At 41.8% G+C, this 144,179-nt stretch overlaps 1 protein-coding gene, 1 long non-coding RNA gene and 1 other non-coding gene across 4 annotated transcripts; 1 reads left to right on the forward strand and 2 right to left on the reverse strand.

Annotated features, from left to right (window-relative positions):
* Positions 1 to 24,609: 24,609 nt before the first annotated feature.
* On the reverse strand, positions 24,610 to 87,456 carry LOC118557017 (NACHT, LRR and PYD domains-containing protein 3-like). The gene is made up of 12 exons (XM_036125882.1): positions 87,440 to 87,456; positions 84,043 to 84,134; positions 83,256 to 83,301; positions 80,343 to 80,404; positions 71,354 to 71,432; positions 70,967 to 71,195; positions 69,047 to 70,823; positions 68,750 to 68,923; positions 68,470 to 68,643; positions 51,852 to 52,022; positions 25,974 to 26,020; positions 24,610 to 25,825 (listed from the first exon to the last, which is right to left on the reverse strand). Exons 3-12 carry the CDS (start codon positions 83,295 to 83,297, stop codon positions 25,305 to 25,307), a joined length of 3,276 nt encoding a protein of 1,091 aa, XP_035981775.1. The 5' UTR covers positions 83,298 to 83,301; positions 84,043 to 84,134; positions 87,440 to 87,456; the 3' UTR covers positions 24,610 to 25,304.
* Positions 87,457 to 114,727: 27,271 nt separating this feature from the next.
* Positions 114,728 to 117,457, forward strand: LOC118557118. 2 transcript variants are annotated; one of them, XR_004927610.1, is made up of 5 exons: positions 114,728 to 114,917; positions 116,126 to 116,253; positions 116,370 to 116,790; positions 117,213 to 117,305; positions 117,399 to 117,457. It is a non-coding gene; the product is annotated as an uncharacterized LOC118557118 (long non-coding RNA). The 2 variants fall into 2 exon arrangements; XR_004927609.1 differs by lacking the exons at positions 114,728 to 114,917; positions 116,126 to 116,253 and having other exon boundaries at positions 116,261 to 116,790.
* A 4,470-nt stretch (positions 117,458 to 121,927) lies between these two features.
* On the reverse strand, positions 121,928 to 132,851 carry LOC105923596. Its single transcript, XR_004927616.1, has 3 exons — positions 132,808 to 132,851; positions 132,118 to 132,291; positions 121,928 to 121,967 (listed from the first exon to the last, which is right to left on the reverse strand). It is a non-coding gene; the product is annotated as an uncharacterized LOC105923596 (transcript).
* Positions 132,852 to 144,179: the final 11,328 nt, after the last annotated feature.

Genomic DNA, 144,179 nt, shown 5'->3' on the forward strand with positions numbered 1-144,179 from the left:
TATATGTTTACTCCCCGAATTCTTCCTCAAAATATCTATCAAATTAATCTTTTCCTTAATACATTCAAACTCTCTTTTCATACACCTTCTTTCTCTTTCATACTTATGGCATTCTAACATAACATGTTCTATCGTTTCATATCTGTCACAATACTCACATTTTCCATTATTATGCTTTTGTATTTTAAAAAGTGTATAATTAAGACCTGTATGCCCTAATCTTAATCTTGTTATCACCCTTCCTTCCTTTCTATTTCTTCTTTCATTTCTTTTCTCTCCTACTATCTTCTGTATTTTATAAAACCATCTTCCTGTTTTTTCTTCATCCCACCTTTTTTGCCATTTTTCCATCAGTTTTTCTTTAACCATACTCTTTCCCTCATATTTACTTGTTTTAACTTTAAAACTAATATTATTATGAATTGCCCTTTTTGCCATATTATCTGCCCTCTCATTTCCTTCTACCCCTATATGAGCTGGAATCCATACAAATACAACTACCAGCCCCATATTCTGTATTCTATACAATGTATAAAATATTTCTAATAATATATCCATCCTACTATCTGATTGAACATTTTTAATACTTAATAATGCTGAACTTGAATCTGAACATATCACTGTTTTTAATGGTTTTATTTCTTCCACCCATTGCAAGGCTAACAATATTGCCAACATTTCTCCTGTGTATACTGATAACCCATCTGTGCTCCGTTTTCCTATTTTTACTTCGAATTCTGGCACCACAACAGCTACTCCTATCTTTCCATTTATCTTTGACGCATCTGTATAAATTTGAATATATTTGTAATATTTGTTTATATGTATCTGTACTGAATATTTATCTACCGTGTATGATTTATCTTGTTTCTTTTCTATTATTGACATGTCTACATTTGCTTCTGGTAAAATCCATGGCGGTATTATTGACATTGGTGTTTGACTTATTTCTAAAATATCAATCTTGAATTCTTTTATTTTATTTCCAATATTCCATCCAAAACTCCTCATTTCTTTCTTTTCTTTTTCCCAACATGGACCTAAAATTTCCCGAGTTGGATGATCAATTTTATTGCTTTGTAAATTTAACCAGTAATTTATTTCTAGTTTTGTTCTTCTTAAATCTAATGGCATTTCTCCCATTTCTACTTCTATTGCAGCTGTTGGTGTGGTTTTAAATGCTCCAGTACATATTCTTATTGCCTGATGTTGAATTATGTCTAATTTATTCAGATGTGTTTTAGCTGCTGAACCGTAAACTATGCACCCAAAGTCTATGTTAGATCTTATCATTCCATTATAAATCTGCTTCATTGATTTTCTATCTGCTCCCCAGTCACTGCCAGCCAAGCATCTTAAAATATTTAAGATTTTCTTACACTTATCAACCACTTTTTGAATATGTATATTCCAGTTTAGTTTTTCATCAAACCATATTCCTAAAAATTTTATACACTTTACTTGTTCTAATTCTTGATTATATAATTTTAATTTTATTTCCTTGTTTATTTTTTTTGTGAATATCATTACTTTTGTCTTTTCAACTGAAAACTTGAATCCCCATTGCAACGCCCATTTTTCTATTTCAATGATAACCTTTTGTACTTTCTTTACCATATGATCTACATTTTTCCCTCTTTTCCAGACCGCTCCATCATCTGCAAATAATGAACATCCTATTTCTTTTCCAATACCATTAAACACATCATTTATCATAATTAAGAACAGTAAAGGACTTATAATGCTTCCTTGCGGAGTTCCATTTTCTACCTTATATTTTTCTGAATACTCTTCCCCTATTCTCACTTGTATTTTTCTATTTGTTAAAAAGTCTTTAATCCATTTAAATAATTTTCCTTTAATATCCAACATATATAATTTAATCAATAATCCCTCCACCCACATCATATCGTATGCTTTTTCTATATCAAAAAATACTGCCACCACACTTTCTTTATTTACTTGTGCTCTTCTAATTTCATGTTCTAAACATAACGTTGGATCATTAGTGCTCCTCCCTTTTCTAAACCCACTTTGATACTTTGATATATATCCTTTACTATTTAAATAATAAACCATCCTATTGTTAATCATTCTTTCCATTATTTTACATAAATTGGATGTTAAAGCTATTGGTCTGTAGTTTCCTGGGTTTGAATTATCTTTTCCTGGTTTTGCTATTGGTATTATAACTGATTCCTTCCAATTCATTGGTAATTTTCCTTCCTCCCAAATTTTATTATATACTTGCAATATTACATCTTTTGATTTCTCACTAAGTTGTCTTATCATTCTATAACAAATCTTATCTTTACCTGGTGCTGTATTTTTTGTCTTCCTGAGTGCAGAATTCAATTCAGCTTTTGTGAACTCAACATTTAACAAATTATTTGTTTCTTCAATATTCTCTAATAGCTCTTTATATTTAAGTTTTGTATTTTCTCTCCCTCTCCTTCCCTCTTCACTTATATTATTTGAACTATGAACTTTACTAAATGTTCTTGCCAATGTTTCAGCTTTATCTTCATCTCTTACTATATTTATATTATCCATTTTTAATATAGGATATTCAAACTCTTTCTTTTTGCCATTCATTCTTTTAATTATTTTCCATATTTTTTCCATTTTGGTTTCTCTCCCTATTGTACTACAGAAATTCCTCCAATAATCTCTTTTTGCGTTCTTAATAGTTCTTCTTACCATTGCTTGCTTTCTTTTATAATCAATTAAATTTATATAAATCGGATTCCCTTTTAATACCTTAAATGCTTTATTTCTTATCTTTATTGCTTTTTTACATTCATCTGTCCACCATGGCACCATTTTCTTATCACTTCTACATCCTGTTTTCTTTATTGAATTATCTGCTGCTTCCATAATTATTTTGCAAATTTCTAGATTAACTTCATCTATATCCCTTGTCATATCTACTTTCTCTAAATTTATTTGACTCAAATACCTAAATTTAATCCAATCTGCTTTATTAAAATTCAGTTTTTTATTTACCTTTATATTCTTATTTAGATTTAATCCTACCTTAACTACGATTGGATAATGATCACTACCTATTGTTGTATTTTTATCAATGAACCACTCGCATATACCAGCTAAAACATTTGAAACAATTGTTAAATCTAAAACTGATTCCATCCCTGTTCTTACATTGATTCTTGTTCCCCTACCATCATTAATACATACAAGATTTTTCACCTCCATTAATTCCTCTATAACTTTTCCATTTTTATCATTACTTTTACCCCATAATGTACTATTTGCATTAAAATCCCCACACCAAATTACTTTCTCTTCCAAATATACCATTAACTCCTCCATTATTTCAATTGATAATGTTTTGCATGGATTGTAAAAATTTATTATTTTGAATTTACTTTCTTGTTCCCATATATCAACTATTATAAATTCAAGTTCTTTCCCCTTCCCTAATACCTGATATTGTATCCCTTGTTTTATAAATATTGCACATCCTCCTCCCCCTCCCTCCTGTCGATCTCTTCTTACACTATTATATCCCTTAATCACAAAATCTAATGTTGTTTTTAACCATGTTTCCTGAACACAAATAATTTCTGGTTTTTCCTCAAGACTATCAACATAACCCTTAAATTCCTGTCCGTTAGCAATTAAACTTCTTGCATTCCATTGTAATATTAACATTAATTATTTTCAGCTGGTGGTCCTGATCTCCCATCCCCCTCCAGCTTTTTGTTTATGTTCTCCCATGATCCCTCTTTAAACCCCAAATATTTTTCTGCTCCTCTCACTATTATTTTGATTTTCTCAGTTTTATGCTTGACTTGGTCGGTGCAGTTGATAACATATGCTATAAATAATATTAATTTTTCTACTGACACTGTGATATTTTCTTCTAACTGCACTTTGCTTTGCTGTGGGATTTGATTCACTGTTTGTTCACTCTTTCTTGTTGTCTGCTCCTTCACATTTTTAACAGCCTCTGCATAACTAATGTTTTTAATTGTTTTAATCTGAATGATTTCTTTTGCCTTCTTCCTCACCTCACATCCTCCATACGTAACTCTATGTTGCCCTCCACAATTACAACATTTTTCTTGTGCTTCTTCTTTACATTCCTCCATTTTATGATCTTCACCACATTTTGGGCATCTCTGCTGCCCTTTACATACTGCTGCTATGTGTCCATACCTTTGACATTTAAAACAACGAAGTGGTGGAGGGATATAAGGCCTGACCTGAAAACTGAGATATCCTATTTTGATGTTTTGTGGCAAATCCTTCTCTTCAAATTCAATGAGAATTGACAAACTACCTACTCTTTCTCCATTTATTGTTCTTGACAACCTCTTCAAGTTATTCACTTTTCCTCCTGTAATATTCTTCTTAATTTTCTCAAGATCTTCCTCTAGAGGGATCCCATAAATCACTCCTCTAGTTTTTTTATTTTCGCCTACTATTTTTTTCTCCATCACAGTTTTTTTACATATATTATCCACATTTAAAGCCTTATTTTTTTGTTCTTCATTTTTACAAACTACCAATAAATTTCCATCTCTCAATATCTTCACCATTTCAACATCTCCGATTTTCTTTTTTACTTCTCTTGACACCACAATGGGGCTGATGTTATTCTGTTCTTCTTCATTTTTTAGTTTTAATATTATTTTAACTTCCTCCCTCACAACTTTCCTTCTCACTATCCTTTCTTCTTCAGAGCTACTTCCTTCCAGTTCTCTTTTATTTCCTTGAATATCACTAATACTCTTTCCTTCGTTTATTTTTTGTCTTTCCCGTCCTCTCCCTCTTCCTCTCCCCACTGGCGTCCACCCTTCATATTCCATATCTTCCTCAATTCCTGTCTCCATTTCCATCCGAACCATTCACATACCAGCTTATGCCAACTCCACCTTTTCCAACTCCAATATACGTTTTCGTTTTGCCGCGCTCACAACCGTCCAACCACCTCCCTCCAACTTTTTCAGACTGGCGGAGAGCTAAAGACTGAGGCAGAACTATATAGTGAAGTGCACAGGTGAAATGGAGTGAAAACTAATTACAGGGAAACAGCTGGAACTAATCAGAGGCAGGGAAGTGAATGACAGAGAACTGAACTGATAGGTTGGTGACTGCTGACAGGGGAGTGACACACTACTAGGGTGAAAACAGGGAGGTGAGCTGGCCGGTGAACAGAACTGAACTAAAAGCTTGCAGAACCCTAACAGATAGTATAAAACAAAGAACAAAATCAAACCACAACAAAACTCAAACTATTCCACAATCCAAAACTAAGACAGAACCTAAAATCATGACATCCTCCACCCATTCTCAAGCTAATAATATAGCACATAATTCTACTGTATATATACTGAGATAATTAGATGTCCTTTTTGAAATAATCTTTGTCAGGAATCACCACTGCAATACTAGTTGCTTCACTGTTTGTCTTTTTATTTTCATGTATCTATGTCTACATGTGTTGTCTTTTACTTTTCTGTATCTGTTTATTCACTTGTGTGTAAATCACCCCAGCAATCAAAAAAAATTGTTATGAGAAATTTTACCCACTGCTGCTTTTTTTTAGATGCTGCTAGCAGAGCTGGAGAAAATAAAAACTAAGCAGGTTGATGCAGCATCAGAGCCCCCATCACTGACAAGTTCATTTGTGAAACCAACAAAAGATGATGCTGTTAGGATATCAACAAGGTCAAGTGGAACGAACTGTTTATCCCAGAACTGCATGGCACACTTAGATGGCACTGACCCAAAAGATTGGCACATGTCTATCAGATACCACCCCGGAGGTGACACAGCTTCCCTGCTGATGTTACAGTTTGTATGGGTGTGTCCCGAGATCCCTTTATAATGTTTGTGTGATGAGCACTCGAGGCCGCCTGCCGATCAGGGGCCCATCAGCGCTGGTGTGACTGTAACTATTTCTCTGTCTTTACGTAGATAAAATATAACTAAAAGCATACTTGTCTGTTTTATGCGTCCTACATTCAAGGTAATAAGTAAGTGGGGGTCGCCTGACTGGGTAAAACGAGCTGGGTCCACCGAGGGTGCTTCACCGTAGACACGGCACGGTGAAACAGTAACAAATTGGTGTTTCCGCCCGGACCCAAAAGGCGGCGTACCACCTTCCGTTTTCCGGCCAGGACGTCATTCCGGAAGAAAAACACACAGCCTGCGGCCGCACAAAAGGTAAGGAGATTTCATTCATCTCCTAGTGTCTTTTTCTTCCTGGAAGGGCCGACTTTTTGTATTCCTAAAGGCAGAGAAAGGTTTGAGGATAATTGTTTGCAAACGTGTAGATAAGAACTTGGGATTTGCGTGCGGTCACAGAGGTGAAAGTCCGGGAAGCCTTGGCCAGGCTTCTGAAAATACTGTGTACCTTGAGAATTTAGGGTTTAAAAGGTCCCCTTGTTAGGCACAGAGGAAAATACGTGTTCCTCTGTGTGTAGCATAAAAGCGGCCATTCTGACAGGCACGCAGTTACGCGTGGCTTCTTAAACATTGTGTAGCCTAGAAAATGTGGGTTTAGAGCTCCCTTATTTTCCGCGAGGACGAACATAAAAATCTTTGTTTTTGCGGTAATATAAAAGCTGCCTTTTTCGAAAAACGAGCGCGTATGAGATTGAGACTGGAGGTACCTACTGAGTTAACTAAAGATTGGCCAGAGAGTGTGAGTGTGTGTGTGTGTGTGTGTGTGTGGGTGTGTGAGACACGCTACTACACTGAGCCTTTGGAAGTGAAGGGTAAGGGTGCACCTGTTCAGGTGACATATAACCTGCTCATCCTGGCTCATTGAAATTGCCGTGTAAAAACACTATAATAAGGCACATAGGAACATAATAAGTTTTGGTGTCTGAGAGATAAAAAATAAGCTCTCATTGGACCGGGGTCAGGACGCTGTCCCAGCAGGTTGGCCAAAACGTGTGAGTGCTGGAATGGCTGAGAATCAGGTAGAAAATGAGCTCCAGGGGGGTTCTTTAGGAACACTGCTGGAGACAGGAAAAGGGAGCATAATGGCAAGCTTTCCACACAAAAATGCTGAAAACCATTTAAAACAATTTGAGGAGTGGTGTGAAAAAATGAGGGGAGACGGGGTTTTTGGTGATACAAAAGGACCTCCACCCGATGCCCAAATGTGCACTTACTATTTGCAAATGTTAAAAAATAGACTAGCCCAAGCACAAGTAGAAACGGCTGATGCAGGTGAGTTTGCTAGAGAAAAATGCCAAAAAGAGGAAATCAAAATAGCAGGCTTGATAAAACTAACTGGACATTATTTCAGCATTTGCTTCTCAGGCCTCGACAAACAACAAGAGAGTGAAAATCTGCAGGGGGTAAGGGAATCATCTTCTTTCAAACAAGAAGATAAGTACACAGCTCCTGTTATCCCAGAGATGTTTGCTTCTGGTGCAGCCGCTGTTATGCAAAACAATCTGTGTGGTGATAGTGCAGAACTGTTATCCAAGGCCAGGAGTGTGGTGACTTCATCAGACCCTTCGGTGCAGGTGCCTGGTATGGAATTATGTGGGGGACAGGTAAGCTGTGACGCAAGACCGATACATGGAAAAAGTAGGTTAGAGGGACACAAACGAGACCAGCTAAGGGTTGCGATAGAACAAGTGGTAAGACACGCTCTTAAAACTGCAGAATCAGATGACACAGATGTTATGAAAATCGATGACACACGCGAATACAGGGAGGAAAAGGGCCCCAGATATAAACTGCATTCTAACAAAACTGATCTTTCTTTACCTGCAAAGAAACAAAGTGTGCAACTGCCATTGTTTCAGACTCACAGTGCTACAGGACAGGAGAATGCAGCTGTTTACAGCCCTCTTTTATGTGCTGACAACGTTCATCTGAGGCACATGTTCCCTGATCCCAGAAAAGGGGCGCACCTTTGGATCAAAGCATTCGTGGAGACTTTAAGCGGGTATGTATTGGCTATTGGTGATGTGAGGACTAGCTTATCAGCATACCTGGAACCACATGAGGTACATGCGGTTGAAGTTTCTGCTGGAACTGACGAACTAGGAGCAGCTGCCCCTCTGGACCCAGTAGCACGGCAACTTTGGAGCACACTGAGGGCGTTTTATCCGGTAAGTACGGATTCTGGCCTTTTAAATGACACTACACGTTGTGCAGGGGAGTCGGCTTTAGCATATGTGAACAGAATGTTGAAAGTATGGGAAGACCAGACGGGCTCTTGCCCGTTATCAATCACGCTGCAGCAACGCTTTAAACAAGCAATGTTAAAGGGCCAAACAGAGGATGTTAAGGAGAACATGGACAGAATGGTTGCGAGTTATGATATGCCTTTAGATCAATGGATGGCAGCTTTGGTTCATCAGCTGGATATAGATGAAAAAAACATGAAGCAACTTAGCAGTGATATACAGAACTTAAAACAACAACTCGTAGCTGAACAGCTAAAACAGCTGAGAGACAATCAAAGTAAAAGGAGGAGGAAGAAGAAGAATGTTGCAAAAGCTCAGATGGTTATGGCCCCGACACCTGTGTTTGGTTCAGACCAGTTTGTGGGATCCCTCCCTCCAGATGTCCCATTTCAGATGTATCAGAGTCCTCCATGGGGACAAATTCCCAGCAGAGATACACAGCAGTACAGAAATCATAGAAAGGGACCAATCAAAGGTTATGATGTGCCCTTGTGCTGGACGTGTGGTTACCCAGGGCATTTTGAAAGAAGCTGCCCTAACCGTCGTTAGGATCTGACCAGCCCTTCCTCCCTGTCAGAAGTAAAGGCCTGCGTGTGTTTGTTTGTCTGAATGTCGTCAGTTTCTATGTATCTGTATGTATGTAACTGTATGTAACTGTACGTATGTATGTATCGTTTGTAACTAAACGTCCTTCTGTGTGAATTAATTAATTCGGTTAAAATTATTGTTCATGATTTCAAAATGATCATTTGTTTTGGGAGAACTGCAGCTCCGTAATTCAAATGACATTTTAAGCATGGACTAGGTTAACAAAAAGGTAAAAGTAAAAGAGAGATTTAAATAACAAAGTTTTTTTTTTTTACATTAAATATCTGGCCAAATTAAATTGTTACACTGAGATATGCTAACGTGTCTTAAACAGAAAATATCCCAGGGCTGTAGGAAATACTTGGGACTGGGGATAAAGTTTTTTAGTTTGGAGCTTAATTATGCATTACAGCAAACAGAGGCGTTGGGGTGTATTCAGTTATGCTATTAGATTGTGTTTGGCTTGTGTTTGTCAATGAATTCATGACAGCTGAAATAATAACAGAGTAAAAGCTTTTATATTGTAATTTTAGAACATTAATAAAATGGCAAACAGCATATGGGGAGCATATGGGAGAATGTTTGGGAGAAATGGAACCGGATGGGATATGTTTAATGGGAGATTTTTAACTAAGGATTTTACAGCTGCCTAAAAAGAAGAATTTAAGAGCACTAAGATATACATGATTTTTGATTTAAATAGATGAGGGAAAACTGTGCTTTGAACAAACCTGTATGGTACTAAATATGAATTGCTTTTCTAAGGGTTTTCGATTCATTTATTTTATTTCTTTTTACTTGGGATTTGAATGCAGCTAATGAGAAATTTAGACAAGTGTCAAGATATCACAAGGCCACATTAAGCATGTCATCAGTTACAAAAGCATCTGATGTTATTGGTTATGCTGAGCTGAGGCAAGCCTCAGAGGGTCAGTTTAACCTGAAACAGGACAAAAGATATGATAAACAAATCTGACCATGATGTAAACATCTGAATGTTTATGGCAAGGCTGGGTCTGTGTGTTCTGGCCTGGGGGCACGAAAACTATGTCAGAGGGGGAAAATAAAATAAAGCCAGCTTGTGAAGGGATTCTACTTCTAATCTCTTTGTTTTTGGGTAGCCTTCTCAATGTGCTGAATTACGGGGAAAACTCTTATCATGTATAGAAAAACACCAGAAGCTCAAAACACTGAAAGAGAAAATGGTTGCTTTAAAGTTTCACCCTTGACAAATTAAGATTGAAAAGCATTAATAATTAAGTTTGCATGATCAAAAGAGCTAGAAAGAAATCAAAAGAATGCTGTAAGATATTGGAACACACATAATGCACTCCTTGGGAGACTTTTTACTTTCGGGTTTTTATTGTTTTGTGCATTTTTGATTATTTCTTTGTTAAATGATTCCTTTGCTTTAATTTTTGCATCACCAGTGGCAAAAAAGTGACAACATTCAAGGTTGTTCGGCAGATAATTTAAGAAGATGAGAAGTTTTAATACAAAATGATGAAAGTAAAGGAACGAGAGATTCCTACCTCCCCTGGACCAACCAAGAACTTAGACACATCACGTTAAGAACCAAGACACTAGAAAGACCAGGTTTTCTTTTGTCACCTAATACACTAACAGAAGTGTTTTTCTCTGAGTTACTTCTTTCAGATGATGTGAGATGAAACTGTAAAGCCACCTTTGTTCCGACAGAAGACTCTGGAAAGTGAGCTCTTTCAGGTCGTATGGTAAGAAGTCATGATCTAAAATGGACGTGCAGGGATTGACAAAAGTGACTAAATTATGCTAAGTTTAACAAACTTATGACAGGTAATATTGAGACCTTCTAGGCAAGGCAAGGCAAATTTAGTTATAAAGTACAATTCAGTATTCAGTATCCTTCTAGCGGTAAGAAGGTGGCTTTGGAAATTGTTCATGTACCCCTGCTGCCCTCTCTACTGACTCACATTAACATTTCTATCCTGTTTTCTGCCTTTTTCTTGCAAGGAAACCTGGTCATATATATTTGGAATGTGCTAACGTAGAGATTTTAGTCTCTTTTTAGGCATTCTCAGAGACAAGTGAGTACCAAGTGGTGCCACAGTGGTCCAGGGGACGGAGAAAAAGGTGATGTACTTGACTCCTGCCTAATCCAGTTTTTAATCAAATTTTGGACAAAAAAAAAATCAGTAATTTTTGCAGAAGCTGCATAGAGGTTTAATGGGGAATGTGATGCTACAAGGTTAAGGGAAATGTTTTTATTATTGAACTTATACAAAGAGGTTGAACTGTCTGTAAAATATTTTGCTTGGATACATTTTTAAGGGATCAAGATCTGGGGTAAAGGTGAAGAACTTCAAGAATAATTTTGTTTTAGAGGGAACGATGTGGTTGATTTTGTTTTGAGACAGTTTTCTTGTAATTTCTGTTTTGATTTTTTTCTTTTCAACTTATTTACACTACACTACGGATGAAGATGGACAATTCTTGTATTAGACAATTTGATTTTGGACAAAATCCATATTGGCAAAATGCTGGCAGAATTCCTTGTGGTTTCAGACACAACGATTGGAGAAAGAAGATTTATGGACAATGATCGTCCTGGAACGATGTTGTGGTGCTGAACTGAGACATGAGGACTGAAAATGGACAACTAATTGTGGGGGCAAAGACAGAGGCATCGGATAACCTTCAATGGACCGCAACACGAAACAAAGATGAGTTGGCAGACACCCCTTCTGCATTTCACATCAGATTTTCCTGCACATAATTAAAACACACATTAGAAACATACACATTGGCGGATGCGCTTAGAAGAAAACTTTCAGATTAAATGCAATCAAGATTATTATTAAACCCCTAGGATGTTAATTGTTTTAAGTCAGAGCTGTTATTAGCGAGCGATAAGAGGGTCAAACGCATTCGGACAAGTGGTACTGGTCTGGAAAAAAAGCTGGTAGAGATTTTGGACCGCTGATAAGAAGGATTTTCTTTTACTTTTCTAACAAAGTTTTTATTTAAATCATTTAAAATACATATAGATATGTTTTGGAATTTATTAACGCCACAGGGGGTTTTGAATAAGATTCAAAGAGGCACATTTAAGATACAATAAGCTTCATAAAATACATCATGCATGAGAGGAAATAGGGGGGAACCGCTAAAAGACATCCATTTTGCACCAAAATATTAAGTTACGGGATGAGAGCATAGAGCAGCTTAAGTAATTATGCTAAACCTAAAAGGTTTGACAACTTATATTGGGGATTACAGTAAGGGGATTACATAGAGGGGCCGTTTAAACGTAAAAGGAAAGTGGATAAGAACAATGTATGCTATTACATCAATGGGCGATAATTATGATCATGAAAAAACTAGTGGGCGAAAAAGTTAAAGTAGGCATTACAGCAACAGTTAATAGCATAAACGAATGAACGAACGAGTGAGCAAGCTAATTTTTCAATATAAGCAGAATAAACTCTAAACCTTTTAACCTTGTTCAAGTGAAGGAGAATTTGTGAGCACAGCATTTACTGGGTATCTTAAAGTAAGCAGAGGCGCAACTAAGAAATTAATTATTAGGATGTAAAGCAACACAAAGGTTAAGGACTTGAATGGATAAAACTGCAAGATTAGAATAATGCCTTATTCTAATAAATAACTTGGGTAAATTAGGGATTAAAGCACCAGTGTAAATAGTTTGGAATTGTACGCAGTTACCTGAAAGGTTTCAGGAGACTTAACATCTCTCTGTTTGAACACAAAATAGCACAATAGTTGTTCTTTAACTAAATGTTAAAACATCCAGAATGAAAAAAAACATAAGCAGAGTTTAGCCAACTATTTTCGTTTAGACCAGGATAATCTAACGATTATCTTCTTGCGTACATGCAGAAAAGTAATGAGGTCAATTAGATTAGTTGGACATTTGGTATCTGGTCAGGACAGCAGAAGTGACTCCTGGACACAAGATGATGATAGGAGGATAACGGCTTCAACATGATTTCGATGCATGAAGGTTGGCTCTGAGGAACATCAGAGCTGCAATGGCACCGGACAGTGAAACTCCTGCTGTGCTAACAAGACTATGCACAGTAACAATGCCATCAATTTCATTCAGTCGATTTTCAAAAAGACCATGAAATAATTTTATTAGTAATTGCTCATATTACATACCCACAACAATTTTGTTTACACACATGTTTTAGATTTTATTCTTTCAGCTCGGGTATTTTTTTTAACTGCCAACAGGTGACCTCTAAAGGTAAAGTCATCTTCATGTCCTGGGGGTGGGAAGTGGGCCCTTACACAGCTGACTGCACACGAGGGTATCACAGCCCTGGTATCTTTGCCTAAATAGTCCCAACACCATCTCACAAATTGTCTATAGACTATATGCCTATGCTGTTGCTTGTATTAGGACCGAGGAACCTGCAATGTCCAAGGATTTAGACACACCGCTTCCATGCCAGGATGGTCTGTGTCAGGGATTTCTCCATCCATATCCTCTCTGGCTTCTTCCATCTTAGCAACAACCAAGCTGATTTCCTGGCAACAGACGCACTCTCTCGCAGAATCCATTATTGGCAGTGAGAACAGGAACACCTAAAAAATAAGATTGATTAATTGTATATTTGTATATGAATTACACACCATAACTGATTTGCTAAATTCACTATTAATGCATTTATAGTAAGTTGGAAATTGATTTACATTAAGGAAATCTTGAGGCCTCAATATTACTCAGTGTATATTTTTGATATATTATTTTTGACTTTTGTTATGCTAGTATGTAGGTAGGCTAAATATTAATGTACAGATACTGTTTTTAAAATGTTGTCAAGTCATTCTTTATGATAGGTAGCACCTCATCATTGGGCCTAACTAGGCCATGGCATAAATTCATTTTTAGTTGTGAATAAATGCTCATTCATTTTAGTGATACATTTTGTCCTCATCTCTTTATTTAAGATAAGATAAGATAGACTTTATTGATCTCACAGTGGAGAAATTCACGTGTTACTTCGGCTAAATAAAAGTGACAAAAGAACGATTATCTTGGCGTTTAAAATAACACAAAACAGCGCAAGAAGAGCTTGTTTATTTATTTTTATTTTATAATTTTGTAGACAGCTGCCGATTAAACTAATGTTACAACCTTAATATGATTATATGCGTTGTTTTACCGAAAAATCAACCACCGGCATTTTAGTCATTAAATATCTATGGTGCCTAAAAGAAAATGATGTCAACATACGAAAAAATATTTAAACTGAGTAGTTAAAAGAAAAAACGTGTCCTACCATTCATCCAATCTCCCTACGTCCAATCTCCACTCATTGTCCGACTCTCTGTTGTTCGTCTGCTGCCTTCTCTTCATCTGAAACGTCTGGGTCGAACATGTGAGGCTCCAGACACAAATATTCTTCCTCCGATACATCAGAATGGTCTCCTGGTAGGAATCGCTCGGTTGAAGTCGAAATTTCGCTTTCAGATTTCTCGTTTTGGCTATTGCATGTAGTGCTGTAATCCGTCATGTTGAGATGAACGCTCACGTTCTGACGTCACGACTTCCCGGTTGGAGGGCGCTTGAAAAGTGATCAGAATCTTTTCCGATTTTCTCTTAAATGTGAAAAAGAAAAGAAAAAAATTTGGTGGCATATTTATTTGTTCATATTTTGCTATATAGGAGGAGGAGGAGGAGGGCTGGCGATATTTGTTAATGAACGCTGGTGCAATCCAACGCACGCACATAAGAAGCAACAGATATGCTGCCCGGATGTGGAGATATTAGTGACGAGCCTAAGACCCTTTAATTTGCCGCATGAGTTCAGCCACGTTATCGCGCTCGCCGTCTACATCCCCCCCCTGCTGTCACCATCACCAACATCAGAGCCATCCACACCTTCGGCCCTGCCTCCCTCCCCCCTCACAGTCTCACCAATGCAGGTGAGAGGTCAGCTGATGAGGCTGAAACAAAGGAAAGCCCCTGGTACGGACGGCATCCCCCCCAGGCTGCTGAGGACCTGTGCAGATGAGCTCTGTGAGGTCCTCAGCTACATCTACAACCTGAGCCTCAGCCTGGGGGTGGTGCCCACCCTGTGGAAGACCTCCTGTGTGGTTCCGGTTCCCAAAACACCGCACGCCAGGGAACCGGCCCACTTCAGACCAGTCACCCTGACCTCCCACCTGATGAAGACCATGGAGCGCCTCATCCTTGCTCACCTGCGCACCATGGTGAGCCCCACCCTGGACCCGCTGCAGTTTGCCTACCAGCCCAACATCAGAGTAGAGGATGCCATCATCTACCTGCTGCAGCGGGCGCTCACCCACCTGGAGACCACCGGGAGCGCTGTGAGAGTCATGTTCTTTGACTTCTCCAGCGCTTTCAACACCATCAGACCGGTGCTACTGAGGGGGAAGCTGGAGGACGCTGGGGTGGACAAACATCTAGCTGACTGGACCATGGACTACCTCACTGACCATGGACTACCTCACTGACCGCCCTCAGTACGTGCGGCTGCACGGCTGTCAGTCAGAGGTGGCACTCTGCAGCACCGGGGCCCCCCAGGGCACCGTTCTGTCTCCGTTTCTCTTCACCCTTTACACCTCGGACTTCACCTACAACACGGAAAGCTGCCACCTTCAGAAGTTCTCTGATGACTCGGCCATTGTGGGCTGTGTGTCTGAGGGGAATGAGCTGGAGTACCGGTCGGTCATCAGGGACTTTGTGGACTGGTGTGAGAAGAACCATCTGTGCTTAAACACCAGTAAGACCAAGGAGATGGTGATCGACTTCAGGAGAAGACCCCCACCTCACTCACCCGTGAACATCCAGGGGCAGGACATAGAAACTGTGGAGAGTTTCAAATACCTGGGTGTTCACGTCAACAATAAACTGGACTGGACTCATAACACACAGACGCTCTGTATAAGAAGGGCCAGAGCCGCCTCCACCTCCTGAGGAGGCTGAGGTCCTTTGGAGTGAGCAGGCCTCTGCTTAAGACTTTTTATGACTCTGTGGTGGCCTCAGCCCTCCTCTACGCTGTCGTCTACTGGGCTCCTGGCAGCACAGAGAGGGACAGAAAGAGGCTGAATAAGCTGGTGAGGAAGGCCACTTCTGTCCTGGGCTGCTCTCTGGACTCTGTGGAGGAAGTAGCTGAGAGGAGGGTGTTGTCCAAGTTCACATCCATCTTGGACAACACCTTCCACCCCCTGCACCAGACTGTAGAGGAGCTGAGCAGCTCCTTCAGTGCCAGACTAAAACATCCTGTCTGTAAAAAGGAGCGCTACCGCAGGTCATTCATTCCTGCTGCTACCAGATTATACAATGCTGCACTGTAACTGTAACCATAACCGTTATAAGTAACATGCAATAACTAACGTACAATAATATGCAACTCCGTCCGTCCGTCCGTCTTCTTCCGCTTATCCGGGGTCGGGTCGCGGGGGTAGCAGCTTCAGTAGGGAGGCCCAGACGTCCCTCTCCCCGGCCACTTGGGCCAGCTCCTCAGGAGGAATCCCAAGGCGTTCCCAGGCCAGCCGGGAGACATAGTCCCTCCAGCGTGTCCTGGGTCTTCCCCTGGGCCTCCTCCCGGTGGACGTGCCCGGAACACCTCACCAGGGAGGCGTCCAGGAGGCATCCTGACCAGATGCTAATATGCAACTCATGTGAATTTAATCTCTGGACTATACATATAACTGTATAACTGTTACAATTAGTGTAACAAGTGTTTTGCAGTAACTACGTGCAATAATGTGCTGTGTTTATTATTATTATTATTATTATTATTATTATTATTAGTGTGTTATACTATTATGTTATAAAGGTCAGTCATTCCTGCTGCTACCTGATCATACTCGCTGCTTTATAAGTGTAACTATTAGAGTAACGACTGCAACCATGCACCATAGCTGCAACAATAACTCTAATAACTTATGTACAATAAGCTATTTAAACAAGGTGCTATAATCCGTGCAATAAGCCTGTGCAATAATCCTGTATAAACTGTATAATAGCATATGTGCAATAACCTATTTATACATAGGAGTGTACAGAATTGTATATTGTATATAGCTGTATAACTGCATCTAACTGATTCTTCTTACCTACTTTGACACCTTCTTCTGACTTTTGACTATTGTGAATATTGTGAAGTGAATTTCTCCACTGTGAGATCAATAAAGCTTATCTTATCTTATATATATGTAAGGTTAAGTCAAACTGACGTACGCTTCATAACTGGTTTAATTCGCTTTTTTTTCTAATTCTATGATTAATGGGAAGTAAGCCTAAGGGTGACGCTAGAGGGCGCCCCCAACACATTTGTCGCCCTAGGCAATTGCCTAGCTTGCCTATAGCAATCGCCGGCCCTGTCTGGTGTACAGTCTGCCGGATGAAGACCATGTGGTTGCTCTGGTCCAAAGTCTCTCTGTTAGTGCCGACAGTCTGCCAGTCAGTTTTGTAGATGATTTGCAATTTGCATCTCCTGTCATCCATTCCTTCTCTGAAGCAGAGATTGCAGCCAAACAGAGGACAGATCCAGTAATCCAACATATTATTGCCCAACTAGAACAAGGACAGACTCCAACGACTTCTCTGAGAGAAGAGCTTCCTGACCTACCTTTACTTTTGCGAGAACTGACACGCTTGGAGCTACACAACAATGTTCTTATGAGAAAGAGGAATGTCGGAGGTGAACCATCCTATCAGCTTGTTTTGCCAGAAGAGTGTCGATCCGGAGTTCTTTTCCAACTCCATGATCAAATGGGCCACTTAGGCATTGAGAGAACGCTTGATCTTGTCAGATCTAGGTTTTTCTGGCCTCGGATGTCAGCAGATGTTTGCAATAAAATTAAGACCTGCGAGAGATGTGTGAGAAGAAAATCACAACCAGAAAAAGCTGCTCCATTAGTAAACATGACAACCTCAAGACCACTCCAACTAGTGTGTATGGATTTCCTTTCTCTGGAACCGGAACGTAGCAATACCAAACATGTGCTGGTGATGACTGACCACTTCACAAAGTATGCCGTTGCTGTTCCAATGCCCAACCAGAAAGCCAAGACAGTTGCCAAAGCTTTGTGGGACAATTTCTTGGTTCATTACGGGATTCCTGAAAGACTACATAGTGACCAAGGGCCTGATTTTGAATCACACACTATTAAAGAGCTCTGTCAAATGGCTGGGATCAGCAAAAGCAGAACTACTCCATACCATCCTCGTGGAAATCCTGTTGAATGATTTAATCGTACACTGTTGAACATGCTAGGAACGTTGAAAGAACAGGACAAGATGCATTGGAGAGACTTCATCAAGCCATTATTACGTGCATATAACTGTACCAGAAATGATGTCACTGGGTACACCCCCTATGAACTGATGTTCGGTCGTCAGCCACGACTCCCCGTTGATTTAGCTTTTGGTCTGCCTGTCTGTGGGAAAGAGTCCACATCCCACTCACAGTATGTCGAAAAGTTAAAGTTCCACCTTGAAGAAAGCTACCGTATTGCTACGGAGAATTCTGGAAAAGTCATGGACAGAAATAAACAAAGGGGACGTCACTTCCTGTTTGCGGTAAGGCGTATTGTGTCACTTCCTGTTTTCACTGCGTGAGCAACGGTTTTTTGCTCCAGATTCTCTCGCTTTTATCTTTAATCTCTTTGCTGTAACATCTGTTTCTAACACATAAGCACTTTTAAAACATTTTCTGTTACTGCACATCACGCTTGGGAACTCCTCGTGTTTCACGGTTTGCTCTCTTAGCGTGGTAGAAGGGCTCTAGCCTAGCTTTAGCCTAGCCTAGCTTTAGCTCCACAATGGCTTCCTCTCCTACTATTACTTCAGCTTCTCCGTCTCTGACTAAGTCTCCCCTTATCTCCTGCTCTCTGTGTCAGATGTTTAGCTATTCCTCTGCCTCCTTTAGTGATAATGGTACTTGTAATAAATGTAGTGTTTTTGTAGCTTTGGAGGCGAGGGTGTCAGAATTAGAGACCCGGCTCCGTGCTATGGAAAAACCAGCTGATAGCCGCCCCTCTGCTAGCGCGGAGCCACATAGACCTAGCGTTACTTCACTTAGTGGTCTACCAGAAGCACCCGAGCAGCCGGGTAAGCAGGCCGGCTGGGTGACAGTTCGTAGGAAGCATAGCTCTAGATTTCAGCCCCCAGTTCACCACCAACCCGTCTGCGTTTCTAACAAATTTTCCCCACTCAGCGACACACCCGCTGAGAAGCCGACCCTGATTATTGGGAGCTCAATAGTCAGAAACGTGGCACTAGAGACACCAGGGACCATAGTTAAATGCTGCCAGGGGCTAGAACGGGCGACATAGAATCTTACCTAAAACTGCTGGCTAAGGATAAGCGTAAATACAGTAAGATTGTTATTCACGCTGGCGGTAATGACACCCGGTCACGCCGATCGGAGGTCACTAAAGTTGGTGTTGCTTCGGTGTGTGAGTTTGCTAAAACAATGACGGACTCCATAATTTTCTCTGGTCCCCTGCCTGATTTGACCAGTGATGACATGTTTAGCCGCATGTCATCATTCAACCGCTGGTTGTCTAGGTGGTGTCCTGAAAACGACGTGGGCTACATTGATAACTGGAGAACTTTCTGGGGAAAACCTGGTCTGATCCGGAGAGACGGCATCCATCCAACTTTGGATGGTGCTGCTCTTCTTTCTAGAAATCTGGACGGATTTATTAGTTCTCCTAGATGCTGACAACCCAGGGTCCAGACCAGGAAGCAGAGCCGTAGTTTAACACACCTCTCTGCAGCTTCTGTACTGTTACCCACCCATTATCCTATTGAGACGGTGTCTTTCCCACGGCCAAAACTTAACAGATCAAAAACTGATCTAAAAGGAACAAATCATAAAAACCTAATAAAAATCAATATGGTTCACCTTGAACCTAAAAATAAAAGAATTAAATGTGGTCTATTAAATATAAGGTCTCTCCCTCCAATTCAATTCAATTCAATTCAATTTTATTTATATAGCGCCAAATCATGAAACATGTCATCTCAAGGCACTTTACAAAGTCAAGTTCAATCATATTATACAGATTGGGTCAGATTATACAGATTGGTCAAAAATGTCCTATATAAGGAAACCAGTTGATTGCATCAAAGTCCCGACAAGCAGCATTCACTCCTGGGGAAGCGTAGAGCCACAGGAAGAGTCATCTGCATTCTACATGGCTTTGCTGCAATCCCTCATACTGAGCAAGCATGAAGCGACAGTGGGAAGAAAAACCACCCATTAGCGGGAAGGAAAAACCTCCGGCAGAACCGGGCTCAGTATGAACGGTCATCTGCCTCGACCGACTGGGGTTACAGAAGACAGAACAGAGACACAACAAGAGAAACAAAAAAGCACAGAAGCACACATTGATCTAGTAATCTGTTCTACATTAGATGGTAGTAGCGGGTGAGCCGTCTTCTCTGGATGATGTCACAGTTAACAGAACGCCAGACCAGGTGTACCTACTATGAAGAGAAAAGAGAGAGAACAGAAAGTTAAAGCAGAAATGACAACACATAATGCATAATTGAAGAACAGTAGAACTCAATAGAGTGAGAAAATTAGATCCTGATATACTCCAGTAGCCTAAGCCTATAGCAGTAAAACTATAAAGGTAGCTGAGAGTAACATGAGCCACTAGTTATAATTTTTGTCAAAAAGAAAAGTTTTAAGCCTAGTCTTAAAAGTAGACAGGGTGTCTGCCACACGGACCAAAACTGGGAGTTGGTTCCACAGGAGAGGAGCCTGATAGCTAAAGGATCTGCCTCCCATTCTACTTTTAGAGACTCTAGGAACCACCAGCAGACCTGCAGTCTGAGAGCGAAGTGCTCTGTTAGGAACATACGGGGTAATCAGAGCTCTGATATATGATGGAGTTTGATTATTAAGGGCTTTATACGTTAGAAGAAGAATTTTAAATTCTATTCTTGATTTAACAGGAAGCCAATGAAGGGAAGCTAAAATTGGAGAAATATGATCCCTCTTGTTGATTTTCATCAGAACTCTTGCTGCAGCATTTTGGATCAGCTGAAGGCTTTGAACTGCATTTTGTGGACTTCCTGATAGTAAAGAATTACAATAGTCCAGCCTTGAAGTAACAAATGCATGGACTAGTTTTTCAGCATCACTCCTGGACAGAATGTTTCTAATTTTGGCGATATTCCTGAGGTGAAAAAAGGAAACTCTGGAAACCTGTTTAATATGGGATTTAAATGACATGTCTTGGTCAAAAATAACACCAAGATTTTTTACTTTATTACCAGAGGCCAAGTTAATGCCACCCAGATTAAGTGATTGGTTAAGAAGTTTATTTTTTGAGGACTCTGGCCCAAAGATTAAAACTTCGGTCTTGTCAGAATTTAGATGCAGGAAATTTGAAGTCATCCAGCTTTTGATGTCATCAAGACATGACTGCAGTCGAAGTAATTGATTGGATTCATCAGGATTTATGGATAAATATAGCTGAGTGTCATCAGCATAACAGTGGAAATTAATCCCATGCTGTCTGATAATTTTGCCTATCGGAAGCATATATATAGTAAAGAGAATTGGTCCAAGGACTGAACCCTGTGGTACTCCACAGGTGACCCTAGAGTTTGAGGAAGATTTATTATTAACATGAACAAATTGGAATCTGTCTGACAGATAAGATTTAAACCAGCCTAATGCTTTCCCCTTAATCCCTACAGTATGTTCAAGTCTTTGTAGGAGAATATTGTGATCAACTGTATCAAACGCAGCACTGAGATCTAACAGGACAAGTATAGACACAAGTCCATTATCTGTGCCAGTTCATACGTGACAAAAACTGCATCAATTCGGGACGTAACGGACTGCGTTACCCATGATGCAATGTGGTCAAAATGGCCACCAACTCATGTGGTCAAAATGGCCACCAACTCCCATCACGCAACATGGCAAAATGGCCGCCGATCAAGATAAGGTTGCTATGGTGATGGCTATAAAAGCCGATCACACACGACAATCTTCCTTCTTCCCTGGCTTTTAGCCAACCCGAGAAGACACACACAGCTGTCTCCGTTGGGGTAATCCCACGCCACGTGTTCGAGTTCCTCGCTGGACCGAGAGTTTTCGACGCAGCGGTTATTCCCTGTTTTACATAACAGGAGGTCGACTAAAATAAGTACTTTTAAATTCCCTCTGATCAAAAGACTGAGAGACGCCGTATCTCCCAGTGATCGAAGAGGACCCCGCTTTGTCTGGCCAACAAAGCGACTGTGAACCCGGAGGAAGAAACGAAGGAGCTTCTTCCCCGTCCCGCTGCAGCCTGCGGACAACTGAGCTCGTCAAGACGCGTCCAGAAAGCCGCTACTCGGAGCGCTCCGGACCAGCCCCGAGGCATCTCAAAGTAACGGGGTCTCCCCTTTTATTTCTGTCTCACCAACAGGGTGTTTAGAAGTGCCTGGGCAGGCGTTAGAACTTTGTAGGTGTTGGTTAATGCCTTTATTCCACGACGAAGTTGGAATTATTTTGCTGAACATTTTCTTTGTATGTGCATGCATTTTACAATTGATTTTGCTGTGTTGATTTGTGATCCATCAAGAACCCCGCCGTGGGTTACTGCTTCATTTCTTTCATCTTCTTCCCTGTTTCCCCCCTCTCTCTTTTCGCTTCTTCTTATCAGTTTAATCTCTTTGTCCGAGCTCAAGTCGCGGGCTTTGCTTTAAACTCCCAGTTAGCTGCGCCCCTCGAAGCGAGGCATTATCCCATCAGCGTAAGCGTGGTTACGTCATTAGGACCTCCCCTCATACGTCATCGTAGCAGCCATCTTGGGAGGGTGACGTGTATCTTAACTGTAGGGAGCTTAGCTGAACTAGCTTTTGTGTAAGACATCAAAGCGTCCAGTGAGATTGCCGAAGCTGTTCTGTCTATCAATGCTGATACGTCAAATGCCGATGTTTCGAGGGCGGTGTTAAACAACTTTGAGTTAAGTTAAGATCTGCTAACCGCTCATTTTAATCCATTGTTTATTTTTGTTTTGTTCTTTTATTTCCACATATATATTTTGCATGTTTTAGTTTTAGTAGTGAGTAAGAATTCCAAAGTTGTTGAATCAGAGAATTACTGTAACAGGAAATTGCTTTTGGTTCAATAAAACCAACGACTGCGGAATAGACATTGTTTTGTGTTCAATCCAATTTACAGTTGCCTGGGTATTCAGAATTCCGAGCTAACCTCCTTTGGAGTTAACATTTGATATTAATACAGAGACAATATCATTGGATGGTGATAAGGAATAAGGATTTAAACTCTAACTGCAGTTACATTGGGGTTCTCACAGCCTGCTGGATAAACCTCGTCGGTTAACAGTCCGACCTGATCATTTATTCCAGCATAAATGAGTTCATAACAGCAAGTTAACTAATGCATTAGTGGTATAAATACTTATAAGCTTATAGCTAACATCACCACCATTTGAACTATATTTGTTATAGCGGAATTTTGAGTTGAATGATTTATTATTTAAATTATAATACCAAATTATAATTAATAATAATAATAAGCATATTCAACCAGCTTATGGCATAACAACCTGGTCTGGCGTTCTGTTAACTGTGATATCATCCAGAGAAGACGGCTCACCCGCTACTACCATCTAATGTAGAACAGATTACTGGATCAATGTGTGCTTCTGTGCTTTTTTTGTCTCTTGTTGTGTCTCTGCTCTGTCTTCTGTAACCCCAGTCGGTCGAGGCAGATGACCGTTCATACTGAGCCCGGTTCTGCAGGAGGTTTTCCTTCCCGTTAATGGGGAGTTTTTCTTCCCACTGTCGCTTCATGCTTGCTCAGTATGAGGGATTGCAGCAAAGCCATGTACAATGCAGACGACTCTCCCTGTGGCTCTACGCTTCCCCAGGAGTGAATGCTGCTTGTCGGGACTTTGATGCAATCAACTGGTTTCCTTATATAGGACATTTTTGACCAATCTGTATAATCTGACCCAATCTGTATAATATGATTGAACTTGACTTTGTAAAGTGCCTTGAGATGACATGTTTCATGAATTGGCGCTATATAAATAAAATTGAATTGAGGCTCAGACAAATAGACACAAGTTTATTAGACTAAAGCAATGTTTCAGTGGAGACCAAAGGAGAATTAACTGGTTTTGGAGCAGAAATTTAATTTCATCATTGCTTTGTGTTTCTGTTGCTAATTTATTCTACTAAAGAAATAAAATATTGAAAAGATATCAGAAGATGGAAATTATTTACTGTAAATTATGACATTTTGAAAGTCAGGGTTGAGATATAAAAAATCAGTTTTATTGAAACAAGCATCAGAGTTTTATTGATAATTAAAAAGAGAAACAGCAAAATAAATCTGTTTATTTTTCATTAAAACACATGAAGTAGAGCTGCAGCAAATATACAAAATAAAATAACATTTGAATCTAAGAAAAATAGGAGCTGACAGAAACATAAATGTTCAGAGAAAAACTGCCAAACATTTCATTGAAATCTGAGTTATGAATGAAAGTAACAACCAAGAGAGAAAGTCAACATGCTGATATTCAGAGTGAAGCTTTGACTGGAAACAGGCAGAAAAACAACATGTGGATCCTGGAATAATCCCAGCTTCCATCTTTAAAGGACTGGAATAGGAAGAAGTTTCCAAGGAATCATTTAGAAGTGTTACGGCCAGTGGCCTTTTTGTCTGTTTTGTTTTTCCTTCTAATGTTTGCAGGTGTAGTTGCATCTTCCTGCCAGCTGGTGCCACTGTGGAAACTTGCAGCCCTCCTGAAGTTCTCTCCTCCTAGTTCACCTTCAGCCACTTCCTTCTGTCATCATCCTCATTCTGGATTGGACATTCGCCTGATTGCCTCACCAATCCGTGTGGAGCACTCCTTATTTAAACTCAGTTCTCCCATGCAATCAGGGCAGCTGTGTTTTAGAGCAGCTTGCCACACTGTCGGTTGTGTTGTGTTGTGTTGTGTTGTGTTGTGTTGTGTTGTGTTGTGTTGTGTTTTGTTTGTTGTGATGTGTTTTTGTTTTACTGTAGCACTCGTTTAACCTGACTATTGAAGGCTGTGTCACTCGTCTGGCAATTTGCCGTGGCACTCGGTTTTACCCTCTCAATTCCTGGTTGTGTTACTAGTTTGATGTTTTGGTTTTGTCTTGTGGTTTGTTTAGTGTTGATGCTGTTTCCAGCATCAACACCTTAGTTCTTGTGGCCTTAAGTCATCATTGTGGGTTTTTTTTTTGTCATTTGTGTTATGTCCCTTGGGGGTGTATTTATTGTTTCAACCTCTTTTGTTCACACCCCAAACTGGACAATAAATTACCTTTTTATAAAAAACCTTCCTGGTTGTGATATCTAAATGCTACTTCCCCTCCCCTAGACAAGTTGGGGCGTAACAAGAAGAATTTCACAAAGAAACAGATTGAATCCATGAATGTGAAAACGTGTTTCTGAGTGAAAGAGACAGACATGAACAGACTGAACTATCTGTTCAACAGGGAGAGGCTTTCTCTGCCAGGAGAAGACTCTTTAGACTCAATCAGCACAGAAACACTGAGGAACCAGAACTGGACCAAAAGCCAGGATGCAGAGGTTCAGTGAATGTGGTGTTGAAGGTGTGGAGGTGGATCAGTGAGTCAGAGGAGACTCTGTAGAAGGACAGAATACCAGCAGGACAGTCCACATAGACTGCTACTCTGTTGGAGACGGAGGAGGTGGAGATAGATGTTTGTCTGTTATTGTGCCAGACAGAGTAACCATCAACATCAGAGCAGCTCAGACTCCAGGAATGATCATTTCCTCCAAACATACAGTCTCTACCATCTCCTTTCCTCCTGATTCTTCTGTAACTCACTGATATATTAACTCTTCCTTTCCACTCGACCTCCCAGTAACAGCGACCAGTCAGACCATCTCTACACAGCAGCTGGCGAAGATCAAATCTGTCTGGATGATCAGGATATGACTGAAGCTCCTTCACACGTGTCACCTTCCTGTTGTCTTCAGACAGTTTGAGGAATCTGTTCACTGTGTTTGTGTCGATTGTGAGTTGACAGGAATCTGATGGAGAGAACAAAGACAATCCAGCTGCAGTTATTGATCATTTATTGACACTTTGATGATGACTCCTGAATGAGTAATGGACAGTCTGAAGATGGTTGAATGTGAGCTGCTTTGTTGTCATGAATCAAATGAAAAACACACTTACACTTCCTCAGACCTGGTGTCAACCATCGGACTCCAGCAGGCTCCACCCTGAAAGGAGGAGGGGGGTCAGACCATCAGTCTCTTTCAGCAGCAGACACACATTGTCCTACACTGAGAAAGGACCAGCCTAACATTTGGACATTTATTAGACGTTTTGGGACTGAGCCCCCAGCTTCATCCATAGAAGAACCTTCTCTAAAGGGGGCGGAGCCTGGATTGGAGGTCCAAGTAAGAGCTTCCAGGACCAAACCTTGGGAACCTTAGACTTAGACAACTTTATTTGTCATTTTGTATGTACAGAGTGCATACAGAACAAAATTTCGTTGCATACAGCTTGTGAATTACAGTATAATGTGCAGCAGTGATTAAAAAGTAAACAATTGAAATATAAACAGTGCAGAAGAAAGAAACAATGTGCGTTCACAGTGTACAGGAGAATATTTAAACCATTTGTATGTGCAAAAATGATGATGCAAAAGGCATTTGTGCAAAAATGCGAACAAATGTGGAAATGTGGTGCAGAGTCCAGTTTATAGTTCAGCAGTTCAACAGTCTGATGGCAGCAGGGAAAAAGCTTTTGCATACCCTGGTGGACCTGCAGCGGAAGCTGTGGAACCTCTTCCCAGAGGGCAGCAGGGAGAACAGTCCATGGTGGGGGTGTGAGGGGTCCCTTATGATGTTACGGGCTCGGGACACGCAGCGCAGAGATGAAATGTCCTTAATGCAGAGAAGAGGAGCCCCGATGATCCCTTTTGCTGTCCTCTCCACTCTCCTCACATTCTTCCAGTCGGAGGCACTGCAGCCTCCACAGCACACAGAGAGCCCGCCTGCGGGGGCAGGCGGGCTCTCCTCATCTTCCGCAGGAAGTACAGTCATTTCTGTGCCCTCTTCACCAGTGACGTGGTGTTCACAGACCAGATGAGGTTGTCCGTGATGTGCACCCCCAGGAACTTGGTGCTGCTGCCCACCTCCACAGCTGAGCTGTTGATGAGCAGTGGAGCGTGGTGAGGCTGGTTCTTCCTGAAATCAACAATTATCTCCTTCGTCTTCTCCACGTTCAGGATCAGGCTGTTGTCTCTGCATCAGCCCACCAGCTGCTCCACCTCCTCTCTGTAGTCCCGGTCGTTGTCGTCTCTGATGAGGCCCACCACCGTTGTGTCGTCAGCAAACTTCATGATGTGATTGGTGGTGAACCTGGGGACGCAGTCATGAGTCATCATGACTGCGTCATGATGACTGAACTGAAGTCCAGGAACAGCATCCGCACGTGTGTGTTCTTCTCCTCCAGGTGTGCCAGTCTCAGGTGAAGAGCAGAGGAGATGGCGTCCTCAGTGGAGCGGTTCCGTCGGTAGGCAAACTGGAACGGGTCGAGTGTTGGGGGGAGACTGGAGACGATGTGTTCCTTTACCAGCCTTTCAAAGCACTTCATAACGATGGGAGTCAGTGCAACAGGCCGGTAGTCGTTGAAGCAGGTGACTTGAGGTTTCTTTGGCACCGGAATGATGGAGGCAGACTTGAAGCATGCTGGCACTGTGGCTTGGTCCAGCGAGGTGTTAAAAATGTCTGTGAGGACACCAGCCAGCTGACCTGCACACTCCTTGAGCACCTGCCCAGGTATGTTGTCGGGGCCTGGGGCCTTCTGCAGGTTGACTCTCCTCAGAGTCTTCCACACGTCGGCAGTGTCAAGGCAGAGGACCTCCTCTTCCTGATGGGGAACAGCTTTCACTGCTGGCGTGTTGTTTAATGCCTCAAACCTCCCAAAGAAGTTATTTAGTCCATTGAGGAAGTCAGCATCAACTTCACCCACCGGGGGGGAGGGCGTGTTGTATTCAGTGATCACCCGTATGCCTTTCCACATGCTCCTGGTGTTGCTGGTGTCATGGAAAAGCTCCTGGATTTTCTGACTGTGGTTCCGCTTTGCTAACCTGATATCACGGTTCAGGTTGACTCTCGCTGTCCTCAGTGCCTCCCTGTCACCAGACTTGAAGGCTGAGTTCTGCTTTTAGCGCTCGACGAACCTCCTCAGTGATCCAGAGTCGTTGGTTGGCTCGGGTGATAATGGTCTTTGTGGTGCTGACATCCTCAATGTATTTGTTGATGCAGGCTGACACAGTCATGGCGTACTCATCAATGTCGATCTTGTCCTCATAAGTTCCCAGTCAGAGCACTTTAAACAGTCCTGGAGCGCCTCCATGGCTCCCTCCGTCCAAGCTCTCACCTGCCTCACTGTAGGTTTAGCTCTGATCAGCAGGGGCCTGTATGCAGGAATTAGCATTACAGAAAGGTGGTCTGAAGAGCCCAGGTGGGGGCGGGGGGCTGCCTTGAATGCTCCTTTAATATTTGTATAAACTATGTCTAGAGTGTTCTCCCCCCGAGTTGCAAAATCGACGTGTTGGTAGAAATGAGGGAGAATAGTTTTCATATTTGCCTTGTTAAAATCTCCAGCAATGATGAAAACCGCCTCTGTGGAAACTGGACTGGACTCATAACACAGACGCTCTGTACAAGAAGGGCCAGAGCCGCCTCCACCTCCTGAGGAGGCTGAGGTCCTTTGGTGTGAGCAGGCCCCTGCTTAAGACTTTTTATGACTCTGTGGTGGCCTCAGGCTGAATAAGCTGGTGAGGAAGGCCACTTCTGTCCTTGGCTGCTCTCTGGACTCTGTGGAGGAAGTGGCTGAGAGGAGGGTGTTGTCCAAGCTCACATCCATCAAGGACAACACCTTCCACCCCCTGCACCAGACTGTAGAGGAGCTGAGCAGCTCCTTTAGTGCCAGACTTGTCTGTAAAAAGGAGCGCTACCGCAGGTCATTCAATCCTGCTGCTACCAGATTATACAATGCTGCATTATAACTATAACTGTAATTATAACTTCATTATTACTGTAACCATAACTGTAACTATAACTGTAATAACCAACGTGCAATAACTAATGTGCAATTCTATTTATTACACTGTGCAATAATCCTGAAACAAGTGACTTCTGCTGCTATTACAGCTTGAATATATGTCAATACACATGTATATAAGTCACCGCGAACTTACATAACACATCCTCTGCCTTATTTCTACTTTGTATTTTTATTCTTATTCTTCTTATCTGCTTCTTTTTTTTGATCCACTGTATAAACGAGGACACACTGTATATACCCGATGCACCTTGTCCTACTTTGGCACCTTCTTCTGATTATTGATTACTGAGCCGATGTGACATGTGAATTTCTCCAATGTGAGATCAATAAAGCCTATATTATCTTAAATGCACAGAGATAAACCCCACTCTTATTTTTTTATCTAAGATACTCTGTCTGAATTATAAAACAGCAAAATTATACATTCAATTATACATTTGACAGATAAATGTATTGTATTTACTCTGCACTGGAAGTAGAAGTGTAACTGATACTAACAGCATTTCAAATATTAAATTCAAATTTCAACAAATGTACAACTGGGTTGTAGTTGCTCTGTGTAGCCCATTTCATGTAATTTATCTTAACATTCCAAACACATTTCTTAAATCATATATCTGAAGTGTAGTTAACAGCTTCTCCTTACCTACATCCTCTCATACAACTAATTATTTCCCTAACAATAGTGAGATTTCAATGTTTAAATGTACAGTAAACCTTTATACATAAGGAGCATGGAGAACCCAATACTGTACTTTGAGTAAAATGGGTGACACCAAGGCTGAATTGTTACATGAGTGGTTGTCCTTTTATCATTGAAATGAGAACATATTTATATACTATTGGCATATACTAGTAAGACTATTAAAGAACAGCAGATTAAACTTTAAGATATGTAAAGGCCTATATTAAATTAATTTTGCGACCAGATCAACAGATTAAATAATTGCTTATTTTTTTCGTGTACCAAATTACTATTGTAATGATGTAATATTTTATGGGCTAAGCCCCTGATGATGATAATGTCTAGCTCCGCCCCTGGTTTGTACTAATTTACTAATGGACAGTGTGGAAAACTATGTACAATAAAATCAATGTAAATAGTATTCCTCTGTTTTATTTGTCTTTATCCTAATTCTAGAAGTAGAAATAATCAAATAAATAGCACTATTATCATGTGGAACCCTAATCATAATATTATAACTACGCAAAGGTCTAAACAAGAATAGCAGTTTAGGTGGCTTTCCTTTACTGTATATTATGCAAAATAAATTACACCTGCTATTTATACCTGAAATGCCTCGAAGGGTCGACAAGAAATGAAAGCAACAATAACAATGAAATATTGGTAAAAGTGAAACCCTCACCTTTTCTTTTTCAGATGGCTGTGGCTAAGAATCTGAATTTTTAATAGTCTACAGTCTTTGCTTTTCCATCTTTCCAGCAGTCTTCAGAACTCCTGCCTGGCACAGAATATTTAGTTTTATAATAGAGATTAGGTTTTTGTTGATAAAATGTATTATACTCCAGAACTAAATGCTATTTTGAGATATTAACGTTGGTTACTTACATTTCTCAAGTTCAATAAATCAAAACTCTCTCCTGCTTCTGTTCAGAACTGCACTCAGCAGCCTTGCAGATAATATTTAGTTTCTTAACTGGGACTAGTTTCGTAGTCTAGTTTTAATTGTGGTAACGGCAGTGTCCCAGTATGAATCAAAACTGAAATCTCTCGCGCTCCAAGCACGCACGCACATGCACGCGCACACACAATAGAAAACAGCCAATCAGGAAGAGGGAAGGCGGGAATTAAGGCAGCACAACCAATGAGAGTGGAGTAAAAGGGGGGTCTACCTTGTCAATCAAAGCCCAGGCACGTTAGTGATTGGCTGCGTGGAGCACCAGGCCCCGCCCCCGCTGGCACACAACAGCCATTCGGGCGAACCTGTGCATGTACGCACGTCTGGCACGTCTCTCTCCCTCTTTTTTTGTAATGAGTAACTAAACCAAACATTGAAAATGTATCGGAGTAAAATATGCAATTAAGTTCGGAAATATAGTAAAGTAAAAGTAAAAGTTATCAAAAAATGTAATACTCGATAAAAGTATAAAGTACTCCAAAATATACTTAAGTACAGTAGTGAATTATTTTTACCTCATTACTATACAACACTGGCCACGAGTTTAGTAAAAACTCACTGTGCGGCGCCTGGGGAGCAATTGGGGGTTAAGGATCTTGCTCAGGGACCCACAATGGCAGCTTGCGGGAGTTGAACTCAGAAACTCTGGGACCGAAGCTCTGTGCTAACCTATTCAAATATGACGACACCCAGTGCTTAAGAGTTGTTTTTTATATTTACAGTTTCTATGTCTGGTTCTCTTGTGATTGTTACCTGGGATGTACAGGGACTGGGTCATGTGATCAAGAGGAAGAAGGTTTTGACTTACCTGGAAAAAAAACTTGATATAGCACTATTACAGGAAACTAGGTTCTGTTTCAGAACATTTGAAACTTAAAAGGGACTGGGTAGGTAATGTATATTTTTCCTCCCATTCACAAAATAAGAAGGGTACAGACATTCTTTTACACAAGAATTTACCTTTTATTCTGGAGCACAAGGAGAAGGATTCAGAGGGAAGATTTATTTTTTTAAGGGCCGGATTCATGGACAACTCATAACTATTCTCAATATATATGCTCCTAATGACGACTCGCCTCAGTTTATGTCGCAAATGATTTTATTATTTAATCATCATTGTAAAGAATTCGTTTTTTGGCTGGTGACTTTAATTGTGCAATGAATGCATCTCTGGACAGGTCCTCCTCCGCAAAACTCCCAAACCCAAAAGCTTCAGCTGTCCTAAAAAAACTTATGCACAGATACTGTTTTTTTTAGACATCTGGCCATATTTAAATCATACATTTTATTCACACCCCCATAACACTTACCCTAGATTGGACTACTTTTTATCCCCAAGTCGCTTTTACATTTGGTTCGAAGCTGTAACATAGACCCCATACTTTTGTCAGACCATGCACCAGTATTTTTAAGTGTTGATCCATTATTTCGTATCCCTAGAACTTTTACTTGGAAATTCAATACATCCTTTTTAGATAATGAATCCTTTTGCAACTTTGTCCGGAGTGACCTATTGCAGTTCTGGCTCGACAACAAAAATTCTCCTGTATCTTCGGCTATATTCTGGGATGCAGCAAAAGCTACTTTGCGCGGCCATCTTATATCTTATTATTCTCACCAAAAAGCGACTTTAGTGGAGAGGAGAAACAACCTCGAAAAAGAGTTTATCCGACTGGAGAAAATACACAAACAATCACCAACATTGTCAAATTTAAAGGCACTAATGGCTGTTAAGTCTGAGCTTAATATAGACTACACTTCTCAAGTTCAGAAAATGCTACTTTACACTAAACAGAAACAATATGAATTTGGTAATAAGCCCAGTGCATGCTTTCCCATTTATTGAAAAATCAACATAATAGTCGCTTAATTAACATGGTAAGAATGCAGAACAAGGGCGTCACATATGACCCAATAATCATAAATAGTACTTTCTGGGATTTTTATATATCTCTATACAATACGGACGTGGCTGACCCGGAAGATATCTCTGCCTATTTGAGCAGTATTTCTCTACCTTCTGTCACGGGAGAGGATTGTGCCTTCTTAGATGCTGCTATCACTCCGGAGGAAGTTTTGGCTGCAATTAAATCTATTCTAAACAGAAAATGTCCTTGACCTGATGGGTTTCCATTGGATTTCTTTAAGTTATTTTAGCCAGAGATTCAACCAATTTTTATGTCCGCTGTTAATAACATTTTAAGTAATGGCATCCCCCTCTCGTGGAGACATGCTTCCATCAGTCTTTTTTTAAAAGAGGGTAAAAGTCCCCGGGATTGTTCCTCCTTTAGACATATTAGTTTGCTTAATGTTGTCTATATGATTGTGGCAAAAGTATTGGCCCAGAGATTGGAAAACATCGTCCCTAGAATAATAAATCCAGATCAGGCAGGGTTTATAAAAATTAGATATGGCACAGACAATATACGACGCGTTCTTAATGTTGTTCAGTACCTTAATACTCACAAAGAGCCAGCAGTAATTGTTTCCCTCGATGTCGAGAAGGCTTTTGACCGAGTTGGGTGGCAGTTTCTTTTTCAGGTGTTACATAAATTCGGACTTGGCCCAAATTTCATCAATCTGGTTAAAAGCTTTTATACTAGGGTGACCAAACGTCCGTATTTCCCGGGACATGTCCGTATTTCACGTCCTGTCCCGGGCGTCCCGGGTTTTTTTTTAGAAAGTGAGGAAATGTCCTGCTTTTTAAATTACCTTCATTGGACCATTGAATTGACAGGCACTAGGGCACTGCGCACAGCGCTGCGTGTGACGTAATCCCTGAGCTGCGTCAGTGCAGGCAGCCCTGTTCTTAATCAGAAGATAGATAGCGTGGATAACAATATCTATCGATCGATAGACGTGGGGCGTGATAGGAAAAAATAGGGTCGATAAAAAGTTCGATAGACAGTTTTACTTCCTTGCTACAGTCGGCACGCCGTCACTAAGCGCCGCCCTCTCAAACCACAACACAGAGCACGTGAATATGTAGCAGCAAGTAGCGGTGGAGGAAACGGTCCCAAAACGAGGTTTTACTAGTTCGCCAGCCTGATAGAAATAAACAACAGTGATTTGTAAAACTTGCAAGGAACCGGTAAAAGCAGAGTCTGGTAACGCAACCCACCCAGTATTCATCACGTAAGCCGCTCAGCCGCTCACACCCGCGGCAGCGCGAGCTGCGCGGCCCCGCGAGCTGCGCCTCGTCGTCGCGTTCTGTAACTTCTTCCAAAACAAAGCAGATACAGCAGCTAAACTGGGCTCCCTTCTTTGTGATAAAATGACAAAGCATCCAAGCGGCATAAGGACATAACGCATGCAGTAACGTGCTTCATAGTGATGGATATGTCTGCTGTTCTCTGCAGCTGGAAAACCTGGCTTCAAACAATAACCTGCCACTCTTGATCCGCGATATAAAGTTAAGTTATTTTTCTTAAAAAAAAATCTGTTATGGTTAAAAAAGGTGGTTGAATAAAGATTTAATGGGAATTCTGTGTTTGTGTTCTTTAAATCAAATCATTTAGCAATATCATAAAATGTCCAGGCAGAGCTGCACATAAAATATGGTTTTAAATATTTTCAATAATTATGGATATCGATCAATATGCCTTTTCTTTTTTGATCGATAAGCTTTTTTTCTATATCGCCCAGCCCTATGCCACATACATCTCTATGCATGGGAACAGAGATTCCCAACCCAACCCCCCCAACCCCCCCCCCCCACCCCGCTCAAAGGTGTCCTGCTTTTCCCAAATGAAATTATGGTCACCCTATTTTATACAGACCCAACAGCCTCAGTTAACACAAATGGCTTGATATCTGAGCCTTTCAAGATTCATAGGGGTTGTAGGCAAGGGTGCCACCTTTCACCCTTATTGTTTACATTGTTTATTGAACCTCTGGCCGAGATTATCGGGACCAATTCGGATGTATCTGGAATCAATATAGGTGGTAGAAATCATGTAATTTCATTATTCACAGATGATGTACTTCTTTATATGTGCAATCCGGAAAAATCAATTCCAGCTATTCTGAAATCCATGGCTACGTTCAGTGCTTTGTCAGGATATAAAATCAACTTAGGAAAATCTGTCGCCACCCCTTTCAGCATCCCCCCAGAAAGGTTCATGCAATCTCCTTTTCAAATGTCTATGAGAGGCTTTAAGTATCTGGGTATTTTTATTACACCTGATCTGAATAATCTTTTTAAAACTAATTACTCACCTTTAATTCAGAAGATAATTTGTTTTAATAAAATGGGCTCCCCTGCCAACCTCTTTATTAGAAAGAGTCAATACTATAAAAATGAACATTCTTCCATGACTGAACTATTTATATCAGAATCTTCCCTGCTATTTATCCCCTGCACACTTCAAATCACTAAATTCTCATCTCACTTTATCTGGAACAACAAACACCCAAGAGTCAGGTTTTCAATATTAACTAAGCCAAAACCTCTCTGAGGTTTGTCGTTACCATCCCTGCAGCTTTACTATTGGTCAGCACAACTTAAGATCATATCAAATTGGTTTTTGAATAGAAATAACTCTTTATGGTTAGATCTGGATCCTGCTCTTGTCTCCCCAGCAAACGTAATTCTCTCTTCTTTATAAGTGATATAGACCAAATAGTCCATCTCAGAAGTAACTTCCTTGCTTCGCAGAGTTAGAGCAGCATATTTTTCATCATTAATTGAAGAGAATAAAAATAATCCTAGATTTCTCTTTAGTACAGTTGCCAAACTTACCCAGAGCCACAGCTCTGTTGATCCATCCATTCCCTTAGCTCTTAGTAGTAATGATTTTATTGGATTCTTCATAAATAAAATTGATGCCATTAAAAATAAAATAATTGGCAACTTTTCTTTTTGACAAAAATTATAACTAGAGTGGCTCATGTTACTCTCAGCTACCTTTATAGTTTTACTGCTATAGGCTTAGGCTACTGGAGCATATCAGGATCTAATTTTCTCACTCTATTGAGTTCTACTGTTCTTCAATTATGCATTATGTGTTGTCATTTCTGCTTTAACTTTCTGTTCTCTCTCTTTTCTCTTCATAGTAGGTACACCTGGTCTGGCGTTCTGTTAGCTGTGACATCATCCAGAGAAGACGGCTCACCCGCTATTACCATCTAATGTAGAACAGATTACTGGATCAATGTGTGCTTCTGTGCTTTTTGTCTGTCTTGTTGTGTCTCTGCTCTGTCTTCTGTAACCCCCAGTCGGTCGAGGCAGATGACCGTTCATACTGAGCCTGGTTCTACTGGAGGTTTTTCCTTCCCGCTAATGGGTGGTTTTTCTTCCCACTGTCGCTTCATGCTTGCTCAGTATGAGGGATTGCAGCAAAGCCATGTACAATGCAGACGACTCTCCCTGTGGCTCTACGCTTCTCCAGGAGTGAATGCTGCTTGTCGGGACTTTGATGCAATCAACTGGTTTCCTTATATAGGACATTTTTGACCAATCTGTATAATCTGACCCAATCTGTATAATATGATTGAACTTGACTTTGTAAAGTGCCTTGAGATGACATGTTTCATGATTTGGCGCTATGTATATAAAATTGAATTTAATTTAATTGAATATATCAGAGCTCTGATTACCCCGTATATTCCTAACAGAGCACTTCGCTCTCAGACTGCAGGTCTGCTGGTGGTTCCTAGAGTCTCTAAAAGTAGAATGGGAGGCAGATCCTTTAGCTATCAGGCTCCTCTCCTGTGGAACCAACTCCCAGTTTTGGTCCGTGAGGCAGACACCCTATCTATTTTTAAGACTAATGTTAAAACTTTCCTTTTTGACAAAGCTTATAGTTAGAGTGGCTCATACCCTGAGCTATCTCTATAGTTGTGCTGTGATAGGCCTAGGCTGCTGGAGGACATCAGGGTCTAATTTTCTCACTCTACTGATTTCTACTGTTCTCCAGTTTTGCATTGTATTACATTGAAATGACTGTCGTCATTTCAGCTTTTAACTTTTTGCTCTCTCTCTTTTTCTTCATAGTATGTACACCTGGTCTGGCGTTCTGTTAGCTGTGACATCATCCAGGGAAGACAGATCACCTGCTATTACCATCAAATGTAGAACAGATTACTAGATCAATGTGTGCTTCTGTGCTTTTTTGTCTCTCTTGTTGTGTCTCTGCTCTGTCTTCTGTAACCCCAGTCGGTCGAGGCAGATGACCGTTCATACTGAGCCAGGTTCTGCCAGAGGTTTTCCTTCCCGTTAATGGGGAGTTTTTCTTCCCACTGTCGCTTCATGCTTGCTCAGTATGAGGGATTGCAGCAAAGCCATGTACAATGCAGACGACTCTCCCTATGGCTCTACAGTTCCCCAGGAGTGAATGCTGCTTGTCGGGACTTTGATGCAATCAACTGGTTTCCTTATATAGGACATTTTTGACCAATCTGTATAATCTGACCCAATCTGTATAATATGATTGAACTTGATTTTGTAAAGTGCCTTGAGATGATATGTTTCATGATTTGGCGCTATATAAATAAAATTGAATTGAATTGATCAGTGGCCCTATTTTGGACATGACTAATCTATCCTTAGTAAATGGATATGTACCACAGGTTTTTAAAGGAGCTCTTATTAAACCTTTACTTAAGAAACCTTCTCTTGATCAAGATAAGTTAGTAAACTACAGACCTATATCTAATCTTCTTTTCTTATCTGAAATTCTTAAGAAAGTAGTTGCTAATCAACTATGTGAACATTTACAAAGTAATGACCTACTTAAGGAGTTTCAGTCGGGCTTCAGAGCTCATCATAGCACTGAAACAGCTCTGGTGAAGGTCACTAATGATATTCTCATGGCCTCAGATAATGGACTTGTGTCTATACTTGTCCTGTTAGATGTCAGTGCTGCATTTGATACAGTTGATCACAATATTCTCCTACAAAGACTTGAGCATACTGTAGGGATTAAGGGGAAAGCATTAGGCTGGTTTAAATCTTATCTGTCAGACAGATTCCAGTTTGTTCATGTTAATAATAAATATTCCTCAAACTCTAGGGTCACCTGTGGAGTACCACAGGGTTCAGTCCTTGGACCAATTCTCTTTACTATATATATGCTTCCGATCGGCAAAATTATCAAACAGCATGGGATTAATTTCCACTGTTATGCTGATGATACTCAGCTATATTTATCCATAAATCCTGATGAATCCAATCAATTACTTTGACTGCAGTCATGTCTTGATGACATCAAAAGCTGGATGACTTTAAATTTCCTGCATCTAAATTCTGACAAGACAGAAGTTGTAATCTTGGACCAGAGTCCTCAAAAAATAAATTTCTTAATCAATCACTTAATCTGGGTGGCGTTAACTTGGCCTCTGGTAATAAAGTAAAAAATCTTGGTATTATTTTTGACCAAGACATGTCATTTAAATCCCATATTAAACAGGTTTCCAGAGTTTCCTTTTTTCACCTCCGGAATATCGCCAAAATTAGAAACATTCTGACCAGGAGTGATGCTGAAAAACTAGTCCATGCATTTGTTACTTCAAGGCTGGACTATTGTAATTCTTTCCTAACAGAGCACTTTGCTCTCAGACTGCAGGTCTGCTGGTGGTTCCTAGAGTCTCTAAAAGTAGAATGGGAGGCAGATCCTTTAGCTATCAGGCTCCTCTCCTGTGGAACCAACTCCCAGTTTTGGTCCGTGAGGCAGACACCCCGTCTACTTTTAAGACTAATCTTAAAACTTTCCTTTTTGACAAAGCTTATAACTAGAGTGGCTCATGTTACCCTGAGCTACCTTTATAGTTATGCTGCTATAGGCTTAGGCTACTGGAGGATATCAGGATCTAATTTTCTCACTCTATAGAGTTCTACTGTTCTTCAATTATGCATTACGTGTTGTCCTTTCTGATTTAACTTTCTGTTCTCTCTCTATTATCTTCATAGTAGGTACACCTGGTATGGCGTTCTGTTAACTGTGACATCATCCAGAGAAGACGGCTCACCCGCTACTACCATCTAATGTAGAACAGATTACTGGATCAATGTGTGTTCTGTGCTATTTTGTCTCTCTTGTTGTGTCTCTACTCTGTCTTCTGTAACCCCAGTCGGTCGAGGCAAATGACCGTTCATACTGAGCCTGGTTCTGCCGGAGGTTTTCCTTCCCGTTAATGGGGAGTTTTTCTTTCCACTGTCGCTTCATGCTTGCTCAGTATGAGGGATTGCTGCAAAGCCATGTACAATGCAGACGACTCTCCCTGTGGCTCTACACTTCTCCAGGAGTGAATGCTGCTTGTTGGGACTTTGAAGCAATCAACTGGTTCCCGTATATAGGAAATTTTTGACCAATCTGTATAATCTGACACAATCTGTATAATATGATTGAACTTAACTTTGTAAAGTTCCTTGAGATGACATGTTTCATGAATTGGTGCTATATAAATAAAATTGAATTGAATTGTTTATAATACTTTGCTGGCCTGGCGAGATGTGAAGAAATATCTAAATATCTCCCCCACCCTCTCTTCTTGGTCTCTGTTAACTTTGAACTCAGATTTACCGGCAGAGATTAGGAGCATTGGTTTGTCTGACTGGTCATCTAAGGGACTGTCAAATATTATGGACATACTGGACTCTGACACTGTTAGTTAAATCCTTTGAACAAATTAAACCCAATTTCAGTATTTCTAATAGAGATTTCTATAAATATCATACGGATCCGTCATTTTGTGACCTCTCTTCTGAGGACACGAAAAATGATGCACAAAATTATCAAAGTTAGAGAATATTGTTGTCATGACCAAATCTCCTAAAGGATTTATCTCAAAGATATATAGTTTATTGTCTGGCTCTGACTTTTCAGGTTATGATGCTATGAAGCTGGTGTGGGAACATGACCTAGGGTTGACATTTGACCTAACAGATTGAGAAGAAATCTATAATGGGGTCTTCCCCAACTGTACCTCAATCTCTATACATGAGCAGAACTTCAAATTCTTCTACCAAACTTAGTATACACCTGTTCGCCTTCGGAGGATGTTTCCTGATGCTTCAGATCTTTGTCATAAATGCAAAATACATAGGGGGACATTTATCCATTTATTCTGGTCTTGCAATTGAAATTGAAATTTTCTGGAAAGTGATTAATGTGTTGATACAAGAGATCATTGGTAAACAGCTCTCACTAACTCCTTCCTGTATCCAAATTCTTAATGTTGAACGCACTACCGGACATGAGGAAAACCGTGATGGGTAGAGAGGGAGTTTTGTTGTTAACAGTGCAGGAAATGTTGACAGATTACAGAGCTTTGCCTCTTCACTGCTAGCCTCGTGAGACCATCCTGATCTCGCAAGCTTTCAAGGTTTCACTCGCAGATCAGTCTGGCTACTCTCCGTTAAAGAAAATTTGGAGCCGTTCACCAAACGAACGTCCAATCAGCGTTGGCTTTGAGGCGGGTTGAGGTGTGACGCAACCCGACAGTTCAGTCTAAAGAACATGGCGGCTTCAGCCGATGAAACTACCGTTAGCGTGGCTATCGAGCAAGTTTTATCGGAATTACAGAGTAATTTATTTGCTGAGCTAACGAGCCTTTACCTGCAGCAGCAAGAGTAGCTTGGCTTGTGGTTGTGTTTTCATCGTCGCTCTGTTACGAGCGACGAGGAATCTGATTGGTTCATTTGCCCCGTCTATCACCAACATAGGCCAATCAGCTAACCAGTATTTTCGCCCCTTCCCAAAGTTACTTCAACGGAAGGTTTCCAGATGGATATGCGGAGCAAATCTATCTGGCGGAGTCAGGTAACTCCACTGCACCAACCCGTGTCTGGAGCCTGAAACCAGTAAATTATTTTTTGAGGATTCGCTGCCCAATAATAAAACCTGAAATTTGGGAGAGCAAGCCCACCCCCCTTTCTTGGCCTTTTCAAGCAATGCTTTACGAAGTCTTGAGAGTAAAGCATCACTTGAACGGAAGAAGGATTTTGGTAGAAAAACTGGGATACTTTGAAACAAATCTAAAAATCTAGGCAGCACATTCATTTTGATGCAGTTGATTTTTCCAGCTAGAGAAAGTTAGATAGCACTCCATATCTGGAGTTCAGATTTTAATTTTTCCATAATGGGAACGTAGTTGGCTTTAAATAGTTCAGAAAAGGATGGGGTGATATTTATTCCCAAGTACGTAAAACCGGAATGTGATATACAGAATGGCAAGTCTGTGTCTGGAATCTGCTTCGCCGAATCGTTGATGGGAAAACACACACTTTTTGAATAGTTGATTTTATAACCTGACAAACCACCAAAATCTGCCAGAATCTTCAAAAGTTTAGATTTGCAGGATAGCGGGTCTGATAAGAAAATTAAAAGATCATCAGCGTACAAGGAGGCTTTATATTCCATCCCCATTCTTGTAATCCCATGTATGGATGGTGTTGTTCTAAGTTTAATTGACAGGGGCTCGATCGCTTATATGAACAGTAGTGGGCTAAGTGAATGCCTTCTCCGCATCCAGGGAAACCACCACCTCTGGTCTCACCCCGATGCTGGAGAGTGCACCACATTCAAAAGTCTACGTATGTTAATGAATGAATGATGTCCTCTCACAAAACCGGTTTGATCATTTGAAATGATATCTGATACTATGGTGTTTACTCGAGAGGCTAGAACTTTCGACAGTATCTTAATGTCCGCATTTAGTAAGGAAATAGGCCTATAAGAGCTGCAATCCGTTGGGTCTTTACCGGGTTTCAGTAAAACTCAGACCTCTCAACTTTTATCAAAAGAGTGAAATTATGCTAATTTGGGGGCGGGGCTTGTTTGGGGGGCGGGGCTAACTGGACCCTGGAAGAGCCGGTGGAGTCTCCTCCATCTCATTTTTATCCCACCAGACAATGAAGTAGACATGTATTATTTTTGTTAAAAAGAGAAAGAGACGTATTAATACTTTATTGTTCAGTTAATGGATTAAAAGATAAAAAAATACACAATTGTTCAAATAATACTGAATAAAATTAAGTAGTTTTAAGTTATTGACCGAATTATTACACTGTTACACATTCATCTATGGGTTTGTTTATCATTGTAAATCTATAACCTGATTGGTGAATCAGGCTGAGTTTCATCAAGCCTTTATGGTCAACATTTTCCCCTCAGCAGCAACACTGAAGCACACAGAGGTTCCCGCTGCGTCTTTACGCACGATCCAGCTGCTGATGTCTCCCTTTTTTCAGCTCAATGCACTTCTGGACTGTTACAGTTTATAACCATTATCATCACCTTTCACAGCGACAGGTTTCTCAGTCAGTCGCCGCGCTGACCAGACGAATCTCTATTGCTCTCGTCAGTGCGGCGGTGCGGTGGGCAGATTTTACCCCCGTTGGTGCGCTGCGTGCAACGGATAAACAGTGGGGAAAATGCATAACTAAATAATGTAAAGGGCTCCTATAAATGGAACAGGGGTACTGACAGGTCTGAGATGAAGCCCCTGATGTTACAAGTTCTTTAAAATGACCCTTAAAAGTGCGCACCTGAATTAAAGCGCGAGGCAGCACGCCCACCGAAGATCCACTGATTCTATCTTGTTAAAAACAAAAGAGCATGAAACACTGCTAGTAACTCTCCTATTGACTTTAACTGGCACACGTTGCTACCGATATGAGGACATTAAACGTAGTGATTAATGTTTTGAATGGGGATAAAAGCACCTGCTCCGAGGGAAAGGAGGGGGGAAGAGGAGCAAGCGCGGAGGCACAGAAATACAGTGCATGTAGTTAAAAAATGCAGAATTAATAAAAACGAAACTTATAAACAGACCAAGTGGCATTTTAAACTGCATCTGGTTAGCAGAAGTGTTTTATGATCCAGCGTGCAGCCATGACTGGTTCTGAATGAACCGGTCATCTGGCAGCAGCTCCCCCCGCCCCCTCCCCTCCTGTGTACGCGGTACAGGACCTTAACGGCTTACTTTCACCACTGTTAAGACTAAAATTATTCATAACTCTGATCACTCTTCCTGCTGCTCTGTTAACACGAACTGCAGCAGGAATTACTGATGGCCACAAGCTGCGAAAAAAGCCGAAACAGCTCAGCAGAAGGCGGAGTTTTGTCGTCCGCACCCCAGATGGGCTTTGTGATTTCTTTGCGTGAGAAATTCCATGTATGCGTGTGAAATGTCATGTGTTGCGTGCGAGCGTGTGAAGTCAGTGAAATGCGTGTGTCACACGGTCAATGCGTGAGAGTTGAGAGCCCTGGTAAAACTGTAATGAGGGCTTTTGTGAGACTCTGAGGGAGAGCTTTCTGTTCAAATAAGTACTTAAACATAGTAAGAATCAAGGGGATCAGTTTTGAGGAATTTTTTTTTATAATATTCGACTGGAAAGCCATCCGGTCCAGGGGCCTTCCCATTCTGCATGTCTTTGATTGAGTTCTCCACTTCCTGTCTGCTTTGTGGCCTATCCAAGTTGTCCCTTTGTTCCGGCGTAATTGTTGGAGTATTTAGGGTTCCTAATAAATTAACCATACAGGAAGTGTCCTGAGGAAATTCTGAGATGTATAACGCAAAATAAAATGTTTTAAAAGTATCCTTTTGTCCTTGGGATCTATTGTCAGCTGTTGAGGTGTTTTTCTATTTGATGATATGAGTTGGGCAGAAGATTTAGCCTTTATCTGATGAGCAAGTAGGTGTCCTGCCTTCTCCCCATGTTCATAAAAGAGTGTACGTGATCTTAACAGGTTCTGTTCTGTCTTTTCAATAGATTATAAATCTTACTTTGTTTTTGATTTAATTTTTCTTTATATAATTCAGGTGTTGGAGATGTTGAATATTGATCATCAATTTTAAGAACAGAATCAATGAGCTCTTCTTGTTTCTGTTTTCTTTTTTTATTACGTGAAGCTAAAAATGATATTATCTGTCCCCTCAGTACAACTTTGAGTGTTTCTCATAATATGGAAGGTGATACAGAGTCATTATGATTGGTTAATATGAAATCATCTATTGCTTTAGATATGAAGTGACAAAAATCTTCATCTGAGAGCAATGCTGTGTTATGTCTCCAAGAGGGTCTTGTTGGAAAGTTGAGTGAAAAGCCAATGTCAAGAATAACAGGTGCATGATCAGATTCCACAATAGCAGAGTAATCTACAGATTTCACTGAGGGGAGAAGACGCTTATCTATAAGGAAATAATTCTGGAATAAGACTGATGAACATGTGAGAAATACGAGAATTATTTTTTGTCCGGATGTAAAAACCTCCATGGGTCTACACAACCAAGGTGCATCATAAGACTCAAAAGAGCTCCGGACATTTTTGATTGAGGTGTAGATTTGGGACTTGACCGGTCCATGGCTGTGTCCATCACACAGTTCATATCTCCGCCAAAAATTAGATGATGGGTATTTAAATCTGGTAATAAGGTGATTATCTTCCTGAAAAAATCTGCATCATCCCATTTGGGGGCATAAATGCTAACTAAAACCACCGGGGTTTGATAGAGATGACCTGATACTATGACATAACGTTCCTGGGAATTTTTGAGGCGGTGAAGAGTACTTTTTTATGGATTATAATTGCAGCCCCACGAGCCCTGCTATCAAATGTTGAATGGTACACCTGATCTATCCAGGCCTTTCTAAGCAAAACTTGATCTTGTGATCTAAGGTGCGTTTCGTGCAGAAATGCAATTTCAGTGTGCAGCCGTTTTAAATGTGAAAAAATTCATGCCCTTTTCACAGGGCCATTAATGCCCCTGATGTTCCAGCTAACAATGTGTACTGCAGACCCTCCAGCCAAATTTGTGCCCAATCTATTCATTACTCAATAAACAAGAATATTGAGCAATGGTAAGGCTTGTATGTATGGTGAATATCCAGACTGGGATAGAAGAAAAAAGAAAAAAAGATTAAAAAAACGGCATCAAATCAACCCCTAAACATGTATAAACTCTAGGTTTGTTCTCTGAACAATAACGAACCGCAGCTACCTCACTGTAGGTAAACTTCCAATAGCCCATACTTGTTTCCCCATACACCCTGCTCCCCACTATAACTTGAACAAGCATACACACTCAGCGCATTTATTCTGAACAGAGATGGATAACATTGTTGTTCCCAGTCAACATAAACAACGGGCATTACAATATCAAGTAAGCAGGTTAACTTTAATTCACCGCACCGAAACATGCATCTTTTGGATCACCACATAAACAGAATAACTGGCTAGCCGAAAAATAAATACATCCGAACCATGGGATCTGAACAAATAGGCGAACCATTTTACTGGGGCTGTAACCCCCTTATGTTGTAGCGTAACATTAAGCCGTTGTCAACAAGCTTCATGCCATCATGTATGAAAGCCATACAGATTGACTTTTGCTTAATTAAAATGCAACAACTCAAATAAACTGACCTTCGAACATTTTGACCGTCCCAGCTCGGTGAAACAAGTCTACCCAAAGCTCTGTTGTTCCCAGACCCGTCCGTTTGAGTCTGAATCAGGCAATTGGAACGAAAACCCGGCGATCATAGAACTCCTTTGCAGCTTCTGGTGAATGGAAGATGTGCGTCTCATCCTCAAACTGAACTCGAATACGTGCTGGATATAGCAAACTGAATTTTATCTTCTTCTCATAAAGGAGCTGCTTGATGTTTTTAAATGCTGCATGCTTCTTCGCCAGGTCCGCAGACCAATCCGGATAGATCCTCAGCTTGGAGCCGTTAAACTCCACATCGTGTGACCGGGCCCACCGCAATGCCTTTTCTTTCTCCTGTAGGCGAAGGAAGCACACCACAAAAGGACGGGGACGCTGCCCCTCTCTAGGTCTTTGGCCAGGAGAACGATGAGCCCGTTCCAACTCCGGAGGATTCTCAAAGACCTCTCGGCCCATTACTTGCATTAGCAGGTCAGATACAAACTTCATGGTTTGCTGGCCCTTCTCACTGTCCTCTTGGACGTTCAGGATCCTCAGGTTTGCTCTACAGGAGCGGTTTTCCAGGTCGTCCACGCTTTCGAGCAGCGTCGCGTTTTGCTCCTCCAGATGTTTAATCTTCCGGTCCGCTGTGGATATCGCACTGAAGTTATCCCCAGCCAGAACTTCGGTTGCTCTCAGCCGTTCTTGAAAGCTATTAACAGTCTGTGTCAATGCAGTCACGGACGACTGGAGTGGGGCAATTGACTCATGGATCAAAGCAGAGATGTCCTCCCTTAGCGAAGCCCTTTGTTTCGACAACTCGGCTACAAGTTGACTCACGGAAACCCACTCGGCGCCTGCAGTCTTTGCATCGCTGTGTAGGCTAGCGCTAGCTAAGGCAGCTACCTTGCTAGCTGCGCTAGCTCGGGTTGTTTGCGGCCCGCTGGGTGGCTTGTTGTTGCTCATGGCGCCGGAGTTGTCGGCTTCTTATCCTCTTTTCTCTTTTATCTGGTATAGATAAAGTGAAGTGCCCTGAGCAGCACTTTTAAAAGTTCGTTTTTAAAAGTTGAGTGGGGAGCTCTGCCTCCTCACGTCGTACCCCTGCATGGCCAAACCGGAAGTCCCACTATTCAACCTTTTCAATAAAGACTCTTAAACGTAGCTCTGTGTGTGGCTGAATTTGGGTTCAAATTCCACAAATCCTGACAATGGTATGTTTCAGCTTTTTCATATCTTTCACCATTTTCATACAGTACCTCCTTAAAATAATTTAGCATTTTCATAAAATTCTGAAAAATGAATGCTATGGTTGCTAGGGAGTTCAGTTTCAGTGGCCACTGTAGGTTTTCCGATACATTTTTCTTCTCTGAACAACTTCTTCTCACTCACTCAATTTTCACTCTATGCACATAAATTATATATCAAAACGTTGGTATTTTTGTCTGGGTTCTGGAAATGTAACCCTCATTGATGTAGCATTTTAAGATTTTTCGCAAATCACCCCAGAACAGCAAAAAGTCCAAACACTCTCTATTGATTTTCTATGGAGGTGTGTTGAAAAATCACACCTGACATTCCCAGGCAACACATGTTTTTGTATCGTCGCTACTCCTAAACTGTTTGATGTACTGGCATGAGACTTTCACACTTTCATGTTCAGACCCTTCTGGCACTCACAAAAAAGGAATTTTGTCGATAAATGTTACTGTTTTGCCGCAGGAACAATTTGTTCGGTAGTAGTGAATGTGCAAAATCCTGAAGACCCTTTTAAATCAAGATTAAAAACACAATTGTTTAGGATTGCCTTTGACTGTTCTAGTTAAACTGTTTTACTGTTTTTAATGTTCTTTTTTATTTCTACATTTATTCCTACTTGCTTTTATTCTGTTTTGTTTTCCTATATTTTAATCATGTAAAGCACTTTGCATTGTGTCTGTACTGAATTGTGCTATATAAATAAATTTGCCTTACCTTGCTTTGGACCTGTATCCTTCTACATGATCCACTTTTTTACACCGTCGCCATACCTTCACTGATTTTTGTACAAACATAAAAATAAGAGCAGTTGTCCTCCCAAGCCTGCTGATATTCACGGTGAAAGAAAGATTTTGATATCTCATATACTTTCTCATCTATACCGATTTGTTCGGGACAATGTTTCGGGCATTTTTGCATTTTCCTCAAAAATCCCCTTTATTTCATGATTTTTTGTGCCTACATTAAAATATTTCTTACAAAAACAGATAGTTTGTCTTGTTCCCCTATCCGTTCCGAAATAAACGCAGAAAAAATTATGTCTCTAGCCCTTACGGTTGACGAAATATCCAGAGTTGTTCGAGGCAAAGTGATGCAATTTTATTCCAATTAGATGTACTCTGACCCAAAGTCTCTGCCTGCAGTAGACTGGCAGGGCACCTGTGAGTGAGTTTCCATGACAACAGAACTCTGCTGGCCAGAGGTTAATACAGGTCAGGGAGAGGCTCCCTTTGCTTAGAATGGCACCTTTTGACGCCGACTGCAGGGGCTGTGATGAATGTAGGAATCTGAAATTCGCAGTCACTTTCTCTAAATATTTTAAAATTTTCCAGTGATTGTCAGGCATGTGTCATTTTTCTGTCACTTTTTGGATTGGATTTCACATAGTTTTCCTATCGGGCCTTGGACTTGGACCTGGTTTAAACTTTTTTAAATATTTGTACTTTTTGTGTGTTTTTTGCTCCCGAATGCAAATTAATGCAAATTCCTTCAAATTCTTCTAATTTTTTCCTATTCCTTCAAATTCTTCAAATTCCTTCAAATTCTTCTGATACAACTGATATTAGTACTACTACAACAGATTCTACTCCTACTACTACTACTACTGACACTACTACAAATGATACTACTACTACTACTACTATTACTACTGATACTCCTACTGATACTTCTAATACTACTACTACTTCTTCTGATACTACTACTACTACTACTACTACTACTACAAATTCCTTCAAATTCTTCAAATTATTTAAAACCTGATACTACTGATACTACTACTACTACTGATACTACTGCTATTACTGATACCACTACTTCTACTACTAGGACTACTACTGATACTATTACTACTACTGATGCTACTTATACAACTACTACTTTTTCTGCTGCTACTATGTCTTCTGCTGCTGCTAAAACTACTGCTACTACTACTTTTTACCTGGTTTAGCTCTTTCAAGACATTCTTCTAATCCTCAGCTTTTGTCCTTCATGTTCAAATTGTTTTTTCTTGGATTTCAATGTTTTTCAGCTAGTTTTTGACTTCTGCAGGGATCTTCTGCATCTTCTGCTCAAATCATTCTGCAGATTAGCATTCTCACTGCTGTTTCGCAGGACCAGCTTTTTCTAGTTTTCATTTATTTTTCTTTTGCATGTTTATTTTAGTAGTGAGTAGAGTTTCTTAGGTTATTGAATTAGAATAATTACTGTAACAGGGAGTTGTTTTTGGTTCAATAAATAAAAACCTGTGCAATAGTTATTCTTTGTGTTCATTTTAATCTAGAGTTTGCATGGTCTTTCAGAATACAGAATTACCTCTTTTGAGTTAACAACTGAGATTAATACCGAGACAATTTCATTGGTTGGTGATAAAGGAGTAGGGATTATACTCTAATTGCAGTTATAATTTGAGTTATCAACGCTTGCTGGATAAATCTGATCGGTCAACGAACTGATCAGATCACCCTGTTCCAGCACAAATGAGTTCATAACAGCTAATTAATAAATGCATTATTGGTATTAATCATTACAAGCTTATAGCCCTGGGATCACAACCATTTGAACCATATTTTTTATAGCTACCATTTGAGTTTGAATGACATATTAATAAAAATATAATAGCAAATTATAATCAATAATTATCATAATCAATTTATGGCATGACAATGATTAGCGACTTTTGTTTTGTCTTTTGTTCTTTTGTTCTTTTGTTCTTTTATTTTTATCTTAATTTTGTCATGTTAAGTTTCGCTAACCTAATAGAGAGGATTTATTGATTGAAATATGGTGTTAATTCAGATAAAATTCTGTTAATTCAAATATTAAAGTCTTATACTTGAAGAGAAGTTGTCACTCCTTTATTCTACGTGTGCAGAGCTTGCTGTTAAAAGATCGCTAGTGCTCGTATCATCCCTTTCAACTATTGTCCTGATATCAGCTTTAGAGCTGATATCCTCCAGACAATACTTAACAGGCAGAGAGTTATTTATTAAACATTAAATAATATTAAACAGTGTATAATTGCACAACAGGACCCAGTGGTCACCATTCAAAATGTGAATCACTACGTTTAATGTCCTCACACCTGTAGCAAAACGTGCCAGTTGAAGTCAATAGGAGAGTTAGTAGCTGTGTTTCATGCTCTTTTGTTTTTAACGACACAGAAACAGCTGTGCTTCTGCGGACATGGTGCCTTGCGCTTTAATTCAGGTGCCCATAATTACGTTTAATGTAATTTCAGTGTGCACTTTTAAGGGTCATTATAAGGAACTTGTAACATCAGCGGTTTAGCTCAGACCCATTACTCCTCCTGTTCCCTCTAAATCATCCCTTTACACTTTATTTATGCATTTTCCCACTGTTTAATCCCACGCGTGCAGCGCACCAATGGAGGTAAAATCCGCCTACCTCACCGCCTCAAACCGGTATCATTACTTCTAAATTATGCTGACGTTCCCAAAAAAGTGTTTTTATCTACCGTCAATAAGGAACCAGTGAGACGCAGAGCTTGAAAAGCTTCCCATCTCCACCAGGATTGAGTACAAGGTTTCCCTCGTCACACATCAATGCATCCATGGACATGCCCCCGCCTACCTCAAAGAACTTCTCAACCCACAGAAGACAACCCGCTCCCTTCGCTCCACTCACTCAAACCTCCTCAACATTCCCAGAACCAGACTCAGGACAATGGGAGATAAGGCATTTTGTACTGCTGCCCCACATCTGTGGAATGCCCTCCCTGACACCTTGAGGGCACCTCAGTCCACTGAGTGCTTTAAAAAGGCCTTAAAACATTTTTTTAGCAAAGCTTTTGGTCTCCTTTAGATGTCTTTTTTCTCTCTTCTAAAAATAGCTTTTTTAATTTTTTATGCTTTTTTTTTCTTTTTCACCTGTAACACTTTGAGATCTTTTGATGGAACGGGCAGTATAAATTAAATGTATTATTATTATTATTATTATTATTATTATTATTATTATTATTATTATTATTATTACATCTGCTCCAAACCACAAACAAAACGTACTCAGAGAACAACTTTAAAGTCGACCTTCAGCCTGGTAATTACGCACCAAAGCGCTCTGAGGAGAGCAATAGAGGAGATTTGTCTGGTCAGCGCGGAGACTGAGATGAAAAACCTGTCACCATGAAAGGTGATGATGGTTATAAACTGTAACAGGCTAGAAGTGCATGGAGCTGAAAAGAGGGAAACATCAGCAGCTGGATCCTGCGTAAAGACGCAGCGTGAACCCCTGTGTACTTTAAGTATTCCTGCTGAGGGGAAAATGTTGGACCATATGGCTTGATGAAACTCTTACTGATTCACCAATGAGGTTATAGATCTACACTGATAAACAAACCCATAGATTAATGTGTAACAGTATAATAATATGGTCAATAACTTAAAACTACTTTATTTTATTCAGTATTATTTGTACAATTGTGTGTGTTTTGTTTAGTTTAACCCAATAATTGAACTATAACTTGTTAATACTTCTCTTTCACCTTTTTTAAAAAAAGTAGTACATATCGATTTCCATGTCTGGTCAGATAAAAATGAGACTGGGTTGACCGGACTGTTGTTCTAGGGTCCGGTCAACTCCGCCCCCAGCCAGTACCCCAGCTCCGCTCCGCCCCCCAAAAATTAGCATCATCTCCCTCTTGACTTTTGATGCAAGTTGAGAGGTCTGCTACTCAGTTATCGGAGCATTACGGTACACTGTTTCACTACCTGATTGAACCCCTGAGTTGTCCACAAGACAGCCTGACTGTAATGTCTAAGTTAGTGTATTTATTGTAAGGCAGCCCTTGCCAAGAGTACACACTAGCAACAATAAACCAAGTAAGTAAATTGAATATAAAAGTTAAATTTATTTTTGGGTTTATGTTAGAAACAGGGCAGTCCAACTACTTTTTCCTCCCAACAGGGACGGAGAGAGCTGTGTACGCAGAGGGGCGGAGTGATATTACAAACTTGGGAAGAATATTTAATGCGACTAATATTTCTGTGCGCTTTATTGTCCGAAAAATACGGTATCATATAACATAGAAAGTACTCCTGGGTCAATGTGAGCTTCTGTGCTTTCTGTGTCTCTGCTATGTCTTCTCTAACATAGAAAGTACTCCTGGGTCAGTGTGAGTATCTGTCCTTTCTGTGTCTCTGCTCTGTCTTTTCTAAGCGCCAGTGGGTCGAGGCAGATGAGGGTTCACACTGAGCCTGGTTCTGGTTCTGCTGGAGGTTCTCCTCCCTGTTAAAGGGGAGTTTTCCTCTCCACTGTCGCTTCATGCATGCTCAGTATGAGGGATTGCTGCAAAGCCATCAACAATGCAGACGACTGTCCACTGTGGCTCTACGCTCTTTCAGGAGGAGTGAATGCTGCTTGGAGAGACTTGATGCAACCTGCTGGGTTTCCTTAGAGAGGAAACTTTCCTGAACATGGAGGACTTGATTGAATTTGACTTTGTATATAGTATTGAGATGACATGTTTGTGAATTGGCGCAATGTAAATAAAATTGAAATTAAATCACATGTTCTAAGATTGACTCAACAGATAAAATTGAATTCTTCATTCTTTTGTCAACATCATCATAATGTTATACTAGCCAGAGGCAATTCTTTTTTTTGGGGGGGGGGGGTACTAACAGAGAGAGTAGATGCTTCTCCCTCCATCAGACCTTCTCTCCACCTGCAGCAGGTTCCTCCATACCTGAGAGCCTCTAGTTTCCAGTGATCCTTCTTTCCAGCCGACAGTAGCTTCACTCCTGAGTCTCCTGGATGATTGTAGCTCAGGTCCAACATTATCAGATGGGAGGGGTTGGAGCTCAAACCCAAGGCCAGAAAAGCACAGCCTTGCTTGGAGACCAGACAGCCTGACAAGCTGCAGACACACAATTCAACACATAATGAGAATCCAAGTTCTGTACTGGTCATTTTCAGTGGGGATAAACCTAAGAAAGTGGTACCCAGCTGACTAATGAAATTTTAATGAAACAGTATTTTGTTCTGTAGGTAACAAAAAGTATCTGATAAATTTAAACATTTGAATCCTGACTGGAGTTCCACTGGGAGGGAAACTCTGCAATGTATCAAACTCTGGAGAAGGAGTTGGCTTTAAAAGGTAACTCACTCCCCGATAAATGTTTTGCTAATAAACTGTATACATTTGTGTCTTTTGGAGCTATCTACATGTCCTGTGGCCTCAAATACAAAGTGTGCTAATGCACAATAAGCCACTGAGCTATATAATACACTGAAGTGCTGATTTTGCCGAAAAACTGAATCTTGCTACTCCCTTCACTCACAGAATCCTGTAGGATTTGTTTGCAACAACAAGCAGTTTTCTGGCTGTGTGAAAACGTTTCACTATCAACTACTAGGAAATTAGGTGCTGAAATATTTTACATGTTAATCATATTAAATATATATATATATATGTATATATAAGTATGTGTATATGTATATCTGTATACATATATGTAAATATATGTTTTTGTATATTATTTATATATTTATAAATGTTATATATGTATATTTAAATGAATAAAAAGCAAAATATTTCAGCACATGACTTTCTCAGTACTTGATAGTTTTAGAACATAACATAAAAGCATATGGCATTTGACATTTTAAAAGTCTTAAGCCCCCCCTGAACATGAGAAAATCCTCGTTATTCGATGCTGTAGCGCACATATTCCCTAGTTACTGGGGGGAAATAGGGAGTACCAATATGGCGGCTGGTGGCTTCACAGAGACCCGTTCTAACAGCGGGCGATTAGCACTCCAGTGTATTATATAGCTCAGTGCAATATACTCACAACAATGTTTAACACCCAACTAGGCATGTTCATAAAACAACATTTCATGAAAGTGTGCTGTAATCCATGCACATTTTGACCTTCCCAGTATATGTATGGCTGTTGTGACCCTGGCCCAAATAGGGGAAGAGGTGTTTGTGTGCGTGTGTGTGTGTGGGGGCGGGGACATGTTAAAGGACTAGGACAACTTTTGAGCCAGAGATGCAGTGAGAGAGTTCTTGAGATGCAGGACTTTTGTTGAACCAGAGGTGCAGGAGAACCAGCAGCAAAGTGGAGAGTTTACTTGGAGCACAGGGGTAGCAGGTAGTGATGGGTTGGGCAACACCGATTCGTCAGCGCATGCTTCTAGCTCACAGAGCAAAACCTGTGTCGATACGCGTTTCGCTATGGCAAAGTCACGTGACCGATACAGGAACTGTTTCAAACTGACTCTGATGCGTCAAACTGTGTTTATAAGCAGTGTTCCCTCAAAGCTGCGCATTTGCGCACAGCATCTGGATTCAACGCGCACAGCAAAGCTATGCTGCACAGTAAATTAAATCCAAGCTGAACTGTAAACAAAATAAAAATAAACCGATTATTTTTTACCATTTTGCAACTCTGGTGAGATGGAGTACCACGGTCCCGCTCAGTGAGTGCCAGGTGCTGATCGGAGCGCACCACTGATGGATGGGTTGGGCAGACACCTTTATGACTGGGCAGGTTGCGCTGTGCGTCTTTGTTCTGAACGTCGTTTCAGAAAAAACGGCTGATTTACACTGAGTAGAAAGTTGCTACTCTGAGTAGTTCTACATCACTTTGTCATACTCAGCATGTCCGGTTTCAGAACAGATGATATCAGTCAGGTAACTAAACACAGCGTCCGATCAACCATGAGTTTAACGTAAGCATGAGCATGAAAAAAAGCCCAATTAACGTGATTCACCATGGCAACGACAGGAAATAAGCTTTGAAGTGCGCATGTCCTTCGAGTCGAATTAGAAGTCTATAAAGAAGGCATATGGACAATATTAAACCACCAGAAACAATGCCGTACCTGCTGAAAAAGCGAGTCGGCGGCAGAGAATTCCTTTTAGATAATATTTGGCAACATCTTGACATTGAAGTGGGCAGGCAGATCCAAAGTGCCTCACTTGATGCCATCCAGGAGCATAGCATCCGAGGTGCATAGATACTTAGCAGAGGCTCCCAGTATACTATGATATACTGGAAAAACCAAAAGACAGTCTGTCCAATCCTCTTCCGTCTTTACAATTTCTCTGCACTCCAGCATCATCTGTGCCGTGTGAGCAGCTGTTTTCTACAGCTGGAGAAGTGATATCAAAAAGCGTAACAGACTCAATATCAAAACGTTGAAAAAACTTATTTTATGAATAAAAATTTGTAAAAAAAAAAAAAAAAAAGAGCTTGAAGACGAGCCGGTGACGAAGCACAAACTGAAGTGAGTTTATATAGAGCGGCTGGCAGGTGGAGTGAGTACTGACTAATTGGTGCCTAACAGGTGTCACTGATTGCTGAGGGAGTGGAGGCTGAGCAGTGTGAGAGGAGGATGTGCTAGAAAATAACAGGGAGATAGCCAGGCCAAAACTGAACCATGACAAACATAACCTGTCAATTCAAAGCTTAGTTACTTAAACTTGTATCACCTTCAAAGTTCAAAAGTTACAGAGTGCTGCAACAAGACCAGTTTTCAACAATAAAAAACACCATGGAAAGAGGTTAGTTGCTCAAAAAAACACCACTGCACCTGTAAAGAAGTCCCAGTTTTAAAAATGAGGGCTCTTTCAGGATTAGTGGAGCAATCAAAGAAAGTATCCAATCTAGAGAAGAGGAGAACATAAACAGGAAGTAATGCAGGAGAAAATTCAGGAAATGCCCCAGGAGAAGGTCAGCATAAAGATCCCAGACTGGACCCAGCTGGGAGGAAGCAGCTACTGCATGTGAATTTAAATAACATGAGAAAAGAGAAAACAGTGAGGAAGGCCATTGGTCATAACAGCAGTAGTAACGCAAACTTGTTTAACTGATAATAAATACACTACTAAAAGTACTAAAAATCACCCAAATCCACTGAAATATAACTCCATTTAGTTCTCTTTAACCCAAGTTGCATTTAACCTGAAGTCATAGAATCACATTTAACCACATGCAGATGGAAATGTGCATCAGTCTGTGTTCAGAGGCATATGAAATGCAAATAAATCATCAAACAAAATTTTTCTTTTCCATTGAAAAATAAAACAGGGTTGGATCAGCAAATTAATTCCTAACAAAACAGATGTGTCGATTTCTGAGGTGGAGACAATCACACATGTCAATAAACAGCAGCATGAAGTTCTGTGTAACAGTGGAATGATGGTAGCTGATGGAAGAATGTGGAGAGAGCTGATTTTTCAAAGATCCTGTTGACCTGCTGGCATATGAAGATGATTACCCACGTCAGATAGTCCAGTTGAACTAACATCAGCATTACTGGGAAAAGGAGACCAGGAAAGTAGGAAGTTCTTTTTCTGTGACCTGTCTGGCAGTGTAAGATTAGGAATTATTGTCTTAGTGCCAAAAACGGCCCAACAGATTTTACTTTCACAAGTGGAGTCTTACTGCTTTTGCCACAGTGCTCCGCTTGATTTATATAGGTCAGAAGCTTTATTAGATTTTAAGCTGGGACTATTTCATGCCCCTCCCTGGGCTGCCACCGTACCGGGGTGGAGGAGTTTGAGTGTCCCAATGAACCTAGGAGCTATAATGTGAAAGGCTTTAAGCACCTAATAGGGTCACCCAAGGCAGACAGGTCCTAGGTGAGGGACCAGACAAAGAGCAGCCCGAAAAGCCCCTTATGATGAATAGCATAAATGGATATTGTGTTCCCTCACCCGTACGCGGGTCACCGGGGCCCCACTCTGGAACCAGGCCTGCAGGTGGGGCATGTTGGCGAGTGCCTGGTGGCCGGGCCTTTACACATGGAGCCCGGCCGGGCTCACCCGAAGAGGTGACATGGGTCCCCCTTCCGATGGGCTCCCTTCCTGTTGGAGGGGCCAAAGGGGTCGGGTGCATTGTGCAATGGGTGGCAGTAGAGGTCAGGGACCTTGGCATTCTGATCCTCGGCTGCAAAAGCTGGCTCTTGGGATGTGGAACATCACCTCTCTAGTTGGGAAGGAACCTGAGCTAGTGCTCGAGGTTGAGAGGTTCTGACTAGTTGGACTCACCTCGACGCATGGTTCTGGCTGTGGAACCACTCTCCTTGAGAGGGGTTGGACATTCTTCCACTCTGGAGTTGCCTCTGGTGAGAGGTGCTGAGCTGGAGTGGGCATACTTGTTGCACCTCATCTTGTTGGGGTTCACCCCAGTGAATGAGAGGGTGGCCTCTCTCTGCATTCATCTGAGGGGACGGGTTCTGACTGTTGTTTGCCCTAATGCACCAAACAGCAGTTTGGAATACCCACCCTTTTTGGAGTCCTTGGAGGGGGTACTGGAAAGTACCCCTTCTGGGGACTCCCTCATTTTGCTGAGGGACGTCAATGCTCACGTGGGCAATGACAGTGAGACCTGGAGGGGCGTGGTTGTTAGGAATGGCCCACCTGATCTGAACGAGTGATGTTCTGTTGTTGGACTTCTGTGCTCGTCATGGATCGTCCATCACAAACACCATGTTCAAGCATAAGGGTGTCCACATGTGCTCTTGGCACCAGGACCCCCTGACGTAGTTCAATGATCGACTTTGTTGTCGTTTCATCTGACCTGCGGCCGCATGTCTTGGACACTTGAGTAAAGAGAGGGGTGGAGCTCTCCACTGACCACTACCTGGTGGTGAGCTGGCTCCGATGGCGGGGGAGGAAGCCGGTCAGACCTGGCAGGCCCAAACGTATCGTGAGGGTCTGTTGGACACATCTGGCAGAGTCCCCCGTGAGACCGAGCTTTAACTCCCACCTATGGGAGACCTTTGACCACGTCCCGAGGAAGGCAGGGGAGATTGAGTCTGAATGGACCATGTTCCGCGCCTCTATTGTTGAGGCGGCTAGTCAGAGCTGTGGCTGCAAGGTTGTTGGTGCATCTCGCGGTGGCAACCCTCGAACACACTGTTGGACACCAGCGGTGAGGGAAGCCTTCAGGCTGAAGAAGGAGTCCTATTGGGCTTAATTGGCCTTTGGGACTCAGGAAGCAGCTGATGTGTACCGGCTGTCAAAGTGGCAAGTGGCTCGGCTGGTCGCTGAGGCAAAAACTCGGGCATGAGAAGAGTTCGGAGAAAGACTTCCATATTCAATTAAATATAATTCAATTTTATTTATATAGCGCCAATTCATGAAAGATGTCATCTCAAGGCACTTTAAAAAGTCAAAATCAATCATACTATACAGATTGGGTCAGATTATACAGATTGGTCAAAAAAAATTCCTATATAAGGTAACCCGTTGATTGCATCAAAGTCCCGACAAGCAGCATTCACTCCTGGAGAAGCGTAGAGCTACAGGGACAGTCGTCTACATTGTCCATGGCTTTGCAGAAATCCCTCATACTGAGCAAGCATGAAGCGACAGTGGAAAGAAAAACCACCCATTAACGGGAAGGAAAACCTCCAGCAGAACCGGGCTCAATATGAACGGTCATCTGCCTCGACCGACTGGGGGTTACAGAAGACAGAGCAGAGACACAACAAGAGAGACAAAAAGCACAGAAGCACACATTGATCCAGTAATCTGTTCTACATTAGATGGTAGTAGCAGGTGAGCCGTCTTCTCTGGATGATGTCACAGTTAACAGAACGCCAGACCAGGTGTACCTACTATGAAGAAGAAAGAGAGAACAAAAAGTTAAAACCTGAAATGGAGTTTAAGCAAAAGTTCAGACTGAAGAAACTCTATTGCCTACCTCCATCAATCAGAGACTCATCCGCCTCCGCTGCAAGCCAATCAGTTTTGAACTGCTCCTCCTCGAAGCCAATCAGCATCCTGGGTTCATCTCAAAAGAACTCCACATCCTCGTCTCGGCCTTCTGCTCAGCGAGCAAGCGGTAGCTGCACAGTGTCTGGTTTGGACTCTGATGACTGGATTCAAGAGATATTAACCTATCCTCAAATCTTCCTGCCATAGGAATATCGTCTAGCCGCACATCTTCCTCTTCGACCTGTTTTCGTCAGCTCCGATTCCTGGCGCAATGAAACCCTACGCTTCCTCGTAGACGCAGACGCCGTCCCAACTCTGCCTCAGTTCCGGTCAGCTTCGCTTCATACCGCGCCAGGGTCTTTCTCAAGCTGATCCCGTGGTGCTGGCTCTTGGTTCGCGGATCCGCCGTCTCACTGGGACCTTCTCTGGTTTTGTTCGGCTTTGCGACGCCACCTTGCCGCTCGTCCCGGCCGCAATTTTTCAGCCGGATCTACTCTCTCATTCACTCGCTAATGCGTTCGGAGCCAGCTCAGGTAATATGTATTCACCCATGTTCGTCCTCTATTCAGGCGAACGTATTTAATTTTACTGTTTTGTTTTCGCTTTCTTCTTCTTCTGGTGTTGCCGGTAGTCAGCAGGCTTGTGGTGGCATTGCTGCCACCTCCTGGTTGGAGTATGAAGTGCATTTTTAAATTCAGTAATTGATACCAATTGTTATTAAAACTGCTGCAACTCTGGTGCAATTTGGCATCCACTTGGACTGGTCTGTATTGAATTCAGACTTCTCATTCATGCTGACTAGGCCACTTCTGTCACTCTTGTCATTTCAATGTTTTGCCAATCAATTACTTCAGGTGTTGTGAAATTATACATGTTAAAGTTATTTAAGGTTTCTGTTTGTATTGTTTGTCAGCTGGGACCCAACGTCGGGATGGGTGTGGGGAATGGTTCAAGTATTGGGCGATCTTTAACAGCAACTTTGTTAATGTATTTAGGGATTGTCTATTTCTTCTTTTAGGTTCAAGAATTCATTCAAGATGAACATCCCAAGAGCATCATTGCGGGTGCTGTTATCTGCTCGATACTATATTTTTAATTACGGATCCTCTCTGCAGGCGTGAGGCTAACTAAAGCTACTAAGCAATGAGATCATCAGTTAGCAGGATGCAGTGCAGAATCTGAATTTAATTATTAAATTCATCCAACAACATGGAATGAGCTAAATAAGCTAATCGAGTCATAACAGCATTTGGTATGCGTTTGGCATTCTACGCATTTATGAGCTAAGCAAACATTATCGATAATGTCTTAAGAAGTGTTACCCGTATTTAATCGTCCTTCATTTTATGGTTGTTTTTTCTATAGATATTGTTTTCATTATTCCCAGTTGTTTTTCTCAAACAAAACCTGTCAGCCTGCAAATTGAGTTCTACGTTTTGATCTCAAACTAGTTCCATGATGGCTTTTTGCCTACAGTCAAGCTCTTGAATTCTCGAGATATCAGTTTCATTCTCATATCAGTTATTTCTGACCGTCAGCTGCTCTCCTCGCTCGGTCACCTCAATCTCGCAGGTGCATCATTGCAAGAGTCACGCTTTTATTTCAAGGCAGCTTGAGCACACTAATTCCCTTCCCTTCCCTCCTTGAACAGGATACTCTGGTTAAGAGTTGCCGTTCTGAACTTTCCTTCTGGTCTGGCTAGCTTCTCGTCCGGATTTCAAATATACTTTCTATAATGATGTCTTTTGTCTCTAGATATGTTTAATTTTACGGATATGCATCCGTAAGTTTTGGGGGATTCTAAAAACAGTTGGTTCGCAGATTCGTGAAATTGTTTTAAACGTACATGTCTTCGCTTTTCAAAGCACTTTTCTTACATCGGAGGGTCCCCATGCCAACACACTGTTTTCAAATCATCCAAGAAACCGTTAATCTTGTGGCCTAACATCTAGAGTTATTTCAGCATTCATTCAGGATGTAAGCTGCGCAACAGCAGATGCTCGTGGAGCCTCACATATCTGCTCTGACTTTTCATTCATCTTAGCCGCCTAATGCTCATCTTCAAGGTAATCTAACTGCGAATACTGGTGGTGGATTCAAATTTCATTCAAGTCTCATTAGACCCGCGTCCTGTCCTGTTCATTCCTTGATGGTCACTCATTTATTCATGTGCATCATCCCTAAGCATCCCCTGTCATTTATCCTGTCATCTAGACGTCCCGCCATGCAGTCGTCCTATCATCCTGTTCATTACTTCATGGTCATTCATTCATTCATTCATGCATCTCCTGTCATTCATCCTGTCATTTATGCATCTCCTGTCATTTATTCTCTCATCCAGGCATCCCGCCATGCAGGCGTCCTGTCATTCTGTTCATTCCTTCATGGTCATTCATTTATTCATTCATTCATGTGCATCATTCCTAAGCATCTTCTGTCATTTATCCTGTCAATCGTCTTGTCATTGGTTCTGTCGATCAGGCATTCTGTCATTCAGGCATCCTGTCCGTTGTCCTGTCCTTTGTCCTGTCATTTGTTATGTCATATGCCATGTTCCCTGCCGTGCTTCCCTCATGCTCCTTGCCATGTTCCTTTCTATGTTCCCTGCATACTCCCTACCATGCTTCCTGCAATGTTCCCTTCTATGCTCCCTGCCATGCTCCCTGTGTGTTCCCTGCCATGCTCCCTGTGTGTTCCCTGCCATGCTCCCTGCATGTTCCCTGCCATGTACCCAGCTATGCTCCCTGCTATGCTCCCTGTGTGTTCCCTGCCATATTTCCTGCCATATTCCCTGCCATGCTCCCCGTGTGTTCCCTGCCATGTTCCCTGCCATATTTCCTGCCATGCTCCCTGGGTGTTCCCTGCCATGTTCCCTGCCTTATTTCCTGCCATGCTCCCTGCCATGCTCCCTGAGTGTTCCCTGAGTGTTCCCTGCCATGTTCCCTGCCTTATTTCCTGCCATGCCCCCTGCCATGCTCCCTGTGTGTTCCCTGCCATGCCCCCTGCCATGCCCCCTGTGTGTTCCGTGTGCATTCCCTGCCACGTTCCCTACCATGTTCCCAGCTATGTTCCCTGCATGTTCCCTGTGTGTTCCCTCCCATGTCCCCTGCATGCTTCCCGCCATGCTCCCTGCCATGACTATTCATTCATCACGGGCATCAGCCCCGAAACTGACCATTCACCTCACCCTTCACCTCTCCATCCACCTCAACTAATCTTTCCATTCATCTTGTTTACATTTTGGTAAGCCTTTGCGGCAATGGCCCTCTTTGCTAAGCTTTCACATCTTTTCTCCTTCATTACTCATCCTTCTCCTTCTCTCTGCCTTCTGAACTTGCTGACGCTCTGGCCTGGACCTCAGCATTTTTGGGGGGAATATCCCTATTCTCATACATCTGCTTATCTACGTTAAAGTATAAATTAGCGTTTATGTTTCCTGTTGAGGTCCGATCGCCAAAGTTTAAACTATTGTATCAATAAATTCTTCTAATCGCCTTTTCTCTCTTTGTGAGTCTTTAGTTTGAAATGAAGCTAAAGGCGGAAATATAACTGAAGAACTCTTGCTTACTTCCATCCAATCAGAGGCTGGTCCGCCTCCGATGCAGCAATCTGCTTCGAGCCATACCTCCTCGAAGCCCAATCATCATCCAGTGTTCACCTTAAACAGCAACTCAAAATCATGTCTTGGCCTGCTTTTCAGCAAGCGCAAGAACCATTGCACCAATGTCGTATTTCGATTCAGACGTTCCCCTTTGCAAGCCTTTCAGTCCCAAGTATCATCCTGAGACCTACCATCTCTATTCATGCACCTTACCATACACCTCACCCCATCTCCCCATTCATCTCACTCTAGTAGGCCTTCGCGGCAACCGGCCCTGTTTTGGTAGGCCTTCGCGGCTGTTTGCCTTCGCAGCACTTTCCTTGCCTGTGCGGCACTTTTCCTCTATAACTCATCCTACTTGTCTCTGTTCTTAGTTTTAATCCAAGTCTCTTTGTCTTTCGACCAGGCAGACACACTGGCCTCGACCTCGGCAATTTTTTGGGGGAAACATCCCTATTCTCATACACCTGCTTATGCATATTGAAGTATAATTCAGCGTGAATTTTTCCTGCCGAGGTCTGAGGGCCAAACTCTTAAGATATTGTATCAATAAAATTCTTCTAATTGCCTTTTCTTTCTGTGTGTGTTTTTTTAAATTGAAATGACAGCAGTCATGCAAAACTGGTGAACAGTAGAACCTAGTAGAGTGAGAAATATAGGCCCTGATGTCCTCCAGTAGCCTAAGCCTATAGCAGCATAACTATAAAGGTAGCTCAGGGTAACATGAGCCACTCTAACTATAAGCTTTGTCAAAAAGGAAAGTTTTAAGATTAGTCTTAAAAGTAGACAGGGTGTCTGCCTCACGGACCAAAACTGGGAGTTGGTTCCACAGGAGAGGAGCCTGATAGCTAAAGGATCTGCCTCCCATTCTACTTTTAGAGACTCTAGGAACCACCAGCAGACCTGCAGTCTGAGAGTGAAGTGCTCTGTTAGGAACATACGGGGTAATCAGAGCTCTGATATATGATGGAGTTTGATTATTAAGGGCTTTATACGTTAGAAGAAGAATTTTAAATTCTATTCTTGATTTAACAGGAAGCCAATGAAGGGAAGCTTTTCATCAGAACTCTTGCTGCAGCATTTTGGATCAGCTGAAGACTTTGAACTACATTTTGTGGACATCCTGATAGTAAAGAATTACAATAGTCCAGCCTTGAAGTAACAAATGCATGGACTAGTTTTTCAGCATCACCCCGGGACATAATGTTTCTAATTTTGGCGATATTCCTGAGGTGAAAAAAGGAAACTCTGGAAACCTGTTTAATATGGGATTTAAATTACATGTCTTGGTCAAAAATAATGCCAAGATTTTTTACTTTATTACCAGACGCCAAGTTAATGCCATCCAGATTAAGTGATTGATTAAGAACTTTATTTTTTGAGGACTCTGGTCCAAAGATTACAACTTCTGTCTTGTCAGAATTTAAATGCAGAAAATTTTAAGTCATCCAGCTTTTGATGTCATCAAGACATGACTGCAGTCGAAGTAACTGATTGGATTCATCAGGATTTGTGGATAAATATAGCTGAGTGTCATCAGCATAACAGTGGAAATTAATCCCATGTTGCCTGATAATTTTGCCAATCGGAAGCATATATATAGTAAATAGAATTGTATCAAATGCAGCACTGAGATCTAACAGGACAAGTACAGACACAAGTCCATTATCTGAGACCATGAGAATATCATTAGTGACCTTCACCAGAGCTGTTTCAGTGCTATGATGAGCTCTGAAGCCTGACTTAAAACCTCAAGTAGGTCATTACTTTGTAAATGTTCACAAAGTTGATTAGCAACTACTTTCTCATGAATTTTAGATAAGAAAAGAAGATTAGATATAGGTCTGTAGTTTACTAACTCATCTTGATCAAGAGAAGGTTTCTTAAGTAAAGGTTTAATAACAGCTACTTTAAAAACCTGTGGTACATATCCATTTAATAAGGATAGATTAATCATGTCTAAAATAGGACCACTGATCAGAGGTAATACCTCCTTAAACAACTTGGTTGGGATTGGGTCTAACATACAGGTAGAAGGTTTAGATGAAGCTAAAATTCTAGATAGCTCAGAAAGCTCTACTGCTTCTAAACAGTTCAGACACTGCACAGGTTCTAAAGATTCCTCCAGCACTGCTTCACTTACTGAGGACGAGGTAGCCATGTTTGGGAGGATGCCAATTATTTTATTTTTAATGGAATCAATTTTATTTATGAAGAATCACATAAAATCATTAGTGCGAAGAGCTAAGGGAATGGATGGATCAATGGAGCTATGACTCTGTGTAAATTTGGCAACTGTACTGAAATCTAGGATTATTTTTATTCTCCTCAATTAATTATGAAAAATATGCTGCTCTAACTCTGCGAAGGGTCTTGTTATACAACAATAGACTGTCCTTCCAGATTAGGTAGGAATCCTCTTTGTGTGTAGAGCTCCATTTTCTCTCCAATCTCCTAACATTGTGCTTCAAGGAACGCAGCTCTGAATTAAACCAGGGAGCCAGGTTCCTGTGAATAATCACCTTCTTTTTCAAGGGAGCTACATTGTCTAATGCAGAACACAATGAGGAAATCACACTGTTAGCAAAGGTATCGATTTGTGAATGGGAAGAAAATAACATTGCTGCTATCTGCAGGGCATTCCTGCAATTTTGAAGATATTAAAAGGGGGACAGACTCTTTAAAGTTTGATACAGCATTTTCCGATAAAGATCTACTATATATGGCTTCGAAGCGATTCTGGTCCACTATCCGGCATCTCAAGAGGGGGAAGCAGTGCAGAACCAATACTGTTTATAGTGGGGGTGGTGTGCTTCTGACCTCAACTCAGGACGTTGTGCGTCGGTGGGCGGAATACTTCCAAGACCTCCTTAATCCCACCAACACGTCTTCCATTGAGGGAGCAGAGCCTGAGGACTCTGGGTCGGGTTCTCCCATCTCTGGTGCTGAGGTCGCCGAGGTTGTTAAAAAGCTCCTTGGTGGCAAGGCCCCGGGAGTGGATGAGATTTGTGTTGAGTACCTTAAGGCTTTGGATATTTTGGGGCTGTGTTGGTTAACGCAGCTCTGCAGAATTGTGTGGACACCGGGGGCAGACTGGATTGACAGACTGGGGTGGTGGTCCCCCTATTTAAAAAGGGGGACCGGAGGGTGTGTTCCAACTACAGAGGAATCACACTCTAGTCGAATCTCGGATTCAGGAAGAGCAGTGTGGTTTTCGTCCTGGCCGTGGAACACTGGACCAGCTCTATACCCTCAGCAGGATCCTGGAGGGGGCATGGGAGTTTGCCCAACCAGTCTACATGTGCTTTGTGGATCTGGAGAAGGCATTCGACCGTGTCCCCCGAGGGATCCTGTGGGGGGTACTCCAGGAGTATGGAGTACCGGACCCTTTAATAAGGGCTGTCAGGTCTCTGTACGACCGGTGTCAGAGTCTGGTCCGCATTGCCGGCAGTAAGTCGGACTCGTTTCCGGTGAGAGTCGGACTCCGCCAAGGTTGCACTTTGTTACCGATTCTGTTTATGACTTTTATGGATATAATTTCGAGGCGCAGCCAAGGTGATGAGGGGATCCGTATTGGTGGCCTTAGGATTGCGTCTCTGCTATTCGCGGATGACGTGGTCCTACTCGCTTCATCAGGGCGTGATCTACAGCTCTCACTAGAGCGGTTCACAGCCGAGTGCGAAGCGGCCGGGATGAAAATCAGTGCCTCCAAATCCGAGACCATGGTCTTGAACCGGAAAAGGCTAGGCAAGGCAAGGCAAGGCAAATTTATTTATATAGCACAATTCAGTACAGGACAATACAAAGTGCTTTACATGATTAGGATATAGCAAAATAATAAAATGTAGATAGAAAATATAATAAAAGCAAGTAGGGATAGAATGTAGTAACAAAAAAGAACATTAAAAACAGTAAAACTGTTTAACTAGAACAGTCAAAGGCAATTTTAAACAGATGTGTTTTTAATCTTGATTTAAAAGAACTCAGGCTTTCAGCACTTTTACAGTTTTCTGGAAGTTTGTTCAAGATAAGCGGAGCATAGGAACTAAATGCTGCTTCTCCATGTTTGGTTCTGGTTCTAGGTATGCAGAGTAGGCTGGAGCCAGAAGACCTTAATCGTCTGGAGGGTTGATACACTGATAACAAGTCTGTGATGTATTTAGGTGCTAAGCCATTCAGGGATTTATAGACTAACAGAAGTATTTTAAAGTCTATTCTCTGAGATACAGGGAGCCAGTGTAAGGACTTTAGAACTGGGGTTATGTGCTCTACTTTCTTAGTCTTAGTGAGGACGCGGGCAGCAGCGTTCTGGATCAGCTGCAGCTGTCTAATCCACTTTTTAGGCAGACCTGTGAAAACACCGTTGCAGTAATCAATTCGACTAAATATAAACGCATGGATTAGTTTTTCCAGATCCTGCTGAGACATCAGTCCTTTAATCCTGGAAATGTTCTTCAGGTGATAGAAAGCCAACCTTGTAACTGTCTTTAGATGCTTTTGGAGGTTCAGGTCTGAGTCCATCACTACTCCCAGATTTCGGGCCTGATTAGTGGTTTTTAGCTGAAGCGACTGAAGCTGTGTGCTAACTTTTGATCTTTCCTCTATTGGTCCAAATATTATTACTTCAGTTTTGTTTTTATTCAGTTGAAGAAAATGTTGGTACATACACGTAATGATTTCTTCTAGGCATTTACTCAGAGCTTGAATGGGTTCATAGTCACCTGGTGACATGATGATGTAGAGCTGTGTGTCATCTGCATAGTTATGGTAGCTGATGTTGTTGTTTTTATGATCTGGGCTAAGGGGAGCATGTAGATATTGAATAGGAGGGGACCCAGGATGGACCCTTGGGGAACCCCACATGTGATTTTTGTCATCATTGATGTAAAGTTACCTACTGATACAAAAAGTCCCTGTCCTTTAAGTAGGATTTAAACCAGTGGAGAGCTGTACCACAGAGGCCGACCCAGTTCTCCAGGCGTTCTAACAGGATGGAGTGATCAACAGTATCAAATGCTGCACTGAGGTCCAATAGAACCAGCACGGTGGTTCTTCCACAGTATGTATTTATATGGATGTCATTAAACACCTTGATCAGGGCGGTCTCTGTACTGTGGTGAGCACGGAAACCTGACTGGAAAACGTCAAATCGGCTGGTCGTTGTTAAGAAGGTGTTTAATTGTTGAAATACAACTTTTTCAATGATCTTACTGATAAAGGGGAGGTTTGAGATGGGCCTGTAGTTCTGGAGTAGTAGTTTGTCTAAATTGTTCTTTTTCAGCAGTGGTTTGATAATTGCTGTTTTTAGGGACTGGGGGAAAACACTTGACAGAAGGGACGTGTTTATTATCTGGGTCAAATCAGACGCTATGCCAGGTAAAACTTTTTTAAAGAAAGCTGTGGGTAGAACATCAAGGCAGCTGGAGGAGGAACTTAGGTGCTGAATTATCTGCTCTAAGCTTTTGTGGTTTATTTGGCTGAAATGGGACATTTTGTCAGAAATAGTCCCTGCTGAATAAAGCATTGGTTCTGGTGTTGATATGGTAGTACAAAGTGATCCTCTAATTTTTAGGATTTTTTCAGTAAAGAAGTTAGCAAATTCATTGCAGGCCCTGGTGGAGTGGAGTTCTGAAGCCACGGACACAGGAGGATTTGTTAACCTGTCGACTGTGGAAAATAAGACACAAGCATTATTAATGTTTTTCTTGATGATCTCTGAGAAGAAAGATTCTCTTGCATTTTTCAGTTGTAAGTTATATCTGTAAAGTCTCTCTTTATAGATGTCATAGTGAACCAGGAGTCTATTCTTTCTCCACCTGCGTTCAGCTTTTCGACACTCCCTTTTTTCACTTCTAACTGCTGGAGCATTTCTCCAAGGAGATTTTTTCTTCCCGGAAAAAACCTTCACTTTAACTGGAGCAATGCAGTAAATGATGTCTGAGACTTTAGAATGAAAGTTATCTACTATTTTATCTACTGAGTTGCAGCACAAGGTTGAAATAGCAGAGTAAGCTTGAATAAAAGTTTTTGTGGCATTGTCCTTAAAGGTGCGTTTTCTTATGATGTCCCTTTGGCTAAATGAGTCACTGGAAATGATACATTCAAAGGTAACGGAGAAGTGATCGGATAAGGCAACATCAGTTACATTGACCTGTGAAATCTTTAGACCTTTAGTGATGATCAAGTCTAAAATGTGTGCCTGTTTGTGTGTTGGCTGTTTAACATGTTGAGTTAAACCAAAGTTTCTAAGTGTGTCACACAGTTCTTTTGCACTTCTGTCTTCAGGGTTGTCAACGTGAAAGTTGAAGTCTCCCACAATAATTAAACAGTCATAATCAACACATATCACAGACAAGAGGTCACTAAAATCCTTAAAAAAATTTATGTGGACTTAGGAGGCCTGTAAACATTTAGAAACATAGTTCGTACCGGGCTCATTACCTTGAGAGCCAAATGTTCAAAAGAGTGCTAGAGTGCCTCCTCCGGGTTGGGGAGGATGTGCTGTCCCTAGTGGAGGAGTTTAAGTATCTTGGGGTCTTGTTTACGAATGAGGGGAAGATGGAGCAGGAGATCGACAGGCGGATTGCTGCAGCGTCTGCAGTGAAGCGGGAGCTGTATCGATCCGTTGTGGTGAAGAGAGAGCTGAGCCAAAAGGCGAAGCTCTCGATTGCTGCAAAGCCATGGACAATGCAGACGACTCTCCCTGTGCCTCAACGCTTCTCCAGGAGTGAATGCTGCTTGTCAAGACTTTGATGCAATCAACTGGTTCCCTTATATAGGAAATTTATTTTCAACAACCTGTAAAATCCGACCTAAGATGTGTAATCTGATTGAATTTGACTTTGGAAAGTGCCTTGAGATGACATGTTTCATGAATTGGCGCTATATAGATAAAATTTAATTGAATTGTATAAAGGCCAGACAAGAAAAGTTAACATACTTTATCTACTATTGACATAACATTCATATCAGCTTTGATTACAGGTAATGGACAGAAATCTGATCTAAACAGGTTTGAGAACATTGTACCTGAGAGTTTCCAGTCTGCAGTTCGGACTCTCTAGTTTATCAGAGAGAAGCTTCACTCCTGAATCATGCAGATTGTTGTTACTCAGGTCCAGTTCTCGGAGACTGGAGGACTGGGAGCTGAGAACTGAGGACAGAGCTTCACAGCTTCTCTCTGAGAGGTTACAGCCACTCAGTCTGAGGAGACAGGGAGAAAAATCTGGTGTTGAAATCACATTTAGATCATCTATGATAGTAGGTAATGGACAGAAATCTGGTTTCACCAGTATACAGAACTTTGTACCTGAGAGTTTCTAGTCTGCAGTTTGGACTCTCCAGTCCAGCAGAGAGAAGCTTCACTCCTGAATCCTGCAGGTTGTTGTTACTCAGGTCCAGTTCTCTGAGACTGGAGGACTGGCAGCTGATAACTGAGGACAGAGCTTCACAGCTTCTCTCTGAGAGGTTACAGCCACTCAGTCTGAGGAGACAGGGAGAAACATCTGGTGTAACATTATAAACTAAAAAAACATTAGTTAAAATTTACCTCATTAGCAGATTTCTTACTATCAGAAATAAAAGCAGCAACAATCTGTGTCCTTACAGAGCTTTGTTGGAGGCTTTAACCACTGGCAGCAGCCTCAGAAGAACCTCCTCTGAAGCAGAGTATTTCTTCAAGTCAAACACATCCAGATCTTCTGTTGATGACACTAAGATGAAGACCAGAGCTGACCACTGAGCAGGAGACAGTTCATCTGTAGAGAGACTTCCTGAACTCAGAGACTGTTGGATCTCCTCCACTAGAGAACGATCCTTCAGTTCATTCAGACAGTGGAACAGATTGATGCTTTTCTCTGCAGACACATTCTTACTGATCTTCTTCTTGATGTACTGAACTGTTTCCTGGTTTGTCTGTGAGCTACTTCCTGTCTTTGGCAGTAGACCTTGTAGCAGTTTCTGATTGGTCTGCAGTGAAAGTCCCAGGAGGAACCGGAGGAACAAGTCCAGGTGTCCATTTGGACTCTGTAAGGCCTGATCAACAGCTCTCTGATGAAGAGACTTCAGATTAGGTTTCTTAGATGTTTGTGTTTCTTCCATCAGGTTGCGACCAAAGGTGATGAAGGTCAGATGAACATGAAGAGCAGCCAGAAATTCCTGAACACTCAGATGGACAAAGCAGAACACTGTGTCCTGGTACAGCCCTCCTCTCTCCTCTCTAAAGATCTGTGTGAACACTCCTGAGTACACTGAGGCTGCTCTGATATCGATGCCACACTCTGTCAGGTCTGATTCATAGAAGATCAGGTTTCCTTTCTGCAGCTGATCAAAAGCCAGTTTTCCCAGATACTCAATCATCTTCCTGCTCTCTGGACTCCAGTGTGGATCTGTTTCAGCTCCTCCATCATACTTGACCTTCTTCACTTTGGTCTGAACCACCAGGAAGTGGATGTACATGTCGGTCAGGGTGCTGGGCAGCTCTCCTCCCTCTCTGGTCTCCAACACGTCCTCCAGAACCGTAGCAGTGATCCAGCAGAAGACTGGGATGTGGCACATGATGTGGAGGCTTCTTGATGTCTTCATGTGGGAGATGATCCTGGTGGCCTGCTCCTCGTCTATGAATCTCTTCCTGAAGTACTCCTCCTTCTGTGGGTCAGTGAACCCTCTGACCTCTGTCACCATGCCAACACACTCAGGAGGGATCTGATTGGCTGCTGCAGGTCGTGTGGTTATCCAGAGGCGAGCAGAGGGAAGCAGTTTTCCCCTGATGAGGTTTGTCAGCAGAACATCCACTGAGGTGGACTCTGTAGCATCAGTCAGGATCTCCTGGTTCTGGAAGTCCAGAGGAAGTCGACTCTCATCCAGACCATCAAAGATGAACAGAACCTGGAAGTGTTCAAAGCTGCAGATTTCTTTGGTTTCAGTAAAGAAGTGATGAACAAGGTCCACCAAGCTGAACTTCTTCTCTTTCAGCACATTCAGCTCTCTGAAGGTGAATGGAAATATGAAGTGAATGTTCTGGTGGGCTTTGTCTTCAGCCCAGTCCAGAGTGAACTTCTGGGTTAAGACTGTTTTCCCAATGCCAGCCACTCCCTTTGTCATCACTGTTCTGATTGGTTGATCTCTTCCAGGTGGGACTTTAAAGATGTCTCCTTGTCTGATGGTTGTTTCTGGTCTGTGTGGTTTCCTGGAGGCTGTTTCAATCTGTCTGACCTCATGTTCATCATTGACCTCTCCAGTCCCTCCCTCTGTGATGTAGAGCTCTGTGTAGATCTGGTTCAGAAGGGTTGGACTTCCTGCTTTAGCGATCCCCTCAAACACACACTGGAACTTCTTCTTCAGACCAGATTTAAGTTTAGGTTGACAAACTGCAGTAAGATGTTCTAAATTAACACAAAAAGTGAAATGAGGAAGGAAACCAAATGATCTTCTGAAGATGATGTGAATAAATGGGATTCCATCTCTTCAGACATCAGTAAATGTGGGATTTATCCATCAGGTTAAATCTTTGTAGAAATCCTCTTACTGCTCTGCAGACGGTCAGCCAGCTCCTCCTGCTTCATCCTCCTCAGGAAGTTCAGAGTGATCTTCATCAATGCCTCTCTGCTGCTCCTCCTCTGCTCTTCATCCTCACCTTCCAACACCTCCTCATCATCTCTCTGACTCTCTGAGCAGTCTGGGTCATCTGGACTCAGAACCTTCTGGATCTTCTTCAGCTCCTTCTTCACAAAAGTGACAATGTTGTCCTCCAGCAGCTGGAAAAGAATAATTTATGAAGGACAGATCAGACTGAGATCATGGATACAAACATCAGAACCATGTTGGACAGACTGATGGTCCACTGGTCCACAAAGTCCAGCATGGAGACGACTGAACAGAACCGATGGAAAGTAGTTGTTGTACATGTACAGACCATAAATATGGAGTCCAGCTGGGTTTGATGCTGCCGGGCAGACGGACCTCTGGGAACCTCAGAGTTCTGCTGGTTCACTCTGTGGAGGAACCAGAACAATCAGCTCATGTTTTCTCTGTCCACAGACAAACACCAGGTAGAAGTCAATTCAATATTGTCTGAACTTTAGCCGTGAACCAGTTTAGTCCCTGTGGTCCTGAAGGTTTACTGGTTCTAGTGGTGGTAAAATTGTCTCCGTCCGTCGGGTCACGGGGGCAGCAGCTTCAGTAGGCGGGAGACATAGTCCCTCCAGCGTGTCCTGGGTCTTCCTCTGGGTCTCCTCCCGGTGGGACGTGCCCGGAACACCTCACCAGGGAGGCGTCCAGGGGGCATCCTGACCAGATGCCCGAGCCACCTCAACTGGCTCCTCTGGATGTGGAGGAGCAGCGGCTCTACTCTGAGTCCTCCCCGGATGACTGAGCTCCTCACCCTATCTCTAAGGGAGAGCCCAGACACACTACGGAGAAAACTCATTTCAGCCGCTTGTATCCGGGATCTCATTCTTTCGGTCACGACCCAAAGCTCGTGACCATAGATGAGGGTAGGAATGTAGATCGACCGGTAAATCGAGAGCTTTGTTTTTTGGCTCAGCTCTCTCTTCACCACAACGGACCGGTACAGCGCCCGCTTCGCAGCAGACGCTGCACCAATCCGCTGCACCAATCCGCCTGTCGATCTCCTGCTCCATCTTCCCCTCATTCGTGAACAAGACCCCAAGATACTTGAACTCCTCCACTAGGGGCAGCACATCCTCCCCAACCCGGAGAAGGCACTCTACCCTTTTCCGGTTCAAGACCATGGTCTCGGATTTGGAGGCACTGATTTTCATCCCGGCCGCTTCGCACTCGACTGCGAACCGCTCCAGTGAGAGCTGTAGATCACGCCCTGATGAAGCCAATAGGACCACGTCATCCGCGAATAGCAGAGACGCAATCCTAAGGCCACCAAAACGGATCCCCTCAACACCTTGGCTGTCCATAAAAGTTATGAACAGAATCGGTGACAAAGGGCAACCTTGGCGGAGTCCAACTCTCACCGGAAACGAGTCCGACTTACTGCCGGCAATGCGGACCAGACTCTGGCACCGGTCGTACAGAGACCTGACAGCCCTTATTAAAAGGCCCGGTACTCCATACTCCCGGAGTACCCCCCACAGGATCCCTCGGGGGACACGGTTGAATGCCTTCTCCAGATCCACAAAGCACATGTAGACTGGTTGGGCAAATTCCCATGCACCCTCCAGAATCCTGATGAGGGTATAGAGCTGGTCCAGTGTTCCACGGCCAGGACGAAAACCACACTGATCTTCTTGAATCCGAGATTCGACTATCCGACGGACCCTCCTTTCCAGAACCCCTGAATAGACCTTACCAGGCAGGCTTAAGAGTGTGATTCCTCTGTAGTTGGAACACACCCTCCGGTCCCTCTTTTTAAATAGGGGAACCACCACCCCAGTCTGCCAATCCAGGGGAACTGTCCCCGATGTCCACGCAATGCTGCAGAGCCGCGGTAACCAACACAGACCCACAACATCCAGAGCCTTAAGGTACTCAGGGCGAATCTCATCCACCCCCGGGGCCTTGCCACCGAGGAGCTTTTTAACAACCTCAGCAACCTCAGCACCAGAGATGGGAGATCCCGACCCAGAGTCCTCAGGCTCTGCTTCCACAATGGAAGACGTGTTGGTGGGATTAAGGAGGTCTTCGAAGTATTCCGCCCACCGAAACACGACGTCCCGAGTCGAGGTCAGCAGCACACCACCCCCACTGTAAACAGTGTTGGTACTGCACTGCTTCCCCCTCCTGAGACGCCGGATAGTGGACCAGAATCGCTTCGAAGCCGTACAGAAGTCTTTCTCCATGGCCTCTCCGAACTCTTCCCACGCCCGAGTTTTTGCCTCGGCGACCAGCCGAGCCGCCTGCCGCTTCGACTGCCGGTACACATCAGCTGCTTCCGGAGTCCCACAGGCCAAAAAAGCCCGGTAGGACTCCTTCTTCAGCTTGACGGCTTCCCTCACCGCTGGTGTCCACCAGCGGGTTCGAGGGTTGCCGCCGCGACCTGCACCAACAACCTTGCGGCCACAGCTCCGACTATCTGCCTCAACAATAGAGGCGCGGAACATGGTCCATTCAGACTCAATGTCCCCCGCCTCCCTCGGGACGTGTTTAAAGTTCTCCCGTAGGTGGGAGTTAAAGCTCCGTCTCACAGGGGACTGTGACGTTCCCAGCAAACCCTCACAGTACGTTTGGGCCTGCCCGGTCGGACCGGCTTCCTCCCCCGCCTTCGGAGCCAACTCACCACCAGGCAGTGGTCGGTGGAGAGCTCCGCCCCTCTCTTCACTCGAGTTTCCAAGACATCTGGCCGCAGGTCAGATGAAATGACAACAAAGTCGATCATTGAACTGCGACCTAGGGTGTCCTGGTGCCAAGAACACATACAGACACCCTTATGCTTGAACATGGTGTTTGTGATGGACAATCCATGACGAGCACAGAAGTCCAACAACAAAGCACCACTCGAGTTTAGATCAGGTGGGCCATTCCTCCCAACCACGCCCCTCCAGGTCCCACTGTCATTGCCCACGTGAGCGTTGAAGTCCCCCAGCGAAACGAGGGAGTCCCCAGGAGGGGCACTCTCCAGTACCCCTTCCAAGGACTCCAAAAAGGGTGGGTAATTCGAACTGCTGTTTGGCGCATAAGCGCAAACAACAGTCAGAACCCGTCCCCCCACACGAATGCAGAGGGAGGCCACCCTCTCGTTCACCGGGGAAAACCCCAACGTGCAGACACCGAGATGGGGGGCAACAAGTATGCCCACCCCAGCTTGGCGCATCTCATCAGGGGCAACTCCAGAGTGGAAGATTGTCCAGCCCCTCTCAAGGAGACTGGTTCCAGAGCCAGAGCGGTGCGTCGAGGTGAGTCCGACTATCTCTAGTCGGAACCTCTCAACCTCGCGCACAAGCTCAGGCTCCTTCCCCACCAGAGAGGTGACATTCCACGTCCCAACCATGTTGTCTCATTAAATTTGTCTCATTATTTTTATTCTGTTTCACTTTTTTAACCATGTGAAGCAGGTAAAACACCAGGAAATTACCGCAACAAAATTATTGTAGTAGATTATGTTTATAATGACCAAATACAATCAATCAGTTCCTCAATTTGTGTTTTTATTGGTACTTTTTGAAGTACTTGGTATTTTTTTTATTCTACTTTTTGTAGTTTTTTGATCTACTTCCTATACTTCCAGTAAATCAATCTTGGTAAAAAACACAGAAAATACTGTAAGGGGGGAAACTCAAAGCCAGTTTATTATGTTTAGGACATTTCTGGCTTAAATCAAACTTCAAAACTTGTTAGGATTATTTTATTGTCAAAGCATTATTCAAAGAATCTTCATGAAGCATCAGTGGTAGTGACCACTTTCAGCCAGGCATCTGCACCAACAGTTGTTTTACATGTAACAGGAACATCTGATAAAGTCAAAAGGTTTATTCCTCAAACAGCATAAACCTTTTATTTAAAGGGGGTAATGACTATCTCTACAGGTCATTGGGTAAGAGAGGCGAGTCCACCCTGGACAGGTCACCAGTCCATCACAGGACAACAAAAGACACACAGCTGCTCCTACCAGCAGATAGCTACACCTACAGGAGTGAAGCATGGCCCAAAACATCAGGGCTTGATCATTGCATTTTCTCTGCTGATGTAAAATTACTCTGGATGTCCTCTAACCCAGCTTTCTGAAACGGGGCCTGCCGTCTCACAAATGGAGGCTAAGGGTGCACAGAGTGCCTCGTAAATGAAAAAAAAGAAAGTTGTTTTAATTAAAAGGTAAATAAACTGAATTTAATATATAATATTTAATAATAATATAAAAAAAAACACATCATCCTTGATAAATTTCATTTAGTCCTGCATAGTGAATTTTTTATTGTAATAACATTTTAAAAAAGGCAGGGTGTTGTTTTCTATCGTTTTCCCTGGTTTAAATGTATGTCTATGTTTACTATTTTGTAATGCATCATAGCACTTTAAACTCTAGATGTTTTGTGAGATTTCTGATAACATTTGGCCCTAGAATCCAGGCAAATGTGCCCTTTATTACTGTCAGCACCTGCCCCTTTAGCTGTCTCTGCACAGCCCTGCCAATAGGGGTCAGTGTCGCTACATGGTTAATGGATCTCTCAAGGAAATAGATCAAAAATGATGAGACGTGTGTAGAAAAAGGGTGTGTTTGATTGCTGGGTAGCGACTATGGAAGGAATGAAGTGATTCTAGTTTGACTGGGAAGACTGAAGGAGCTTCATAACCACAGGAGACGGTTTAGACCCAGGAGATAAAAATGTTTTAGACTTATTTACCAGGAAACAACCAGAAAATAGGATTTTTAAAACTTTTAAAACCTAGATTTCTCTTTAGTACAGTTGCCAAACTTACACAGAGTCATACCTCTGTTGATCCATCCATTCCCTTAGCAGTAATGATTTTATGTGATTCTTCATAAATAAAATTGATTCCATTAAAAATAAAATAATTGGCATCTTCCCAAACATGATTACCTCGTCTTCAGTAAGTGAGGCAGCGTTGGAGGAATCTTTAGAACCTGCGCAGTGTCTGAACTGTTTAGAAGCAGTAGAGCTTTCTGAGCTATCTAAAAATTTAGCCTCATCTAAACCTTCTACCTGTATGTTAGACCCAATCCCAACCAAGTTGTTTAAGGACATATTCCCTTTGATCAGTGGCCCTATTTTAGACATGATTAATCTATCCTTAGTAAATGGATATGTATCACAGGTTTTTAAAGTAGCTGTTATTAAACCTTTACTTACGAAACCATCTCTTGATCAAGATGAGTTAGTAAATTACAGACCTATGTCTAATCTTCTTTTCTTATCTAAAATTCTTGAGAAAGTAGTTCCTAATCAACTTTGTGGACATTTACAAAGTAATGACCTACTTGAGGAGTTTCAGTCAGGCTTCAGAGCTCATCATAGTACTGAAACAGCTCTGGTGAAGGTCACTAAAGATATTCTCATGGCCTCAGATAATGGACTTGTGTCTATTCTTGTCCTGTTAGATCTCTGTGCTGCATTTGATACAGTTGATCACAATATTCTCCTACAAAGACTTGAGCATACTGTAGGGATTAAGGGGAAAGCATTAGGCTGGTTTAAGTCTTATCTGTCAGATTCCAGTTTGTCCATGTTAATAATAAATCTTCCTCAAACTCTAGGGTCACGTGTGGAGTAGAACAGGGTTCAGTCCTTGGACCAATTCTATTTACTATATATATGCTTCCGATTGGCAAAATTATCAGGCAACATGGGATTAATTTGCACTGTTATGCTGATAACACTCAGCTATATTTATCCATAAATCCTGATGAATCCAATCAGTTACTTCGACTGCAGTCATGTCTTGATGACATCAAAAGCTGGATGACTTAAAATTTTCTGCATTTAAATTCTGACAAGACAGAAGTTGTAATCTTTGGACCAGAGTCCTCAAAAAATAAACTTCTTAACCAATCACTTAATCTGGATGGCATTAACTTGGCGTCTGGTAATAAAGTTAAAAATCTTGGTGTTGTTTTCGACCAAGACATGTCATTTAAATCCCATATTAAACAGGTTTCCAGAGTTTCCTTTTTTCACCTCAGGAATATCGCCAAAATTAGAAACATTATGTCCCGGGGTGATGCTGAAAAACTAGTCCATGCATTTGTTACTTCAAGGCTGGACTATTGTAATTCTTTACTATCAGGAAGTCCACAAAATGCAGTTCAAAGTCTTCAGCTGATCCAAAATGCTGCAGCAAGAGTTCTGATGAAAATCAACAAGAGGGATCATATTTCTCCAATTTTAGCTTCCCTTCATTGGCTTCCTGTTAAATCAAGAATAGAATTTAAAATTCTTCTTCTAACGTATAAAGCCCCTAATAATCAAGCTCCATCATATATCAGAGCTCTGATTACCCCGTATGTTCCTAACAGAGCACTTCGCTCTCAGACTGCAGGTCTGCTTGTGGTTCCTAGAGTCTCTAAAAGTAGAATGGGAGGCAGATCCTTTAGCTATCAGGCTCCTCTCCTGTGGAACCAACTCCCAGTTTTGGTCCGTGAGGCAGACACCCTGTCTACTTTTAAGACTAATCTTAAAACTTTCCTTTTTGACAAAGCTTATAACTAGAGTGGCTCATGTTACTCTGAGCTACCTTTATAGTTTTACTGCTAGGCTACTGGAGGACATCAGGATCTAATTTTCTTACTCTATAGAGTTCTACTGTTCTTCAATTATGCATTGTGTGTTGTCATTTCTGATTTAACTTTCTGTTCTCTCTCTTTTTCTTCATAGTAGGTACACCTGGTCTGGCGTTCTGTTAACTGTGACATCATCCAGAGAAGACGGCTCACCCGCTACTACCATCTAATGTAGAACAGATTACTAGATCAATGTGTGCTTCTGTGCTTTTTTGTCTCTCTTGTTGTGTCTGTTCTGTCTTCTGTAACCCCAGTCGGTCAAGGCAGATGACCGTTCATACTGAGCCTGGTTCTGGTTCTGCCAGAGGTTTTCCTTTCCGTTAATGGGGAGTTTTTCTTCCCACTGTCGCTTCATGCTTGCTCAGTATGAGGGATTGCTGCAAAGCCATGTACAATTTAGACGACTCTCCCTGTAGCTCTACGGTTCCCCAGGAGTGAATGCTGCTTGTCAGGACTTTGAAGCAATCAACTGGTTCCCTTATATAGGACATTTTTGACCAATCTGTATAATATGATTGAATTTGACTTTGTAAAGTGCCTTGAGATGACATGTTTCATGAATTGGCGCTATATCAATAAAATTGAATTGAATAGCCTCACAGAGGGGAAATGTGTCTCTGTGTTTAACCGTCTCTTAGGGAACTTAGGGAGTTTTCAACTGCCAACTTTTGGGGATTCTCCAAGACACAGATGTCCGACTCTCTAACCACCAGACTACCACTCCCACGGAACAACAGCGAGCTAATTGTGGTTAAATTAGGGCTGTCAAACTATAAATATTGTAAATGCGATTAATCGCATAATGTCAATGGTTGACTCAAAATTAATCGCAAATTTATTGCATATTTTATACTTTTATTTCTGAAAGTGTTTGGGCATTTTAATATGAAATATTGCAATAAATGGCACTAATAAAATAGCTACGTTCATACAGTTTTTTGAAAGCCTGGAAAAAGGTTTTTAAATTTCCAGGTCATTCCAGAGTCTTACACTTTGCTTCCACTGGGCAGGAGCTTAATACCCTTGAAAGAGAACTGTTTAGCACAAATTCGGCAATGTGATTCAGCCTTAGTTTGTCAAATACAGAGACAACAAATTTATAAACATTAAAGTATGGTTTAGGGTTTGGGTTTCTGCAACGTTATCAGCGTGTAAAAACTCATCTCCAGAACCAATCTCTGATCTGCACCACGTAATCTACTTTCAGCAGTTATCACCGGTTATTGCAGCCGTAAACTGCAGAAAATACAGGCAGTGTTGCTCTGTCTGCCTTTACTACCTATGGGATATTTCAGCTGGTTATACTCAAAGTATCTTTAGTGCAAGCAGGTCTCTATAATTCCTGCTTATCGTCACATATTTTACAGCCAAATATAATAATAATAATAATAATAATAATAATAATAATAATAATAATAATAATAATATTCATAATTGAACTTTATTGATCTTACAATGGAGAATTTCACTTCTGCATCTTAACCCATCTCCTTGGGGAGCAGTGGGCTGCCATGTGCGGCGCCTGGGGAGCAATCTGGGGTTAAGGGTCTTGCTCAGGGACCCAGAGTGCTGGCAGTGGGGATTGAACCGAGTACTTGCATCCTTCTCTGAGTGCAAGCGCGCTGCTCTAACCACTAGGCCACCACTCCACCACATATATTGAAATATGCAATTTCACTATCAGAAACAAATGCAAAGAAAACACAACCCGCCACTCACAAAATTTATAAACGAATTTAGAAAAAGGAAGTCCAAAGTCGCATGAAAGCGGACTTGGCAGTAGTGAGCGTGGGTTGGTTTTGCTACAGTCTCTAGCATTCTTAGAACTGCGGAAAGCACAGAGGGAAAAAGAAACACAGTCTGGAGATCGCTGCAGGGAAAAAACATTAGGGAACGGTGTGTGTGTTTAGACACGCGATTAATGGGCATCAAAAAAATTGTCGGCGTTATGGTCTGATAAAGTTAACGCGTTAATAACTCGTTAAAGCTGACAGCCCTAGCTTAAATATATTGCTTCCTGTTATTCATCAGCAGTTATTGTTTACTAAGGGTGGCAATAATTCACCAGTAGGGGTCAGTGTTGCTCTCAGGGAACTAGATCAAAATGATGAGATCTCTGTTTAAAAGACAGACCTGTATGAGTGCTGCATAGTGACTGTGAATCTAAAAGGAGCTGTTTTAGGGTTTAAAGGTCTTTAATTAAATGTTGTGGCACCAACAGTCCAGTTTAACTTCATTTTCTCCATCAGAACATGTTCCTTAATGTTATTTATGTAATTAATATGTAGAGAAATATAACCTGACAGCATCAAGTCTGTTCTAAAGTTAATGCTCCCCATGACAATAGAACCAATATAACTTGGTTACCCCCCCCCCCCCCCCCCCTCCTCCAATCACTGAAAAGAGGTGAGTTCACTCTAAACTTCTCTCTAGTCCTCTCGGTGTGACCCTGCTCTCCAGCAGAGCCGGAGGAACCCACGCTGCCTCTGAAAATAACAATCTGATCCTGAAACTCTCCAAGAGGGGAACCTGAGAGGTTCATGACTGATAGGAGCTGCAGGAACTGGAGCTTTGGTGACCAATAATTATATTTAATCAGATATTATATGAGGAGAAACAGGCCCAGATGTCAGGAACATAGAAACATTTCAGACTGACTCAGTTTCTACAGTTACAGCAGTTAGATTCAGCTCACCTCTCTGAGGATGGAGGTCCAGGAGATTTGAAGTCAATGATCATATCCCTTGAGTCGTCGCTCTTAAAGGACACACAGCTGGGTACTGGTTTTTGTTGTGGTTCAGTTTTATGATGGATCCTGAGAGAAAAACTCAGATTAAAACACCTTCTGTAGAGTTTTGCTTTAAAGAGAATTTCTAACATGACTGATTGTAACATCAAGAGCAGTGAGACCCAACAGAAGCAGACAGATCATTAACTTGATGTTCTAACTGGTTCCATCAGAACCGATCCAATCCTCCACCATGTTCCTGATCATTGATCCTCCTGAATAATGTCCAGCCTGGTCTAAAGAGCAGAAAGAGCTGTTTCTGAGACAATCCTTCAACCTCATCCTTTAGTTTCTGTTTGTTCTCAGACATTTTATCTGTCTCCAGAATTTACATTTGATTACATTTCAGGCTGTTTTTCATGGTAATGAAAGGATAAATAACATTATAATCATCTTTATTTAACTCCTCCCAGCAGCTGGTCTCTAACATGTGTCTCTGTCTGTGGATGTGAATTCAGCAGCATGGATCAGCCTGAGGACAGAGAGGAGGGAGTCCCTCCCTCTAAAACCAGTCTGACTAGAAAGACTGAAGGAGCTGCAGAACCACAGACGACGGTTTAGATCCAGGAGATAAAAATGTTTTAGACTTATTTACCAGGAAACAACCAGAAAGTAGGATTTTTGATTCAAGTACTTAATTAATTCCGATTGAGAAAATGTAATTATTTCTCCAGTAGATTAGTCTTCAGATAAATAACTATTTCCCTTTATAGTCCCACAGAGGGGGAATGTGTCTCTGTGTTTAACTGTCTCTTAGAGAACAGTGAGCTCCTGACACTGAGTGACACACAGGGAGAAATCTGTGGTTAAGGGTGTTGCTCAAGGACTCAGAGTTTCCAACTGTCAACTATTGGAGCTTTTTCAAGACACAGATGCCCGGCTCTCTATCCACCAGACCACTACTCCAAAGGAACAACAACGAGGTGATTGTGGTTAAATACGTATGTTGCTTCCTGTTATTCATCAGCAGAAAATGTTTACTAATGGTGGCAATAATTCACCAGTAGGGGTCAGTGTTGCTGCATGAATGATGGTTAATGGATCTCTCAGGAAAATAGATCAAAATGTCGCGGCCTCCATACACAGGGATCCAGACGACAATTTATGTTTTTATTTTCTTATTGATTAAAGATAAGTTCATTAAATAACCACGAACGTATTAGTTTTAGTTATAGCTAATGGTCCCCTGATTTTTCCTTGTTGACCGGACTTCTCCTTTAAAAGACAGACATCTATAAGTGCTGGATACTGACTGTGACTCTAGAAGGAGCTGTTTTAGGGTTTAAAGATCTTTAATTAAATGTTGTGGCACCAACAATCCAGTTTAACTTCATTTTCTCCATCAGAACATGTTCCTTAATGTTATTTATGTAATTAATATGTAGAGAAATATAACTTGACAGCATCAAGTCTGTTCTAAAGTTAATGCTCCCCATGACAATAGAACCAATATAACTTGGTTACCCCGGCTGTTCTCTGTCTGAAAGTCAGACAACTGCTGCCTTGTAACGCATGAGGTGGATGGATGGAGACTTCAGAGACAAAACTTAACAGCTTTCACTGTTAAAACGAGAGAAAGCCTTGATAAATCCACAGATCTGATACAGTCTGGTTATAGAAAGCTGGAGAGTCCTTTTTTTTCCATTCAGGCGTGGTTCATGGTTTGTAAATAATAAAGTTTTATTTCTGTTTGACCCTCTCTGTTCATAGAGGTCCTTAATATTAATGTCATCACTCTTCAGTTTTTCTGTACTTCCTCAGAGAAAACCTTCCATTTGTCCTCTCCTCTCCTCCAATCACTGAAAAGAGGTGAGTTCACTCTAAACGTCTCTCTAGTCCAATTGGTGTGACCCTGCTCTCCAGCAGAGCCGGAGGAACCAACGCTGGCTCTGAAACAAAAACTGCTCCTGAAACACTCCAAGCGGGGAACCTGAGTGGTTACTGACTGATAGGAGCTGCAGGAACTGGAGCTTTGGTGACCAATAATTATATTTTATCAGATATTATATGAGGAGAAACAGGCCCAGATGTCAGGAACATAGAAACATTTCAGACTGACTCAGTTTCTACAGTTACAGCAGTTAGATTCAGCTCACCTCTCTGAGGATGCAGGTCCTGAAGATTTTAAGTCAATGAGACAATCCTTTGAGTCGCTGCTCTTTAAGGACACACAGCTGGGTTCTGGTTCTGGTTCTGGTTCATGATGGATCCTGAGAGAAAAACTCAGATTAAAACACCTTCTGTTGAGTTTTACTTTAAAGAGAATTTATAACATGACTGATTGTAACATCAAGAGCAGTGAAACACAACAGAAGCAGACAGATCATTAACTTGATGTTCTAACTGGTTCCATCAGAACCGATCCAATCTTCCACCATGTTCCTGATCATTGATCCTCCTGAATAATGTCCAGCCTGGTCTAAAGAGCAGAAATAGCTGTTTCTGAGACAATCCTGATGGTTAGAAATGACTGAGAGGACAGTTTGGTGATGTTAGTGTTGAGCTCTGACATGGAGGAGAATCCTGAGTCCTTTTCACTCGGACCATCAAGGAGGTTCTGATGGAGCTTCATTCAGGACAGGTTTCTACCTGTGGTCCCTGAACCTGTTTAGTCAGAACTCTGGCTAATCTCTCCTGGGCTGCTGGTTCTGACTGTTTCCACTGAAGCAAAGAGGACCAGCAGCAGCTTCAGGACCACTTGGTCTCTTCTGGCCTGATATAGTGAGAACGCTGTGTGAAAAGGGCCCTGGACACTTAGAGATGCTGATCTCACCTCTGAGCGTGGCTCTGGCTCTCAGCTTCCCCACACAGAGTGCTTTTAGAGGGAGGGACTCCCTCCTCTCTGTCCTCAGGCTGATCCATGCTGCTGAATTCACATCCACACACAGAGACACATGTTAGAGCTCAGCTGCTGGGAGGAGATTAATGAAGAAGATTATAATGTTATTACTCCTGTCATTACCATGAAAAACACCCTGAAATTTAATCAAATGTAAACAATCAGAAAATGTCTAAGAACAAAGAGAAACTAAATGCTGATGTTGAAGGAATGAAGTGATTCCAGTTTGACTGGAAAGACTGAAGGAGCTGCAGAACCACAGAGGACGGTTTAGATCCAGGAGATAAAAATGTTTTTGACTTATTTACCAGGAAACAACTAGACAATATTATATATTTAATTTAGAATATTTTGACCTAGTACATAAATAAATAATATTCAGACACATTAATATTTTTTCCTATAGATTAATCTTAAAATAAACAAATATTTCCCTTTATTTTCCCACAGAGGGGAAATGTTTCTCTGTGTTTAACCGTCTCTTAGTGAACAGTGAGCTCCAGACACTGAGTGACACACAGGGAGAAATCTGTGGTGATGAATTTCAATTCTAGTCCATAAATAATTCAGATTCAGACACATTAATTAGTTTTCCTGTAGATTAGTCTTCAAACAGCAGAGATAAAACTTTGAGCTGAAATCAGTAGTAAACATGTTCTCCAAACATCAGAGAGCAGAAACAACCAGGAAAGTTCTTCAAGACAAAATCATTGTAGGAAACAAAGAAAACTTAAATAAAGGTTAAATAAATAAATAAAATAAACTTACAGTTTGTTCAAACGCTCCAAAGGGCTGAAGAGGAAGATCTGAACAGACTGAGACACAGGTGAGCTGCTACCAGGAAGGAGGCGGAGCTTCACCTGTGATGACAGGTAGGAGGGGTTAGTAGGAGGAATGCAGGTATGACTTCTTCTAACTGGTTCTATCAGATTCTGCTGAAGAACCCGGGGCTTCTCAGAAATCAGGTTCTGTAAAAACTCAGTTTAACTCTCTGCTAACCCTGAAGATCAGAGAAACTCTGGTTTCTCTGCTCTATTTCCTCTGTTAAACTTCAATATTTAAGTTTTATCTGAATCTACTGTATTATCAAATATTGTGCAATAATTTTTTTTTATCTTTGCCTTTCTGCAAAGTTCTTTCTCTGTTGCTTTAGAATTTAACTTTAAACTGACTTGTTATTCATCACTAATCTAGTGTGTAACGCTGTGTTTTTACCAGACGTGTCTGAATTGCCCCGTTGTTGAACAGTGAAGGTATGTCTTATCACCATGGCAACAGACTGTGTAGACAACCTGCTCCCTGCAGGATCTCTGTGAGGAACTCTGACGTTCTCCTGCCCAGCCTAGAACATCAGTCTGGATGTTCTCCTGATTAATAAACTCCTAACAACCAGATTCATCTCTTATCTCATTGATGTTTTTCTGACCCAGACGTGATGAGCTGTTATCTCCACTTATAGACATTCTATCAGAAAAGCTTTAACTCATTTTAACATGTTCTGATTCACAGACATCATCACCAGTGGACCTGAGGTCATGAGTGCAGGTTTTCTGCCTCGTTCTGTTTTTTAATGTTGTTTCCCTCATCAGTGATGCAGAAATCTTCATGGCTACAGAGAGCTGAGCAGAGAAATGAAGTGAAACACATTTCATCCATCATGACGTGTTTCTGGAGTTAGGAAGTTATATTTCTCTGATATTAGCATAAAACACTCCTCTAGTCTCCTCCCAGAGCTGTGAGCTGTGAGCTGGGCAGTAACAGTCATTTTACTGCTTAGTTCTGGGCGCCTACTCCCTTTTCTCTCTGTAGTAATCCAGTATGAGTTAGACCTCATCGTGTTGTTTTCAGAGGAAAGGAAATAAGGTCTGAATGGACCATGTTCCACGCCTCTATTGTTGAGGCGGCTAGTCAGAGCTCTGGTTGTTGGTGCATGTCGCAGCAGCAACCCTCGAACACGCTGGTGGACACCAGCAGTGAGGGAAGCTGTCAAGCTGGAGAAGGAGTCCTATGGGGCTTTATTGGCCTGTGAGACTCCAGAAGAAGCTGATGTGTACCGGCTGTCGAAGCGGAAGGCGGCTCTGCTGGTCGCTGAGGCCAGTGACCTAACCCATAAAAACATTAATGATGCCAAGGACTTTATTTCCTATTGTTGACAGGCTGACCAACCCCTCCTGAATGAGACCAGCACCATGTTATCATCATTCTTAGGTGTTTGGTTATTTATTAGTGTTTAAGTTCCTTGGATTGTGCATATTTTCAGTTAGTGTGTTCCACCCCTTCTATTTGCCTTCCAGCTGCTTGTATTTCTGTTGATTATCTCACACCTGTTTCTTGTCCAGTTTGATTATGGCATATTTAAGTTCCTGGTTTCTGTTCAGTCTTTGCTGGATCCTTAGTTTATAGTCACCCTCTGTTAACCATAGTTGTCCCTAGTGAAACTTTTTGTAACCTTACCTGAAGTTCCATCATAAAAGTCACTTACCTACCTTTTGCGCTGCCTTTGCTGCACCGTGGGTCCTCACCACCTTCAAATCACGACACGTTTCTCCACCTCTGAGAACATGCAGGTTCCTCCTGAGCCTCCAGGATTATTACAGCGTTTAAACAAGTTTTATTTTACATGGCTTGTACAACTCTTTATTGATGATATCGATAGATCATTCACTCCCTGACAGGGGTAAACTATGTTAGTAGCCACAGCTGCCCTGGGGCAGACTGATAGTGGTGAGGCTTCCATTGATCAGCACCTCCAGATCCTCTGACCACCAGCAGGCAATGCCACTGACACACACAACAACTGAGAAGGTTGGGGATCGAACCGGCAACCTACCAGTTACAGGATGAAGTCCGTAACTCTATTACCACTGTCACTGGAGTTATGGATTTTTATACTTTTACAACGTTTTAACCACTATCCCAAAGTGCTTCACACTACAGTCATTCCCACCCTGACGGTGGTGAGCTGTGGTTGTAGCCACAGCTGCCCTGGGGTGAGGCTGTCATATATCAGGTGTCGGTGGGTGAAGTGTTTTGCCCAAGGGCACAACAGCTGATGCCTGAGCTCAAACATAAAGTTCTACAGCATCTCCTCCCTTTATGCTGATGATACGTTACTTATCTTCATGTCTCTAGATGACTATGGTCTACTACACTCATTGAGTCAGTTGTCCATAATGTCAATGAGTGGACGGGTCAGAATCTCCAGCAGCTTAATGCAGATAAGATAGAAACCATTGCCTGTGGTCCCAGAGATGTGAGGACTGAGATCAGTGCTTAACTATTTATTATATTATTCTTTTAACTAGACCAAATGGGGCTAAGGACCACAGAGCAGCCAATGAACCTGGCTGTATGTTTGGACTCTGATTTAAAGTTTGACAGCAACATAAAATCTGCTACTAAATCAGTTTAATATCACCGGAAATGATTGAAAGAACAAATGTTTTCCTGTCTAAACAGGAAACAGAACAACCGCTTCCTGTCTTTATTCTCAGCAGGTCAGAACTTTACTGGTTTCTGGAGAAAAAACAACAAGCAGGCATCTGCAGCTCATCCAGAATGCTGCTGCCAGAGTCCTGACCAGAACCAGGAACATGGATCAGAACCAGTTCTGACATCACTGCACTGGCTCCCTGTTTGTCATAGAATATATTTATAGGTTCTGCTGTTGGTCCATGAAGCTCTAGATGGTCTCAGAGCTGCTGGTAGGAACCTTGTGGACCCTTCAGGTCCTCAGAGACCTGCTGACTGAGTGTTTCCAGAACCAGAACCAAACCAGGTGAGGCAGTATTTAGTTTCTAACATCCTCTGATCTGAATCAAACTGAAAACCTGAGATGTTCAAAACCTGTTGGTTCCTTTAAATCAGGACTGAAAACAGTTCTGCTCACAGAAGCTTTGGATTTAATCCTCCTGATCACTGATAAATGGTTGAGGTGGAGATTTCAGAATATATTATAATTTAACTTTTCTTTTTCTATCAGTATTAATGTTTTAAAGTTTCTCCTTTGGTTTAGTGTGCAGATCTGTGGATCAGCTGATGATGAATCCTGCCTCACCTTGAACACATGAACCTTCTCATGACTCCAGTGTGAACAAACTGCTGCTGTTTAAATGTGTTCAGGGTTATTCTGCTGATCCAGGTTCTGTTCTGATGGAACCAGTACCTGAACCAACTGGACTCTTCATCAGTGAGGCTTTGTCTGCATGTTTCTGCCATCATGGAGCAGGTTGTCTTTCTCAGTGTAGGGCTGCATGTAATCGCTGCTACTTTGGCTCATGGTGGCTCCTCGCTCTGCTGCTCTGCTTCATCCAAACCAGAAAAACAGGAAATCTTCTGGAAGTTGTTTCTATTTCTGTTGATTCTGGTTCTGCAGCTGAAAGTCAGCTCAGCGCTGAAGGCGTGTCAGTGGTGGGATTTGTTAACATGAGACTTTTAGTTACTGCTGGATAAACAATAAAATGGATTTAACTCATTAAATCTTAAGAAAACTGATCGAATAAAATTACACTTGGATTTTTCCACATCTATCAGAGTCTCTATTTAATGAGACCAGAATAAAATTAATTTAATAGATAAATTATAAAAACTGCTGTTTATTGGAGAAAATGTTGAGGTCATGAGGAAGTTCAAGAGCTGAGCTTCATCACCTAAAGGAGAAAGACCCTCAGCTCTAGAGAGCAGAACCGGTCCTGTCTCTAATAATTGTCTTGATAACAAACATTTTAATGAAAGTTATCCTCTGCATCTAACCATCCCTCAGGGAGCAGTGGGTGGAGCCCAGGAAGCTTTCTGGGACTTTGTGTCGTCCTCAGGTTCTGGAAAAGCCTGTGGGCTGCAGCTGTTCTTCTTGTAAAATCTACTCATCCACCTCATCGTTTGCTGCGTCAAATGTTTCTTTGAAACAAAGTAACTAGCCAGACATGGTGTACATTGTGTAACACAAAATCAGAAGAGAACCTTCTTGTTGCATAAAATTGACGACATGCGCTTGTGGCTGCTCAGTAATAAGGCACGATGCCAGATGCTGTGATGCCCCAAAGCATCGCGTAAACCCCCCCCCAAAGACGTTCACTTTGCCTCCAGGAGAGATTGACCAGTATGGAGACCTACATGCAGGGATGGGTAGTATTTCTGATACAAGTATTTGAAATACGTATTTCAAATACAAAATAGTATTTTGTAATTTGTATTTTATTGAGATGATGAAAATGCCTTTGTATTTTGTATCAAAATAGTTCAGTGTTGTGTATTTTTGTATTTTCAAAATACTGTAAAATACTTTCTGTGAGACACAGTATGTGATGACATCTAACTATCTATAAAGCATGAAAAAGTGTCTGTGGCACCTTTGCAATCAAGTCCCTGTGATACCACTCTCGGCCACTAGGGAATGTTGGCGCTGTTTCACACTTGCTATGGGCACATTGCTAGATCAACACAAAACGCAGGTGCTGCATATTAGATTGAGTCAGGTATCTTGTACTTGGTGCTTTGTTAGGACCAGTCAAGGAATTTGTTTCAAAGCAAGGTGAGCAACCAAATGTACCTAGTTTATTTCAGTAACTCATTTATTCTCAACCATGAATCAATCTTTTTATCGCATGTTCCTGTTCAGTGTAACGTTCAGTGTTTGTAAGGCTAGGGTATTTAACTTTTGAACGTTAGCTGCTAACTAACTCTCTGTGTTAGTTTCACTGTTGTTGATTTCACCAGTGAACATTCAAAGAATCACGTTTTTAAAGTTATTGTTATGTTACACGATTTCCTTTAGTTTCATGTAATTAGCCTATAGCCTACATAGGACTGTTGTATCTCATTGTCAATATGTATGCTGCTGCAGCACCACAGGTGACCTTCTCCGCCTCTTTAGTAGGCTAGTTTTGGCTCATACTAGTGTTGGCTGTTTTAATGTTCTACTGTTGACTGTATGTAGCCTACACAATATCAGTGTTGGGAGTAATGCAGTAAAAAAAGTAATTTAATTAGGCTACAGTAATGTATTACTTTTTGCAGTAATGCAGTAATGTAAGGCATTACCAATACAATTTAAGTAATATTTTACTCGGTACAATTCTCAGTAACTGAAGATACTTTGCTTTTTAATCCAAAATTGAGAAATGTTTAATTGGCACCAGAGAAGATTATCCAAGAATTTAAAAAAGTCATCTATACTGGTCCTGGGATCTGATTGCCCTGTTTAAATGACTGTAGAAAGGGAATTTGAGTTATCTCTGCCATTCATGCAACAGATCTAACATGCTTAGGCTATACTTCTCATTTCAAGCAGTGAGAATAACTAAAATGTTGCTTTTACGGACAAAGATCTTAGCCATTATTCTCAAACTATTTACATTAAGTCTACACAACTGTAAGTGGAAGAAAAGGCAACCAGCAATGATGAGAACTATTTAAAGTCAACATACAAATTCACTATGGCTATATTTTAGTAGATTTAGTTGTGAGTGACCTTTGGCCGTTGGGGCCTACATTGTCCCATGAGCCATAACTGTAACCATTATATTGTTCTTTTGTTAGCTTTAAGCCTAGCTCAGTCATTATGCCATACCACATCACCTCCTGCCGTGTAATGAGCTGCATTGAACACATGAAGAAATCCATATTTCCTGTTATTTTGGTGAAAGTAATGTAAATCCAGTGTAATGCCTTACAATTCAAAGACAGTAATATTGTAATGTAACAAATTATGGTTGAATCTGGGCAAGTAGAGGGCAGAACATGAGAACTAGAGCGCTTCTTTTGATCCACAGTTTAGACAAGGTAAGGTTACACAGCACAAGGCTTACAAGTTGAGTTCACAAGCTTAGATCGCAACACTTGCAATTTTTCTTTCCTTTTTATATTTTACAGTATTAATGTAACAACCAGATTTTTATTTTTTTTACTTTTTTTGGTATTTACATTGATCATGGTTATGCACTGTGGTAGTTATGGTGTTAAATCACTTAAAATGTTAAAATGCTTACCAGTTTAAATGTCTAAATAAAACATCCATTTTAGTCCGTGGGCCAGAATCTGTAGGCAAGGCAAGGCAAGGCAAATTTATTTATATAGCACAATTCAGTACAGAGACAATGCAAAGTGCTTTACATGATTAAAATATAGGAATAAAAGCAAGTAGGGATAGAATGTAGAAACAAAAAAAGAACATTAAAACCAGTAAAACAGTTTAACTGGAACATTCAAAGGCAATTTTAAACAAATGTGTTTTTAATCTCGATTTAAAGGAACTCAGGCTTTCAGCACTTTTACAGTTTTCTGGAAGTTTGTTCCAGATCAGTGGAGCATAGGAACTAAATGCTGCTTCTCCGTGTTTGGTCTGTATTCTAGGTATGCACAGAGCCGGACAGTAACGGAGTACATTTACTTAAGTACAATTTTGAGGGATCTGTACTTTACTCGAGTATAATTTTTGGGGAGTACTCATGACTTTACTCAAGTACATCTGAGAGGTAAATATTGTACTCTTTACTCCGCTACATTTCTATCCATAACTGTGAGTAAAAAAAAATAAATAAAAATCTTCTAAAAAAATAAAATAAATAGGGCTGGGCAAGTTAACGCGTTAATTTCGCGTTAATTCATTAGACTATTAACGGCGATATTTATTTTATCGCGCATTAACGCATGTTGCTCACATGCTTTCAGTCAGTGTCAGTCAGGCAGCACTCTCCCGCTCCCCCTCCCCTCTCCTACATGGCTCAGCGGCGCCAGCCAATCAGCACGCAGGCTCAGCCCGGCCCGCGCACTCAGCTCTAACACAAACTTAATACATAAACAGCTGAGAGAGACCGCAGCAGCGAAAAAACATGAACAGAGGAAGTAGCACCGTTTGGCTTTATTTTAATACCGTAAATGAAATCAAGCTGTATGTTTTGTAAAAAGCCGGTTCATTTCAGTGGAAACACAATAAATTTATCTAAGCACGTGAAAAAAACATGAAAACGTCGAGCCCCAGAAACGGAGAGAGGAGACGAAACTTCTCTCACTGCCCCGACAGACCCACAGACTGACGTCTCTGACTGAGGCGTTTCAGTCCTCCAGGGAACATCCAGGTAGATCAGTGGATGGATGGATGGATGGATGGATGGATGTTACTGGAGCCCACACATAACATGTAATTAAGACCTTGAAAGAACCCAGTACATATATTAAAAAGTGTTATTTAAGATAAGATAACATTAGGTAATCCTTTTTTTATCCCACGACGGGGAAATTTATAGGATTAAAGCAACAGGCAGGTGGACACAACACAGACCAAATTACATAAGGATTGAAATATATAAGAGGTGGATTAGCGAAAAAACACTGAACATTATTATTATTATTATTATTATTATTATTATTATTAAATTGTAATAATAAAATAAAAACCACAAAACCCAAAAGGTCAACAGTTTCATGATACATCAAGCTTAGGGACTGGCTAATATACAGCAGGTCAAAAAAGGCCATATTTTGGCTGCAGTGCTTGCTGTTCTCTTATGAAGAAAAGATCAACTAGTGCACTAAATTCAATAGATGGGTTGAAAATATCCAGTATAAAATAAGTGCTACAAATGTTACAACACTTTTGTTCATATGGCAGCAGAACATTAAAATAAAAGTGCTCTTTACACTACTTTTGAATTCATTCTTGGAGTTTGTAAATACAATGCGATTAATCAGGGCGATTAATCGCGATTAAATATTTTAATCGTTGCCCAGCCCTAAAAATAAAATAAAAAAATCTCGGAAACCTTTAATTTGTTGTTTCCCTCACAAACGTGATTGGATTGTGCAGGCGGCAAGGCGCCACTGATTGGGACAGCCTATCAGCAATCACATTCAGCTTTCCGCCGAAATCAACTCCATGGTCAGATTTATTAGACAAGAGACGAACAATGGGTGAAGACGCAGCAGTTCCATCCCGGGAATGTGTCAACCCGTGGCCCCATCTCGCCCGACTATTTCAATTTTCGGAACAATTAAATGATAGTTTTCGCTTCAAGTGTTTGCTGTGTTTACCCAAACAGAACTTCATCACTGCCTACAAAAATTCATCCTCCAACTTGCGGTACGTACATTAAAATAAACTTCCTTACATTTCTAAGATAGATTCTACTAGCTACAGAAAAGTGCACTAAAATGATTGGGTAGGTGCGATAATGCAGCTTTTTACATTCTCGGTTACGTTTGAGTAGTCGAAGCCACATGCACCCGCCAATTTGCCAGCTGTGCGAGACATTCAGATGGCTAACTTTGGCCTGACAATAGATAGCCATCTTCACAATTATTTTCTGTTACGCCCCCCCCTAGTAAGAAGAAAACTGTTCGCGCCCCCCACTCCCCACCGTGACTATCCATCTCTGCATAAAATTTTATCCTATTAACATTAAAGAAAAGAAAAAAAGAGACATATGGTCAAACTTACAAAGAACAACTTCATTAAATCGTGTTTTAAGTCTACAACAGAAAAGATTTTAAGTGCATCAATGCCTGAAATTAAAAATAAATAAATCCTTGTTTAAACTGTAAACATGTTTGACCAACACTGGCGACAGTGTCATTGAACAGAGGGATAGTTTTTAGTTTTGCTGCACTGGCGTCGTCCAGCATGACAGAGACCATGTCTATTGCTGCAGGCAGTATCAGCTCCTCTGCTATGGTGTGGGGCTTTTTGCACTGCGCAGTTTGGTACCCCACCTTATATGATGCTAACAGCGCTCGATGGTTTACTGAAGTAGCCTTCACAAAGCGGGATGACTGTTGGCAATATTCAGCACGTTTTCGCTGAAAAAACTCTAGCGGTTTATCGGCGTGATTGGGGTGTAACGTATTTAGGTGATGCGCTAATTTGTTTGGCTTCATGCTGTCCGCTGCGAGCATTTTTAGACACACCAAACACCGCGGTCTTTCGTCTTCTCCAACTTTAGTCACAGTGAAGCCAAGCGCTAAATACGCTTCGTCGTATTTCCTCGTCTTAGCTTTCGGGTGACTTTCTTTTGTCTCATTATCTTTGTCTCTCTCCGCTTTCCTTTTCATCCCTGTTAAAAACTTTTTCATGTTGGGGGTTGTTATGTTGAATAACGGAGGCTGTAGACAGAACGCAGTCGGAGCTTTCTGTTGACTCAACACTGGTAACCAAGGCAAACCTGTAAGTCGTAAAATGTTGCACTGTCGCAAACATGACAAAAGTAACAATGAGAGCACCACTGCCCCTACTGTAGTGGATGCGCAATTACACTTTATACTAGTACGGCCAAAAAAAAAAAGCCTGTTCCCCAGGGTCACACGCGCCCCACCCGGTTATCGCACTGCGCCCCCCCATTTGAGAAGTACTGGCCTAATAGGTGTTCCTGATATCTGTTACAATACATAAAATAATTACAGTTTGTATGTATATAGTTAAAATAATATGTATTATTATTACATTTATTCCTCTTTTTTAACCTTCAGTTTGACAATGATTGTTTGCTGTTATGTTGTTTTATTATGTTTTAATTGTTAGATCATAATTGCTGTTCTATTCTGAAGTTTTATTACCATTTCTAGGGTTAAACTGAATAAATTGCAAAATGTCTGTATAAAGTGTTTTGAATTATCACTATCCATCCCTTATTTTTTTAGATTTTTTTAATGATCAAATACTGACTAGCAAAAATGCTTGCAATGTTGTGTTCCCTTTCTAACCAAATGTTATGATTGGTTGTAATCGCAATGCACAACCTGATATTTATCTAACAGAAATATCTAAAAATATCAAAATGTAGTCTTTTAGAATGTCTAAATAAATATATAAATAAAAAAAACGAATCAAATTGAGAAATCATGTCTAAAAAAAACAAGGCGAATTAAAAAGACTCTCTATGTGAGTTTTTCTCACTTAATTTTTTTATGTTAAAGGCCTGCACTCTATTTTTATGTGAAATATTGCATTTATTTTAAAAAAAAGGCTTCGGTCACTTTAAAACGGGAAGAAGCCATGTGTGACCCTTAAACGAAGAAGACCAGAGGGTTAATAATACTGCTATGTAGACTACATGAGAGAACAGCCTGGGTATCTTTTCTAATATTTATTAGTTTATTACAGTGTAAACTGAAATATTATACTGTGTTTTACAGAGAAGGCATGATACGCATCTGGAGGAATACTGTCAACTGACTTCAACAGCCTGCAAGAGGCCATCAGAAGGTGGAACAGGCTTCAAGGCGAAGCAACTGAAGCTGCTGGAGACCAAGCAGGTGTCTCAGAAGACGATTGATGGGGCTATCCTCTGCTTCATTGTTCAAGGTCTCCAGCCCCTCTCCCTGGTTGAGAAACCATCCTTCCAAGACCTTATTACAGAATTACAACAGAGTAGTGCCGTCATGTCCCGCACAACTGTGCGGCGCAAGATTGATTCAACTACATCTAAAATGAAACAACGTCTCAAGACGAAATGAAAATGGTACCATACATTGCCACCACTACTGATTGTTGGACGGCCAGGAGAAGGAGTTTTATAGGTGTAACAGCTCACTGGCTCGATCCTTGCAGTTTTGAACGGCGTTCTGTTGCCCTTGCTTGCCGTCAACTAAGGGGCTCCCACACATTCGATGCCTTGGCAGCTGTTTTGACCGACATTCATGCAGAGTATGAAATAAGTCTAAAGGTTGTTAGAACTACAACAGACAACGGGTCGAATTTCGTCAAAGCGTTCCGTGTCTTTGGTCAGCAGGATGAAAATAACAATGAAGAGTTAGTTGCAGAAGGCACAATCGAAGAAGTAGTAGTAGAAGATTGTGATGCATCTGATGGTGAAGAGGAGGTGGAATTCATCGATGTGGAAGCCATTCTGGAGGAAGATGATGGTCTTCAGTATCAGCTGCCGAAACATCATCGGTGTGCATGCCACTTACTAAGTTTAGTTTCCACAGTCGATGTTGATCAGGCTAATAACACAGAAGCTTACAAGAAATTGTCCAGATCAGCCTTTTCTAAGTGCCAGGCTCTCTGGAATAAAGCCTCAAGGTCTCCTCAAAATGCAGAGCTTATAGAGGAACACTGTAAGCTTCACTTGTTACAGCCTAATTCAACTCGATGGAACTCCTCTTTCATGGCCGTGGAACGTGTCATCAAGTTCATGATGTCTGAGACTTTAGACTGAAAGTTATCTACTAGCTCATCTACTGAGTTGCAGCACAAGGTTGAAATAGCAGAGTAAGCTTGAATAAAAGTTTCCGCGGCATTGTCCTTAAAGGTGTGTTTTCTTACGATGTCCCTTTGGCTAAATGAGTCACTGGAAATTATGCTTTCAAAGGTAACAGAAAAGTGATCAGATAGGGCAGCATCAGTTACATTGACGTTAGAAATCTTTAGACCTTTAGTGATGATTAAGTCTAATATGTGTCCCTGTTTGTGTGTTGGCGGTTTAACATTCTGACTTAAACCAAAGTTTCTAAGTGTGTCACACAGTTCTTTTGCACTTCTGTCTTCAGGGTTGTCAACGTGAAAGTTGAAGTCTCCCACAATAATTAAAAAGTCATAATAAACACATATCACAGACAGCAGGTCACTAAAATCCTTAAAAAAGTTTGATGTGGACTTAGGAGGCCTGTAAACATTCAGAAACATAGTTCATACCGGGCCCTTTACCTTGAGAGCCAAATGTTCAAAAGAGTCAAATTTTCCCAAAAACACCTTTTTACACTTTAGTGAATCATTAAACAATGTTGCTACTCCTCCACCTTTCCTTTGCTGTCTGCTCTCACAAAGAAAATTGTAGTTTGGAGGTGTTGACTCCATCAGTAGCTTCACTAAATTCATGCAGCCATGTTTCTGTTAAAAACATTACATCAAGATTATTGTCAATAATAAAATCATTAATTAAAAGGGATTTTCCTGACAGAGATCTAATATTTAATAAACCTAGTTTATATGACTTAGTGGTTGATGATGTCTCTGTGACAGGTTGCATCTGACAGTTTATGACTTTTAAGTATTTGTTCCTGTTTATCCTTTTGTTTTTCTTATTTCTGCCACGTATTATCACAGATATTCCATAATCTCCGGCAAAAGGCCCAGGCTGATGCTGGGAACTGTCACGTGTGATAAACGTGTGGCCAGGGCCCAATCTGTATCACAGCGAAGTAATTTGGAGTTCCTCAGTACCAGAGTGTTCTATGATACGTGGAGGAGGAGGATCTGAGGCTCTGAGGCCTTTGGAAAATCCTGGTTTATTCACAGCAGAATTAATATGTGGAGTGGATGTCATCTGTAGGCCAATCTTAAATACTTTGTTCATGTTGTGAGAAAATTCCAGAAAAGGAACTTCTGGGCTTTGTGGAGAAGAAGGGGAGGCGGGTCCAGTCTGGACCGGTGTTTGTGACGATGGGGGTTCTTGGTCCTCTCTTTGTCCTGCTGAGATCTGGGATGAATCGTCCTGTAGCTCTGACAACGCCTCTTTCTGTGTCATCTTTCTGTCCATCTTTAACTTGGCTTGTTCGGGCTGCACTGGGCTTATCATTTGTTTTGGCACTGGATGTACTTTGTTTTGGAACAAAGCTGATGGTGCATGGTTCACAGAATAGAATATGTTTGAAATCAGCCATTTTGCACCTGACCTATTTAAAGAGAAACCATCTCTGCTGAACAGATGTCTCCTCTCCCAAAAGATGTTAAAGTTGTCTAAGAAGGTTACAGTTGTTTGTTTGCATGTTTTTTTCAGCCATTTGTTTAGCATCAGAATTCTGGAAAAAATCTCGTTTCCACAATTAACGGGCGCACGAGGGCCGCTGATAAACACCTTGACATTTTTGCCATCAACTAAGTACAACAGACTAATGTAGTCCTCTTTCAATACTTCTGATTTTCTCTGGAAGGTGTCACCCAGGGCTACAGCTTGTATTATGAGTTTTTCCAGGGTCGGGCGTTCTTTCAAGATCCTTGGAAGGATATCTAAAACCTCAGACACCAGGCCACAGTTCTTGTCGTTATAGATCAACACCTCTGTGTTTTTCTTGTTACAAAAATGTTTAATCCCCCTTACAGATCCATTGCATAATATCAGGGTCCTTGGCCCCGTGGCATGTCTTTTCTCTAATGTCTTAGAACGAAAATCGTTGACATACCTCTGATTTTTGTCCTCCTGGGTCACATTTTAGAGCGGAGCGAATCTGTTTAGTAACGGAATTCCAGCATTTCCAGCAGGTTTACTCCTATCATTTGTTTTGAGAACAGCCCGCTGTTGTTTCACTTGTCTTGGGACAGCTCTCTGTAGTCTCGGCCAGTTTTCTTTGTCTTGGTGTGGGGTTCGTTGATCCTTTGATCTTGCACCCAGAGTGATCCAGGGATTCTCATTTTCCTCAGGGAACTGTTTGTTCGCTGAGTCGCTGGGCTGGTGGTCACCGTTCAGAATCACAGGCAGGGTTGTTTCGTTTCCATGCGCGGAGTTTACATCATAATTCACTTCAAGTCGACAGATTTTCAGTTCCATAACAGCTATCTTCTGTAAAAGCTTGTCAAAGTCCATTGTGGTGAAGGAAGGCATCTTTTCAAAATCAAAATCAAATTTTGATTTGATTTTGATTGATTTTTTGCAAGCAGGGAGCAGAGAAAAAAGCGTCCGAACAGGCAAAGAGGCGGAGAGTATGTCTGACGTCTCCTTAGGAAGTTTCGTATGAACTGTCAGGGGGAAACTTTCTTGCACTTGGATCAGTTGCTACACATAGCAGTGATCTCAAAACACCAATGTTCCCACGTTTTCACTTGCACATTAATAAGTTATAGCCGATAATAAATTTTGCGCTCCGGTCCAAGAGGTCACGTGATTCGAGTTTTGCTGCTCAGCCAATCAGATCGCTGTATTGTCAGCTGTGCAAGTTCAATAAGTTCATCATGGCTGCGCCCGCAAAGGGTTGTATGCATTTGTTTCAAGACGAAGAAAGCCCAATATTCTCATTTTCTGGTGCCAGTTGGCAGAGATCTTGATGGCAAGGAGAAAGAAACAGCCCAGTTTATCCATCCATCCATCCATCATTCATTCATTTTCTAACACGCTTATCCCTGCTGGGTTCGTGAGGTGCTGGTGTCTATCTCCAGCTGTCAATGGGCGAGATGCGGGGTACAACCTGGACAGGTCGGCAGTCCATCGCAGGGCAGAAATAACCCAGACTTTTGCCAAATTTACTGTGATATCACCAAGACCTGCTGCACAGGTGTTGTGCCAAATGACTTATCCCCGCCAGAATTTGTATCCCGTGCGTCGGGAGCGCATTCAGCTGGAAGAATGAATCCAGTCAACTCCGCCTCATCTCCAACCTATTAGGATAGGATTGGAGTGGAAATGAAGATGTTTTACTTTTCTTAATGAAATATAGCAATGGTGTTGTTACATTATCGTTCAGCTAGTGTGAAAAAACTGAAAATGTAACACTTGTTAGTGCGATCATAAGGGATTGCTATGTCGGTTAAAACTCGATTGATCACTCAATATAATATACGTTCTGAGAAAGTAAACGGCTTTGTGGTCATTTCCAGATGTGTCACAAAAATATTAGCTTTATGTTATTAGATTGTCGCATGTCGGTCTGCTGAAACCATAAATCCACCTTTCTGAGTCCATCACAGCTGTCTGCTTGTTTGTCTTTTTTCTTTTTCGGTATGTAAACCTGCATGAATGGATCATATAAGGCGGATTTCACGTGTGATCAAATGAACACTAAATAAAAGTTCAGCCAAAATTATCAGATCTAATAAGATTTTAATAAACCTAGAACCATATAGAGGTATTAACTATAATAAGAAAACGAGATGTCGCTTTTAAAAATAGAACAATATGAGGAGTTTGAAAAAATCTATTTAATTTTCTTATAATGTGATGTTTAAAAATATTTAGACTTCACTGGGCGCGCATGTGGCGCAGCGGGTAGCGCGACCCATATACAGAGGCCTTAGTCCTTGACGCGGTCGACCCGGGTTCGAATCCGACCCGCGGTCTTTTGCCGAATGTCTCTCCCCCTCTTCTACCCCCCTTCCTGTCAGCCTACTTTCGAAAAAAGCGAGTCACTAGAGCTGCAAAAAATCCCCCAAAAAAATATATATATTTAGACTAAAGATGGAGGTTAAAAGTTTTATTGATTTCAAACACTCTCCCGACACAGGGGATACAAATTCTGGCGGGGATAAGTCGTTTGGCACAACGACACCTGTCGCCTGTGCTATCCTAGCGCAGCAGGTCTTTGTGATATCACAGTAAATTGGGCAAAAGTCAGGGTTATTTCTGCCCTGCGATGGACTGCCGACCTGTCCAGGTTGTACCCCGCTTCTCGTCCATTGACAGCTGGAGATAGACACCGGCACCTCACGAACCCAGCAGGGATAAACGTTAGAAAATGGATGAATGGATGGATGGATGGATGGATGGATGGTCTGGGCAATATATTTTTTCCTTGCCATCAAGATATCTGCCAACTGGCACCAGAAAATGCTATTATTGGGCTTTCTTCATCTGGAAACAGGTGCAATCAACACCTTACGGACGCAGCCATGATGAACTGATTGAACTTGCTCAGCTGACAATACAGCGATCTGATTGGCTGAGCAGCAAACATCGAATCACGTGACCTCTTGGACCGGAGCGCTACAGTTTAAAAAAATTTTTATCGGCTTTAACTTATTAATGTGCAAGTGAAAACGTGGGAACATTGGTGTTTTGAGATCACTGCTATGTGTAGCAACTTATCTCGGTGGAAGAAAGTTGCCCCCTGACAGTTCATAGGAAAAGTCACCCTACAGATTCTGGCCCACGGCCTATTTGGATTGTTTGTCTTTGAGTTATTGTCAGTGATTCATAGTGGGCAATCTATTCCACCAATAGAGTAAATAAGTATACTTAAGGAAGGGCTTCTTGAGTTACTGAACATTTCTCAGGGCAGATGTTTATATTGTGGTGTCTAACATGAGGGTTCAGCATATGTTTTTTCAGATAGTGTACAAGTAATGGGATAGAAGAAAAAGGCGCTTAGAATGAAGTATTTTGTAGTATTTTGAAAATACAAAAATACAGTATTTTATTTTGATAATTTTTTTTAGCTAGACCAGGGGTCGGCAACCTTTACCACTGAAAGAGCCATTTGGACCCATTTCACACAGTAAAGAAAACACTGGGAGCCACAAAATCCTTTTGAAATTTTAAATGAAATAACGCTGCACATAAGGGCTTTTTTGCAACAGAATGGACCCGCACCAGAACCAATGCACCTCTGCGCTTGTACTTCTACTGTTTTATGGAAATCATCAACTCTGCTAATGTCAGAGTTTTTATTTTGAATAAAGCTTGGTGCGAGTAAACGCACATCATGGTCGGACTATTTGATTTTCAGCCCATATAAATGGTTCATCCGGAATACTTTCTTTCCTTTTAATCCGAACACATTTTAATCACATCTGCGAAAGTGAACGAGCTCCAGTCATTAACCAGCTAACAAGCTAACAGCTGCAATAGACGAGCTATCAGACGTTCAGGCGGCACCTGAAGCTCCACTTCAGCCGTGCAGGACTCCGCTCACAGCCTCGAGCCAAACGCAGTTTGCTTTTCCTCACTTTGAAAATGAACAAACGACAGATATAGCTCTCGTCACCCTCAATGACTCCATGTTATTTTAGGTCACCGTGTTGCCCTTGTCATTTGTAGAATTTGCTACAAAAAAGCAGCATTTGAAAATGCCGCCTCAACTCCGCCTCGCTGTGTTTGTGTCACTGCAGCCAGTGAACTACCAGTTCTTCTTCTTCTTCTTCTTCTTCTTGAGTTTATTGACGGTGAGCAAAAATCTTTTCAGTGCGCATTACTGCCACCAACTGGTGAGGAGTGTTCGTCAGCCAGCATTGACAACTGCCTGTATGATGCACACAGCTTCGTGACATAATTATTTTCAACACCTGAGCCGCATCAGAGCGATCAAAGAGCCGCATGCGGCTCCGGAGCCGCAGGTTGCCGACCCCTGAGCTAGACCATAAGATGCCCACTTCTGAACCCCTCCTGACCCCCACCCTGCAGGCCTGGCTCCAGGTAGGGGTCGGATCACTCTTTGTCAACATGCCATGGAGACCCAACCAGCCCAGGACACCATGGTACCAGGACCTCAGGAACCAACAGAACTGCTGTTCTATTTCATCCCTACTGACCGCCAGAGACGGTGCTTAAAGCACTGAATGATCACTCTTGCGCATGCACAGGTCGAGAATCTTATACCAACATGGTCACGTGTGACCCCCGGTGACCCCGGAAGTCCATATAGTCATGTGACAACGACAGTTCAGTCCCCTTTCATCTTCTCGCATGCAGGTTGTGGAGGTGGTCACTGATTATAGACTAGTTCATTGTTATTGTTTTGATGCGGGTTTTTCACGCGTGTGCGCCGGACTGGTATGCAAAAGGCGAACACAATGGCGGACGCAAACAGAGAAACTGACGAGTTCTCCACGTATTTTTCTTCTTTAGATAACGTATCACAAGATTGTTTCAAGAGTAAGTTGATGGTTGTTAGTATCAGATTGCCAGATCCACACAGCAAAAGCCTAAAGGGACGGAGCGAGTCTGTGAAATGCTGGCCAAGGGTTCCGTACAGCGACATATACAGCTGCCTTATAAACACGGCAGGCCAGTACAGACGAGAGAGCATGAAAGCCATGAAACCACTGGACGGCTATAATTATTTTATAGGTTAAAAAAACATTGTTCACGACGGATTATTTTGGTGTTTTTGTCTTATTAAAATGGGTGGGGTGTCTGTGACATTGCAGCGTAAACACAGACATACTAGCGCGCGTGAACAGGGGCGTAACGCAGCAGCTGTGTGGTGAACATTATTGCACACTGATTGCACGAAGAAAACTAAAATGATGCGGCGTGCTGCTGCTGCAGCGCATCGACTCCGCTTCTCCCAGCCCCTCGCCACCTCCTCTCCGCCGCTATTTAAGTAGAACAATGACTAGAGGATTAAGTTGTATTTCCTGGAGATGAAGTGTAGACTGCTAATTCTGTCATAGTATGATGGCTCCCCCAGTCCATTGGGAGAGTCAGCCTGTGCTCTTTTCATTGAAAATATCCATTTCTTTCTTCTTTCTTCGTCCTTCAGTAAACGACAGAAACGTACATCCAACGATTTGGAATGCCTCTCTGTGCAACCGGGAGCACAACAAGTCGTAGACATTGCTTAGATTCCAAAAATAAACTAACTAAAAGTACGCTCTAATTCACCCGTTTTGTCATGTAGTAGATGAGAACAGTACTGTTTTCTGCCTACCAGCGGGACCCGGATGTAGCGCTGACGTCACGCGTGAACTGGTCTATTGCTTGTCACTGGTAGCCTCAAGACTATCGTCGGAGCTGCGAGGATCATCTCGCCCTCCAGAGGCTGTGCAAGCTACTCTCCATACAACTTTATTCTTTGTCGGTAAGTTGTTTCCTTTGATCGAGTGAGAGCGGGACACGTTCGCTCCCTGCGTCAACTACCCTATTGCTGGTGGTTGGCGACTCCGAACAACTTGCTTGCCATGTTCGGCTTGCCTATTTTCGTTGATCGCAGCTGTTTTTGGGCTTGCCTTTCTTTTCATTCACCGTGCAGCCGTGTTCGGCTTGCTTGTATTTTATTAATTGCAGCCGTTTTTCGGGATTGACTCGTTCATTTACTGTGTAGCTGTGTTTTCGGCTTACGTGTGTTTGTTGATCTCAGCCGTGTCGGCTTACTTATATTCGTTAATCGCAGCCGTTTTCAGGCTCGCTTTTTTCCATTGACGGTGCAGCCGTGTTCGCCTGCCTGTTTTTTGTTAATCGCAGCCGTTTTCAGGCTTAACTTTTTAATTTACTGTGCAGCCGCGTTCGGTTTACCTGTATTTGTTAAACTTAGCCGTTTTCTGGGGACAGCATTCTGGATCACTGCTACACCACAGTCAGAGATGCTTATCACGCTGTCTCCCATGATGCACCACGTCATGGTTCACCTGATCCCTGCTTACAAGCTGAAACTAAAGCTCTGCAAACCTGTAGTGAGGACATCAAAGAAGTGGACCAGTGAGACTGTAGAAAATCTTCAGGCGTGTTTGAGATGCAGATTCAGAGATGCAAAATACAAGTTTAGCAGGGCAGTGATAGAAGCTAAACGGCTGTACTCTGAGAAGCTGAAAAAACAGTTTTCAGCCAACGACTCCGCTTCTGTCTGGAAAGGTCTCAGGCACATAACAAATTACAAGCCTAAAGCCCCCCCCCCCCCAACTCCATGAACGACCGACAGTTAGCAAACGACCTGAACAACTTCTATTGTGGCTTTGACAGACAAAGGGACAGTCCTGCAATCACCCCCCACGACACCACCCAACAGATCACCTCCACCTCCTCCCCAGTGAAAACTCTTTCCATACACGAGAGAGATGTTAACAAACTCTTCAGAAAACAGAACCCCAGGAAAGCTGCTGGACCAGACTCTGTGTCTCCATCCACCTTGAAGCACTGTGCTGATCAGCTGTCTCCAGTGTTCACAGATATTTTTAACACCTCACTGGCAACATGTCACGTGCCAGCCTGCTTCAAATCCTCCACTATCATCCCTGTTCCCAAGAAGCCAAGGACCACAGGACTTAATGACTTTAGACCCGTCGCTCTGACCTCTGTGGTTATGAAGTCCTTTGATCGCCTTGTGCTTTCACACCTTAAAGAAATCACTGATCCCCTCCTGGACCCCCTACAGTTTGCCTACAGAGCCAACAGGTCTGCAGACGACGCTGTCAACCTGGCCCTTCACTACATCCTCCAGCACCTGGACTCTGCAGGAACCTACGCCAGGATCCTGTTTGCGGATTTCAGCTCTGCCTTCAACACCATCATCCCAGCTCTGCTTCAGGAGAAGCTCTCCCAGCTGAATGTGCCCGACTCCACCTGCAGGTGGATCACAGACTTCCTGTCTGACAGGAAGCAGCAGGTGGATCACAGACTTCCTGTCTGACAGGAAGCTGCAGGTGGATTACAGACTTCCTGTCTGACAGGAAGCAGCAGGTGGATCACAGACTTCCTGTCTGACAGGAAGCTGCAGGTGGATCACAGACTTCCTCTCTGACAGGAAGCAGCAGGTGAAGCTGGGAAAACATGACTCTGACTCCCAGCTCATCAGCACTGGTTCCCCCCAGGGCTGTGTTCTTTCTCCTCTGCTCTTCTCCCTGTACACCAACAGCTGCACCTCCAGTCATCAGTCTGTCAAGCTCCTGAAGTTCCTGACGACACCACTCTCATGGGACTCATCTCTGATGGTGACGAGTCCGCCTACAGGTGGGAGGCTGACCATCTGGTGACCTGGTGCAGGGAGAACAACCTGGAGCTCAACGCTGTAAAAACAGTGGAGATGGTTGTGGACTTCAGGAAGAACTCAGCCCCAGCTACCCCCATCACTCTCTGTGACTCCACCATGGACACTGTGGAGTCTTTCTGCTTTCTGGTAACTATCATCTCCCAGGACCTAAAGTGGGAGCTGAACATCAACTCCCTCACCAAGAAAGCCCAGCAGAGGATGGACTTCCTGTGCCAGCTGAAGAAATTCAACCTGCCAAGGACAATGATGGTGCAGTTCTACTCCTCCATCATTGAGTCCATCCTCACCTCCTCCATCACCATCTGGTACGCTGGTGCCACCGCTAAGGACCAGAGCAGACTGCAGCGTGTCATCAGGTCTGCAGAGAAGGTGATTGGCTGCAATCTTCCATCTGTCCAGGACCTGTACGCCTCCAGGACTCTGAGGCGTGCAGGAAGATTGTGGCTGATCCCTTCACCCCAGTCACAGACTATTTCAGACACTTCCTTCTGGCAGGAGGCTGCGCTCCATCAGGACCAGAACCTCACGCCACAAGAACAGCTTTTTCCCATCTGCTACCAGCCTTTTGAACAAGGCCAAGAGCCGCCTGTGACTCTGGACACTGTCTCTTTCCCCCGTTCAGGACTTGCAAGCTCTGCGTTACATTGAGGCACAGTTTACTGACTGTATATTGCTTCTGTATATATATCCATTGTATTTTATTTTTTGCCTGCACCATCAACACCAAGTCAAATTCCTTGTAAGTGCAAACCTACTTGGCAATAAACTTGATTCTGATTCTGACAGGATCTCCTGATCTAGAAACCTCCTTCTAGTCTCTTCGAGGAAGACGTTCCCATCTGGACAGATTCAGTGTGAGAGCAGAGGCTTCTGGAAATCCATGTAAAATCTTCAGAACAATATCAGCCACAGCGTACGCGGTGTCCTGCTGCTGCTCTTAAAGGGACAGTCCCACATTTTCAGCTTCAGGGAGCTGTTAGCGTAGCTTAGCACAAAGACTGGAAGAGGAGGGAAACTGTTAGCAGAGCTGCAGCAGAACAGAACCACTTTGATCTCTGCTCTCGGATCAGAACATCAAGTTGAAGACTTCTGGAGTGTTTAGAAGGTGGATTTTACCTGCTTAATGGGTCAGTTCCACTTCCGAAGCAGACTGAAGGGTTCCTGAATGCTTCATTAGAGCTCCAGGTTCTGTGGTGGTCCAGCTGTCGGCCAGAGGTCCCAGTGAGGACGCAGGTCATGTGACCACATACATTCAACAAAGATCCATCAGAGAGGAGCAGCTGGTTCCAGGCAGCAGGTTCTCTGAAGTTCTGCTCAGTTCAAGCTTTCAGACTTTGAGACGCTGACCTGCAGGATTCTTTGCTCTGATGGTTCTCCTGTCACTTCCTGCTTTGATCAGATTGGTTATGAGATATTGGGGGCGGAGCTTCATCTGTAGCCCCGCCCCTACAGATTCCACCTGACCTGACAGAGACAGGAAGTGGACAAACAGAAATAGGACGGCAGGTGTTCTCCTGGACTCCACAGAGCTCTCAGGTGAAGCTTCTAACAGAAACATTTATTTCCACGTTTCAGTTCTCAGGTCATCATAAGAGTTAATTTAGTTCAGAAAGAAGCTGCTGGAAGATGCAGATATTTTCCTATATGGCAGCAGAACTCAGTCCTGGGGTCCGTTCTTCGTACGTTGCTTAAAACATCCAAGATCAAATGAGACATCCAAGATGATTTAATCCGGCTAATCCTGATCCGGCTAATTGGGTTCTTCAAACACACCTGTTGTTTACGATTAGTATGGCTGGATTGAGTTATCTGAGACAACTGCGCGTTCATGTGTTTGTTTAAAAGGGGAAATCGAGAGTAGAAACATTGATCAGCAACGCTGCTATTGGCTGTTCAGCATGGCCAAAGAACGCCCACAGTTTTTCTCCCAGCAGAACACGAGCTTTTAATGGAAGGTTATGCCGAATTTGAGTCATTAATTAAAACACCTCAAAGTCTGTTAAAGCCAGGAGAGAGGGCTGGCAAACAGCAGCAGACAAATTAATGCGTAAATACTGTCCATGGTAGATGTTTCTATCACTTTCTACAGTATGAATTTTTGTATTTGAATAATTTGATATTTACTTTGTTCTTTTATATCTGAGCCTCCACGGGACCCACTAGAACATGGAGACAAGTAAAAGTGAAATACAAGAATATTCTACAAAATGGTAGCCTTTAATTATTATACTTTATTTTAAAAAGGCACTTGTTATGTCAAGAGATCCAAATTTCAGTGTCATTCCTTAGAGACGGGAAGTAAAGGACACGTGCAAACTGGGAATTTTAACAAAAAAAATCTTTATCCATAAAAAATGAAAATTTTCCTTTTCCAAGTCATCCACAGTTTACACGGTAAAACTGTATTGCTCCGTGGCTAGATAAATCATCCATAGTTTTTTTCTAATACAATATACGGCTCGACAGGAAGCAAGCCTTTCAAAATAAAACTAAACTTCACAATAAAATGGCCCGAACAAATCTTCTTACTGAATATGATAAAAAATAAAAAGCAAACCATCATACAAATAACTTAAATATTTTAGATTTATGGCTCTAACACCACTTTTTCCTCTTTAAAAGCCACTGTTAAATGACGTGTTTGTCTGTTTATAACAGCCACCAAGAAAAATCTCTCTACAATTACACTGTCGCGCTGCGCTAAAGGATCCTGTCTATTGCGCAATACGCGATTAATTCGAAAAACTCTGCAAATTATTCTTGCACCTTCCGCAACAAGTTGCTGTCGTAAAAATGGACATGGCTACGACAGACTTCCCTATCTCCTCCGCTTATACAGCCGTGATCTAATCTTGTTTACATGAAATAAGCCTGCTCTCGAGCAGGCTTAAGCTGGCACACATGTTGCTATGACAACAAGTGCAGGATGTCTTTCGAAGAACCAAACGATCCAAGATCATGCCAAATCGTCAACAATGAAATCCTGCTAACTGAGTTAGCGACGTACGAAGAACGGACCCCTGAAGAGGTAACACTAGTGATGGTGAGACAGTGGCACTGAGCCACTTACTTCAGTCAAGAGCTCATTTCTCAAAGCTAAACATTAATCCCCCTTGATATCATTAGGAGGGGGAAAAAGCATATTGATAAAATAAAAATCTAATTGATCAATGTTGATAATTATCAACAAATAAACATATTTTCAGTGCAGCCCTCACCATTTTATGTTGTTGCTTAGCAACCTATTTTTAGATACAGACACAAACACTGCATTCAAAATCAACCCTTTATTCAACCAACGTTTTACCAAAACTGTAAGATTTTAAAAATAAATTAGATTGGGTTCTCTCTAAACTCTTTGAAGGGGGCAGAGCTTGGGGGCAAAATATTCCTGGGTTGGTTGGAAGGATGAATGACAATAGTAAAACATGCATGATTGGCTAGAATGCAAAAGGAAGGAGAACTGTTCCACTGAACTTTTTATTGACTTTTTTTCCCCCATCATTGATCGATCAATATATATGTTGTTATTGAATTATCATCCAGCCCTAATTGGGAGGTTCTCCAGTGTTAGTAAAAAACAAGGCTCAAGCTTGGTTATGCCGCCCATTCAAGCATCCGAGGACTCCGGTTCTTTAACTACAGATGGTTTCTTTATTGATGCACTTGTAGCCCTATGCTATATTTTGGATTTATGTTAATAAATGGGATGGTTTTAGTTCATTAAGGTTTAATAGTTTAAATAAGTTGAAATGTTTAAAAATGTTTTAAAAACAATTTCTAAGCATTAGTAATATTCTTATGTTTAATGTTTTTGTTTTATACATGTTGTATTTTATTTTTGTTTGCAATAATTGCTGGATTATTTGATTAATTTTTGATTGGTCAAGAAAAATACCGACCACAGAATTGCGGCAGAACAAGAAGAAGAGGAAGAAGAAGAAGAGAGTTGGTCGGAGGATGGTGAAGGAGACAGTCAGCTCGGTTGTTTCTCCCAGGTAGCATAAGCTAAATCCATACTTTTCCAGGCTATGGGAAAGCAGCTGCAGCCAAGCGTTCGGCTAGGACACTTATATTGCAGTGGACTTTAGTAAGGTGCTCCGGGACACTTTCTTCTCGGTCTGTTCGAGAAGCTACAAGTTAGACCTGTGTGAAAAAACCGCACGCGACCAGCGCGAGAGCGCGCCAGGTTCCGAGACAGCGAGGAGAGTTGGCTACAGTGTTGGTGAGCTACCCGACGGCTGTGATTGGGAACTGTAAGGTTTAAATCATCCTGAACATCGGAGAAGTTGTGGTTCGTTTGGATAAGACGGCTGAGACCAACTTCACGGTGGGAACCAGGAGATTTAGTGCTGCGGGAGTCCATGCAGGAGGCACGTGCTGAGGAACGAGCCACAGCTGTGTGAAGCTGACACCCCACCCACGTCAAAAAATTCAGCAAATAGTCTGAATGGTTAGTGCTCCGTTTGTGCAGGTTTGTGCCGTTGAAATTTTCGTTTGTGCTACTTTGGTTTCGGAGATATTATGAAATTTACTTTCAGCCGATGACGTCATCCCAGCCCGCCGCTTCAAAACAAAGCGCTAAGTTTACTTTCTTTGCTGGTGCTGAGCTGGATCAAAAACCAAAGTAGGCTACTTTTTTAGTGCTTCGTTTGTGCAGGTTTGTGCCGTTAAAATGAGCCGTTGTGCTGCTTTGGTTTCCGATTCAAACTGTATGCTTTATACTTTCAGGTGATCACCTGACCACCTGAATTGATTACACGTGCATAAATTTCACCTGCTGCTGCTGTTTCACGCTGTTTTTGAGCCTGTAAATTCTTGTCAGCAATTTAGTCTGGGACAAAGGTAAATCATATGTTATTGCCAAAATTGGAAAAAACGTATGTCTTTTTGATATATTTCTACTGATAAACTAGTAACATTACTATGAAGTTGTGTCATTTACCGAGCCTGTTTTCCCCCCTACAGCGTTCTTATTAAATTATTTATATATTCCTGCTTATTGACAAAGATCTCTTGGGAAACGTGTTTATATTGTTTTGTTTTTTTTAGTTTCCGCTGTTAGAAGTATGCTTATTTTATATAGTGGCTTGGTTGGCACACGGAAAGAAAAGTGATTATTCAACAACAGCAAGCCATGAAGTCGACACATGAAGGCAGTTTCACCACGAGTCCCATCTCATGGATCTCAGCCTCCTGACTGAGGGGAGAGGCTGGAACAGTCCATGTGCAGGATGGCTGGCGTCCTTAATGATGTTCTTCATTGGTGTAAAAAGATGTGGTCAGATCTACCGTTTGGTCTCACTTTTCTCAAGAAAAGCAGTTATTAATTTTGTATTTTTCTTTTGTCATGCATGTTATTTAAGCTGCTATTGTAAAATGTCTTATTGTTTTGTACTTTATTCCTTTAATAAATATTACGATTTATTCTGTCTCATTTAAAGAACCTTACTTTAGGCAGCAATATCAAGTAACACCAATACATTTACCTTTCTCCAAAGTAATTTAATATTATCCTCTCAGAAATGAAGGGGGGAAGCACCTGCCTATACACACGCCTTGCTCAAAACCTCACGATCTGCAACCGTTATGATATGCTTATAACTTCTGAAACTATTTTACCTGTTACTTATATTGTATTTTAAAATAACTGGGCTTTTTTTAAGGTGGTTTTGATAATCCTATTCACATCGTGGACAGTTATTTTCCGCATATTCGGCAGCAAACGGGTAAAAAAAAGCCAATGAAAAAAACGGAAGTGCACAGCACGTAGGCAATTGAACTAAGTAATTTGGTTCAATTGAACCAAGTAATTTACTTTTGTTTAACATTTGAAATGCTTCAAATCTTAATTTGCAATTTCTCACCTTAAATGTAAGAATTTTTAGAACGGCATTAAGCGTTTGGCAAATTTGATATATAAAGTCGTGAAGATTCTTTTTTTTTTTTTTTTTTTTTTTTTTTTTTTAAGATTCTGCAAGTTTATATATGAAGTCCTCACGCAATGCCATAGGGAGTGACGCCACCCAGTGAGCCAGTGATCTTGTCTAGGCGGCAAGAGCATTAGCCTTTAAAACTTTGAACAGTCTTATTTATTTATTTTTTGGCTTAAAATTGACATTCTTGGAATTTTTTGGACATCTGTCAAATGAGATTTTTGGAACAAGGTAAGAGAATAAATAGTGGGATATTCTTGGTTAAATGCCATACATACAGGGCTAGCTGCCACATGGGAGTAAATCCTAGCACCAAATAAGTTATTTTTAGTCACACTTGCACATGACAACTATGTCATATTTAGCTAACTTGGCCAGGGGATCAGGAAGTTAATTTCATACACTGCAATGCATATTTCTGGAAATCCACAATTCAATTACATTTTAAGTCCAGACTTGAATTTCTTGAAACATTCTGCAAGGCTTCACAATGATTAGGTGATTAGGCACATCTGTAGACTCCAGAGCTAAGACACATTTTTAAAGTTGAACTGATACTTTAATTGAACATTAACAAGTAGTAAAAATGCATAAATGCAATCTAGAATTACGTAAGACGACTAAGGTTTCGAGTTGTAACAATTCTATAATATTAATTTTTCATGGCATGACAGATATTATAGGCCAGCATGTTTGATTTAATGCTAATCAGTCTTTTTATTCTTTAACTAGATGCCTCGACAGCCAACCGTAGACAGGGATTCCCTTTTTGCAGTTCTCTGCACTTCAAAAGAGGCAAAATAGCCACTCCAGCTGCCACTATTTGGAGAGAACTAAGTCAGCAGCTGGAAAATAAGATGTCTCCAAAAGCCCTGTACACTTTTGTAAAGTTAAACAGACACAACATCTGGTCATGTTTGGAGATCAATGAGCAGGAAACTGATCCTGAGAGCAGTGTGGACACAGAGTTTGATTCTGGCTCCATTTCTCCTGGACTGGACAGCTGCTCAGTTTTTCAGCTTGAAGTCCCTTTTGAGGAATGGATGAAATTTGTACCTGAAAAAGTACAATACAATGACAAGTTTTCATCATCCGGCAAAAGGGAATATCTGATTTTGAAGCCAGGCACTTGGAGTCATGTAATCAACCACCTGATCTGGAAAAAAGTTAAAAGTACATGCACATTTGTGTTCCAGAGAGCAAAAGTTTATTCATCTAGAACCAGCAACTACATAGACATTAAGGGCTTCTGTAAAGAGTGTCAAGGCCATGTTAAAATGACATGTGCCAGAGAACCAACAGTCAACAGCCCAATGGTTCTCGAGTGTTCCATCGAAGACACTGATATCTCCCTGCACACTGGCCGTTCCAAGAGGTTCATGTCTGGAGACCTTCGTGCACAGATTTCAAAAGAGCTGTGTGAGGGCAGGATGGAGCCGGCTGTATGGAGGTCAGCGAAGGCATCAGATTTGATGGATATTGGAGATCCTGAGCCAAGTCACCTACCAAAATTGGCGACCCTACGAAAAGCAAAGCAAGAGAGAAGAGATTTGGAATTAGGTGACAAAGATCCAATTTTGTCTTTGCAATTGCTAAAATATAGCACACCTCACAGTGGTTGTATAAGAGACATTGGTCTAGACAAGTTCTTCTGCCACTATTGGAGTCCAACTCAGCTCCATGTGTATAGAGCATTGTCCAAAAAATGCCCCTCTGTAGTTTGCTTTGATGCAACAGGCTCGGTTGTGAAAAGACTTGTGAGACCAAATGGTACATCTGGCCACATCTTCCTTTATCAGGGCGTTCTGACAGGGGACAATTCCTCAGTCCCAGTTGTGCAAATGCTGTCAGAGAGACACGACATTAATGCTATTGCAACATGGCTGACAGAATGGCTTCGTACGGGTGCTGCTGTACCAAAGGAAGCCGTGAGTGACTTTTCTCTGGCTATTCTTGGTGCATTGGTGAAGGCCTTCACTCCTTACCCTGATCTGAAGACGTACATCAACGAATGCTTCCGTGTGCTACTTGGGAACCAGTCTGGGAAACTTCCGCCTTGTTTTATCAGGGTGGATGTCTGCACCAAACAATAAGGCAATTAAAGTATACAGGCTTATATAACGCAGAAAACATACCCAAACTAAAAACAATAGCAAAAAACCTGCCAAAAACAAATAATCACACGGTTAGCCTCTAAAATCGAACAACACTGTAAGGAACAATCTCCTAAAACGTTCCTTTGTCCACCTAAACTAAACCTTTAATTAGGCTGAAGGACCACTCCAATTTTTACTAGCTTTATGCATGAAGTGGGAAATATTGTTCAACTATGAACATATTGACTGTGTTATCAGCTGAAAGTATAAAGCATATAGATTGAATTAGAAAAGCCTAAAAAAATAGACCAATTTGGTTTGTTTTGTATTGAGCTCAGCACAAAAAACGTAGCGCTCCGCAAAAACTATTGGGCTGCAAATCTTAATTAAACATTTGAGTTTACTCCAAGGTTGTCGTTGATAATTGAAAAAAAATATGGTTGCTATTGCCCTGGTTATATAAGACTTGTGAATTATGAATCAAGCTTTAAAAAAAACGAAGAGCTCCAGTTCATTTTGCAGTGTCGGGCTCTGATGACTTCCACTGTCGAAATAAAATTCATAATATCTCCGAAACCAAAGCAGCACAAACGCCAATTTTAACGGCACAAACCTGCACAAACAAAGCACAAAAAAAGTAGACCAGTTTGGTCGGATTCGAAGCAAAATGGGGGGGATGGTGAACTCTGGATGACCTTAACAAATATTCTTTAATATCTTCAAAACCAAAGCAGCACAAACGCTAATTTCAACGGCACAAACCTGCACAAACGGAGCACTAAAAAAGTAGCCTACCGTGGTTTGTTTTGGATCCAGCTCAGCACCAGCAAAGAAAGAAAAACTTAGCGCTTTGTTTTGAAGCGGGGGGCTTGGATGACGTCATCGTCTGAAATTAAAATTCATAATATCTCCGAAACCAAAGTAGCACAAACGAAAATTTCAACGGCACAAACCTGCACAAACGGAGCACTAACGAACTAGCCCACTTTGGTTTGTTTTGGAGCGATATGGGTGGATGGTAAACTCTAGATGACCTAAAAAATAATTTTTAATATCTCAGAAACCAAAACTGCACAAACGAAAATTTCAACGGCACAAACCTGCACAAACGGAGCACTAACCATTCAGACTATTTGCTGAATTTTTTGACGTGGGTGGGGTGTCAGCTTCACACAGCTACGAGCCACGACGGGTCCGCGCCCTAGTTACGTGAGCGCGCAGTGAGCGCGTGAGCGTTACTTTTCGCTTCTGTGCTGCATTCAGGTACCGAACTCAGTTTTTTTTATTTGCTCTTTGCGTGAAGCGGCCAGTGTTTAGTTTCCAGGCCCCAACGCACCCAAGCGACGTACAGGCCTGCAACGGGGTAATTTTCTGGGTTTAGTTATGATGAAAGCCGGCATAGCTCATAACATTTAATGGGTATTTTGTTTTTGTATTTGAATTGAATGTTTGTTCATGTCATTGAAAGTGACTGATGGACACTGTTTGAATTGGAAGCGCTGAAGGGTATTTTTTTCAGTGTTAAGGGTATTTGTGTTAAGATACATTCATTTTAAATGTGCAGTGCTTTAGGAGCACTGTGAATTTATTTGAGCTTTGACCTCACTCTTTTGAGTGAGCATTTTGATTCATTGAGAAACACAGTGAAGTGTGTTTTGCATTTATTTAAATTCTGTAATTTCATTTAACCCTTATTTTTTAGTAAAAAGACATTTCCTTTTGCAATTCATTATTTCATCGTGATATTCCTACTGGGTTAAAAAATATATATATTTGTGCAGAATATTTACAAGGGTACTCATAACAAATCCAACAACAACGACTGCAGTTTTATCACCACTTAATGATAAGAACTCAGGGCGCCCCATATTAAGTTGAGTTATATGTTTCGGATGTTTTTGCCAGCACAGCTAGCAACAGGATGCACCATAGACCACCGTAGAACTACAAACAGACAATAAACAGAACAATGAATTTACATCCACACAGTCAGTGAATAAAAACTAAAATAAAGCTGTAGAATTATAGTCTACTGACCACTTTGCCCGCTTGCAGCTCCGAATGGGAGGGGGATCACTTTAGCTTTGAAATATCTTGCCTTTCAACCAGAGCCATAGAGCTAAAAAGAGTCGCGACACTCCCATTGGACTCCGTTGTACGCTGTTTGCCGCCCACTTCCGGGGTATGCAGCCTCGCATAGTTCCAAAAAGCCATTCTATGGCGTCGGACATCATTCACTTCCATTGCTGACTCTCGAGTAACTTCTGAGGTAAGTTGATTAAATAGCTACCTGTTTTGAATTGTCAACTGTCTATATTGTATCATAGGCCATTTATGATGCATATTCTGATCTTTTGTTGTATGTACACAGCGTAATTATATATATATTTTTTATCTTGGTAGACGACCGATTGCCTGCTAGTTTGTTAGCTTGACTTGCCTTCTGTGAAGGTAACGTTATATCCAGGGGTAAATTGATTAAATAGCTACCTATTTTGAACTGTCAACTGTCTATATTTTATCAGAGGTCCTTTATGATGCATATACTGATCTTTATTTGTATGTACACAGCGTAATTATATATATATATATATATATATATATATATATTATCTTGGTAGACCACCGATTGCCTGCTATTTTTGTTAGCTTGACTTCGCCCTCTGTAAAGGTAGCACTAACGTTATATCCAGGCGTAAGTTGATTAAATAGCTACCTCTTTTGAATTATTATTTGTCATGGTTTTCAGGTGACGAGCCCACATGCAGATACGAACGGGAGGCAATGCACAGTTTTAAGATAATTTATTTGGAAAACAGGCAGGTCTACGGACGGAACTACAGTTGAATCGGCTGGGTCAGAACGTCACGGCTGGAAAGTCTGCAAGAGAGAGTGAGTGAGTACTCTGAAGGAAGAACCCGGAGAATTGCTAGAAGTAGCGCTGCTTACCATTAGGCTGGGCGGACCTAACCGGGAAGAAGTAGCGTCAGGAGAACTCTATGATACTACTCTGCTGGAGATAGGCGGCTAGTGGCTGAGGGCGGCTGATGTAGCTGGCGAGGAATCCTGAGCGAGCCTCATCGGCAACGGTTGACAGATGGATTGACCAGAGTGAACACAGAACCAACAGAACCCGGGAGAGGGGATCTCAGGCCTCGCTGGGTAACTTCCAGGAAGTATGAGGGGAGCGCCAGAGCAAAATCTGAGCAGGCAGGTTCCGCTGGTCTGTTTCTTCGGACGAGACGTCAAGACAGGTGAGTGCATCCAAGCACCAAAATCACGACTGGTTAAGGCTCCGGCGTCTTCCATCTGTCAGCGCTCTGCTTAAGACGCCAGAGGAAGCCGCCTGCAACGAGCTGCAGGTGTGGACCACGCCTCCTCAGCCAACTAGACACACCTGAGGAGTAGAGTTAGAGCAGCCAAAACACAGAGAACCCTGACATTATTAAGCCACGACTTGTTTCCATCGCGTTGTAGCTCCAGCCAGCATAAACACCAGTGCATGTGTCGCTTGTCCTTGGTGGTCAGGCAGCGTGATGTTGCCAAATGGCCTCCCCGTTCCCAGATGGACCTCCACGCCTGGAGTAATGGACATTTCATCTAAGGTAAGCACACACTCTCTCTACATTTCACTCATGCCACCTGCCTTCAGCCTCAGCATCTCAAACACTTCCCCCAAAACTCCCGGCTCCAGCTTTACATGTTGCATCCTCCTTTGCAGCGTGCGGATGTTAGGCAGTGGAATTTGCATTTTCTGGAGGGTTTTATAACCGGTGGTGCCAGTGGTAAATCTTATTTTTATAGCTTTTTTGTCTCCTTTCCCCACCGTATTCCTCTCTTCTTTTCCTGTCCAAGGGCTGTCATTTGGTCTCTGTTAAACATTTGGGTGAACTTCTGATTAACTAAATTGTTCCTCTTTCTTAGCGCCAAATTCATTCTTTTTTGCTGTGCTAGAGCCCTCTCTGCTCTCCTTCTCATTAACTTCTCCATTTTAAGTTGCCTTATTAGGTCCTCCACAATTGCACTATTAGACCCTGGCAGTCTGGTCCCTGGAGCACCTGGCCCTGGCAAAGTTGGTTCATCGTTGCGGGCTCCTGACTGACTGGCCCTCGGCACACACATCCCTGGATCACCTGCCCCTGGTAAAGTAGCCTCTTGGTCGCTCTCTCTGTCTCCTGTCATGTCCCTTTCCTTGCCCTCAAAATCCACCTCAATTTCTCCCTCAACCTCTGTAACAATAACAAGGTAATGTTGCTGTTATATGTATTTTGCATTTGCACCTACTGTTATCTTCAATAAAAGGGTACACTACACTCCTATAGAAAACAAATTAAAGCGAAAAATTACTGTAATGTGAATCAAATCATCTGCCACAATCAGAAACCAAAAAAATGTATAAACTCATCTACTGGCAATGGTTAATTTGGTAGAAATTTTTAGATTATCTACATTCTGTATGCAAATCCTCAGAGAATCCCTGAAGCTGGATGTATTAATATGAATGTAATGTCTCATTAGGAGTGTAGTCTATCCTTGAATTACATTAAATGGGGAATATTTTTAGTGTCCAGGACTCAGATGAAGAGGATGTTAGTATGCGTTGTTGAGAGGAACTGCCCTACAGTGACTGGCCATAGTGCTTACTGGAACTCTACAGGTGTGAGTCTGATGTATGCAAGAGAAAGTATTTTTCTAGGCAGTCCTGAATGAACTGGCTTTAATGAACATATTTGTGCCTCTGTCTCAACAGATCTTGCTGGACCAGCAGTATCGTTTTTGTGGCCATCACAGGTTTCAGTGGAGCACCCCAAAAAAAAATGGTTACGATACCTGTTCTTAACGCCTGTTTACACATTTGTTGTTCTTGTTCACACATACAGTACGTATGTTTATTATTCATGCTTGTTCCCTTTTTTTTTGTTCCACATTGTTCATTTTTATCTTATGCCAGATACCTTTATTATTATTGTTGTCCTTCCCTTCAGCCCTGATGCACTCTGAAGCCTGATGTATGTGGAGGATTTATTTTTTTTAAATGTATTTATAATATTCCTCCCTGTTCCTTCACTTTGTTCTTGTTTTTCCAGTTAGATACACACATTTACACACACACACACATCTTGTTGTCTCACTCAGTATTTTTTATTAAACAATATTTGAATCTTTCATCCAAGCTTAATGAGTTGTTATTATTTAATATATTTGATTCTTTGTGCATGGCTTAGTATTAAAATTATCAATGTTGTGTGGCCAACTCGTGCCTCATCAGAAAAAGTGGGTGTAAATGCTGAATGGACTATTCTTTCTCAAAAAAGCAAAAAGCAACAACGGAGTCCAATGGGAGTGTTGCCTGTCACTGTTTCTCCATCACTCTCTGCAGCTAACCTTACTCTTACTCTGTGCATTAACCCAGAGACGTAGAGAAAAATCTTAATAGCTCTGCACTTACCTATAGACCCAAACATATAAGCATAATGCTTTTGATAATATGTGAATGGCTTAATCTTAAAATTATATTCTTAGTCTTAACATGATCATGTTTCACGTTGTGGTCTGGGGGTGACCACTTATCAGAAGTGAGCTAGCTGCTAGGTGAATGCTGAATGGACCACGGCAGACCTAACGCTACCACGAAGGTAAGCTAATGGCTGAATGGGAATTTATAAGCAAAATCACGGTAATCAATAATACAGCCCAGTCACCATAAAATGAAAATCATGAGACATCTGTCATCACATGAATGATATGGAAAAGAAAACTTAAGTTAGAGCCGTTCTAGCCTGTACTCCTGTTCATACGAACATGAACATAAGCTTTTCCCCCCAAAAATGTAAAACGTATCTAAGTAATATACAGCTTTTTGTTGTCACCCTGCCTCTCAAAATGGAAAAATGACATTAACAAATATGTAATCATGCAATAACAGCTGAAAAAGTAGTAGGGTGTATGTTTATATATGTATTAACCGTTAAATAACGCAATTGCTGCTGTCTGTCCCATAGAAGAAAATGACAGCCAGCGTATGTTTTGGAACTATAGCGGTCTACATGAACCACGTGACTGCCCTGGCGGTGACATCAAAGAGTGTCGCAACTCTTTTCAATCTCTATGGCGCTGCTTTCAACCAACCACGGTAACAACAGCTTCAGTATGTATCATGAAGAGAAAAAAAAGGAAGTCCAAAAGACCGATAACAAAAATGTCAAAAGAAAAGAGGGAGGCCTCTAGTGGTCAAACTAGGTACAGCTGCATTACACAAAAAACTAAATCCACAGCATTTTGATTGGTTATAACAAAAGTTCAACTAGAGTCCAGCTGTCCTCTTTTTACTAGTTCTAGAACTTTCCAATCCCCCATACTCTCATCAACATATTTTCAAGGTTTGGAAAGATGGAACCTAAATATTTAATCATTGCTTTTTGTTTCTGCTGCTGATTTATTCAACTTCAGAAATAGTGTTGAGATAAAAACAAAAAAATGTTTTATTGAAATAAGCATCAGAGTTTTATTGAAATAATAAAAATTGAGCGAAGCAAGTGAATTTGCAGGAAATGTATAAAATACAGCATAAAGTCAGTTTATTTTACACTAAAAAAACAAAGTAGAACAGCAGCAAATGTTCAAAAGAAACATTTAACATTTTAATCTAAAAATTCTTTAAAATATAGAAGCCACCAGAAACGGATACAGTTCAATGCTGGAGAAAAACTGGCAACATTTCAATAAAATCTGAGTCATGAAAGTAAAGAACCAAGAGAGAAAGTCAACATCCTGATATTCAGAGTAAAGCTGTTACTGGAAACAGGCAGGAAAAACATGTGGTTCCTTTAAGAGTTTTTCACTGGTCTTTTTTGTCTCCTACTAAGCTGTTTTTTTTAAACCCTACTCAGAAGGTAGTAGAGTGGTTGTCAAGTAGAGTAGAAGCCATTCTTGAGCAGACTGCTAGTCAGTGATTGGCCGTGGGTGTGGGCAGTCAATCAGCCGACAGTGGAGCGAGGGGAGAGGGAAACACCGGATTCAATACATTGAAGGCTGTGAAGTTTTTTCTATAAAGACTGTGGATAAAAAAAGTTCTTTACAGCTGCTAATCTAGCCAGTTTTTTGTGTGCGGTTGAGGTCAGAGCTGCTGCTGCTGCTGCCACCTTCTGGTGAGAGAAGCGGCGTAGAATAAGCACAAGCGGTGGTGTGGGGGCAGCTGGTAGACTGATTTACACGGGGCATAAATCAGTCTGGAAAGGATCCATCCCTCCGGCCCAAAACAGACCGGACCAATCACAGCACGGGAGATGGGACTTTGCAATGCGTCACTCTCAGTGGCAGAATTACCCATAATCCAGCAGCACTTTTCTGCTACCATAACAGTCAAGATATATTCGGAGATGCCTTGGATGATTAAGAAAGTGAATGTAAGTACAACATTTATCCTATGATTTTTTAGACAAAAGTGTGAAAAAAATTGCTTATTGGAGAGTTTGTTCGATGGCATGACAGGTTTCACGGACGACAAATTGAAAAACAGAAAACGGTGCTTGGAGTTATTTGGGTCACATCTGTAGTTATCTACTGGGTTCTAACCTATTGACGCTGACCCTGTGAGTCTCGTCTTTGAAATCAAGCTCTACCAGCTCCTTACCAGACTGAGTCCAGGCTAGAATTTAATGTTTTGAGCAGATAAGTCTGTCCTCCCTCTCTGATTTTTATCTTTCTCTCACACAGAGACGTCAGAGCCTGATCTATGACCTAGATGTTTATCCAATTTATTATTTTATCCTTAAAAACCTTCAAGACATTGTTGCATTTCTTGCATTTACATTATTTTTATATTTTAAAGAGTCTATTTATAATTTCATCATGTTTTTATTCTAACGTTTCTCGCACTTTCTTTAGAGTGATGGCACATAATAATATGCTTAATTGGAGAAGGGTGCAAAACAGCAGGTGTGAATCAAAAAGGGGTACAGTGGAATGGAACTCAGGGAGGATGAGCAGAATGATGCAAGGTAGACAGGGTGATGTAAAAGTCACATTAGAAGAGTTTCACAAGAAAACTGATTGAATCCATGAATGTGAAAACGTAATTCTGAGTGAAAGAGACAGACGTGAACAGACTGAACTATCTGTTCAACAGGGAGAGTGTTGGGATTAATGTTTATACTTCATTAACCAATTTATCATGTTATGATGTAGTAATGTGAGCTTCTGATATAATCATATTACTCACATGATAGCTGAAACAGAAGACACTCTGTTTCTTCCCTTCCTGAAACAAGAAGACTCAGCTACAAGATTATGTGCTGACTGGACGTGACTGCTCAGCTGTGTATCTTTGTTGACAACTGAGGCTGTAACTACCTGTTTCCCCACCCTTCAGAACAGCCTCAGTCATGTAACTAGGGAAACGCCCCAAACTTAATAAAACCGAGGAGAACGCTGGGACCGGCAGAGTGGGTTGGAGATTGTAACTGTACGGTCTCTTCCCACTCTCCTAGAGAATGAAACCAAACTAATTGTCTTTGTGTCTTTCTTTCCCTGTGTAGTATGATGTTCTAGGTGCTTAGACCTGACAGAGAGGCTTTCTCTGACAGGAGGAGACTCTTTAGACTCAATCAGCAAAGAAACACTGAGGAACCAGAACTGAACCCAAAGCCAAATCCAGGATGCAGAGGTTCAGTGAATGTGGTGTTGAAGGTGTGGAGGTGGATCAGAGAGTCAGAGGAGACTCTGTAGAAGGACAGAATACCAGCAGGACAGTCCACATACACTGCTACTCTGTGGGAGACGGAGGAGGAGGAGATGGATGTTTCTCTGTTATTGTGACAGACAGAGTAACCAAGAGCTTCAGAGCAGCTCAGACTCCAGGAGTGATCATTCAGTCCAAACCAACAGTCTCTAATGTCTCCTCTCCTCCTGATTCTTCTGTAACTCACTGATATCTCAACATCTCCACTCCACTTGACCTCCCAGTAACAGCGACCAGTCAGATCATCTCTACACAGCAGCTGAGGAACATCAAATCTGTCTGGATGATCAGGATATCGCTTAGGCTTCTCCATCCAGGTCACCTTCCTGTTGTCTTCAGACTGTTTGAGGTTTCTGCTCACTGTGTTTGTGTCGATTGTGAGTTGACAGGAATCTGATGGAAAGAACAAAGACAATCCAGCTGCAGTTATTGATAATTTATTGATGATGACTCCTGAATGAGTAATGGACAGTCTGAAGATGGTTGAATGTGAGCTGCTTTGTTGTCATGAATCAAATAAAAACACACTTACATTTCCTCAGACCTGGTGTCAACCATCGGACTCCAGCAGGCTCCACCCTGAAAGGAGGAGGGGGGTCAGACCATCAGTCTCTTTCAGCAGCAAACATCCACTGGCTCCCTGGAGCTTAGAGAATAGACTTTAAAATACTTCTTTTAGTTTATAAATCACTGACCGACTTGGCACCACAACACATTACACAGAGCTGTTGTTGGTGTATCAACCCTCCAGACCACTCAGATCTTCTGGTTCTGGTCTACTTTGCAGAACCACAACCCAACAAGGAGAAGCAGCATTTAGTTCTTATGCTTCACAAATCCAGTACAAACTTAAAAAAAACTGCAAAGCAGGCAACACACTGCGTTCCTTTAAATCAGAATCAGAAATACTTTAATAATCCCAGAGGGAAATTGTTGTTTCAGTACAATCGCCAGGGGGAGACGATTTACTGAGGCCTTGCTGCCATCAAATCACAACTGAAAACCCCGTGTTTAGAGTGGCGTTCGGCCATAATAACAGGAGCATTGACAAACATATTTGATGTGTATAGATGTTTTCACCTGATACAATTTATTGTTTGGCACTGGTCTGAAAACCATTGACTGTTTGATGTGTTAATGATGTTTTTATGAAAATAACCCCCACACCATTACACTACCAACCTGAACCGATCCATGCTTTCATGCTGTTGACGCCAAATTCTGACCCATCGAATGTCGCAGCAGAAATCGAGACACGTCAGACCAGGCAACGTTTTCAAATTTTCTATTGACCAATTTTGGTGAGCTGACAGCAGTGGCACCTGGTGTGGTCTTCTGCTGCTACAGCCCATCTGCCTCAAGCTCCAATATGTTGTGCATTCAGAGACGCTCTTCTGCATGCCTTGGTTGTAATGATTTTTGCGTTTGTGTTGCCTTTCTATCAGCTCAAACATGTCTGGCCATTCTCCTCTGACATCTGGCATCAACAAGGCATTTGCGCCCACACAACTGCTGCTCACTGGATATTCTCTTTTTTTTCCGACCATTTTCTGTAAACCCTCGTGATGGTTATGCACGAAAATCTCTGAATTTCTTAAATACTCAGACCAGCTTACCTGGTACCAACAACCATGCACCGTTCAAAGTCCCTTAAATCCCCTTTCTGATGCTCGGTTTGAACTGCAGTTTGAACTCATGTGTACATGCCTAAACACATTAAGAGCCTGCCATGTTATTAGTTGATAGTAATTTGTGCTAACAAGTAGTTGGACAGGTGTACCTAGAAAAGTGGCCGGTCAGGGTATATGTAAAAATCTTAATTTGATTATATGCTAGAATGATTTCATGTTCAATGAATACACAAACGAGAAGGCAGAAGAGGATAAAAGGAGAGAAACAGATGAGACAAGAAGCTAAAAGGGACAAAACGTAAAAGAAAAAGAGGAGAGGGAGCAATATAAATGGCTATATTTGCAGTCACCGACTCAACTGGTAATACATTACGTGATCCGGGAATTATAAACAACACTTTATTTATACACCGAGATTTCTACAAATCTTTCTACACATCAGAAATAAATCCATCAAATAATGACATCAAGGCAAGGCAAGGCAAATTTATTTATATAGCACAATTCAGTACAGAGACAATGCAAAGTGCTGTACATGATTAAATTATAGGAAAACAAAAAAAAGAACATTAAAAAGAGTAAAACAGTTTAAAACGGCCAAGATGGTCTAGTGCGAGTCAATACCCTACAGCAAGAGTCAATACCCTACAAGCTGTTTTAAGAAAGTTAATGTATAAGTTTATCTGCAGGTTAAATGCATCTGGCAATGATGTTATCTTGTCACTTGCTGACACCACACGTAGTGCAATCCGATACCAATCTAAGTTGTGGAGACACTGGTATTCCTGCCTTCTTAAAGCACCTATCTAATTGATAATGGTACTTGTATTGTTTTTTTTTCTCCTTCTTATCCATTTATTCATGTTTTTATGTATGTATTTATTGGACCATGAGTCCGGAATAAAGTTTATCTATCTATCTATCTATCTATCTATCTATCTATCTATCTATCTATCTATCTATCTATCTATCTATCTATCTATCTATCTATCTATCTATCTATCTATCTATCTATCTATCTATCTATCTTTAACTAGAACAGTCAAAGGCAATCCTAAACAAATGTGTTTTACATCAAGCAATTTCTGGATAAAAAAACACTTCCTAAATTATCAGATAGTCAAAGAATTACCCTGGACTCACCGCATACAATAGTTGAAGTTCAGGAAGCTTTAAAAAGCATGCTCAATAAAAAGGCTCCAGGTCCAGATGGTTTCCCTACTGAGTTTTATAAAGAATTCTGAAATATTCTGGCACCAACGTTCCACGTTATCCAGTCTTCCTCTTCTGTTTTGTTGTTTGTCACACTATCAATGCAGAATTCACCACAGTCACTCTCATCCAGAGCATGAACCTTGTTTTGCTGGTCTCAATTTTTTACAGCAAGGGGCGTAGTGATTGTATTTGTTACATTTGTTATGATTTTTCCAAAAGCTGGGACTCTTTTTGGAGGATGTTGTGTGTCACATCGACCAGATGTCTTTCCTTTTCCATCTCTATTTGTCTGTCTGGATCCCCATTTCTGCTCAATGGATATTTTTTTTCATTACTCTGCTTGTCTCCTGTTTTACAGCATTCACACTGCTGCTTTCGCTGGACAGTTTTTTTTAAACCAGTTCAGTTTTAATAAAAACTAACTTTAAAAGCTTCAGCTTTATTTTAGAAATAATCATGTCACCGGAAAACGCAAGCATCAATATCCCATCAGTGTATAAAACCCTTGTGGAGATAACATTTGTTATAACCATAAAAACACACTTAAATCACATTGGCAATCACATGGTATCAAAATAGTAGCGGGGCTACTCGGTAGCTCCATGTGTTTAAAAACACAATGTAATGCATTGTACAAATTTTAACTTTCCCTACAAAACCTTTTGGTGCCACGTGTATGTTTGGTTCAGTTTGGCTATCCAATGAAGAGCAGTGGTCCAGGGAAATTCTTCTTTCAGTGGCAGGCTAGCAGCTTAGCAGCAGACATGTGGCCATGAGCTAGCCAAAATGTGGCCGAGATAGACAGCTCCAAGGTCCTGCAGGTATTCTCTGATGCGGTTGCAGTCGAGTCCCTAGCATGCAGCAGGCGATTTCAGTCCTTTTTCCTCCCAGCTTGGGAAAGTGGTTCTTGTGCTGACCTTACAGCCATTCCACATCGTCTGGAATCAGCTTCCAGACAATGACTGGTTTTGGCATTCTTCACTTCAGTGGCTTGGAGCCAAGAAGTTGGGCTGCAAACTTAGCTTCTGATTCTAGTCGACAGATCTCCGAACCTAGTTGAGTCGTCCGGACGAGGAGAGATTTTTCCCCTGTGCATCGGGCCCAATGAGGCCCCATGTCCTGCTAGCTTATGCAGGCAGACTGTCTCCTATCCAGGTCTCCAGGCAGACTTGTAGAGTCTGAGTGCCATGTGGGAAGTAAAGAAGACTGAGGAGTGGTCTGGCACAATAGGGTAGTTCACGCGTGACGTCCGCGCTACTTCCGGGTCCCGCGTGTAGGCAGAAACAGGAATGTTCTCACATTCTATCATTACAAAACGGGTGAATTAGAGCGTGCTTTTAGTTAGTTTATTTTCGAAATCTAAACAATGCCTACGACTTGTTGTGTTCCCGGTTGCACACAGAGACATTCCAAATTGTTGGATGTACATTTCTTAGTTAGCTCTCTCCAAAATGCAGCTCACATAAGAATAACTCATCCTCAAGTTCATCTTCTGTCACCATGTTGTGTTTTATCTGTTCTGGGTTCTTGAATAAATTACAATTCTACTTGAAGATGGTCTTTTATTACAGGCAAATCATTTACATCATTTACATGACCAGAGCTCTCAACTCTAACGCAATGACCATTTGACACATAATTTTCACTTACTTTACATGCTCACATGCAACACATCGCATTTCTCACGCATAACAATAACAAAGATTAAAGCAGAAACGCTTCCATCTCTTTCCAACTTTAAACAGAGGAGGGCTCAAGTTTCAACATTCAAAAACTTACAACACACCAATAGGCTGGATTCCTGCTGAGTTTCACCCCATTTTACATCTCCATTCATGCGAACACATTCCTCCTGTGAGCCAGTAAAACTATGAGCCTAGCAACTCTCCATTGAAAGGCCGTGACCAGTTCCAGGTGAATCTAAATGTAAATTTAAGGTCTAACCAGGCCTCGCCGGAAGGTCTATAAAGCTTGGAACTCCACACTACTCCAGAAATTGTGAATTGAGAAATCTTTCTGGATGGGGATCAAAAAGTATTCAGCTTCTGAATAGAAGTCTAGTTGTTTTATTTTTTTAACTGATCATAGCCTGGATGAATGAGAATCTTACATCTGTAAATTGGCTGTCCGGCATGAACATGAATGGTCCTGTAGCACAATTTATCACAAACAATAGGCTACAGATAGGTCTGTCTCCATTCAGAAACTGTCGCTACATCCTTACTGATTTTGCAGGATGGTGGGCTGTACAGTTTAGCCAAAAATCAAAAAAGCAATATCTTTCAACAATAATTGCGATTTAATTTTGACTTTTCCCTGGATTAACCACAAGCAACAAAAATGCCCTGTAGATAAAGAACTATTTATAACAAGAAATATCCCTGTTTTTATTAGTCAGTATATTATTATTATTATTATTATTATTATTATTATTATTATTATTATTATTATTATTGCACAAGTCACTATCACTTTACTTGGATTTATAGTTATACATATGTATATATATGAACATGTATGTATATATGTATATATATACATGTATGTATGTATGTATGTATGTATGTATGTGTATATATATATATATATCATATTACCTTCTGTGGAATGTTAAATATATATATATAAAATGTGTGTATATCTGGAGCATGTAACAACAGTAATTTCCCTCTGGGATTATTAAAGTATTTCTGATTCTGATTCAATAGAATAGTTTTATTAGTTGGACATCAATCCTTGTTGTACATAAAGTGCAATCAACAAACAAGTCTATGTATTAAAAAGTCTGATCGGTACGTAATGCTATGGTGAGAATCCTGAAGGTTTCTGGTAAAAAAAAAAAAGTATAAATATAGAAACCCTAAAACAAATAATAAAATTAGATTTTCTCACTGCTGCAACTCCCTCGTCTTCCATGTGGAGGCCTCGTCTTCCATGTGGAAACCTATTTTCAACAGCTACTTCCGGCTGCGCTTCCAGGCGGCGGCTAAGAGCATACACTTCGACCTCTGGGGAACATTTTTTAATAAAAAAATGCCGCCAAACGCGCTAGAAATTACTCATCCACCCAGCCGTTTGGTACACGATCGCCAACACCTGCTGGAACTACGACCATGCAGTGTTTTTGGACTTATAACCACCACTACGATGGACTGTTTGCGCGGCCATGGGATACTCCGAGAACAAGTCCCAGAGGGCCTACGAAGCAGCGGACTCGCCAAACACTTCACGCCGAAGAAGGGCCAAATGTAAGCGTTGTAGCCAGCCGGAGAAACGCGGGTGCCGCGGGGGTTTAGCAGCCAGGCTGAAGGCTAACCCATTCAGATCGCCGCTTCCTTCCATCCTGCTGTCAAACGTCCGCTCACTAGACAACAAAATGGACCACCTACAACTACAACTTTCTGCAAAGAGGGAGTTTAGAGACTGCTGTGCCCTCATCCTGACCGAAACATGGCTCACACCAGAAATCCCAGACCACGCCGTTAGCCTGGAGGGACTAGCCACCTTTCGCACCAACAAGAACAGAGAACTCAGCTGTAAGTCCCAAGGAGGACTGTGCACTTACATCAATAACTCCTGGTGTAAAAATGCTAGAATAATAACAAGTTTTTGCTCTCCGGACATCGAGATGCTAACTATTAGCTGCAGACCCTTTTATTTGCCCAGAGAGTTCACTGCGGTTGTTATCACAGCGGTCTATGTCCCTCCCAGCGCAAACACAAAAGAGGCTATGAGCGTTCTCTACCGGACCATCTCAGAGCTGCAATCTGCATACACGGAGGTCGTTTTCATTATTGCTGGGGATTTTAACCAGGCAAATATGAAAACTGTTCTCCCTCATTTCTACCAACATGTAGATTTTGCAACTCAGGGAGAAAACACTCTAGACTTGGTTTACACAAATATTAAAGGCGCATTCAAGGTAGCCCCCGCGCCCACCTAGGCTCATCTCTCTGTGATGCTATTCCCAGCATACAGGCCCCTGCTGATCAGAGCCAAACCTACAGTGAAGCAGGTGAGGGTGTGGACCGAAGGAGCAATGGAGGTGCTCCAGGATTGTTTTGAGCTGCAGCAACATGTGAGGACAAGATCGACATTGATGAGTACGCCATGACTGTGTCAGCCTACATCAACAAATGCATTGAGGACGTCAGCACCACAAAGACCATCATCACCAGAGCCAACCAACGAACCTGGATTACTGAGGAGGTCGGCCATGTGCTAAAAGCACGGAACTCAGCCTTCAAGTCTGGTGACAAGGAGGCTCTGAGGACAGCGAGAGCCAACTTGAACCTTGCCATCAAGCTAGCAAAGCGGAACCACGATAAGAAAATCCAGGAGCTTTTCCATGATGGCAGCGACACCAGGAGCATGTGGAAAGGCATACAGGCGATCACTGAATACAACACGCCCTCCCCCCGGTGGGTGAAGTTGATGCTGACTTCCTCAATGGACTAAATAACTTCTTTGGGAGGTTTGAGGCACTAAATAGCACTCCAGCAGTGAAAGCTGTCCCCCATCAGGAAGAGCAGGTCCTCCGCCTTGACACTACCGACGTGTGGAAGACTTTGAGAAGAGTCAACCCGCGGAGGGCCCCAGGTCCCGACAACATACCTGGGCAGGTGCTCAAAGAGTGTGCAGGTCAGCTGGCTGGTGTCCTCACAGACATGTTTAACACCTCACTGGACCAGGCCACAGTGCTTGCATGCTTTAAGTCTGCCTCCATCATTCCAGTGCCAAAGAAACCTCAAGTCACCTGTTTCAATGACTACCGGCCTGTTGCACTGATTCCCATCATGATGAAGTACTTTGAAAAGCTGGTGAAAGAACACATCGTCTCCAGTCTTCCTCCAACTCGATCCGATCCAGTTTGCCTACCGACGAAACCGCTCCACTGAGGACGCCATCTCCTCTGCTCTTCACCTGAGCCTAGCACACCTGAAGGAGAAGAACACGCACGTGCGGCTGCTGTTCCTTGACTTCAGTTCAGCGTTTAACACCATGATCCCACAACATCTGGTGGGAAAACTGGAGCATCTGGGCTTCAGCACACCCCTTCAACTGGCTGCTAGACTTCCTCACCAACAGACCTCAGTCAGTCCGGGTCGGACAGAAAACCTCTGATGTCATCACCCTCAGCATGTGCTCCCCTCAGGGCTGTGGCCTGAGCCCCCTGCTGTTCACCCTGATGACGCACGACTGCGTCCCCAGGTTCACCACCAATCACATTGTGAAGTTTGCAGACAACACATTGGTGGTGGGCCTGATCAGAGATGACAACGACCAGGACTACAGAGAGGAGGTGGAGCAGCTGGTGGGCTGGTGCAGAGACAAGAACCTGATCCTGAACGTGGAGAAGACGAAGGAGATCATCGTCGACTTCAGGAAGAACCGGCCCCACCACGCTCCACTGCTCATCAACAGCTCAGCTGTGGAGGTGGTCACCAGCACCAAGTTCCTGGGGGTGCACATCACAGACAACCTCACCTGGTCTGAGAACACCATGTCACTGGTGAAGAGGGCACAGAAACAACTGTACTTCCTGCGGAGGATGAGGAGAACCCACCTACCCCCGCCCATCCTCACGACCTTCTACAGAAGCACCATAGAGAGCATTCTGACCAGCTGTCTCTCTGTGTGGTGTGGAGGCTGCAGTGCCTCCGACTGAAAGAACGTGAGGAGAGTGGTGAGGACAGCAGAAGGGATCATTGGGGCTCCTCTTCTCTCCATCAAGGACATCTCATCTCAGTGCTATGTGTCCCGAGCCCGTAACATCATCGGGGACCCCTCACACCCCCACCATGGACTGTTCTCCCTGCTGCCCTCTGGGAAGAGGTTCCACAGCACCCGCTGCAGGTCCACCAGGTTCTGCAAAAGCTTTTTCCTTGTTGCCATCAGACTGTTGAACTGCTAGAACTGCTGAAACCACAAAATGGACTCTTACTGCCGAAGCCACAAAAGGGACTCTGTACCACATTCACATATTGCACATTTGCACATATGCCATCAGACTGCTGAACTGCTGAAGCCACTTAATGGACTGTGAACTGCTGAAGCCACAAAATGGACACTGTATCACATTCGTATATCTGCACATTCACACATTTGCACATATGTTTCAGACTGCTGAACTGCTGAAGCCACAAAATGGACTCTGTACCACATTCGTATATTCCACGGTTTTAAAAATACTCACCTGTACACTGTGAATCGCACACTGTCTATTTCCCCAGCATTGCTTACATTGTTTACAACATAAATCACTGCTGCACCCTATCATAAAATTTACTGTGTATCCAAACGAAATTTTGTTCTGTACGCACTTTGTGCTTTCAAAATGACAAATAAAGTTGTCTAAGTCTAAGTCTAAGTCATATTACCAACACCTAAAGGACTTGTCTTTTACATTAGTTGCTACATAGCCAAAAATTGCTGACCTCAACGATTTAGGAATGATGTTATTTATAATTGCGACTGTATTCCAAATGTGATTAATTATGCAGCCCTAGATGGAGGCTCTTCTTCTGCTTCTGGGTCTACTTCAAGTCCTTAGTAATATTATTAATAGGAAAGCTTTTAATTGATAATTTTACTCATTCTTTTGTTTTAATTGTAGCACTGAGATTCCTTGGAATGATAAGTGCATTACAAATGTATTATTATTATTATCATTATTATAATTATTATTATTATTATTATTAAAGATAGAAGTTAGTTTACTGAAAAATGTAAAATATGAAATGTGTTAATGGTCATTAGCAGAAATCAAACTATTTGAATTAGTTGAAATGTTCAAGATAAAGAAATGTGTAGTTTGCATGGATGTCCAAACACTCCCTGAAAAGTTTAAGTAGCATGTTTGTAAACATGTTTGTAAACATGTTCGATTTTTAGCAGTTGGTGATAGTTGCTTGGACAAAAGTTGTTTCTAAGTCTGTTAGCATTAGTCTCATCTACCAGAATTTTTTTCCTGATGGAAGTGGGACAAGCAGCACATTACCCTGGTCAGTGTGATCTGTGTAAATAGAGTCATAACCCATAAACTCTGCACAACATTCGTATATTGCACATCTCGCATCATTGCATCTCCATCTAGCAGTACAAATGCTGCCAAACTCTTAGTTTTAAATTCTGTACATACAAATGTTTTTTTAAATATTTACCTGTACACTATGACTTTCTCCTGCATTGTTTACATTTCAATTGTTTTACTTTTAAATCAGTGCTGCACCTTATACTGTATTTTAAATCTACGGTAAATTACAAGCTGTATTCTTGCATTAATGCCCTTGCATAATCAATTTCTGCACATAGAAATAGTTTAAAAAATACTCACCTGTACAATGTGACTTCTCTTGCATTGTCTACATTTAAATTGCTTACTTTTAAATCACTGCTGCACCTCATACTGTAAATTCAATTGTTCTGCAATTTTATAAGCTGTATGCAACAAAATTTCGTTCTGTACGCACTATGTGCATACAAAATGACAAATAAAGTTGTCTAAGTCTAAGTCTAATATGTTTGACCCCTTTCTGGACTGGCAGCTTTTGTTCGACAAGATAGAAAACCAATGTTTACTGATCTCTATTAGGATCTGTCTAATAGCCATCAGTTCTGCTGCCTTTAGTCGGTTTAACCCAGTGTGTTTTAATCAATTGAAAAATCTTTTTAGCAGCATACAGATATGTGCTAGCCCAAAACATGTTGCTTCAACAGATTTATTTTAAAAGTGGTTGGATCTAATCTTTTAACGATTTTTTAAAAACTGTTGGGGGCCGTGGTTTTGTTTTCTGTCAAACTGACTAAAGGACAGAGGAGACGTTTCTCCCTCTTCCTCCTCTATCAGACCTTCTCTCCACATACAGCCGGTTCCTCAATACCTGAGAGCTTCCTGTCTCCAGTGTTGACTCTTCATTTCAGCCGAAAGCAGCGTCACTCCTGAGTCTCCTGGATGATTGTAGCTCAGGTCCAACTCTTTCAGATGGGAGGGGATGGAGGTCAGAGCTGAAGCCAGAGAAGCACAGCTTTCCTCTGAGATGAGACAGCCTGACAAGCTGCAGACACACAATTCAACACATAATGAGAACATGAGAAAGTTGAGGTAGAGCCCTAATTCTGAACTGCTAATTTTCAGTGGGGATAAACCTAACAAACTATTGATCAGCAGGTGAAATATCAATCAACCTGGATTTTGTTCTGTAGGTAGTAAAAAGTAACATATGACACATGTAAACACATGAATCCTAACTAGAGGTCAACTGGGAAGGAAACTCTGCAAAGTGACACAGACTCTGCAGAAGAGGGTGGCTTTAAACTTTCTTCAAACTGGACCCAATACACCAAAGATTAACTGTTGGTCCCAGTAGAACCATAGTTCTGGTATTTAGACAGCTTTATTCTCATTTCAAAAAAATGCTGAGACAAAGAATAAAGCGATTGTTTTTTATTCATAGAGAATATAGGTAGGACCACAAAAGTTAACAAACCTATCAATGAAATAACATTTAGATAATCTTTGATAGCAGGTAATGGACAGAAATTTGGTTTTAACAGGATTCAGAACTTTGTACCTGAGAGTTTCCAGTCTGCAGTTTGGACTCTCCAGTCCAGCAGAGAGAAGCTTCACTCCTGAATCCTGCAGGTTGTTGTTACTCAGGTCCAGTTCTCTGAGACTGGAGGACTGGGAGCTGAGAACTGAGGACAGAGCTCGACAGCTTCTCTCTGAGAGGTTACAGCCACTCAGTCTGAGACACGCAGAAAAACCTGGTATCAAATAATTTCTTATACCACTATCCATCCATCCTTCCCAGGTTTATCCCACCAAGATTGACTCCCACTCCATGCAGTTATTCCTTCCAAGTTCCTTCCAAGTAGTAAGACACTGGATGACTCTTACCTTAATCCTTAATTTTAATGATAGACATTCACAAGCTTTGCTTTCTAGACCGAGGGAGAATGGCGTACCGCAAGCGAGCTATTTTTAGAACGTGATGTCACGAGACGTCATATCACGTGGTACGCGGTAGGGCAAGCTTGCTCTGTCCTCCGCTGTTTCGCTGTAAAAGAGCTGTGCATTACCCTTGGTTTTACTCGTAAAACGACTGCTTTTTCCAAGTCTAAGACCATGGTTTTTAAACATTGTTGCTATGGAACGTGCAACAGCAACTCCAGGTAGGCTGATCGGCCGCATATGAAGGATGTTTTCTTCAAGACTGCCAAGGAGAAATGTGTGCGCTGGGTACACCGGTGCGGTCAGCCTACACAACAGTTCAACCCGGAAAAGGTTACCAAATTCACATACATATGTAGCAAGCATTTTGTTGGAGGAAAGGGCCCAACCGAAGAACATCCTGACCCAATTCCAGCGACATCAAGTAGTGAACAGGTAAGAGTTTTTTGAATACCATTTACCTTTGTCAACCGAGCGCCTGCTACCATGATAGCATATAGGCTATCATGGCAGCTGAGATGTAAACAGTTGTTTTGTAGCTACTTATTGGCAACATATACCGATTCCTGGACGGTGATTACAAACAGAAAAAAAAAACGGCAGACGACGCCATGAATGCCGAGCAGGGAAAAAAAAACAACGACTTACCGTTAGATCAACTCGGCCTGTTTTCCGGTCTTTTTAAGCCCTCGACACTCAAGCCATCGTTTGAGCTGAAGGTTGGTGTGTTCTTCGACAGTTCGACCAGTAAACCGTGCGCCTGGGACATCGTCTTGGGAAAGTTTAACGGCTATAAAGTCGGTCATATCGCTGTTTCTGTTGCGCGTGTAATGGCTGGTGGCTACGGGCGCTCTCTGCCTGTTTGCCCTACCAAAGCGGCAAGAGGCGTTGCTCTTGAGATGGTGACGTCACGTGCGCGGTACGCCATTAAGAGTGAATGTTATTGATATTAATAATTAATTTTCACAAGTTTTCACTTGCACATTAAAAAGTTACAGCAAACAAGAAATCCAGGCAAACTGGATCGGATTGGTCCAAGAGGTCACGTAATTCGAGTTTTGCTGCTCAGGCAATCAGATCGCCGTATTGTCACCTGTGCTAGTTCAACCAGTTCATCATGGCTGCGCCCGTAAGTTGTTGTTTGCATCAGTTTCTAAACAAAGAAAGCCCAATAATTCTGGTGCCATTTGGCAGAGACCTTGATGCCAAGGAAATCCATTTCCGATACGCTTATCCCTATTCGGGTCGCAAGGGGTGCTGGTGCCTATCTCCAACTGTGAATGGCCGAGAGGCGGGGTACACCCTGGACAGGTCGCCAGTCTATCACATGGCAGAAATAGCCTTTTTAGTCTTTTGTCCAATTTGATATTGCCAAATATACATTCATTATTAACTTTTGACTAAATTAGAAAAATATTTGTGGGTCCTGTATTTGTCTCGTAATTCTTATTATGTGATAACTGTTTAAAAGTTTGGTTAGTCATGTTGTTCGAAAAGTGCTTAAAGATACATTTAGCTTGGCTACATTTCATCCGTTCAGCCAAAAAAGGAAGCTAATATCAAGAATAAAACTGGTTTGTATTCATAGGGAATAAAGGTCAGACAAGAGCAGTTAACAAATCTGTTGAAATAACATTTAGATCATCTTTGATAGCAGGTGTTGGACAGAAATCTGGTTTCTACAGGAAGGAGAACTTTGTACCTGAGACTTTCCAGTTTGCAGTTTGGACTCTCCAGTCCAGCAGAGAGATGCTTCACTCCTGAATCCTGCAGGTTGTTGTTACTCAGGTCCAGTTCTCTGAGACTGGAGGACTGGGAGCTGAGAACTGAGGACAGAGCTTCACAGCTTCTCTCTGAGAGGTTACAGCCACTCAGTCTGAGGAGACAGGGGGAAACATCTCGTATAATTTTAGAAATAAACTGAAGCAAGATGAATCAATATTTACCTCATTAGCAGATTTCTTAGTACCAGAAATAGAAGCAGCAAAAATTTGTGTCCTTACAGAGCTTTGTTGGAGGCTTTAACCAATGGCAGCAGCCTCAGAAGAACCCCCTCTGAAGCAGAGTATTTCTTCAGGTCAAACACATCCAGGACTTCTGTTGATCGCACTAAGATGAAACCCAGAGCTGACCACTGAGTAAGAGACAGATCATCTGAGGAGAGACTTCCTGAACTCAAAGACTGTTGGATCTCCTCCACTAGAGAACAATCATTCAGTTCATTCAGACAGTGGAACAGATTGATGCTTTTCTCTGCAGATACATTCTCACTGATCTTCTTCTTGATATACTGAACTATTTTCTGATTGGTCTGTAAGCTACTTCCTGTTTGTGTCAGCAGACCTTGTAGGAGTCTCTGATTGGTCTGGAGTGAAAGTCCCAGGAGGAACCGGAGGAACAAGTCCAGGTGTCCATTTGGACTCTGTAAGGCCTGATCAACAGCTCTCTTATGAAGAGACTTTAGTTTAGGTTTCTTAAAAGTGGACCACCTCTTAGATTTTTCTGTTTCTTCCATCAGGTTGACAGCAGAGGTGATGAAGGTCAGATGAACATGAAGAGCAGCCAGAAACTCCTGAACACTCAGATGGACGAAGCAGAACACCTTGTCCTGGTACAGCCCTCTCTCCTCTCTAAAGATCTGTGTGAATACTCCTGAGTACACTGAGGCTGCTCTGATATCGATGCCACACTCTGTCAGGTCTGATTCATAGAAGATCAGGTTTCTTTTCTGCAGATTATCAAAAGCCAGTTTTCCCAGAGACTCAATCATCTTCTTGCTCTCTGGACTCCAGTGTTGATCTGTTTCAGCTCCTCCATCATACTTGACCTTCTTCACTTTGGCATGTACCACCAGGAAGTGGATGTACATCTCAGTCAGGGTGCTGGGCAGCTCTCCTCCCTCTCTGGTCTCCAACACGTCCTCCAGAACCGTAGCAGTGATCCAGCAGAAGACTGGGATGTGGCACATGATGTGGAGGCTTCTTGATGTCTTCATGTGGGAGATGATCCTCCTGGCCTGCTCCTCATCTCTGAACCTCTTCCTGAAGTACTCCTCCTTCTGTGGGTCAGTGAACCCTCTGACCTCTGTCACCATGCCAACACACTCAGGAGGGATCTGATTGGCTGCTGCAGGTCGTGTGGTTATCCAGAGGCGAGCAGAGGGAAGCAGTTTCCCCCTGATGAGGTTTATCAGCAGAACATCCACTGAGGTGGACACTGTAACATCAGTCAGGATCTTCTGGTTCTGGAAGTCCAGAGAAAGTCGACTCTCATCCAGACCATCCAATATGAACAGAACCCTTAGTTGTTCAAAGCTGCAGATTTCTTGGGTTTCAGTAAAGAAGTGATGAACAAGGTCCACCAAGCTGAACTGTTTCTCTTTCAGCACATTCAGCTCTCTGAAGGTGAATGGAAATATGAAGTGGATGTTCTGGTGGGCTTTGCCTTCAGCCCAGTCCAGAGTGAACTTCTGGGTTAAGACTGTTTTCCCAATGCCAGCCACTCCCTTTGTCATCACTGTCCTGATTGGTTGATCTCTTCCAGGTGGGACTTTAAAGATGTCTTCCTGTCTGATGGTTGTTTCTGGTCTGTGTGGCTTCCTGGATGCTGTTTCAATCTGTCTGACCTCATGTTCATCATTGACTTTTCCAGTCCCTTCCTCTGTGATGTAGAGCTCTGTGTAGATCCTGTTCAGAAGGGTTGGACTTCCTGCTTTAGCGATCCCCTCAAACACACACTGGAACTTCTCCTTCAGACCAGTTTTAAATTTAGATTGACAAACAGGAGTAAGATGTCCTAAATTAACAGAAAAAATAATATCAACAAGTAAACCAAATAATCTTCTGAAGATTATCTGAATAAATGTGATTCCATCTCTTTAGGCTGTTAAGTATTTGAAATCATAGATTGCTGGAGCTGTTGAAGGCAGATAGTGGGAAAATAACAGATGATTTATAGACACTGTGGACATCAAATGTCACAGACTGGCTTGTAGTCCATGACAGAGATGAGGGGAGACGTGATTTATGCCATACAGTGTAGCTTATTGTGAACAACATAAACCTACAAACAGACATAATTAAGATGAAATGCAGACATGGAAGAATGTTTAGGGTATGCAGTAAATGGGTGAATAAGAATCAGTATGTAAATATGACCAAGCTTTCAACCAAGGACCCAATTCAATTCAATTTTATTTACATAGCGCCAAATCATGAAACATGTCATCTCAAGGCACTTTACAAAGTCAAGTTCAATCATATTATACAGATTGGGTCAAATTATACAGATTGGTCAAAGATTTCCTATATAAGGAAATCAGTTAATTGCATCAAAGTCCCGACAAGCAGCATTCACTCCTGGAGAAGCGTAGAGCCACAGGGAGAGTCGTCTGCATTGTACATGGCTTTGCAGCAATCCCTCATACTGAGCAAGCATGAAGCGACAGTGGAAAGAAAAACTCCCCATTAACGGGAAGGAAAACCTCCGGCAGAACCGGGCTCAGTATTTACGCTCATCTGCCTCGACCGACTGGGGGTTACAGAAGACAGAGCAGAGACACAACAAGAGAGACAAAAAGCACAGAAGCACAGTAATCTGTTCTACATTAGATGGTAATAGCAGGTGAGCCGTCTTCTCTGGATGATGTCACAGTTAACAGAACAGCAGACCAGGTGTACCTACTATGAAGATAAAAGAGAGAGAACAGAGAGTTAAAGCAGAAATGACAACACGTAATGCATAATTGAAGAACAGTAGAACTCTATAGAGTGAGAAAATTAGATCCTGATGTCCTCCAGCAGCCTAAGCCTATAGCAGTAAAACTATTAAGGTAGCTCAGAGTAACATGAGCCACTCTAGTTATAAGTTTTGTCAAAAAGGAAAGTTTTAAGATTAGTCTTAAAAGTAGACAGGGTGACTATTGTGAAATGGTAATACCTTGTATGGAATGTTGTAAATATATATATAACAATGTGTGTATTCTGGAGCATGTAACAAAAGTAATTTCCCCCTGGGATCATTAAAGTATGTCTGAGTCTGAGTTCTCCACCCCCAAAGAGGGTTCCATTATAGTAGATCTTTATCGGATAATCCTGTATATAACTTTAAAGAGTCTGTCCTTCTTTCAATATCCTCAGTATTGCAGAAATGGCCTGTAGATGCCACCAATGCTGTTTCTTCCCATTCACAAATAGACACCTTTGTTAACGGTGTGACTTCCTCATTGCATTCTGCATTAGACAACGTGGCTCCCTTGAGAAAGAAGGTGATTACTCACAGGAAGCTGGCACCCTGGTTTAATTCAGAGCTACGTTCCTTGAAGGACAATGTTAGGAAATTGGAGAGAAAATGGCGCTCTACACACCTAGAGGAATCCTACTTAATCTAGAGGGACAGTCTATTGTTGTATAACAAGATCCTTCGCTGAGTTAGAGCAGCATATTTTTCATCACTAATTGAGGAGAATACGAATAATCCTAGATTTCTCTTCAGTACAGTTGCCAAACTTACCCAGAGTCATAGCTCCGTTGATCCATCCATTCCCTTAGCTTTTAGCAGTAATGATTTTATGGGATTCTTCGTTAATAAAATTTATTCTATTAAAAATAAAATAATTGACATCCTCCCAAACATGATTAACTCATCCTCATTAAGTGAGGCAGCGTTGGAGGAATCTTTAGAACCTGCGCGGTGTTTGAACTGTTTAGAAGCAGTAGATCTTTTTAAGCTGTCTAAAATTTTATCTTCATCTAAACCTTTCTAACCAAGACCCAATCCCAACCAAGTTGTTTAAGGAAGTATTCCCTATTTTAGACATGATTAATCTATACTTAGTAAATGGATATGTACCACAGGCTTTTAAAGTAGCTGTTATTAAACCTTTACTTAAGAAACCTTCTGTTAATCAAGATGACTTAATAAATTACAGACCTATATCTAATCTTCTTGCCCAATCTAAAAATTTGAGAAAGTATTTGCTAATTAACTATGTGTACATTAACAAAGTAAAGACCTACTTGAAGAGTTTCAGTCAGGCTTCGAAGTCATCATAGCACTGAAATAGCTCTGGTGAAGGTCACTAATGACATTTTCATGGCCTCAGATGATGGTCCTGTTAGATCTCAGTGCTGCATTTGATCCAGTCAGGTTTAAATCTGTCGGACAGATTCCAGTTTGTTCATGTTAATAATAAATCTTCTTCAAACTGTAGGGTCACTTGTGGAGTACCACAGGGTTCAGTCTTTGGACCAATTCTCTTTACTATATATATGCTTCCGATTGGCAAAATTATCAGACAGCATGGGATTAATTTCCACTGTTATGCTGATGACACTCAGATATATTTATCCATAAATCCAGATGAATCAAATCAGTTACTTCGACTGCAGTCATGTCTTGATGACATCAAAAGCTGGATGACTTTAAATTTCCTGCATTTAAAAGACAAAACTTGTAATCTTTGGATCAGAGTCCTCAAAAAATAAAATTCTTAATCACTTAATCTGGATAGCATTAACTTGGCCTCCGGTAATAAAGTAAAACATCTTGGTGTTATTTTTAACCAAAACATGTTGTTTAAATCCCATATTAAACGGGTTTCAAGGGTTTCAATTTTCACCTCCGGAATATCGCCAAAATTAGAAACATTCTGTCCAGGGGTGATGCTGAAAAACTAGTCCATGCATTTGTTACTTCAAGACTGGACTATTGTAAATTCTTTACTATCAGGAAGTCCACAAAATGCAGTTCAAAGCCTTCAGCTGATCCAAAATGCTGCAGCAAGAGTTCTGATGAAAATCAACAAGAGGGATCATATTTCTCCAATTTTAGCTTCCCTTCATTGGCTTCCTGTTAAATCAAGAATAGAATTTAAAATTCTTCTTCTAATGCATAAAACCACTAATAATCAAGCTCCATTATATATCAGAGCTCTGATTACCCCGTATGTTCCTAACAGAGCACTTCGCTCTCAGACTGCAGGTCTGCTGGTGGTTCCTAGAGTCTCTAAAAGTAGGATGGGAGGCAGATCCTTTAGCTATCAGGTTCCTCTCCTGTGGAACCAACTCCCAGTTTTGGTCCGTGGGGCAGACACCCCGTCTACTTTTAAGACTAATCTTAAAACTTTCCTTTTTGACAAAGCTTATAGTCAGAGTGGCTCATGTTACCCTGAGCTACCTCTGTAGTTATGCTGCTATAGGCTTAGGCTACTGGAAGACATCAGGGTCTATTTTTGTCACACAACTGAGTTCTGCTATTGTTCTCCAATTTTCATTGTTTTTAGTTTTTTTACCTTTTGAAGTATTTTTTATCTGTCCTTTTTCTCTTTATAGTAGGTCCATCTGGTCTGGCGTTCTGTTAGCTGTGACATCATCCAGGGGAGGCAGATCATCACTATTACCATATAATGTAGAACCGATTACTAGATCAATGTGTTATTCAGTGCTTTCTGTTTATCTGCTCTTTCTTCTCCAACCCCCAGGGGGTCGAAGCAACCCGATGGGTTTCCTTAAAAGGAATTTTTTTTACCAAACTGTAAAAAAAAAAAAATTTGTAAATTGCCTTGAGGTGACATGTGTTTTGAATTGGGGCTATATAATTAAAATTGAAATTTGCTGTTGAAAAGACTGCAGCCTAACATCAGAGAAATGTAATAAATTATAGTCACACCATCTGAATACTTTACATATAGAGGTAATGGACTATGAAGTGGACCACACCATGAATAGCCTGGCCCCCACTGAAAAAGCCCTTCTGTCAAATCAACTCCTACAAGCTATGAGATGATATCAAGATCAAAGAGACGATGGAAGAGGAAATGTGAGGATTGTTGTTACTTGGCCTGATACGGAAAAGGGACAATAGGAGAGTCCTAAGCCAACCACTTTAGATAGATAGATAGATAGATAGATAGATAGATAGATAGATAGATAGATAGATAGATAGATAGATAGATAGATAGATAGATAGATAGATAGATAGATAGATAGATAGATAGATAGATAGATAGATAGATAGATAGATAGATAGATAGATGCTCAAAGGTTTTATGTTCAATTCAATTCACTTCAATTTTATTTATATAGCACCAATTCATGAAACATGTCATCTCAAGGCACTTTTCAAAGTCAAAATCAATCAGATTATACAGATTGGTCCAAAATTTCCTATATAAGGAAACCAGTTGATTGCTTCAAAGTCCCAACAAGCAGCATTCACTCCTGGAGAAGCGTAGAGCCACAGGGAGAGTCGTCTGCATTGTCCATGGCTTTGCAGCAATCCCTCATACTGAGCAAGCATGAAGCGACAGTGGAAAGAAAAACTCCCCATTAACGGGAAGGAAAAACCTCCAGCAGAACTGGGCTCAGTATGAACGGTCATCTGCCTCGACCGACTGGGGGTTACAGAAGGCAGAGCAGAGACACAACAAGAGAAACAAAAAAGCACAGAAGCACACATTGATCCAGTAATCTGTTCTACATTAGATGGTTATAGCAGGTGATCTGTGTTCTCTGGATGATGTCACAGTTAACAGAACGCCAGACCAGGTGTACCTACTATGAAGAAAAAAGAGAGAGCACAGAAAGTTAAAAGCTGAAATGACAACAGTCATTTCAATGCACTGTAATGCAAAACTGGAGAACAGTAGACTGGAAACAGTAGAAATTAGTAGAGTGAGAAAAATAGGCCCTGATGTCCTCCAGTAGCCTAAGCCTATAGCAGCATAACTATAGAGATAGCTCAGAGTAACATGAGCCACTCTAACTAGAAGCTTTGTCAAAAAGGAAAGTTTTAAGATTAGTCTTAAAAGTAGACAGGGTTTCTGCCTCACGGACCAAAAGTGGGGGTTGGTTCCACAGGAGAGGAGCCTGATAGCTAAAGGATCTGCCTCCCATTCTACTTTTAGAGACTCTAGGAACCACCAGCAGACCTGCAGTCTGAGAGCGAAGTGCTCTGTTAGGAACATACGGGGTAATCAGAGCTCTGATATATGATGGAGCTTGATTATTAAGGGCTTTATACGTTAGAAGAAGAATTTAAAATGTTATTCTTGATTTAACAGGAAGCCAATGAAGGAAAGCTAAAATTGAAGGAATATGATCCCTCTTGTTGATTTTCATCAGAACTCTTGCTGCAGTATTTTGGATCAGCTGAAGACTTTGAACTGCATTTTGTGGACTTCCTGATAGTAAAGAATTACAATAGTCCAGCCGTGAAGTAACAAATGCATGGACTAGTTTTTCAGCATCACTCCTGGACAGAATGTTTTTAATTTTGGCGATATTCCTGAGGTGAAAAAAGGAAACTCTGGAAACCTGTTTAATATGGCATTTAAATGACATGTCTTGGTCAAAAATAACACCAAGATTTTTTACTTTAGTAACAGAGGCCAAGTTAATGCCATCCAGATTAAGTGATTGATTAAGAATTTTATTTTTTGAGGACTCTGGTCCAAAGATTACAACTTCTTACAATTTAGGTGCAGGAAATTTAAAGTCATCCAAATTTTGATGTCATCAAGACATGACTGCAGTCGAAGTAACTGATTGGATTCATCAGGATTTATGGATAAATATAGCTGAGTGTCATCAGCATAACAGTGGAAATTAATCCCATGCTGTCTGATAATTTTGCTGATCGGAAGCATATATATAGTAAAGAGAATTGGTCCAAGGACTGAACCCTGTGGTACTCCACAGGTGACCCTAGAGTTTGAGGAAGATTTGTTATTAACATGAACAAACTGGAATCTGTCCGACAGATAAGATTTAAACCAGCCTAATGCTTTTCCCTTAACCCCCCTAGGGCCAAAACCAAAATTTCCAGGGCGGGCGGGCGAAACGAGACCCTCCGTTTCCGTACAGCCCCGTACGGCCCCAATGCCCAGGTATGCGCGGCGGCGTTCCGACGCTCGCCGCGGCCGGGCCGGCCCCCTTAAAAATCGGCCGGCCGGCCGGCCGGGTGCGGAGCGGTTCCCCGCCCGCCACGCCGCCGCCGCCGTCCCGCCGCCGCGCACGGTGGCCGTGCTGCGGCCCCCCAAAGAAGGCCCTTCTCCGCTCGCAGCGCGGGCTCCATCCACAGTGTGGCGCCCGGGGGTAGGGTCGCGAACCGTACGCAGGCGGGGGGGGGGGCCGTACAGCCCGCGGCGGGCGGGAGGGGAAAAACTGGAAAGGTTCACGCATTGGCCGAGCCCGTGCGTCCGTCGAAGTGGCGCGATTTTGGGAGGGGCCGGGCGGCCGAAACGTGGACCGGCCGTACAGGACCCACAGATTCCCTTTGCCGCTGGCGTCGGGCCTTCGGCGCCACCAACCTGTCGGAGAGGGGATGGCGCCAGCGCAGCAGGGGGCGGGAAGGGAAAAACGGGAAAGGTTCGCCCATTGGCCAATCCGTGCGTCCATCGAAGTGGCGCATTTTTGGGAGGGCCAAGCGTCCGAAACGTGGACCGGCCGTACAGGACCCATAGACTCCCTTTGCCGCTGCTGTTGGGCCAGAACTAAAAAAAAATACGCCACTTATTTTAATATAATGTTAAAATTATTATTTAACCCGTTTGCAATTATAGCTTCCAGACCCCTAATGTGAAAAAAAAAAAAAATAATAATAATCTCCCACTTCCAGGCTGGAGGGGTCTCAGTCAGAGACCTCTCCCCAGGAAGAGTGCCTCTCGCTGGGTAAGAGTGACCCCCCCCTGCTGGAGCTCTGACATTCATCAGGCAACATCTCTAAATATTTGGTAGGACAGATTACAGTTTGTAACAGTGGTAGCCACATGCTGAACTTCATAAAACAATGTTATATTTATTAAAAATAACCTACCGCGATATGTACACTTTAGATGTACGGCAGCTACCGCGATATGTACAATGTACATGTACGGCAGCTACCGCGTTATGTACAATTTAGATGTACGGCAGCTACCGCGTTATGTACAATTTAGATGTACGCCAGCTACCGCGTTATGTACACTTGAGATGTACGTACGCTACCGTGTTA

Source organism: Fundulus heteroclitus, chromosome 22, assembly GCF_011125445.2.
Source record: "Fundulus heteroclitus isolate FHET01 chromosome 22, MU-UCD_Fhet_4.1, whole genome shotgun sequence".
NCBI classification, from domain to species: domain Eukaryota; kingdom Metazoa; phylum Chordata; class Actinopteri; order Cyprinodontiformes; family Fundulidae; genus Fundulus; species Fundulus heteroclitus.

Coding starts and splice junctions, on each gene's coding strand:
- LOC118557017 (XM_036125882.1), bottom strand. CDS start 83,297: ATGGATCAGCCTGAGGACAGAGAGGAGGGAGTCCCTCCCTCT. Junction 71,196..71,353: donor AGCTGGACTCCATATTTATG/GTCTGTACATGT, acceptor ATTCTTTTCCAG/CTGCTGGAGGACAACATTGT. Junction 68,924..69,046: donor AAAGCCTCCAACAAAGCTCT/GTAAGGACACAG, acceptor CTGTCTCCTCAG/ACTGAGTGGCTGTAACCTCT.